The sequence below is a fragment of the Podarcis pityusensis genome, assembly GCF_964106645.2.
Source record: "Podarcis pityusensis genome assembly, chromosome: 2".
Lineage (NCBI taxonomy): Eukaryota > Metazoa > Chordata > Lepidosauria > Squamata > Lacertidae > Podarcis > Podarcis pityusensis.
Window position 1 is genome coordinate 109,733,129 of NC_138029.1, and position 111,568 is coordinate 109,844,696.

A 111,568-nucleotide genomic window follows, 5' to 3' on the forward strand; every position below is an offset into this window, starting at 1 on the left:
GATTGTTGTGGTGAGGTGGTCCCACCCACTTGTTGCTAGGCAGAAAATACCAGGCAATAAGTAGTCATAGTAGCTGAACCTCGAGTAAGGAAGATGTCACTTGGTTTGAAGAACCAGGCTCAATGCAGCCATGGCATACAGCCAGGGGAAACCTTGTTGACAACCCAGCTCACCTGAGATGCCCACCCACTCACCTGCTGAGACCCTGCACCCATGCACGCTACTCGGCACACACAGAGCCCACTCACATAGACATCCCCAAACAGCAACACAACCTAACACAAATTGCACAGCCGTTTGTTCACATAGGAGTTCTTTTAATACACCATCCTCCTTAGACTGCATTCAAAGGCAGTGGTCTCTGTCGTTACAGCAGTAGAGCTCGTGCACTTGCTGTACGTCATCGTAGACTTTTCGAGTTTTGCAGTCGCTGGTATAGTAGCCGCATTTTTTGTAGTAGCGCAAGACATGTTTAGTTACCACTGGGAAGAGAAAGAAAAGTATCTGGGTTACTGTTAGTAACTGGTGAAAGATGCTTGGTGATAATGTCAGGATCCACCCCTTGCTAGGTCCCTATCAGTGACAGCTGGGGAAATGGGGGTCTGTGCTGAAGGGCAGGTTTTTGCTACCACGGTTGCCAGGTATAGCACCCAGCACCCCTGCTTATCCTCAAGAATGAATGGAAACTCTTCCCTGGCATTAGGAGAAGCACTGCAATTAGGATGCCACTGGCCAGAGGGCCCAACCTGGCCCCTTACTTGAGATACCTCAGCCAGGTGGGCTGCATCACATGGACTTAGCCAGGATCCCATCTGTACCTTGACATGCTTGAGTTTGACTGGAGAATCAAAAGTGAACTTAGAAAATTCATGCTTCTCTCACTGCCTGCAGGTATTGTTGCTTCAGAGAATTTCCAGGGGGATATGTACCGTCATGTGACTGAAGGCTTGCAATCAGGTTTCGTATGGAGGCTGCGTTAGGATAGCTTAGAGCTCCATTGGAACGAGGTGCTTGAACAACCAGGGAAGGACCTCATCCCAACGGAAGCTCTAAGCTTCCATTGTACTACTTGTACTACTGAAGTTGCAAGATCCCCGGCCTCCTCTGCACCCAGTCATACTAGCCATGCCCCATCAGCCACTCATGGAAATGCACTGAAAATAAGGGGGACGAGGAGAGAAAGACAAGAAGGACCACTCACTTGAATTGATTCTGTACAAGACGCAGGCTGCAGGGTGTCCGGAATGTGGATCATCAACGCATTCCCCTTCATCTGGGACAGCTGGTACACATGGCTGTCCTTCACCCTCTGAACTGCACAGGCTACAGATTAAGGCATTTGCTGTTAAAAGAAGAAAGGAAGGAAGGAAGGAAGGGAGGGAGGGAGGGAGGGAGGCACCTGCTGTAAGGCATGCTTCTTTGTTTACATGTCTTGTCCCTTCCTGAGCTTCTAAGTCACCAAACTCGTTGTTTCCTTCAAAGAAGAAAAATGCTGAGATGCCCTGAGTCTAAAAAGGACATTGGGGGTTCTTACAGAAGGTGTAAATTGATCCCCACGGAGTTCCGCAGAACGTGATTGGCTGCGTCTCAGGCTGCCTACAACCAGGAGCACCCTCCCCTCTGCCACATCCCCATAACAGGCATCTGAGGGTGCAGCCAGATCCAGCATTGTAGAGACTTTGCAGAAAGGGTGCTCTAGTGAGCCTCCTGAGAGTGGCAGGTGCCAAGCAGCAGCTTAGAGTTGCCATATTTCAAAAAGTAAAAATCTAGACACCAAAGTTGTAGAGCTTTTATTCTTCTTCTCCTTATTAGCCAGGGTTGTTGATTTTTGGGACATAATTGCAAAAAAGAGAGAAAAGAATAAAGAGGTTTTTGAGCTATTTTTAAGGGAAATTTCCCAATATGATAATGCTGACATGGGTTGCCATATGTCCGGATTTCCACGAACATTTTTAGTGATTTCTGCTTGGACACTGCTTCCGACGTATGGCAACCCTACAACAGCCGGATGGGTAACATCAACAGATGTGAACACCAGAGAGTTTGCACCAACGAGTGTGTGTGTGTGTGTGTGTGTGTGTGTGTGTGTCACTGCAGCTATGTTAGAGGGAGCACTGCCTACAGCTCCCATTTTAAGCTGCCAGGTTTATGCAGACAATTAAACATTTTTTCAAAACTAGTTGTTGAACTGCTTGGGGAGGGGAAAGGCTGCACTTATGACTATTGCAAATTACTATGTTTTTTAAAATCAAATATTTTAATAAGTAAATAAATAAAGTTAAAATAAGCCTCCCCCCCTGCCCTGTGCAATAGAGCATCATTCCCCTGAAAAACTTTCTGAAGTTGGGACCGTGCAGGGATTACAAGGACAGGAGACATAGTGGGAACTGTGGAAATCATCTCTGCCAACACCCTGACCCAAGCACGGTGGGTGATGATGCCTGTATAGATCTGGCACTTAATAGTATCAAAACTTTTCTCCAGGTCTGCATTATTTCCAAAGTTAGACTTTCAATCATTATCCCCAAATAGGTGCCAGAGTTAAAAAGAGAAAGAAAATAGCTTATGGGTTTGCCAGTTCTTAGGAAGATAGGTGGTGGACATACAGCACATTTGAACTGGTGGCCTACCATGTTTTTCCATTGGCAGGTGGGACTTACCTCCACAGTTGAGGCAGAGCAAAAAACAGACTCCAAGCAGCCAGACCTGAGCCAAGCGTGGCTTCATGTTAGCAAGGAAAAAGCCCTGTCCGATTAGAAAGACTGTTTTGAAGAGTGATTGCTTGGAGACAGAGGACTAGGCTTCCTGGTAATAAGAAGGAGGAAGAGCTCAAATACTTCTCTCCGTCTGAGGCTCAATACTGTCATTATATAAGGCCGAGAGGGGCCTTCTTGGCTGCTAAACCCATTCTAATGGGCTTCAAGGTACAAGAGGGCTCTGGGGTGGCTCTGAAGAGCAGCAGAGATGTGGGTGGTGGTTCCTTGAGCCATTAAGTGCATTATGTCCTGATTGTTTAACAGATCCTAATGGGATGTGTGTTCAGCTGGATGCTCTACAGAATGTTCCATACCTCAGTGGTCCTCTGATGCTATCTTTTGTGGAGGCATGCCCGTTCCTTTGAATGGGTTCTCTGCCCAGCTCCACATTTCCTGGTTGACTGAGCCACGCAAACCAAAAGAGGAGCATGATGCACCAGGGCAGGCAAGTTCAGAAGCTGATTGGGCTCTGAGGCCCAGAACATACAGCTTTTAATTTTAACAATCCTAAGTGCTTGTGATACGCCAGTAAAAAGGTAAAAGGTAAAGGACCCGTGGACGGATAAGTCCAGTCAAAGACAACTATGGGGTTGAGGCACTCATCTCACTCTCAGGCCGAGGGAGCCGGCGTTTGACCACAGACAGCTTTCCAGGTCATGTGGCCAGCATGACTAAACCGCTTCTGGAGCAACAGAACAACACGACAAAAGCCAGAGCACACGGAAACACCATGTACAGTGATACCTCAGGTTACAGACGCTTCAGGTTACAGACTCCGCTATCCCAGAAATAGTACCTTGGGTTAAGAAATTTGCTTCAGGATGAGAACAAAATTTGTGCGGCGGCAGCGCAACGGCAGCGGGAGGCCCCATTAGCTAAAGTGGTACCTCAGGTTAAGAACAGTTTCAGGTTAAGTACGGACCTCCAGAAAGAAATAAGTTCTTAATCCGAGGTACCAATGTACCTTCCCCCCACAGTGGTACCTATTTATCTGCTTGCATTGGTGCGCTTTCAAACTGCTAGGTTGGCAGGAGCTGGGACTGACCCAACTCAAGATTCTGAATGTCCTAGAGGTAAAGGTAAAGGTGCCCCTGCCCGTACGGGCCAGTCTTGACAGACTCTAGGGTTGTGCGCTCATCTCACTCTAGAGTCCGGGAGCCAGCACTGTCAGCAGACACTTCCGGGTCACGTGGCCAGCGTGACAAAGCTGCTCTGGTGAACCAGCATCTGAGCCGCATACGGAAACGCCGTTTACCTTCCTGCTATAAAGCGGTACCTATTTATCTACTTGCACTTAAGGGTGCTTTTGAACTGCTAGGTGGGCAGGAGCTGGGACCGAATGACGGGAACTCACCCCGCCGCGGGGATTCGAACCGCCGACCATGCGATCGGCAAGTCCTAGGCGCTGAGGTTTTACCCACAGCGCCACCCGCGTCCCTACAATGTCCTAGAGCTCAGCTTCCAAATGATGCTGTCTTACATGGGAAGGAAGTGTATTCCTTTAACTTACCAAGACTTTCATTATATAAAGCTCAGAGGCATCTTCTTTGTTCCTCAGGGCACCTGTCTCTGCTAGGCTCGAAAGGCCCAAGGAGCTTTTTAGGTGCATAATATACTGCTTGTTTGGACAAATCCAAATGGGCTGAAGCTGAGGAACCAGCCGGATGCAGTACAGAGTGTCCCAGAATTCAGCGACCCTCTTACATGTAGGGATTACTTGTTCACCGCCAGGAAGCTTCAGCCAGGCCCATATGTTCTACTCACATGGTTGTTTCATAGTCCTAGGCCTCCCTGGGCCCCTGATGCTATCTTATGTGGAAGGATTGCAGTATGTGTTCCCCACCAGGAAGCTGCACCCACGCACGCCGCTGGGCACACAGAGAGACCACTCACATAGACATCCCCAGACAGCAACGTAACACAAATTGCACAGCCATTTGTTCACATAGGAGTTCTTTTAATACATCATCCTCCTTAGACGGCGTTCAAAGGCAGTGGTCTCTGTCGTTACAGCAGTGGAGCTCATGCACTTCCGGTACGTCATCGTAGAATTTTCGAGTTTTGCAGTCGCTGGTATAGAAGCCACATTTTTTGTAGTAGCGCAACACACGTCCAGTTTCTGATGGGAAGAGAAAGAAAAGTATCTGGGTTACTGTTAGTAACTGGTGAAAGATGCTTGATGATAATGTCAGGATCCACCCCTTCCTAGGTCCCCATCAGTGACAGCTGAGGAAATGGGGGTCTGTGCTGAAGGGCAGGTTTTTGCTACCACTGTTGCCAGGTATAGCACCCAGCACCCCTGCTTATCCTCAAGAATGAATGGCAACTCTTCCCTGGCATTAGGAGAAGAACTGCAATTGGGACGCCATTGGCCAGAGGGCCCAACCTGGACCCTGACTTGAGATACCTCAGCCAGGTGGACTGCATCACATGGACTTATCCAGGACCCCATCTGTACCTTGACATGCTAGAGTTTGACTGGAGAATCAAAAGTGAACTTAGAAAATTCATGCTTCTCTCACTGCCTGCAGGTATTGTTGCTTCAGATATTTCCAGGGGGATATGTACCGTCATGTGACTGAAGGCTTGCAATCAGGTTTCGTATGGAGGCTGCATTAGGATAGCTTAGAGCTCCATTGGAACGAGGTGCTTGAACAATGAGAGAAGGACCTCATCCCAATGGAAGCTCTAAGCTTCCATTGTACTACTTGTACTACTGAAGTTGCAAGATCCCCGGCCTCCTCTGCACCCAGTCGTACTAGCCATGCCCCATCAGCCACTCATGGAAATGCACTGACAATAAGGGGGAGAGAAAGACAAGAAGGACCACTCACTTGAAGTGATTCTGTACAAGACGCAGGCTGCAGGGTGTCCGGAATGTGGATCATCAGCGCATTTCTCTTCATATGGGGCAGCTTGTATACACGGCTGTCCTGGACCCTCTGAACTGCACAGGCTACAGATTAAGGTATTTGCTGTTAAAAGAAGAAAGGGAGGGAGGGAGGGAGGGAGGGAGGGAGGCACCTGCTGTAAGGCATGCTTTTCTGTTTACATGCCTTGTCCCTTCCTGAGCTTCTAAGTCACCAAACTCGTTGTTTCCTTCAAAGAAGAAAAATGCTGAGATGCCCAGAGTCTAAAAAGGACATTGGTGGTGTTAGGATATTTCCGTTCCACCTTTAAAGGGAGCAGGCTTTGTGAGTCACAGAGTCTGCGTATTTCCTGTTCACAGGATGTTTCTGTTGTGTCTATGCTTTCGTTTCTCTCTCTGTGTCTGAAACATGAAGCAGGCAGTCATGTTTTCTTTGTTCTGATCAACGCTGAATAAACTTGTAAATAATGCTCTCCTGAGTGCATCTTTCGCTGTGCATTATCTGCTGATAGATCGTGCATTAGCTCTGGAATGTGGCAAGCTATTTCTGGAGCTCGTGTCGCTAATTGCTGATACTGCGTGTCTACGGGAGATCGATGGACGTTCGGGGACGACTTGTGGGGCCATGATGGACTTTGTCTCCCTGGCAGTATCCCAACAGGCGGTTTTTACAGAAGGTGTAAATTGATCCCCACAGAGTTCCGCAGAACGTGATTGGCTGTGCCTAGAACCAGGAGCACCCTCCCCTCTGCCACATCCCCATAACAGGCATCTGAGGGTGCAGCCAGATCCAGCATTGTAGAGACTTTGCAGAAAGGGTCCTCTAGTGAGCCTCCTGAGAGTGGCAGGTGCCAAGCAGCAGCTTAGAGTTGCCATATTTCAAAAAGTAAAAATCTAGACACTAAAGTTGTAGAGCTTTTATTCTTCTTCTCCTTATTAGCCAGGGTTGTTGATTTTTGGGACATAATTGCAACAAAGAGAGAAAAGAATAAAGAGGGTTTTTTTTTAAAAAAAAAAGAATAAAGAGGTTTTTGAGCTATTTTTAAGGGAACTTTCCCAATACAATGATGCTGACATGGGTTGCCATATGTCCGGATTTCCACGAACATTTTTAGTAATTTCTGCTTGGACACTGCTTCCGACATATGGCAACCCTAAAACAGCCAGATAGGCAACATCAACAGATGTGAACACTAGAGAGTTTGCACCAACGGGGTGTGTGTATGTGTGTGTGTGTGTGTGTGTGACTGCAGCTATGATAGGAGGAGCACTGCCTGCAGCTGCTATTGTAAGCTGTCAAGTTTATGCAGACAATTAAACATTTTTTCAAAGCTAGTTGGTGAACTGCATGCAGAGGGGAAAGGCTGCACTTATGACTGTTGCAAACTACTTTGATTTTTTAAAATCAAATGTTTTAATAAGTAAATAAATAAAGTTGAAATAAGCCCCCCTGCCCTGTGCATTAGAGCATCATTCCCCTTCCTGAAGTTAGGACCGTGCAGGGATTACAAGGACAGGAGACATAGCGGGATCTGTGGAAATCATCTCTGCCAATACCCTGACCCCTTCATGGATCACTGCCTTGCCGTGGCGAAGGGGCTTGAATAACTCAGAGAAGCTATGAGCTATACCGTGCAGGGCCACCCAAGATGGACAGGTCATAGTGGAGAGTTTTGACCAAACGTGATCCACCTGGAGCAGGAACCGGCAAGCCACTCCAGTATCCCTGCCAAGAAAACTCCATGGACATAGGCAACAGGCATATAAAAGTTATGACGCTGGAAGATGAGCCCCTCAGGTCAGAAGGCGTCCAACATGCTACTGAGGAAGAGCGGAGGACAAGTGCAAGTAGATCCAGAGCTGATGAAGCGGCTGGGCCAAAGTTGAAAGGACGCTCAGTTGCGGATATGCCTGGAAGCAAAAGGAAAATCCAATGCTGTAAAGAAAAATATTGCATAGGAACCTGGAATGTAAGAACCATGAACCTTGGTAAGTTGGATGTGGTCAAAAATGAGATGGCAAGAATAAATATTGACATCCTGGGCATCAGTGAACTAAAATGGACGGGAATGGGCGAATTCAGTTCGGATGACCATCATATCTACTACTGTGGGCAAGAATCCCGTAAAAGAAATGGAGTGGCCCTCATCGTCAACAAAAGAGTGGCGAAAGCTGTACTGGGATGCAATCTCAAAAATGATAGAATGATCTCGACACGATTCCAAGGCAGACCTTTTAACATCACAGTAATCCAAGTTTATGCACCAACCACTGGTGCTGAAGAAATTGAAATTGACCAATTCTATGAAGACTTACAACACCTTATAGAAATGACACCAAAGAAGGATGTTCTTCTCATTATAGGGGATTGGAATGCTAAAGTAGGGAGTCAAGAGATAAAAGGAACAACTGGCAAGTTTGGCCTTGGAGTTCAAAACGAAGCAGGGCAAAGGCTAATAGAGTTCTGCCAAGAGAACAAGCTGGTCATCACAAAAACGCTTTTCCAACAACACAAGAGATGACTCTACACATGGACATCACTAGATGAGCAGCATCGAAATCAGATTGATTATATTCTCTGCAGCCAAAGATGGAGAAGCTCTATACAGTCAGCAAAAACAAGACCTGGAGCTGACTGTGGCTCAGATCATCAGCTTCTTATAGCAAAATTCAAGCTTAAACTGAAGAAAGTAGGAAAAACCACTGGGCCGCTAAGATACAATCTAAGTCAAATCCCCTATGAATACACAGTGGAAGTGAGAAACAGGTTTAAGGATTTAGATTTGGTGGACAGAGTGCCTGAAGAACTATGGATGCAGGCTCGTAACATTATACAGGAGGCAGCAACTAAAACCATCCCAACAAAAAGGAAATGCAAGAAAGCAAAGTGGCTGTCCAACGAGGCCTTACAAATAGTGAGGGAGAGAAGGGAAGCAAAATGCGAGGGAGATAGTGAAAGATACCGGAAATTGAATGCAGATTTCCAAAGAATAGCAAGGAGAGACAAGAAGGCCTTCTTAAACGAGCAATGCAAAGAAATAGAGGAAAACAATAGAATGGGAAAAACCAGAGATCTGTTCAAGAAAATTGGAGATATGAAAGGAACATTTCGTACAAAGATTACCATAATAAAAGACAAAAGTGGAAAGGAACTAACAGAAGCAGAAGACATCAAGAAGAGGTGGCAAGAATACACAGAGGAACTATACCAGAAAGAAATGGATGGCTCGTACACCCCGGGTAGTGTGGTTGCTGACCTTGAGCCAGACATCCTGGAGAGTGAAGTCAAATAGGCCTTAGAAAGCACTGCTAATAACAAGGCCAGTGGAAGTGATGATATTCCAGCTGAACTATTTAAAATTTTAAACGATGATGCTGTTAAGGTGCTACACTCAATATGCCAGCAAGTTTGGAAAACTCAGCAGTGGCCAGAGGATTGGAGAAGATCAGTCTACATCCCAATCCCAAAGAAGGGCAGTGCCAAAGAATGCTCCAACTACCGCACAATTGCACTCATTTCACACGCTAGCAAGGTTATGCTTAAAATTCTACAAGGCAGGCTTAAGCAGTATGTAGACCGAGAACTCCCAGAAGTGCAAGCTGGATTTCGAAGGGGCAGAGGAACCAGAGACCAAATTGCAAACATGCCCTGGATTATGGAGAAAGCTAGAGAGTTCCAGAAAGACATCTACTTCTGCTTCATTAACTATGCAAAAGCCTTTGACTGTGTCGACCACAGCAAACTATGGCAAGTTCTTAAAGAAATGGGAGTGCCTGATCACCTCATCTGTCTCCTGAGAAATCTCTATGTGGCAGAAGAAGCTACAGTTAGAACTGGATATGGAACAACTGATTGGTTCAAAATTGGGAAAGGAGTACGGCAAGGCTGTATATTGTCTCCCTGCTTATTTAACTTATATGCAGAATTCATCATGCGAAAGGCTAGGCTGGATGAATCCCAAGCTGGAATTAAGATTCCCGGAAGCAATATCAACAACCTCAGATATGCAAATGACACAATCTTGATGGCAGAAAGTGAGGAGGAATTAAAGAACCTTTTAATGAGGGTGAATGAGGAAAGCGCAAAATATGGTCTGAAGCTCAACATCAAAAAAATGAAGATCATGGCCACTGGGGCCATCACCTCCTGGCAAATAGAAGGGGAAGAAATGGAGGCACTGAGAGATTTTACTTTTTTGGGCTCCATGATCACTGCAGATGGTGACAGTAGTCACGAAAATAAAAGATGCTTGCTCCTTGGGAGAAAGGCAATGGCAAACCTAGGCAGTATCTTAAAAAGCAGAGACATCACCTTGCCAACAAAGGTCCGTATAGTTAAAGCCATGGTTTCCCCAGTAGTGATGTATGGAAGTGAGAGCTGGACCATAAAGAAGGCTGATCACCGAAAAATTGATGCCTTTGAATTATGGTGCTGGAGGAGACTCTTGAGAGTCCCATGGACTGCAAGAAGATCAAACGTATCCATTCTTAAGGAAATCAGCCCTGAGTGGTCACTGGAAGGACAGAGCCTGAAGCTGAGACTCCAGTACTTTGGCCACCTCATGAGAAGAGAAGATTCCCTGGAAAAGCCCCTGATGTTGGGAAAGATGGAGGGCACAAGGAGAAGGGTACGACTGAGGACGAGATGGTTGGACAATGTTCTCGAAGCTACCAGCATGAGTGTGACCAAACTGCGGGAGGCAGTGGAAGACAGGAGTGCCTGGCGTGCTCTGGTCCATGGGGTCACGAAGAGACGGGCACGACTAAACAACAACAATACCCTGACCCAAGCACAGTGGGTGATGATGCCTGTATAGATCTGGCACTTAATAGCATCTAAACCTTTCTCCAGGTCTGCGCTATTTCCAAACTTAGCATTTCGCTCATTATCCCCAAATAGGTGCCAGAGCTAAAAAGAGAAAGGAAAAAGCTTACGGGTTCACCAGTTCTTAGGAAGATAGGTGGTGGACATACGGCACATTTGAACTGGTGGCCTACCATGTTTTTCCATTGGCAGGTGGGACTTACCTCCACAGCTGAGGCAGAGCAAAACACAGACTCCAAGCGGCCAGGCGTGAGCTAAGCGTGGCTTCATGTTAGCAAGGAAAAAGCCCTGCCCCATGGGAAAGACTTTTGGTACGTTGAGGCTGCTTTGAAGGCTGAAAACTTGGAGACAGCAGACTAGGCTTCCTGGCAGTAAGTAGAAGGGGCAGCTCTGTCTCTGTTGAGCAACACGTCTCTCCGTCTGAGGCTCAATACAGACATTATATAACGCCGAGAGGGGCCTTCTTGGCTGCTCACCCCATTCTAGTGGGCTTAAACGTACAAGAGGACTCTGGGCTGGCTCTGAAGAGCAGCAGAGATGTGGGTGGTGGTTCCTTGAGCCGTTAAGTGCATCATGTCCTGATTGTTTAACAAATGTTAGTGGGATGTGGGTTCAGCTGGATGCTCTACAGAATGTCCCAGACCTCAGTGGTCCTCTGATGCTATCTTTTGTGGAGGCATGCCTGTTCCTTTCAATGGGTTCTCTGCCCAGCTCCACATTTCTTGGTTGACTGAGCCACGCAAACCAAAAGAGGAGCATGGTGCACCAGGGCAGGCAAGTTCAGAAGCTGATTGGGCTCTGAGGCCCAGAACATACAGCATTAATTTTAACAATCCTAAGTGCTTGCGAGGGAGATAGTGAAAGATACAGGAAATTGAATGCAGATTTCCAAAAAATAGAAAGGAGAGACAAGAAGGCCTTCTTACACGAGCAATGCAAAGAAATAGAGGAAAACAATAGAATGGGAAAAACCAGAGATCTGTTCAAGAAAATTGGAGATATGAAAGGAACATTTCGGACAAAGATTACCATAATAAAAGACAAAAGTGGAAAGGACCTAACAGAAGCAGAAGACATCAAGAAGAGGTGGCAAGAATACACAGAGGAATTATACCAGAAAGATAAGGATGTCTCGTACACCCCAGGTAGTGTGGTTGCTGACCTTGAGCCAGACATCCTGGAGAGTGAAGTCAAATGGGCCTTAGAAAGCACTGCTAATAACAAGGCCAGTGGAAGTGATGACATTCCAGCTGAACTATTTAAAATTTTAAACGATGATGCTGTTAAGGTGCTACACTCAATATGCCAGCAAGTTTGGAAAACTCAGCAGTGGCCAGAGGATTGGAGAAGATCAGTCTACATCCCAATCCCAAAGAAGGGCAGTGCCAAAGAATGCTCCAACTACCGCACAATTGCACTCATTTCACACGCTAGCAAGGTTATGCTTAAAATTCTACAAGGCAGGCTTAAGCAGTATGTGGACCGAGAACTCCCAGAAGTGCAAGCTGGATTTCGAAGGGGCAGAGGAACCAGAGACCAAATTGCAAACATGCCCTGGATTATGGAGAAAGCTAGAGAGTTCCAGAAAGACATCTACTTCTGCTTCATTAACTATGCAAAAGCCTTTGACTGTGTCGACCACAGCAAACTATGGCAAGTTCTTAAAGAAGTGGGAGTGCCTGATCACCTCATCTGTCTTCTGAGAAATCTCTATGTGGGACAAGAAGCTACAGTTAAAACTGGATATGGAACAACTAATTGGTTCAAAATTGGGAAAGGAGTATGGCAAGGCTGTATATTGTCTCCCTGCTTATTTAACTTATATGCAGAATTCATCATGCGAAAGGCTAGGCTGGATGAATCCCAAGCCGGAATTAAGATCGCCGGAAGAAATATCAACAACCTCAGATATGCAGATGACACAACCTTGATGGCAGAAATTGAGGAGGAATTAAAGAACCTTTTAATGAGGGTGAAAGAGGCGAGCGCAAAATATGGTCTGAAGCTACTTTGGCCACCTCATGAGAATAGAAGACTCCCTGGAAAAGACCCTGATGTTAGGAAAGATGGAGGGCACAAGGAGAAGGGGACGACAGAGGACGAGATGGTTGGACAGTGTTCTTGAAGCTACCAGCATGAGTGTGACCAAACTGCGGGAGGCAGTGGAAGACAGGAGTGCCTGGCGTGCTCTGGTCCATGGGGTCACGAAGAGTCGGACACGAGTAAATGACTAAACAACAACAAGTGCTTGTGATATCCCAGTAAAAAGGTAAAAGGTAAAGGACCCCCAGACGGTTAGGTCCAGTCATAGACAACTTTGTGGTTGAGGCACTCATCTCACTTTCAGGCCAAGGGAGCCGGTGATTGTCCACAGACAGCTTTCCGGGTCATGTGGCCAGCATGACTACTTGTTCACCACCAGGAAGCTTCAGCCAGGCCCATATGTGCTACTCACATGGTTGTTTCATAGTCCTAGGCCTCCCTGGGCCCCTGATGCTATTTATGGGGAAGGATTGCAGTATGTGTTCCCCACTAGGAAGCTGCAGCCAGGCATACATGATTGTTGCATTACACGAAACTTCAGCTGACTAGGCACCATTAGACCTGGATCAAAGACCAGATTTTACATTCAAAGGTTTGGATACAGAAAGGTATATTTTACTTGAGGACCTAAAGGACATATTTCACCAGCGCTACCGGGTGAATGGGCTGGGAGGCCACACAGCTACTGACCGTGAAGCCACTGAGTGGATTTCTCTGCGGTCCTCAGATGCTCCCAAGGGTGGTAAGTTGGACTAATTAAATGGAACCTTTTCCCCTCAAAAAGGCTTCACCCAGAATCCTCAGGAAAAAGACATTTTACAATGAAATGAAGAAATGATAGCTTGGAGTGATTGCTTGGAGACAGCAGACTAGGCTTCCTGGCAGTAAGTAGAAGGGGCAGCTCTTTCTCTGTTGAGCAACATGTCCCTCAGTCGGAGGGGCCAGGCTCAAGACAGTCATTATATAAGGCCGAGAGGGGCCTTCTTGGCTGCTCACCCCATTCTAGTGGGCTTAAACGTACAAGAGGACTCTGGGCTGGCTCTGAAGAGCAGCAGAGATGTGGGTGGTAGTTCCTTGAGCCGTTAAGTGCATCATGTCCTGATTGTTTAACAAATGTTAATGGGATGTGAGTTTAGCTGGATGCTCTACAGAATGTCCCAGACCTCAGTGGTTCTCTGATGCTATCTTTGGCGGAGGCATGCCCGTTCCTTTCAGTGGGTTCTCTACCCAGCTCCACATTTCTTGGTTGACTGAGCCACACAAACCAAAACAGGAGCATGGTGCATCAGGGTAGGCAAGTTCAGTAGCTGATTTCGCTCTGAGGCCCAGAACACACATCTTTTAATTTTAACAATCCTAAGCGCTTGTGATACCCCAGTAAAAAGGTAAAGGACCCCTGGATGGTAAAGTCCAGTCGAAGGCAACTATGGGGTTGAGGCGCTCATCTCGCTTTCAGGCCGAGGGAGCCGGCATTTGTCCACAGACAGCTTTCTGGGTCATGTGGCCAGCAGGAACTGAAGCCAGAGTGCACGGTAATGCAATGTCCCTTTCCGCCACAGCGGTACTTATTTATCTACTTGCACTGGCGTACTTTTGGACTGCAAGGTTGGTCGGAGCTGGGACTGACCCAACTGGAGATGCCAAATGCTGTACAGAATGTCCTAGAGCTCATCTTCCAAATGATGCTGTCTTACATGGGAAGGAAGTGTATTCCTTTCAATTAACAAGACTTTCATTATATAAGGCTCAGAGGCATCTTCTTTGTTCCTCAGGGCACCTGTCTCTGCTAGGCTCGAAAGGCACAAGGAGCTTTTTAGGTGCATAATATACTGCTTGTTTGGACAAATCCAAATGGGCTAGAGCTGAGGAACCAGCCGGATGCAGTACAGAGTGTCCCAGACTTCAGCGAGCCTCTTACATGTAGGGATTACTTGTTCACCGCCAGGAAGCTTCAGCCAGGCCCATATGTGCTACTCACATGGTTGTTTCATAGTCCTAGGCCTCCCTGGGCCCCTGATGCTATCTTATGGGGAAGGATGCAGTATGTGTTCCCCACCAGGAAGCTGCAGTCAGGCATATGTGATTGTTGCATCACACGAAACATCAGCTGACTAGGGACCATCAGACCTGGACCAAAGATCAGTTTTTACTTTAAAAGGATTGGATACAGAAGGGTATATTTTACTCGAGGACCTAAAGGGCATATTTCACCAGCACTACCGGGTGAATGGGCTGGGAGGTCACACAGCTACTGACCCTGAAGCCACTGAGTGGATTTCTGTACGGTCCTTTCTGTACAGCCTCAGAAGCTCCCAAGGGTGGTAAGTTGGACTAATTAAATGGAACCTTTTCCCCTCAAAATGACTTCACCCAGAATCTTCAGTAAAAAGCCACTTTACAATGAATTGAAGAAATGATTTTCGAAGCCTCTTGCTTGGCCTCCGTCACAGCAGAATTTTTTTCCAATCACTCATTCACCAGAAAGATATGAACGGAAAGCAGTCCTCTCTCCAGATGAAAAACCTAAGTTCAGGGGAGGCTGGTCTACTACTACTTATTCTTAAGTTTCCACTAGATTCCCAAACTACACTCTTTCTATTTTCCCCAACCTCCAGTACTGAATTTCAATGGAGAGAGAATCCTGAATATTTTTCAGTCAATCTCCCGTTCTCTGGCTAATCAGCTCTCTGCAAAAGGATTGTTGTGGTGAGGTGGTCCTGCCCACTTGTTCCTAGGCAGAAAATACCAGGCTATAAGTAGTCATAGTAGCTGAACTTTGAGTAAGGAAGATGTCACTTGGTTTGAAGAACCAGGCTCAATGCAGCCATGGCATACGGCCAGGGGGAACCTTGTTGACATCCCAGCTCACCTGTGATGCCCACCCACTCACCTGCTAAGACCCTGCACCCATGCACGCCACTGGGCACACACAGAACACACTCACATAGACATCCCCAGACAGCAACGTAACACAAATTGCACAGCCATTTGTTTACATAGGAGTTCTTTTAGTACAGCATCTTCCTTAGACTGCTTTCAAAGGCAGTGGTCTCTGTCTTTACAGCACTTGAGCTCATACTCTTGCGGTAAATCCTTATCGACTTTTCGAGTTCCACACGCTTTTGTATAGTAGCCACATTTTTTGTAGTAGCGCATCACCTTTGTAGTACCGGAAAACGCTGGGAAGAGAAAGAAAAGTATCTGGGTTACTGTTAACAAGTAGTGAAAGATGCCTGACGGAAATGGAAGGATGCACTCTTTGCATCAGAGACAGCTGGGGAAATAGAGGTCTGTGCTGAAAGGCAGGTTTTTGGCCACCACTGTTGCCAGGTATAGCACCCAGCCCCCTGCTTATCCTCAAGAATGAATGGCAACTCTTCCCTTGTATTAGGTGAAGCATTGCAGTTGGGATGCCACTGGCCAGAGCACCAAACCTGGCCCCTGACTTGAGATACCTCAAGAATTAAAAGTAAACTTAGAAAATTCATGTTTCTCTCACTGCCTGCAGGTATTGTTGCTTCAGAGAATTTTCAGGGGGATACGTTCCGTCATGTTCCTGAGTGCTTGCAATCAGGTTTCGTATAGAGATTGCATTAGTGTAGCTTAGAGCTTCCATTGGAACAAGGTGCTTCTCTCGTTCTTGTACTATTGAAGTTGCAAGATCCCCGGCCTCCTCTGCACCCAGTTGTACTAGCCATGCCCACCACCCACCCATGGAAATGCACTGAAAATAAGGGGGAGAGAAAGACGAGAAGGATCGCTCACTTGCTGAGATTGTGTACAAGACGCAGGCTGCAGGGTATCCTGTACGTGGATCATCAGAGCATGTCTGTATTTTGGGGGGATGTGGCAGACACGGTTCTTCTGGACCTCCTGAAGTGCACACACTGCATTTTAAGGCATTTGCTGTTAAAAGAAGAAAGAAAGTCACCAAAAGAAAGAAAGTCTAAGTCACCAAACTCGTTGTTTCCTTCAAAAACGAAAAATTCTGAGATGCCCTGAGTCTAAAAAGGACATTGGGGGTTCTTAGAGAAGGTGTAAATTGAGCCCCACGGAGTTCCGCAGAATGTGATTGGCTGCGTCTCAGGCTGCCTTCAACCAGGAGGACCCTCCCCTCTGCCACATCCCCATAACAGGCATCTGAGGGTGCAGCCAGATCCAGCATTGTAGAGACTTTGCAGAAAGGGTCCTCTAGTGAGCCTCCTGAGAGTGGCAGGTGCCAAGCAGCAGCTTAGAGTTGCCATATTTCAAAAAGTGAAAATCCGAACACAAAAGATGTCGATCTTTTATTATTATTATTTTCTTTTGGCCAAAGCCGTTGACCTTTTTGGGCAAAATTGGAAAGAAAAACCTTAAAAAAGCTAAGAATGAAGTTTTGGAGCTATTTTAAAGGGAAATCCCCAAAAACGATACTGCCAACATGGGTTGCTATTTTTTAGCGATTTCCACCCGGACACCGACATATGGCAACCCTACAGCAACTTCATTAGAATGGCAACAGAGCATCATTCCACTGAAAAACTATCCGAAGTTGGGACTGTGCAGGGATAACAAGGACAGGAGGCATAGTGGGATTTGTGGAAATCATCTCTGCCAATACCCTGACATTGACCAAAGCATGATGGGTGATGATGCCTGTATTTATCTGTTACTTAATAGCATCTAAAGCTTTCTCCAGGTCTGCGTTATTTCCAAAGTTAGACTTTCAATCATTATCCCCAAGTAGGTGCCAGAGCTAAAAAGAAAAAAGCTTACGGGTTCGCCAGTTCTTAGGAAGATAGGTGCTGGACATACAGCACATTTGAACTGGTGGCCTACCATGTTTTTCCATTGGCAGGTGGGACTTACCTCCACAGCTGAGGCAGAGCAAAACACAGACTTCAAGCAGCCAGACGTGAGCCAAGCGTGGCTTCATGTTAGCAAGGAAAAAGCCCTGTCCAATTAGAAAGACTGTTTTGAAGGCTGAAAACTTGGAGACAGCAGGCTAGGCTTCCTGGTAATAAGAAGGAAGAAGAGCTCCGTCTTTATTGAACTCTCTGTCTGTGGAGCCAAGCTAAAAACAGTCATTATATAAGGCCAAGAGAGGCCTTCTTGGCTCCTCACCCTATTTTAATGGCCTTGAAAGGTACATGAAGTCTCTGGCAATAAGTTGGGGTTGCTCTGGAGAGCAGCAGAGGTTGTGGTTCCTTCAGCTGTTAAGGACAAATCCTCATGGGTTCTGATGGATGCACTACAGAATGTCCCAGACCTCTGGGGCCATCTGATGCTATCTTTTGTGGAGGCATGCTTGTTCCTTTCAATGAGTTTTGGCTGCGTCTAAGGCTGCCTACAACCACATCCCCATAACAGGTATCTAACTGTCAGGACAGCTCCAGCATTGAAGGTATCTTGGAGAAAGGGTCCTTCATTGAGCCTCCTGTGAGTAGCAGGTGGCAGGCAGCAGCAGCTGGAATGGCAGCTTCAGTAAGTGTTAACAGTAGAGAGTCCACAGAAGGAGACAGGGCATCTGTCTTAGAAGGAGCAGAGGCTGCAGCTTCCACTGGATTGCACACATTAAACTCTAAAGGCGTGTTCATAGGAGTGCTGCCTGCAGCTGATACATTAAGCCACAGAGAGAATTATCTTTTTTTTAAGCGTTTATTAATTTTCCAATAAAGACATCCAATTAACGTATCAAATCAAATCCAATAAAAAAAAAAAAAAAAAACGGTCCAATTGTCTTCCAAATTGTAATAATTTTGTTTTGACTTCCCACGGTCTGAATTTCGAAGCGCATTCAACATCATAGTCCTGCCTCTCATCATCCTCAATGTTATTCATAATTCCATGTCCGATTTCCCCCCTCCACATTTTGACTCTGGTTCTACGATCCTCATTCATGTCAGAAAACAGATACTTCCCCCCCCATGGAGTGCAGATTTGTCCGTATGTTGTACTCCTTCAGCTGTTTTTTCATTGCACCACTTCATTTAATTGCATCCAATTTCAAAGTTCTGTCTAGCTCTTTGAGAGTTGTTATTTTGGCAGCTCCCAGATCGTTAATCTTTCCCGTCCAGGTGTTATCAAAGAAACAGAGAGAAATTTCCTTCTGTAACTTCCTTGTTGATTTATCTTAAACAGACTGTTTGCAATGTAGCCATATATCAGACAGTTAGCAATTGGCCTTTGGAATCCTCCCAGTCCTCCGCGGTAAACAGGGTCTTCTCTGCTACGGCGAAGCGGGGACCCTTTTAAAATCACAGGCGGATGAAGCCTGTGACCGTGGAACTTGGCGGGCACCTTTAGCGCCCCCCCAATCCGCTAAGGAACCCACCAACGGGCTCCGAAGTGAGGAGGGGGAAGTGGCGTGGTGCTGTGAGTCAATCGCTATTTCCGTGGAGCGAAGCCGCATAGCTGTTGCTGGAGAGCGCTGCCTTTTTTCCTGGGACAATTTGGACTCTAAAATAAGCACCCGTGAGTACTTAGAACTTGAACAATTGGATATGAAACAAAGATTTGTGAGAAGGACAGAATCGGACTATAAAAAAATTTATTGCATTTGGTACGGAGCGGGAAGGGCTAAACAGGAAGTCACCCTTTCGTTCTTTTGTAAATAGAATAAAGCAAAGGCAATTTATGCTAGAGCTCAGAAAATCGTCTTTAAAAGATTGGATTTCAACATTTTAAATTGTGAATCTTTTTCTGGACTATTTGAAGTGACTTTAAAAGGAAGTAACTTTCCTCCGTCCTGATCCTGGAGCGGGGTGTCAGGACTGACGTGGAAGTTCATCAAGACAATCGCTTTTTGACAGATAGCTAAAAGAAGAGAAACCTTGCGATTCCACTGTCCCCTTTCGCATTTTAAAGGAATATATATGGACAAAGTATCTAAAGCATCTTAAAAAAAGGAAACTCTGTAGCAAGAATAAACATAAGTCTTCCCCCTAGGGGGAGCTTGTGAAACTGTAACTAACTTCAGGGAACTGACAGCTGTTACAGAATAACCGTGGGAAAGTATTTGACCTTGCAGGACAATGTATCCAGAAGCCTTGGTGTCTGCTTTTTACAAAACAAATGCTCTACTGGAAGAATTACACGAAAAGGTGAACTGGATACAGGTAGTCATTTCGACTAGAAATCTTAAACAGGCAGTGGAATGTTTTGACCAGACAGTGGGAAAATATGTGGAGCCCACTCAGGATTCAAACCAGGAGTGTGTTTTGACAGAACAGGAGTTTGTGGCATTAAATCAGGAGTGTGTTTTGACAGAACAGACCCAACAGGAGTATGATCTTTCGGAATGGTCAAATGAATTTGGAAAAAGCCAGATTTGGAAAGGAAAAGTTTGGCGTGGTTTGGAAATGGGGGGCTGGATCGACCCCCCTATGTTGGGATGTCTGGACTCTTCAAATATGGTAATGGGCTGCAAAATGTTTGGGAATGTGGGGGCTCTCAATTTTGGAGGGCCCTTGAAGCATGCTTTTAAATACTACATGGAATGCAGCGATGAATACGGAAAAGGGTCTGATCTGTCGAGAAGAGCTAAAAACATTGTCAAGTTGGAGCTACCATGAGCAGGAGACATTGTTAAGCTGGAGTTACCACGAGCAGGAGATAAGGGAAATTACAACTACAAATTTAGGGCCATGGAAGGGCCATGGAATTGACTTGAGGGCCTCGGACATAAGGTTACCGGGTTAGACTGATGGGAACAAGGACTGACAAATCCCGGAACCAGGAGGAAGGGGCGTTGGATAAAGATTGGACTTGTTTATACCTTTCTTTCTTTTTTTCATTATTAGAATGTTTTATAAAGCTGATGAATGATAGAAAAATGTTGGAAGAAATTACCTGGCTTTAGCAAAGATGCTTAAAGAATTATGAAAGAATATTATGATTATAAGAAGCTGGTAAGGTTAAGACTTAAGTTTTAAATTTTAAGGTTTATTTTATTATAGAAAGATAGGATTAAAATAGTCTAGGGTTTTGTAATGATAGAATTTTATGAAACATGGAAAGGAAAAGATTTGCTGGGATAATTAATAACTAGGATACAAAGGAAGGGAGGAGGAGGAGGTCTGAGAAAGAAGGTAATGACAGTCAAGGGTCTGAAAATAATGAATTTGCTTTTTTAAATGTTTTTTTTTAAAGCTTGGGATTTTTGTAATTTTGCCACTTTTTGTTTTTTTTTAATTTTTGGAATTTTCTTTTTTCTTCTTTTTTACACGGTAGGAAGGGGACTCTGTGTATTTTCTTCTGTTGCTACTTTCTTTGTTTTTTCTTTTTGTAACATTTTGAAAATTTTAATAAATATCTTTTTTTTTAAAATGGAATCCTCCCAGTCCCCGCTCCAGGCCCTAGAAGGGGGCTGCCAGACATCCATTTAGCCCCCTCTCCCGCTCGTAATCAAAAAAACATCTTTTTGCAAACAGTTGTATATGTAATATTGTTTCCAGTCTTTATAATCAACCATCAGTTAGCTCCTGTTTCTCTTAATCAGGAAAGTATTTCAGATATTCCATAAAGACGTGGTGGGTAGAAGCCATTTTGTCCTTTGTCCTTTGTTTTCATCTTTAACAGCCATTTCCGGTCTTAGAAGAGAAGCGGCTGCGAGTAGATCCCAATTATATATGAAAGTCCATCTGAACTCACTTTTTGAAGAGCAATTTAAGTTCTTAATGAGGCTTGGCATGCATTATGGATTGTTGATGTTAAGGATAAAATAATGTTTTTTACATACCAAGCCCCTCCAAAAGTCATGATGAGGATCTCTTTGAAGTTTGATCTTTTGTACCAGAGACTGTACATACTGCAGGTTTTTCCCAGCTTCTTCAATTCAGAGTGTGTCTGTTTGTTTTCCAAATCTTTATATTTTCCCAAACAGATGCATCCGGCTATGGGGTGGCGTCGCAGGAGTGTCAGCCGTCCCTTGCTCCGTGACCCAGTGCCCCTGCCGTCTGCCACATCGGCAATCTGGGGCAGACCGCGGGTCGTCGAGACAGTCCTCCCCTGCCCTGGGGTGGCTGCCAGGGCTAATTACCCCCATATCAGCCCTGAATTATCGGAACGGCTGAGGTCCGATCGTGTGGGATCAGCCATTTTCCACTGCCGGAAACAGGCAGACAATTATCGAATGCTTTCTGCAGAATACTTAGCCAGTGAACTGTGTTTTTGCAGGGATGTGGGTGGAGATTGTGCTATGAATACAATAAACTGCTTGGAAGTTGGGTTTTTTGTTTGTTTTTTTACAAATTGAAATTGTAGGAGACTATTTATTAAACAAGTAAATAATACCCACCACCCAACATAATGTCATTCCAGCAGAAAACTACCCAAAGTTGGGACTCTGCAGGGATTACAAGGACAGAAGATGCTTCTGTCAGAGTGCTGCTGGCAGGAATAAATGTTCTTCTCCAAGGACATACAGCACATGCTTACTGGTGGTCTGCCTTATTTTATGTTCTGCAGGTGGGACTTACCTCCACAACTGAGGCAGAGCAAAGCACAGACTCCAAGCGGCCAGGCGTGAGCTAAGCGTAGCGTAATGTTAGCAAGGAAAAAGCCCTGCCCCATGGGAAAGACTTTTGGTACGTTGAGGTTGTTTTGAAGGCTGAAAGCTTGGAGACAGCAGACTAGGCTTCCTGGCAGTAAGTAGAAGGGGCAGCTCTTTCTCTGTTGAGCAACACGTCTCTCCGTCTGAGGCTCAATACAGACATTATATAAGGCCGAGAGGGGCCTTCTTGGCTGCTCGCCCCATTCTAATGGGCTTCAAGGTACAAGAGGGCTCTGGGCTGGCTCTGAAGAGCAGCAGAGATGTGGGTGGTAGTTCCTTGAGCCGTTAAGTGCATCATGTCCTGATTGTTTAACAAATGCTAATGGGACGTGAGTTTAGCTGGATGCTCTACAGAATGTCCCAGACCTCAGTGGTCCTCTGATGCTATCTTTGGTGGAGGCATGCCTGTTCCTTTTAATGGGTTCTCTGCCCAGCTCCACATTTCTTGGTTGAGTGGGCCACGCGAACCAAAACAGGAGCATGGTGCACCAGGGCAGGCAAGTTCAGAAGCTGATTGGCCTCTGAGGCCCAGAACAAAGAGTTACAAACAGCTTTTAATTTTAACATTGCTAAGTGCTTGCGATACCCCAGTGACCTCATCCAGAGCAGCAGAGCTGGCTTGCTGATATGAGGCTTTTGCTGGGTTAGAGGGCTCACCTGAGACTTCAAGGAAGTTTACGTCTGGGGCTCTTCCTGCATCTCAGACTGCATCTTAGCCTACTCCTGTCTCTTCATCCCAGGGTGTCTCTCAGCCTACTCCTGTTTCAATGCAATTAAGCTTTCTTCTAGATGCACGGTGCCAGCTTAAAGAGACTCTTCTTTCTGATATCAGCTTTCTCCTCTCCCCCTCCTGTGGCAAGACCCAGCTCTGCACCTATGCCCAGCTCAGCTCCTGCCACCATTCTTACTGTTGTTTCTGTCCTTCTCAGACTGCATTTCAGCAGGCTACTTACTCACTAGCTGAGATCCAGGGTTGTTGCTTCACTAGATCCTCGTGATGTCCCTGTTATGATTTTCAAGCCTTATCATAGAAACTGGCCACTCTCCAGGCACCCGGCTTGATCTCCTTGTTGACCTCCCTGTCTGCGTTACCCGGCAGGATACAGGCTAGGTCGTGATCGGCGATCCTCCTCAGCGTGAGAAGGACACACCACTCTTCCCTGCTCCCTGCTCCCCCCAGGGAGGGGAAAGAGATAGACAGAAATGTATTTACATGCCTTTATTTCTGTCTTTGCAGCATTACAGAGAAACGCGTCTGCACTCTTCAAACTCCAACAGCAGAGAGACAAACCCCACCTCCTGTACTTCCTGTACAGGTCAAATTTCACTCTGAGCTAAATCCGGTGCTCAGCACAGTGAATAGACTGCCCCTTTGTTCTCACGGTACAGTCCCAAACATTCCCATCATGTTTTGCTTTCCAGTCAGCTGCAGCTCGCTGCCGCATTGCTCCTTTTCCGTAACAGTCCCATGGGACAAAGATTCCAGGAAGTATATTTCTCACTAGCTCTTTTTGATCAATTTGCAGACTCACCTGAGGCGATGACTTCACCTGAGGCTGTGATCCACGCGACGGTCACCTCCAGACTGGATTATTGTAACTCGCTCTACGTGGGGCTGCCCTTGAGACTGACCCAGAAACTCCAGCGGGTGCAGAATGCTGCAGCGAGACTCCTTACGAGGTCTTCGCTGCGAGATCACATTCACCCGGTGCTATACCAGCTGCACTGGCTCCCGGTGCAGTACAGGATCAGGTTTAAGGTGCTGGTTTTAACCTTTAAAGCCCTATACGGCCTAGGACCCTCGTACCTACGGGACCGCCTCTCCTGGTATGCCCCACAGAGAAACTTACGGCCTTCAAATAAAAACATATTGAAGGTCCCAGGCCACAGAGAAGTTAGGCTGGCCTCAACTAGAGCCAGGGCTTTTTCGGCTGTGGCTCCAATCTGGTGCAACACTCTGTCACAAGAGACCAGGGCCCTGCGGGACTTGACATCTTTCCGCAGGGCCTGCAAGACAGAGCTGTTCCACCAGGCCTTTGGCCAGGGCACAGCCTGACTCCCTCCCTCGGCAATCTTCGCGGAGCTCTGGCCCAATGGTTGCCAGTGGCTTGAATTAATTAATTTTATAATGAATGATTTTAGAGTGTTGTTTATGCTGTACTTTTGTACTGTTTTATTGTTGTTAGCCGCCCTGAGCCTGGCTTCAGCTGGGGAGGGCGGGATATAAATAATAATAATAATAATAATTATTATTATTATTATTCAGATCTGACTGTCCTGAATGAGGATGAATGGAGCAGAGACTGTTGGCTTTCAGTAATTTAGTCAAAGAATAAAAGGAGAATTCCACAGGTGCCTAAATTCAGATTTGGGGCAAGTAGCATTTGGTGAGAGAGCCCCAGCAGAGATTTAAGATCACAAAACGTGCAGCAAGGTAAAGCGTGGAAATTGGCTGTTAGACCTTTAAAAGATCCACTTTGAGTTTTGCATTGCTAGTCAGGAAACAGAAAGCGTTTGGGAAGGATGGCAATTGTCCACCACTCTTTGAAAAGCCATGATTTCTTAGACAAAAGTTGCAGAACTATGTGAAAAACAGATACTTTTAACTTAGCACCCTTTCTCCAGATTACTGTGACTGGAGCTCTCTGGATAAGTAATAATCCATTGTGATTATATTGTAGTCAAGTCGTTCACAATTAAATGTTGACTTTTCTAAGATCCAGGTCAAAGCACCGCCTTTCAGAAATTTCCCCAGACGTCAATCCCGCCTTTGAAATCCCGGTAATCATACGTATGGCAGCCTTACTTCAGCCACTCAGGACTTGTTTCCCCAATCACCCCATGTCCGAAAGGAATAATAGAATTGTAGAGTTGGAAGGGTCCCCAATGATCATTTAGTCCAACTTACTGCAATGCAGACTTGCAGAAACATCCTAATTGAGGTTCCCCCCCAACTGGAACTCACCAGAACTGAGTTCTGGCACCTCTCAGTGGGTGCCATTGCCATTATGAGAACAAGAGAGGCATTCACAGTTAGTTCCAGCACCTCTTAATCTAGAAAAGTAGCACTGATTCGAACAACAACAACAACAACAACAACAATTTATTATTTATACCCCTCCCATCTGGCTGGGCTTCCCCAGCCACTCTGGGCGGCTTCCAACCAAATACTAAAATACAGTAATACATCAAACATTAAAAGCTTCCCTAAACAGGGTTGCCTTCAGATGTCTTCTAAAAGTTTGGTAGTTGTTGTCCTCTTTGACATCTGGTGGGAGGGCGTTCCACAGGGCGGGTGCCAACAATAAAAAGCTACGGCTTAGCTAATACTCTAGGGCTGCCAAGTCCAGTTGCTGACTGGGCTCATGTAATTTAGGGACTCTGAGCCATGATTTATGTACAGATTTTTATTTGAACACCACCATATACAACGGAGGAGTCTCTTCATTTTTACCTATACGTCTCTAGCAATATTTTGGGGTGGCTCTGAAGGACACAGGAGATGTGGGCAGCAGTTTCCTCTAGCTATTTGGTGGTACCATGGCCTCATTAATGGGAGAAATACAAACAGATTGAAAGATCACCTGGATGCTGCACAGAATGCATTGGATAAGAACATAAGAAGTACCTACAGGATCAGACCAGTGGCCCATCCAGACCAGCATCTTGTTTTAACACCAGCCAGCTACATCCCTGGAGGAAGACAGAAAGCAGGTCCTTAGTGTAACAGCACTCTCCCGACTTGTAATTCTCAGTAACTGGTTTTCAGAGGCATGCCTTGAGGGCTGGGTGTCAGGGACCATGCTGAGGAGGGCTGCACTGAGGAAGAATGGTGGGAGCCACCCCTTCCTCCTGAATCATCCCAGGAGCAGGAGGACAGTATTGTAGCCTTATTGGACTTTACCAATTGGTAGGGTGAGCGTTGCTCCCGGATGGGAGGAAGGAAGTCAAATGACACCGAGGGTTGGTTCAGAGAAAGAGATTATTCTGCTCTCCGGATAGCAGAAGGCACTTGTGTGGTCAGCTCACAGCAAGTCCAAAGAAATGAGAAATTTCATGCAGTATATATATCCTCCAGGCACCCTCTCCCCCCTTCCCCAGGAATCCAGCCACATCAGCTTATACACGCAGGTTGACATCACAGATGTTCCTGCTCTGGTACTCTTAACCATAAAAGGGTTTTCCTCTTCCTGTACTCTTGACCATATAAGGGTATTCCTGTTCCGGCAATCTTATCTTGGAGTAAGAGGTCACCAACTCCTGGCGCCATTCCCAGGTCGATGACAAGGTCTATGCCTCAGTGTAAGATAAGACCCAGATGCGCCATCCCTGCTCCACTGGAACAGTCAAGGCCATACATTGCCGCCATGGACTGATAAGGGAGATGGCTTTGAGCACTTGTTTATACAGCTGGGTTTCTGTTATGCATTTGCTGAACAGCTCAAGTTAATGCATTTTAGAAATGCTCCCTTGGAGAAGGAAAAATGCGGTTTTTGGGTCAGTTTCAAACTGACTGCATAGAAACCCATTCCTTCAGTATAGATTTGGAACAGTGGTTTGCAGAGGGACATAGTTTAGAAGGCAGGGAAATACTGGATGGGGAATAGCTAGCAGAAGAAACACTAGAAAAGAGAGAGTTAACAGATTCACAGTCTCTGGATAGTACACGCTGGATCTTCTTTCTTCTTTGGTGATCACTTGTAGCCGAGTAAGACTGTCTTCCATAAACACGGTTTTAACAACGAGTCCGTAAGTGATTGTGGAGGCCAATTCTGGATCCACACGTACTTCCACAGTGGGGATACTGGTTTCCGGGCAGGAGTCGATCACGCTGGATAGCATGTGCTGGATAATACGTGCTCTAGATAGTCTCTGGATAGGGACTCTGGATAGTACACGCTGGACTTGATCTTTGGCGCAGGTATAGACATGATCAGACCCTGTGGTGGTGCCATGGTCCAATCACTACGCTCTGAAAGCTAGGATTGACTTCCCACCCACCCCTGCCTGGGTGGCAAGCCTATTTGGGCTTACCCGCAAAGGCTGATAGATCCTGATAGATTCTGTCAGGACTTGCGGGACCCTGCTCCCCCTAGCAGCTCATTAGATGAGCTCGTTGAGGGTTGGAATAACTGGCTGTTGGCAGCCATCAATGATATCGCACCTAGGCACCCTCTGCGACCCCACTGAAACAGGGCCCCTTGGTTTACCGAGGAGCTCTGGAAAATGAAGGGAGACCTTAGATGGTGTAATGAGTATGGGTTGCTCGTGCGTAAGTTGCCGCATCTCCTGGCTATGTTGCCTGGTTAAACCTTTCTGTCTGGACAGCCCTTCACTTTGTGGCTGCCTCAGTCGCTAGCAGAATCCGTCAGTGGGCGTTTCTTAAACCTTTTCCAACATAAAAGTTGTTTGAAGCCAATTCTCCTCCTACTCTCCCTGCGCGGAAGTCTTCTGCGCAGGGAGGGCGTGGGTAGCGGAGGACCCGTGCTCTCCCCGCTGGTGTCCGGTGAAGAGTCCTGGAGCCCTCTCACCGATTCCCCCATCTGCCCCCCTTTATCCCTGGTGTTGCGCTGATTTGCTTCCCCATCTGCAGAGCTGCCTCTCTCCCTGCTGGGCCCTTCTCCAGCATCATTTGAGAGCCTTCCCTCTGCTTCTAGCTCCGATGTCAGTTCCCTGACATCCACCTCCCCCCCGGACCCCCTCCACCCCGGCCCAACCTGTTGACCCAACTTCGTCTCTTTCTTCGGCCGACGATGCGGGGAACCCCCGAAAGGAGCTGTCGCCATCCTCTGAGGATTCAAAACCCGCTTCCCACCCACTCTGATCCCTTCCCGCGGGGTGGGCCTCCCAGTCTGATTCTTCTTCCTCCGAAGCCTCTTCTCCCTCCCCTTCGGAGGCAGAAAAACCCACAAAATCCTCTTCATCATCTGTGGTTCCAAATTGCTCCTCCCAGAATCTCGCTAGTGGTTTGTGTTTGTCCGGGAACAGGCGGTGGAATTCCTCCACCAGATACCCATCAGTGATTGCCTCCGCGGGAACCCACGTGTTTTCCGACCCGGGTTCTCCCTCCCAAGCCACCAAGTACTCCACCTGGCGTCCTCGCCACCTTGAATCAAGTATTTCTGTGGCCAAGTTGTGGTGCTCCCTCTCTTCTGGTTCCGATACCAAATTGACGGCCCTATAGTCCACAACGAGCCTGGGTTGATTAGTGTCCTTTTTGTCCACAAAGAACACCGGACTGCCCCCTACCGCTTTTGATTCTCTTATGAAGCCTCTTTTCAGGTTCTTGTCAATAAATTCCTGCAACTCCTTCATCTCCCTGTCTGACATGGCATACAGTTTACCCACCAGTAGCTGCGCCCCAGGGAGCAAGTTGATTTGGCAGTCAAAGGGCCTATGGGGGGGTAGTCTACCTGCCTCCTTCTCGCTGAAGACCTCCTGCAGGTCAGCATATTGTGGTGGCACCTCCCCTTTTGGCTCCACAGCTATCCCAGCCACCCTGGCCACAGTAATTCTTGGGGTTTCCCCCCTAGACTGTGTTCCAAGCAGTAAGTGGACCCAAAGGTGACCGTTCTCTGATGCCATGCCACCACTGGATCCTGTTGTGCTAGCCAGCTCATCCCTAATATTATTGGGGGCCCTGCCAGTGAGGCTACGTGAAAGGCGATGGTCTCCGTGTGTCTGGAAACCCTCATTCTCATTGGTGGGGTCTGGTGCGTCACTTCCCCTCCCAGAAGCTCCCTGCCATCAATGGTGGTTACTTGCAAGGGGAAATCCAGGGGCAGCAGGTGGAGCTGGTGCTCTAGTGCAAAATCCTTGCTGAAGAAATTGCAGGAACTGCCTGAATCCAACAGCCCTTTCACCTTGACTAGATGCCCATTCGGGAGTTCTAGCACCACTTCTATGGCTATAGCCACCCTGGGGGGGGGGGTCTGGTTGGGGCACTTCTATTGGTTGCTGGCCTGGCTGCTGTGCCCGCTGAGTGGCAGCCAAGCGTTGGCGTTTCCCTGCTCCTCCCCCTTTGCCATCTCCTCCTCACCCCCTGCAGCTCCCACCATCCCTTGCCAGGCCTTTCTTTGCGGGCAGACCCTGGCAAAATGTCCTGGCCGCTGGCAGAGAAAACACTTCTTGGTCGTTTTCCCATCCTTTCCCTCCCTTTTGCGACCTTCACTGGAGTTTGAAGCCTCCCGCGCGCGCGCCCCATCTATTTCCGTTGGCTCCGCCGGCAGGGAAGGCTGCCTTGGTATTTCAGGAATGCGGTAGTCATGGTAACGTTGCTCTCTCCCTTCCCGCTTCTCCTGGGCCCGCGCTTCCTGCCTTACACCAATCGCAAGCACAGCCTTGGTCAGCTGATCCATCGACTGCGGGCGGGGTGCGCGGGAAAGCTCGTCCTTCACCGTTGGGGACAACCCCTCCTCGAACAGCATTTGAATGGGTTCAGAGTCCAATTCCCACCCGAGCCGGTGGACTAACATGGCAAAGCGTGACCAGTAGTCTCTAACTGACTGGTTCCCCTGTTTGCAGCCCATCAGTTCCCGCCGAGTCACACTTTGCTGTACATCACTGGAATACATCGCATCCATCACCTGGAAAAATTTCCTAAGGTCTTTCAAGGCGGCATTCTGCGTTGCCATTAGGGGCCTGATCCATTCTCTGGCCCCATCCTGCAGATGTCCGACAATATAGGCAACCCTCTCCCCATCGTCTGCAAGATCATTCTGTTGCAGTTCCAACGCGTACTCTATTTCCGTTCGGAACGCACTGTAGTCCTGGGGTTTCCCTCCAAATATGTGTACCAGTCCCGGTACCTTCCTTGCTACGGGGGTGGGTCTGACCTGAGCATCCTGAGCCCTCCTTTCGTCCAGCCGCGCCATCAGAAGAGCCACATGCTATTCCAAATCTCGGTTCCTCTCCACCAGATTTTGCACTCCAGCTGCTCCCTCCATGGCGCCAGCTTCTCCGGTTTTGCTCATGATGCTGCCTGCCTGTCGCTGTGCACGAGCGACGTCAGGGACTGACGGATTGCTGTAATGAGTATGGGTTGCTCGTGCGTAAGTTGCTGCCTTTCCTGGCTATGTTGCCTGGTTAAACCTTTCTGTCTGGACAGCCCTTCACTTCGTGGCTGCCCCAGTCGCTAGCAGAATCCGTCAGTGGGCGTTTCTTAAACCTTTTCCAACATAAAAGCTGTTTGACGCCAAGTCTCCTCCTACTCTCCCTGCGCGGAAGTCTTCTGCGCAGGGAGGGCGTGGGTAGCGGAGGACCCGTGCTCTCCCTGCTGGTGTCCGGTGAAGAGTCCTGGAGCCCTCTCACCGATTCCCCCATCTGCCCCCCTTTATCCCTGGTGTTGCGCTGATTTGCTTCCCCATCTGCAGAGCTGCCTCTCTCCCTGCTGGGCCCTTCTCCAGCATCATTTGAGAGCCTTCCCTCCGCCTCTAGCTCCGATGTCAGTTCCCTGACGGATGGCTACAGTGAATATGGTGGTGTGCTCGTGATGGAGCCTCAAGAACATCTTATAGGACGCTTATGAAAGCCTATGAGATGGCAGTGAAAGCTGCTAAGAAGTTTTACTTCTCAGCTTCCATCGCATCCGCTAGCTCTCACCCAGCACAACTTTTTAGTATAATTAGGTCTTTAACGTCCCCAGAGGAACAACCGAATTTAAATACAAATTTGATTCATAGCTGTGAGACATTTGTGAGCTCGGATAAAGTCTTGCTACTCCACCGCCAATTTGGATACAGCAACAGAACTGGAGGCACCTCGATGGTCTTTGGGTCCTACACTGGACCACTTTGACCAGATACTCCCAGCCAATGTGGACAGACTACTCCAAGCTGGAAAGCCCACCACTTGCCCCCTTGACCTGTGCCCGTCCTGGCTGATTAGAGTGTGCCCGAACGAGGTGCGGGTCCCCCGGGGTGATATCATCAATTTGTCCCTTGGCACAGGGACATTCCCAGGGGAGTTGAAGGAGGCAGTGGTGCGCCTGCTCTTAAAGAAAACATCATCAGATCCTCCAGATCTATCCAATTACCGCCCGGTTTCGAACCTCTCGTACCAGGGTAAGGTAATTGAGAGAGCGGTTGCTGAACAGCTTGATAGGTTTCTGGGTGAAACATTGGCCTTGGATCCATTTCAGTCTGGCTTTCACCCTGGACATGGGACTGAGGTGGCCCTGGTCGCCCTAACAGATGATCTCTGTAGGCAGCTGGACTGAGGTGGGTCTGGGCTGCTGTTTCTTCAAGATCTGTCAGCAGCCTTCGACATGGTTGACCATGCACTGTTGTACCATCGCCTTGCAGACGTGGGGATTCAAGGCACAGTCTTACAATGGCTGCACTATTTCCTTTCAGGTCAGGGACAGAGGGTGATGCTAGGGGAGGAGTTGTCGTCATGGTACCCCTTGGCGTGTGGAGTGTCACAGGGCGCAATCCTCTCCCCAATGCTCTTTAACATCTTTATGCACCCTCTTGCCTAGCTTGTTCGGAGCTTCGGGCTGGGTTGTCATCAATATGCTGATGACACCAACTTTATCTGTTGATGGATGGCCATCCTGATTCAGCCCCAGATACACTGACCAGATGTTTGGAAACTGTGGCTGGATGGTTGCATGGGAGCCGGTTGAAGCTAAATCCTTTAAAGACAGAGGTCTTCTGGTTGGGTTGAGACGACATGGGGTTGGGGGGTAAACTCCTATCCCTTGCAGGGGAGCAATTAGTGCCAGCACCTTCTGTCAAGACTCTGGGTGTAACCCTCAATGCCTCCCTCTCTATGGAGGCGCAGGTTACAGCTACAGCAAAGGCAGCATTTTTCCATCTCCGCCGTGTCAAGCAGTTGGTTCCTTATCTTTCTCACCCTGATCTAGCCACTATGATCCAAACCACCAGGATTGATTACTGTAACTGACTCTATGCAGGGCTTCCCATGAAGGTGACCCAGAAACTCCAGCGGGTGCAGAATGCTGCGGCAAGACTACTTATAGGGTCTTCACCATGGGACTACATCCAACCAGTGCTATATCAGCTGCACTGTCTCCCAGTGGAGTACAGGGTTAAGTTTAAGGTGCTGGCTCTAACCTTTAAAGCCCTATATGACCTGGGACACTCGTACCTATAGGACTGCCTCTCTTGGTATGCCCCGCAGATGACCTTATGGTCTGCAAACAATAACATCTTGGAGGTCCCTTTTGCATTACTTTCTATGGAAAAGCACACCTTGGTTTTGGAATGCTTTGGTTTTGGAACGGACTTTCAGAATGGGTAGATTTTGAGAACCAAGGTACCACTGCACAGCAATTTCTTGTGTGGTCAAGGTACAATAATTACACAGGAACCAAAATAAAATACAGACGACAACTTCACTTTTAAACTTTAATGAAAGAAAGCATTGATATGTAAGGTAAAACAATTATTACAAGCTATTATTCTCACGTTATTTCTGCATGCAAAACTAGCAGTAATTTTAACTATTATTATTGATCTCTATCTTGATTGGCCACCTAGAACTCCCACCAGTCCAAACTACTTAAAAGCTTTGCTACATTCCAGTTACACTGCAATGTTCAAGAAAGAGAACAGAAAACATTTGAGCTCTCCAACCAAGGAGTGGTTGGGAAGAACAGGGTTCCATGAGCTCCAGGAAGAGATGAATTGAGAATCTGATGGACAATGACCTAGGAGAGTCTGGATGGAAGTGGCTCCAGCCTCCTCCCTAACCATCTTGACTGTGAGTATGGGATGGTATACTCTAACAAGGCAATTAAGGACTGACTTTGAGACATTTGAAGGCAGTCCTGTATCGAGAAGTTTTCAATGCCGGATGGTTTTATATATTTTTATATTCTCTTGGAAGCTTCCCAGAGTCTACAGGCCCAGGGTGTGCAGCCTTCCTCTGCTCAAGTGAGCTACCAATTAAGGAGGCCACACAGTGGAATGAGATCAAATCAGGCCACAACTTTATTGACTACAGATGAAGTAGTTTGCCTATAGGCATTGTGTAAGCATTTATTGTCTGCCTACCGGAAATGACATCAGGGTCAACCCGGCAGTGGGGATTCCCATGACTTACATCAAATAGGGGGATCCCTGCAGGGATCCCCACCCCTAGGAACGCTGAGACCCAAGCCCTTCCCCCCATCTGGGCAAATGGACAGACGCAACTCCATCATGGACCCCTTTAACAGCATACCCTATTTCTGGAGTGGAAGGCCAGGGGACAACCCCCCCCTCCAACCAAGGCTAAGCTTACCCAATGCCTAAACCACCAAAGTTGTGACGATTGGGGTTTGTTGCTTTTCTGTGTTTGCTCTGTCATTTGAATTGCAATGGCAGGAGGAAGACCAGACATCCCTCAAAAGCAAAGGGTGTGAAATGTTCTAATATTATGTTTTTCAAAGGAGAAAGTGAAAGAGAAGGAGAAAGATTGGCTACCCACCCTTTACCAAGAGGTTTCTGGATGGGTTAAAACAATATAAGAATAGAACGGTAAAATCAGTCAAAACACATGTCATCATCACAGCATTGTATTTTAACTTTATCTTCTTCTAGTCCGCAGAATTTTTCATAATGACCTTCGCCACAAAATTTGATCTGCAACTTGTTTGTTGGATCTGGCGAGAGAAAGAGAAGTGCTTATGTTGATACTAACTAGTGAGTCAAGTCCATAGTTCATACCAAAAGAACAGACAAAGCTCACAGCACATTGAAATAAATTCCATTTTAAGCTCCATTGACAAATGCATACCTAAAACTGATTTTTTCCCCATGCTAAAACTACTAAAGTGTCAACATTAAAATAAAATAATGTTAAAACATGTGCAAAATGTCAGGAAAAAGCAGCAATGCAAAAGCCAGCTGCAGGTGGCTGGAAAGCAAAACAGGATGTTGATGTCTGCAACTGTACTAGTGGAGAAAGGGGGCAGTCCATTCTCCGTACTGAGCACCGGATGTTAGCTCAGAGTGTCATCTGACCTGTGCTGGAAGTACAGGGGCGGAGTAGTGACTCTACTGCCAGAGTCTGGAGGGTACAGACACCGTTTCTCTGTACTGCTGAACGACAGGAATAAAAGACATGTAAAAAGGACTCCTGTCTGTCTTACTTCCCCTCCCTGGGGAGTGCAGGGAGGGAGAGAAGGAGGAGGGTGTGTTCTCCTCGCGTTTGAGGAGGATCGCCAATTTACGACCTTGCCTGCTGGGAGACGCAGACGGAAGGTCAACAAGGATCCCAGCCGAATGCCTGGAGTGAGGCTGGTTTCCCTCTGACCGTGGCTGGAATCCTGACAACTGGTAGCATTTCCGGTGGTTCTGATCCATGGAAATCTGCATGAGAGGTGGATGGATCGTTTGCCATCCTCTGCTCAAAGAAGGTAACGTCTGCGTGCAGCCAGAAGCTGAACAGACGGCTGGACACCAAGAGGAGGTGTTTTTCCAAGCAACGGAGCTCAAGGTATGCTGCATTTCGGGCTAAAAGTGTGAACGCAGATTGATTTATTCTCTGGTTCACGGGAGCTGCGTTTGGGAAAAACAACAGCTCTGAGAGAAGAGGCCTGCAGCTTGGCAGCTCAGCCTGCATTCCAGACATTTTTGTGGTTGATAAGCTTTCGTGGAAAGTTACTGGCAGAGGGGCTGGACTGTGAGGCTGAGCCTGGGAAAAGCAAAACAAAGCCACGGAGTGTTTTGGCTACAAACTTATGAGCTCTTGGAGGGGACTTTCCATAGCAGCCAGCGTTTAGCTGCCAGGTGCCAAGAGCGTAAACAGCTTGCAGTTTGCCTGCCAAAGAAGGCGGAAAAGCAACTGTTGGATTTTAGAGCTTACTGGAGAGTGTGAGCTGAAGGCTTGGATTCAAAATGGATGCCAAGAAGGGGGGAGACATGCCTTGTCCATCTCCCCTGACCAGAGACAGTTATTCATCATGGTCTGGATGGATAACTACCGCAGAAGGGGTGAGCCAAGATGATGCTGGCCAAGTTCCTAAGAGCTCATCGAAAGCTGAGGAGAGCTTTGACCCCAGATGGGGGAGTGAAGGAACTGTTGCTGTTGGAACTGTTGCTGTTCCTGTTCAAGATGCAATGGATGTTGCTGACAGGGGGAGGGAGGAACAGAGTTCTGACTCCCCCACTGCTGATGCCACTGGAGAGCATGCTGTAGCATTGAGCACTGTCCGATGTTACAATTGTGGACAGACTGGGCATCTACAGAGGAACTGTAAGAAGCCACGCCAGCCAAGAGGAGCAAAAAGCAGCTCTACGAAGCCTGAGGCGTCAGGCAAAAGCCGTACCAAGTGCCAGGTGAAACCTGCAAAGGCTTTGATGGCGAAAAGAACCACGCCAGATGTTGGGAACTCGTTTGTAATCGACACTGGAGCCACGGTTCATATGTGTCCGCACAGAGAACTGTTTTCAACGTTTGAGAAGCAAAGCTTCGCAGTGAAACAGGCCAACGGTCAAGAGCTGGAAGCGACCGGGATTGGGACTGTGTATCTTGAGAGTCTGAACTTGACTATAAACAATGTTTACCTGGTTCCAGAACTGCGGTTCAATCTGCTGAGTGTGTCGCAGATTGCAAAGAAAGGACTGAGACTGTCCTATGATGCTAAGAGCTGCAAGATCTACAAAGATGGAGAACTGTATCTTACTGCCAGAGAGAAAGATGGACTGTATTTGTTGACTTTTGATCAAAGTGATTACATGAAATGTAATTCTTCTGATTCTAACATAATCTCTCTTGCAGGTGTGACCAAGGACGCCAGGAAGGTGACCAAGAAGGTCGACAGGGCATTTCAGCGGGTGTATGCTGATGTGATTGGTCCTCTAGAACCATCTAGAGGCGGTGCAAGATTTTACCTTGTGTGTGTGGATTGTTTTACTAATTATTCTTGGGTTTTTATGATGGAAAAACCACAAGAAACCTTAGAAAGGTTTCAGGAGTTTTGTGACAAGGTTAAAAATGTGCATGATGCTAACATTGACTGTCTCTTCACAGATGAGAAGCCAATTTTTCTGTTACAGAAGTTTCAGAAGTTCCTGGATGGAAAAGGGATAGACCACAAGGTTGCTGTTTCGGCAGAAGCGTGGAACAGGGGGGTCTGTGTGAGGGTGAACAAAGAATTGCAAAAGGGGATGCATGCGCAATTGCTGAGTTCACATTTGCCACATGAATATTGGGCGGAGTCGCTAATGTCCTATGTTCACGTGTGGGTGAGAAAAGTCTCAAAAGAGTTGGGTAGTTCTCCTTTTGAGAAGCTGTTCCATAGAAAACCTTCTGTTGCCTATTTTAAGGTTTTCAGGTCTCATGTGAGAACAGAAGCTCCAGGTGGAGTAAAGAATGCCAGAGGCATTTTTGTGGGTTATGAAAAGGGTCTCTACAGAGTAATTTTGTCTGAATCTGGTCAGGTGATTCTCACAAAGTTTCTGGAGAGTGCTCCTGAACACGAGCGGGTAGTAGTACATGTCAGCATCGCCCTAGAGCCAGTGCACCAACTGGACTCTTGCACCTCAACCCCGACTGGGCTAGGCGAGCTGGGTAGCACCGCCAGAGACCTCCTTCTCACAGGAAACGGTCACAGTGCTGTGGACTCACAGCTTAGAGCTGAGAGCACCGGATTCACTGTCTCAATAATACAGTCGTTGCGCAGCAGAGTTTTGCAGAGTCTTGCAGAGTATAAACCACTCGGAGAGCAGCTCTGTAGAATATCTTCCTTTTATTCTGTAACTACAACTATGATACAAAGCTATATACAGAGCTGAATATTCTAAGCATAAATCAATGCTACACTGAGAGTCTGCAGCTGCTCTTAGCAGCAACCTAATCTCTAGGATCTCTAACACTCTCACTCTCTCCGATACACTGACTGACTCTCTCTCTCACACACAGTTATGTTGCTGGGCAGAATAAGTAGATAGGCAGGACACGCCTCCTTCTCTCTGGAGAGTCAGCAGAGACCATCAGGAGATGATCAGGAGATTCTTGGGTATGGGAGGGGTGAAATCTCCTCATCCTCCCCCATTTCATCCGACCATTTCAAGAATCTTTAACATAACTGCAATTTACACATACACTCCAAAAGTTGTTCTCTGCTTACAACCTTGGTTAACATATTTGCAGGTATCTCTTTTCCGGGCATATAACACTTTTACAATACAAATGAATAAGCAGCTTCTGGAAAAATCTTCACACACATTTCTTCCTCTCAGATACAAATTGACATTTCTAATTAGGCAGATTTGAACAAACCATTTTCAGAACTCAAATACACGCTTTCCTTTAAATATCAGGTAAGGAAATAAATAAAGCGTTTTGTGCTACTACTCTCAGCACACTTCATGCTAGGTTTGAAAACCCCACCAGAGTTGCTCGTGACCGCAGTCTTTGCAAACTCTTCAGAAAACCTTTTCGGTGGTACACCCTTGGTTGTTCTCTCGGATCTGCGCAAAACTCTTTGATCCTCTTGTTCTGGTGCTTCCTCCTCTTTGGGAGAATGGGGAGCTAAAGTATATGAAGCTGCTAAGTCTGAGTCAGCGTCAGACTCACCTGAGGCTTTTGGGCTCTGATAATCTGTGCCATCATCTGGAACTACATTGGCATCAGGATTATCATCACCAACAACACTTGCCTCCCTCTTAACTTTCTTTGCCCCTTTTGCACCATCATCACAAATGGGATTGCACTGAAAAACGCCAACTCTGTCCCATTGTGGATTGTCATCAATACTCCTGGTCAGCCTTATGGTTTTCGTGTCTGTGATCAGAACACGATAAGACCCTTTCTCATATCCTAGGAAAATACCATGTTCTCCACGCTTGCTCAGTTTGTCACCCTGTGAGGTGTGCACCCAAACCTCCGAACCAAAAATTTTAAAATGCTTTACACATGGCTTTCTTCCGTGAAGCATTTCATATGGGGTGCAATTTACACTAGACTGGTATCTCCTGTTATACACAAGACAGAAAAACGAAAGAGCTTCGGCCCAAAAAGGATTGGGTAGCCCCGAATCATGTAACAGCGTTCTGATTCCTTGCTGCAGGGTCTGGTTTACTCTCTCACATAAACCATTCTGCCAGGGTGATCTGGGCGTGGCTGTCCTATGCTCAATGCCCTGTTCAGAAAGAAAACTCTCAAACTCTTCTGAACAAAACTCTCCACCCTTGTCTGTGAAAAGAAAACGTACATTCTCATTATGTACATTTCTGAGCCATTTACAAAACTGGCGAAACTTGGTAAAGGCTTCAGCCTTTTTCTGCAGCATATAGACCCAAACATATTTCGAATAGGAGTCTATCAGAACCATGAAAAACCTTGAATTGCCTCTAGAGAGCGCTAGAGGCCCCACTAAGTCTGCATGAATGACTTCATATGGTTTCTTGGCCTCTCTCCCAGACTCTGTACCTTTGGGAGCTTGCCGTGCCTTACTCTCAGCACAAGAAACACATTTCATGTGGTAGGGACATTCTTTCAACTTCATACCCTGAACCATATCAAGCATTTTTGCCACAGCCTGGAAATTCAAATGACCATAAATACGGTGGTAATAATGAATACATTGGTCATGCAACTTCTCATTCTTATCAACAGATAAATTGCAACACTCTTTCTCAGTTGCTTCTGCAGTGCCTGTACCTGAAACAAAAGGCAATTGGTACAAACCATTTACACATTTTGCATACAGAATGAGCTTGCCATCTCTAAGAATTTCACAGCGAGATTTAGCAAACCCCACCTTAAACCCTTGACGATCAAGCTGGGAAACACTCAACAAATTGTCCTGAATATCAGGCGCATACAGGACATTCTTAATAGTTGCATTCAGGCTCTTTAAGAACACAGTTCCCTGAGCCATACTCGTGAGAACTGTCCCATCTGCTTGATGAATTTCTTTCTCTTGCTTCTCAAGCTGAACAAAGAGATTCTTATCTTTGGCCACGTGGTTTGAACAGCCAGAGTCGACCACGAAGAAACTCCGCCCACGTTGACTGGAACAGCGAGAGATCAAAGCCTTTGAAGTAGCAGGTGCTTGGGGATTTCTTCCTCCTCCCCCTCTGCCTCTGAAGTTTCCCTTCTTCTTTGAAGACTTCTTACACTGGAAACTCAAATGGCCTTGTGCTCCACACGAAAAGCACCGCTTCAATTTCAAAGCTTTAACAGCAGCAGTTTCACTTTCACTTTCCCCTGCTGAAGACTCAGGCACATTTTCAAGCATATTTTTAACAGCACAGTCCCGGCTTTCTTTAACAGCCTGTCTGCGATCCCACTCATTCAAGAGCACGCTAGACACATAATCTTCTGTTAGCCGGTCAGAAGGCATTGTGGAAATCTGGGCAGCCACTCCATCATAAGACTCATCTAGGCTATTGATCATCAGCATTACAAACACAGCCTCTGAAATAGCCAGGTCTCGCTGAACAAGGTCCTGTCTGAGACGCTTTAATTGAGATAGATGGCTAGGCAAATCACCACCTTTCTCCAACTGCAGCCTGCACAGCTTCTTAAAGAAAATCACACTGGAACCAGCATTCTGCCTCAGATGCATATCTCTCAACTTATGCCAAACAGCTTGTGCAGTCTCTTGACCCTCTAAGTTCACCAGCAAGTGGTCTGAAACACTCAAAACAATTGTCCCTCGGGCTTTCATATCTGCAGCATGCCACTCAGCCCAATCATCATCATCCTTATCTGGAGGGTCATCTTCTATCGTGTGAAATAGCTTTTCCCTCTGTAAAAGCGCTTTCATCTTTACTTGCCAAACTGCATAGGTTTCAGGCGTGAGGAGAGGAAAGGACAGAGCCATCTGGCCAGAATGTGCACAGTCCATGTCTGCTATTACTTACAGCAAGACACTTCCCTCGTGCAACACAGATAAAGCCTTGACTCCCTCAGCCACTCTCTCTCCCACTCAGAGCGCAATTAACAGGCAAACAGGGATGCTATCTTCTTCCTTTGGCAGTCAGCAACATACCTCCATAAATCAAGCAGCAGCAAGAGCAACAGCGGCAGCTTGAACACTCTGCTCCAAAACAGCTCTGCTTCTGGGCACCGCAAATCAGTCCAGCATGCAGCGTCCGTTCCACCGTCCGGCAATCAGCAACAGAAACCTCTGGCGACTGGGACGCCTGGGACGCCTGGGATGACTGGAACAACGCCAGGTCAGACGACTGGAACAACGACTGGGCCCATAACCGATGTCAGCATCGCCCTAGAGCCAGTGCACCAACTGGACTCTTGCACCTCAACCCCGACTGGGCTAGGCGAGCTGGGTAGCACCGCCAGAGACCTCCTTCTCACAGGAAACGGTCACAGTGCTGTGGACTCACAGCTTAGAGCTGAGAGCACCGGATTCACTGTCTCAATAATACAGTCGTTGCGCAGCAGAGTTTTGCAGAGTCTTGCAGAGTATAAACCACTCGGAGAGCAGCTCTGTAAAATATCTTCCTTTTATTCTATAACTACAACTATGATACAAAGCTATATACAGAGCTGAATATTCTAAGCATAAATCAATGCTACACTGAGAGTCTGCAGCTGCTCTTAGCAGCAACCTTATCTTTAGGATCTCTAACACTCTCACTCTCTCCGATACACTGACTGACTCTCTCTCTCACACACAGTTATGTTGCTGGGCAGAATAAGTAGATAGGCAGGACACGCCTCCTTCTCTCTGGAGAGTCAGCAGAGACCATCAGGAGATGATCAGGAGATTCTTGGGTATGGGAGGGGTGAAATCTCCTCAGTACACACATTTCCCACAGATGACAATTCAGATGACGATGATTTTTCTGATTTCACAGATTACAGTGGTACTGATGATGACAGTGATAGCTCAGAGAGCTCAGTTGTAACAGTCATTGAGAGGAAATCTCACACAATGGATAGACCTTCACAGGTGAAGGATGAGCCACTGTTTGCAATTGGATCTGGTTCTCAACAAAGTCCAGAGGTTGAACCAGTGAGCAGAGAGGATCAGCACCTCATACGCAGTGAGAGAGTTACAAAGGGTGTACCACCAAAGAGGTACTCAAAAGAGTTTGCTAACTTAGCTGTTGCATGTGTTGCTATTGTTAACAACTCAAAACAGGTTAAAGCAGTGTCTAAGTCAGAGACAAAGACACGACAGAGAGCTGCTAGCCAAGGTAATGCAGAAGCACTCATTCCTTGGAAGCCAGACAACCAGAGAGGTACACTGGTGGAACCAGTGGTGGGGAGTTCCAAGGGTGGAACTGAAACAACAGGGGACTGTTATATGTATAACAACTGTTTGTTTTCTTCTCTGGGTCGTGTTTTGCCTATTGATGCTTTTGGGGGAGGTTGTCAGGAAAAAGCAGCAATGCAAAAGCCAGCTGCAGGTGGCTGGAAAGCAAAACAGGATGTTGATGTCTGCAACTGTACTAGTGGAGAAAGGGGGCAGTCCATTCTCCGTACTGAGCACCGGATGTTAGCTCAGAGTGTCATCTGACCTGTGCTGGAAGTACAGGGGCGGAGTAGTGACTCTACTGCCGGAGTCTGGAGGGTACAGACACCGTTTCTCTGTACTGCTGAACGACAGGAATAAAAGACATGTAAAAAGGACTCCTGTCTGTCTTACTTCCCCTCCCTGGGGAGTGCAGGGAGGGAGAGAAGGAGGAGGGTGTGTTCTCCTCGCGTTTGAGGAGGATCGCCGATTTACGACCTTGCCTGCCGGGAGACGCAGACGGAAGGTCAACAAGGAACCCAGCCGAATGCCTGGAGTGAGGCCGGTTTGCCTCTGACCGCGGCTGGAATCCTGACATGTCCACATAAAACAAACCCTTAAATCTCACAATTTCCACCACTGTTGTCTAAGATAAATCCCAAATCTCTTTCCTTCAGACTGAAAAATAGGCTACTTTCCAAGTGACATGCCAGTTAGTTCCTTGAAGCAGAAACCTTACTTTCCTGCCCCTCTCCAACATTTCATCTTCTTAAGCAAGGTCCCTCTATGTAATGTGGTTTAATATAAGAATAAAGCTGGCATTCAAGACTCTAATGAAGCAGCTCTTCCAGTACTGCTGGAAGACTGTTGCACAGTCTGTCTTGCATTGATATGTCCATGAATCTCCCCACCTGCACAGTTGAATCCACATGTTCAAAATGGAGTTGGGGAAAAGCTTTCTAATACTCCATTTTCATTGGAAATGTCTGGTGTTTTTCAGAGGACACCCCTGCTGTGAGTGCCTGCAGGTTCTGTCCCTGCCACTCACCACCTGGCCTAGGCGGGGCCTGACAGGCCTCATAGGGACTGCTGCCGCTGCTGCTGTTGTTGCCCAGGAGAACTCAGAACAGCACAGAGTTCTTTTAAATATGTTTTTTAAAAATTCTGTTTTTACCTTTTAAAATTATTTTTGGTGTGTGGGGGGTGGGATGGATGTTTAGTCGGGTTTGGGAATGTTTAATTTTGGTATGTTTGTAATTTTTACTGTTTTTGGTTTGTATTGGTTTTTGTGTGTGTGTTTTTTTAAATTAAGTTTTATTTTGTTCTTAAGGCGAGGGGTCAGGGCTGCCTGGGAGTGGGTCCCAGCCAACAAAATGGCTGGGGCAGGTTCCACGGGGGGGGGGGGGGATGCACTGGGACAACCGATCTCAGTGATCATGGGCAGGAGGAGGAGTTATGCTAAGACCAGACCATGTCATTACCGAGGAGGCAGGTTTAGTCGTTGTTTGAGGACTATCCCTGCCTCCAGGTCCGGACGGATACTGGAATCAGCAAGGGATACCCACATGACCTGAAGGTGCTGCTATGCAATGCCAGGCCAATGATTCGTAAGACCACTGCCATCCATGACTGGATGGAGGACTTAACCTGGCATGTGTAACAGAGACTTGGTTGGATGAAGCAGATGGACCTGTCCTTGCCGCTGCTTGTCCACCAGGTTACTCTAACGCACAGCAACCCAGGCCTTGTGGGTGGGGATGTGGGGTTGCAGTGATTTTTAGGAAGATGTTACTCCTTACATTACCAAGAGAATTCAGAGCCTGACCAGAAAATCATAACTGCTGTAGTAAATTTATTATGCACAGTAATTTTATTCTGCACTAGCAAAACTTTGGGCTCTTCCATTTATTAAGCATTCACCCTGATCTGCTCAAGGTTATTCTTATTCTTTATTAACTCTCTCTATACCAACCTTCATCCAAAGATCACTGGGTGCCTTACAATATAAAAACACAAACATACATACCATAATAACAAATGAAAACAAAGAACCTCCCCCCCCCACATTTTTAAAGGCCATAGATTGTTTAATTAGCCAAAGGTCCGGGAGGAGTGGAATGTTTTTGCTTGGCATCTAAAGTTATATAATGATGGTGGCAGGAGAGCCTGTCTGGCGAGAGCATTCCACAAATGGGAAGCCACTGCAGAAAAGGATCGTTTTTGTATTACTTCCTGCATAGAAAGCACATAGAGAAGGGCCTCAGATGATGACTGCAGGGTCCAGGAGGTCAATACATATGGGGAGTGGCCGTCCTTGAGGTCCTGAGCCATGTATGGTTTTATAGGTTAAAACCAGCGCTTCGAATTGGGTCCAAAAACTGATTGGCTGTTGGTGTAATTAGGCCAGGATTGGTGTTATATGCTCAAACTGTCTTGCCCCGGTGAGTAGTCTGACAGCTGAATGTGGGATGTGTGTCGCTTCCTGTTCCCCCATAAGTGACTCAGCAAATGAGTGTAACTCTATAAAAGCAGAGTCACGCGGCCATTTTGTCTCAGTTCTGTTCGATTCAGTCCCCTCCATTTTGTTGGCTGCTGGCTCTCAGCCAGCAGTACTTGGGCCCATCCTCACAAAGGATGTAAGCCACATTGTATGTTTGTAACCTGAAGCTTAAAGCCTGCCTTCCAGGATGTGTACTGTGGACAACTTGTGAGTAAACTTATTGTTATACTTTTAAAGACAGACTTCTGAGTCTTTATTATATTTTAGGAGGAAAAAAAGGGGACACTAGAAATAATCCATCTGGGCAAGCCAGAGTGGATTAGTCATTTTGTGGAGATTCAAAGAAATCTATCAACTAGCTTCCATGAGTACAGAAGGGGATTTGTTCTGCTACATCACTCACTAGTGGGAGTGAAGGAAGGATAACATTTAAGAAATATTTCCTTGCCAACTATCCTAAACATCCCCACACTGAATTCTGGACCAGCTGCATTTTCCTAACTGTCTTCAAAGGCAGCACCACGTATAATGCACTGCAGTAATCTAACCTAGCAGACCCTCCAAGTATCCCTATTTTGCAGGGACGTCCCTGACTTTGAGAAGCTGGTTTCTGATTTGATTCTGGAATGTCCCGCTTTTTCTTAGGGTGTCCCTATTTTCATCAGATAAATGTTGGAGGGTAAGGAGGACTTCCGAGCCGTTTGAAGGCAATCCTGTATAGGGAAGTTTTTTTAAAAAAATATTTAATGTTTATTATGTTTTTATGCATGTGAGAAGCTGCCCAGAGTGGCTGGGGCAACCCAGTAAGCTGTGTGGGGTATAAATAATAAAATTGCCATTGTGGAATGGGATATTCCCATTTTCATCAGAGAAATGAAGAGGTTACCAGAGCACAGAAGAGACAAGTGCTCATTGCAGCATAGAAAAAGAGGAACATAGAAAAGATGCCTTACCTTTAACTCTTTCTGCCATTACACAGAATGACCCGTCACATGTGACACCATTTGGTACACATGGCATGCCAGAACGAAATGACCTGCATAGTCTGCATTTCACAGCATCTGTTGTAGGAGGCACAAAAATTTGTTCTATTGTTTCTCCCTGAAAGCATCACCTTCACACATTGGTCACCAAATCTGGGGCTTCATTAGGAGGTAGGCAAGGTGACTGAAGTCCTGGGAATCCTACCACTTCCCTCATTTATATTTATTTTCTTTCCTGTATATACTGAAAAGCATAGTACCAAGCGAACCCCCTTTTTTTTCAATTGTGGAGGGACCAATTGATTCAATGTCCCAACTCATAAAATCCTGTGGGCACACATAGCTGTCAGAATAGATCCTAGAGAGGTAGGATTCTTTTCCCCTCAGAAAGTCTGACTAAATTTACACCTCTGCAGATGGGGAAACTCTCTGCAGATTCATAGCATGCTCCTGGGCCCTTAGTCTATCAACACATTCCACCCAGACAACAGAATCAACTTTTTCCCAAAACTGGCGCTCCCAGAAGAAAAGCAGCTTCCTCACTCAATGGAAGCTTAACTCTGTCCTGAAATGAGCTCTAAGCTCACCCCATCGCAAGGATTTGCAAACTCTTGGCAGAAGGCATTTCCTTCCTACCACCCCTAAGTATATCTCTCCTGCTACTAATAGATTCAACCTATCTAAAACAGTGGCTTATTCTTCTTTTAAATCTTCTGGGATGGGGGATGGAGGCAATACTTACCTCCAGTCCTGAGGCAATGCAGAACACAGAATGTAAGTAGCCAGACCTGAAGCAGACGTGGCCTTTGATTACCAAGAAACAAGCTCTGCTCCATTGGAATGCCTTTTGTATGGAGAGACAGCTTTCAAAAGGCTAGCAGCTGAGGAACTGCAGGTTTCCAGGGCACATAGGAACACGCTGCTCAGTCTGAGGAGCTGGGTTCAAGATATCCATTATATAAGTCTGGGAGGAACCCTCTTGGCTTCTTGCCTCATACTGGTGGCCTTGAAAGGTCCAAGGAGCCTCTGGCGATATGCTTGGGTCACTCGGATGGGCAGCAGAGAGTGAAGGCGATGGTTGTCTTGGGCCCTTTCAGGCATAAAGTGCTGATTGTTAGGGCAAATCCAAATGGGCTGAGGAATCAGCTGCATGCTGTACAGAATGTCGCGGACCGTGGAGGATGCCTGATGCTATCTTACGAGGGTTTTCTGTTCTGCTCCAGGTTTCAATTGTAATAGTACAATGTGCCGAGCAGGCAACTCTCAACCAGCCTACAGATGAATCACAGTGGGTGACTTCTGGCCAGCCCATATTCCCGAATCGTTGTGTTAGCAGCTTTCTTTTGTATCTCACTGCTGCTCATAGTGGAATGAATGATGTGCACAGCCATGTGTTTCTGTTCTCCATGAGTCATAAATAAGTGGTCCTTTGATATTGCACGTATCTTCAACTTTACTCAAAGATGTGGGACATGGAGAGACAACAGACTTGCAAGACAGACTCTCATTCCTGGCATTCCCATGAACAGATATTCTGGCCACCTCCATATTTCTTGGAGCCAAACCGCATCCAATATGAGCTGATGCTTTTAATTGGGGAGAAGTGGAAGGTTGGCTCTGGAAATCAACCCTGAGTGCTCACTGGAAGGACAGATCGTGAAGCTGAGGCTCCAATACTTTGGCCACCTCATGAGAAGAGAAGATTCCCTGGAAAAGACCCTGATGTTGGGAAAGATGGAGGGCAAAAGGAGAAGGGGACGACAGAGGACGAGATGGTTGGACAGTGTTGTCAAAGCTACCAGCAGAGTTTGACCAAACTGTGGGAGGCAGTAGAAGACAGGAGTGCCTGGCATGCTCTGGTCCAGGGGTCACGAAGGGTCGGACATGACTAAACAACTAAACCACAACAACAACAACACAGGAAGTTTGGCTGGTTAGTCAGTTGACTGAGGCCCTTTTATTTTGGAATCTGAGTGCAAAGACTTGGAGAAACAGACTAATATGGTACGGTTACATTAATACTTCCAGATGCTGATTGGGCTTATGTGATTTGTGTATGGGATTCTATTTGAACACTGACATATACGATGCAAGAGTGTTATGCAGAGTGGAGGATCTGCTTTGTTTGTTTTGCCCTGTCGTATTCTTGCCTGTGTCTTCTGGAAGCTGGAGGGGCCCAGAGAGGGAAAGGAAATGCAGCTGAGCACAGAAGTCTGTTGCAAAGCATGGGATATGGCCCATATAATTAAGATTTCCTCAATTTTGAGGAAAGGAAAATATGAGGTACAGTGATTTCTTTTGTGATCAAGATACAGTAATTACGCAGGAGCTAAAATAGAAAACAGACCGCAACTTCATTTTTAAATTTTATTGAAAGAAATAATTGATGCGTAAGGTACAACAAATAATACAAACCATTATTTTCGCCTCATTACTACATGCAAAACTAGCAGTGATTTTAACTATTATTATTGAACTCTATCATGGTTGGCCACCTAGAACTCCCACCAGTCTAAAGTACTTAAAACTTTGCTACGTTCCAGTCACATGGCAATGTTCAGGAAAGAGAACAGAGAACATTTGAGTTCTCCAACCGAGGAGAGGTTGGGAAGTACAGGGTTCCATGAGCTCCAGGAAGAGAGGAATTGTCACCATCCCTAGCACAGGTTATTGTATTTGATAACATCTTCTGTAATTTGCCAAGTTCAAGCAGGGATGGGGAGTGATAAAGAGATCCACAAATCCTATAGACAGTGCAAATCACTGCTTGGTACATGTCCAGTGGCGTAGCGTGGGGGGTGCAGGGGGGGCCGGCCGCAAAGGGCGCAACATCTGGGGATTAGGGTTAGGGGGCGCAAATCCACGGGTTAGGGGATGCAAATCCACGGGTTAGGGGGCGCAAATTACTTGCCTTGCCCCGGGTGATGACAACCCACGCTACGCCACTGTACATGTCCATCAACTCTCCAAGAAACGACCCATTCCACCCCAATACCTAAGTCAATTGTGCACTTTTGCAAGAGGAACTTACTTTTCAAAATATCAGACAATGAAGGAGTGCATAAATGAGTGAGCACAAATGAGTAGTCCTCCTCTTGGGAGCAGGAAGGAGAAACACAGTTGTGAACTGGATGAGTGTTTGATTAACAAGTATGGATAGCCAAATTGGGGGGTTTCCTGTGCTCATGGAGGCTTCCCAATGCACTTAGGGAGCTGGAAAATCATCTGTCTAAGATATATGGCAGCCCTCCGCAAATACAGAAGACTCCCCAGGTCACACAGTCAGCCACCATTTTGTGGAGGACGATGAGGCTGTTGGGTGTGGAACATCCCCTGAATGTGATTATTAGACGTGGCATCAGAATGTATGCATGGGGCTTTTGTCTGTCATTTGAATTGCAATGGCAGGAGGAAGACCTGTTGTCCATCGAAAGGAAATGATATGAAACGTTCTAATATTATGTCTATCAAAGGAGAAAGATTGGTTACCCACCCTTTTACATGGATAGGCAAAAACAACTTAAGAATAGAATAGTAAGATCAGTCAAGACATAAGTCGCTATTACAGCACGATACTTTCTTTTTATCTCCCGATGTCACCTCTGTCCCACAGAGTTTTTTCAAACTCCACATTCTTTGACGTAATTAGTCAATTTGCCATTTTGTCCTGGAGATAGATAGATAAGTGCTTAGGTTGATACTAACTAGTGAATGAAGATAAATTTACTGAATTAGTCCATAGTCCATATCAAGAGATAAAAATATCATTTAAAAATATGCACTTAAATAGAATTTTGAATTTATTTTGCTAAAACTACAAAAACTACTAAAATGTCAACATTAAAATAAAATGAACATTTATGAAAGATACATGTCCAATTTTTTTATTTTTAGTTTTAAACTTATATCTCAGGTCATTCTAGTCCCAGCAGAGAAAAAGGGAGATTGTTGACAGAAAAGACTTACCTGAAAATGTTTCTATCTTCAAGCAGAATGGTCCCATACATGTCTTCTCCTTCGGTTCGCATGGCTTGCCAGGCCCCTTTGAAGAGCACAGTCTGCATTTCACAGCGTCTGTTGTAATAGACAGCATTTCGTTTGTGAAGGGACCAATCAATATTCAATGTCCAACTAAACTTGCATCTCTGTGTATAGATTAAGAGATGGAAATTGTTTGTGGCAAGCTCCTGTGCCCTGAGACTAGCAACACCTTCCACCTAGACAACTAGACCCTCTATTCCAAAGATGGCACAATCTGTCCTGCAACTTGCAGTGTTCATGTTTTCATCAGGAGGCAGGAGAAAAGCAGCTTCCTTTCACAGGTAAAAGGGAATTGTAAAAGGGATTGTTTCGATTCAGCAGATCCAGTTCTTAAGGTGAAATCCTGTACCTTGGAGCCCATTTCAGGGGAGAGTTCAATTTCCCTTTTGATAATTGTCTGCGTGGTTGCCAAGTCCAGTTGCTGACTGGGCTCATGTAATTTAGGGACTGTGAGCCATGATTTATGTACAGATTTTTATTTGAACACCACCATATATGACGGAGGAGTGGCGGATGCCTGATGCTATCTTACAAGGGTTTTCTGTTCTGCTCCAGGTTTCAATTGTAATAGTACAATGTGCCGAGCAGGCAACTCTAAACCAGCCTGCAGATGAAACACAATGGATGACTTCTGGCCAGCCCATATTCCCGAATCGTTGTGTTAGCAGCTTTCTTTTGTATCTCACTGCTGCTCACAGCGGAATGAATGATGTGCACAGCCATGTGTTTCTGTTCTCCATGAGTCATAAATAAGTGGTCCTTTGATATTGCATGTATCTTCAACTTTACTCAAAGATGTGGGACATGGAGAGACAGCAGGCTTGCAAGACAGACTCTGATTCCTGGCAATCCCATGAACAGAATTCATATTTCTTGGAGCCAGATAGCATCCAATATGAGCTGATGCTTTTAATTGGGGAGAGGTGGAAGGTTGGCTGGTTAAACAGTTGACTGAGGCCCTTTTATTTTGGAATCTGAGTGCAAAGACTTGGAGAAACATACTAATATGGTACGGTTACGTTAGTACTTCCAGATGCTGACTGGGCTCATGTGATTTGTGTTTGGGATTCTATTTGAACACTGCCGTATATGATGCAAGAGTGTTGTGCAGAATGGAGGATCTGCTTTGTTGTATTTTTGTCTGTGCTTGCCGGAAGCTGGAGGGAGAGCAGGAGAGGGAGAGGAAGTGCTGCTGACAAGGGAAGTCTGTTGCAAAGCATGGGATATGGCCCATACTTTTAAAATAGGCAGGAACAGAAAATATAAGGTACAGGGATTTCTTGTGTGATCAAGATACAAAAATTACACAGGAACCAAAACAGAACACAGACCACAACTTCATTTTTCAACTTTATTGAAGGAAAGCATTGTCGCGTAAGGTACAACAAATATTGCAAGCTATTATTCTCGCATTTGTTCTGCATGCAAAACAGGCAGTAATTTTAACTATTATTATTGATCTCTATCTTGATTGGCCACCTAGAACTCCCTCCAGTCCAAACTACTTAAAAGCCTTGCTTTGTTCCAATTACACGGCAATGGTCAGGAAAGAGAAAAGGGAACATTTTAGCTCTACAACCAGGGAGGGGTTGGGAAGAACAGGGATCCATGAGCTCCAGGAAGAGATGAATTAAGAATCTGATGGGCATGACCTAGGAGAGTCTGGATGGAAGTGGCTCCAGCCTCCCCCCTGACCATCCTGACTGTGAGTATCGGTTGGGATGCTCTAACAAGGCAATTAAGGACTGACCTTGAGACATTTGAAGGCAGTCCTGTATCGAGAAGTTTTCAATGTCGGATGGTTTTATGTATTTTTATATTCTCCTGGAAGCTTCCCAGAGTCTACAGGCCCAGGGTGTGCACCCTTCCTCTGCTCAAGTGAGCTACCAATTAAGGAGGCCACACAGTGGAATGAGATCAAATCAGGCCACAACTGTATTGACTACAGATGAAGTAGTTTGCCTATAGGCATTGTGTAAACATTTATTTCCAGTCTGCCTACCGGAAATGACATCAGGGTCAACCCGGCAGTGGGGATTCCCATGACTTACATCAAATAGGGGGATCTCCACAGGGATCCCTACCCCTAGGAACGCTGAGGCCCAAGCCCCTCCCCACATCTGGGCAAATGGACAGAAGCAACTCCATCACATGCCCCCTTTAACAGGATACCCTATTTCTGGAGGGGAAGGCCAGGGTACAACCCCCCCTCCAACCAAGGCTAAGGCTACCCAACGCCTAAACCACCAAAGTTGTGACGATTGCTACAGGGTTAGGCAAAACCTCCAGGTCATAGCCAATTCACCAGGTAGGCAAATTCCTACCCGGCACCAACAATACAGTGACCACCGCAGCCATTGCAAGGTCAATTCAATTTGTAAATGCAAAATGGGTGGGTTGATCCAACAAAGAATGCTAGACATCGGGGGCTGGCGGGGGCTGTTTTAAATCCCCCCGGAGTAGACCTGAGGGAATCCTGATTGTTCCCTCTCCACACCAGCCTGCAATTGGCCCATTTGGCAGGCTGATGAAGAGCAGGATTTCAAACCAGGAGTATGAGCCAAAGGGGGTACCTAAAAGGGGGTAAACAGACATCTGGGGCTACACATTTAAGATGAGTGGGGAACAATTTATTATTATTATTGTGTTATGGTTACAGATAGGTAGCCGTGTTGGTCTGCCATAGTCAAAATAAAAAAAATCCTTCCAGTAGCACCTTTAAGACCAACTAAGTTAGTTCTTGGTATGAGCTTTCGTGTGCAAGCACACTTCTTCAGATACATATGTATATGTATATCTGAAGAAGTGTGCTTGCACACGAAAGCTCATACCAAGAACTAACTTAGTTGGTCTTAAAGGTGCTACTGGAAGGATTTTTTTTATTGTGTTATTGTGTTATGGTTATTGTTATTACTACTATTACTATTATCACCAGTGGTGTACTAGTGGTGGCAGTGGTAGAATCACAGTCTTGGGGTGGGGTTTCTTGCTTTTCTGTGTTTGCTCTGTCATTTGAATTGGAATGGCAGAAGGAAGACCAGACATCCGTCAAAAGCAAAGGATATGAAATGTTCTAATATTATGTTTTTCAAAGGAGAAAGTGAAAGAGAAGGAGAAAGATTGGCTACCCACCCTTTACCATGAGGTTTCTGGATGGGTTAAAACAACAGAAGAATAGAACAGTAATATCAGTCAAAACACATGTCAGTTTCACAGCATTGTACTTTAAGTTCCTCTCCCCTTTGTGTTCCGCAGAATTTTTTATTCTGAGCTTCGCCACAAAATTTGAAGGTCCGCAACTCCTTATTTGGACCTGGCGAGAGAAAGAGAAGTGCATATGTTGATACTAAGTAGTGAGTGGAGTCCATAGTTCATACCAAAAAAGAGACAACCTCACAGCACATTGAAATAAACTCCATTTTAAGCTCCATTGACAAATGCATACCTAAAACTGATTTTTTTCCCCATGCTAAAACTACTAGTGTCAACATTAAAATAAAATTAAGTTAAAACATGCGCAAAATACATGTCGACATAAAACAAACCCTTAAATCTCAGAATTTCCACCACTGTTGTCTAAAATAAATCCTAAATACCTTTCCTTCAGACTGAAAAATAGGCTACTTTCCTTTTTTTTTTATTTTTTTTTATTGGTTTTACAAAATTTTTTAAACAATACAAACAAATAAAAGGACATACAAACATGTATAATTTAATAACCATTTTTTTCATATCCCTCACTTCTCGGACTCCCCTTCCTACATCCCAATTTCCAAAATTATTTCAGCAAATTCTAAATAATTTTATCAAATATATTTCTTCTTATTCTTTTCTTTAACTTAATCTTATGTCGCTGTAATCTCCTTTTCTTTCTCAAAACCTCGACATTTTAGCATTCATCAATTTTATAATAGTTCTTAAGATAGATTTTAAATTTCTTCCAATCTTCTTCCGCCGTCTCTTTCCCCTGATCACGGATTCTGCCAGTCATCTCAGCCAGTGTCGAAAAATAGGCTACTTTCCAAGTGACATGCCAGTTAGTTCCTTGAAGCAGAAACCTTACTTTCCTTGTTCCTCGGCAACATTTCATCTTCTTAGGCAAGGTCCCTCTACGTAATGTGGCTTAATATAAGAATATAGCTGGCATTTAAGACTCTAATGAAGCAGCTCTTCCAGTACTGCTGGAAGACTGTTGCACAGACTGCCTTGCAGTGATATGTCCATGAATCTCCCCAGCTGCAAAATTGAATTCATGTGTTCAAAATGGAGCTGGGGAAAAGCTTTCTAATACTTATTTTCATGGGAAATGCTTGGTATTTTTCATATTGCTGCTGCAACTTTGCACTTGCCAAGCAATGCCCAATATTTGGCAGCTCTGTCAATTTGTCCATTAACCACTCTGTTAAGAGGTGGTACTATTAGAGATTACCGCCCACACACTTCTGCTGCGCTTTTCTGCTTGTGTGGCGGCACCTCGGTAAAACCACTTCTTACTGTTTGTAGCAGAGTTTTCCCCAGAGGCAGAGGACAAGAACAGGAGTCATACTCAAATTCACAGTCAAGAGCCTCTTTATTGCTTGACTGGTTGCACAAGCATTTCTGTTACTATTTTGTACAAGCTATTTACATTCCTTCTTTATCTCTCCAGCGCAGTATAATTTCAGTCCAGTAATTAACAATCTTGACACAGGAAAACTCACAGTATCAGCAGCGCATATTGTCTTACTTCCCACCTCGTTGTTGACATGCGTACTGATGGTGTGTGATTTCCTGGTGCAGAAATTGCAACTGCAACTTCCTCCCTTTATTTGCACCTCCACCTGACACCAATGGAGCCTAGAGTACCACTACTATACACTAAAGAAAATTCTGGAACCCTCTTTAAAGCTTCCAGGAACTTTTGTCTGTTTCTTAAAGAATGTTTGCCTAACAGTTACTCCTTACATTACCAAGTGAATTCAGTCGCAGTCTCTATAGAGTTGGACGAGCCTGCTGTATAGGGAAGTTTTTAAAATGTTTAATGTTTTATTATGTTTTTATATCTTTTAGAAGCTTCCCAGAGTGGCTGGGGCAACCCCGTAAGATGTGTGGGGTATAAATAATAAAATTGCCATTGTGGAATGGGATATTCCCATTTTCATCAGAGAAATGAAGAGGTTACCAGAGCATAGAATAGGCAAGTCATAGTCACAGAAAAGCCTTCTTACCTTCCAATCTTTCTCTCTTTACACAGAATAGCCCCGTACATGTCAAATCATTTGGTTTACACGGCTTGCCAGGACCAGTTGACATGCATTTTCTGCATTTCACAGCATCTGCTGTAGGAGGCACAAAAATTTGTTTTATTGTTTCTTCCTGAAAGCATCACCTTCACCCATCGGTCACTGAATCCGGGGCTTCATTAGGAGGTAGACGAGGGGTCTGAAGCCCCAGGAACTCCTACCACTTTCCTCATTTATATTAATTTTCTTTCCTGGATGTACTGCAAAGCATTGTACCAAGTGAGACCCCCTTTTTTTTCATTTGTGGAGGAACCAATTGATTTTCAGTCTCCCAACCCATAAAATCCTATAGGCACCCATAGCTGTCAGAATAGATCCTAGAGCAGTAGGATTTTTTCCCCCATCAGAAAGTCTGACTAAATTTACATCTCTGCAGATGGGGAAACTCTATGCAGATTCATAGCATGCTCCTGTGCCCTTAGTCTAGCAACACATTCCGCCCAGACAAGGGAATCCTCAATTTTCCAAAGATGGTGCTCCCAATCAGCTCTAAACTATTGGGCTCCACTTTTAGACCTGGCAGAAACAGCTGGAATATACGCCCATTGGTCATATTCAGTGCACTCATGACGTTAGTGAAAGGATTTGTGCCTTTGCAACAGAAGTTCTCCCTTTCACTCCTCCCCAATGCCTGCTTCGTATCATGCCCAAATTTTCCTCCGGCAGTTTGGGGAATGCACTGAATAGATTTAGGGCCTACTCAGGAGGAGGAGGGAAGTCCCATTGTGAAGGCACTAATGGCAGAACGTATTTAATGTTACATGAGACATTTTCTCTCCAACCATACACATATAAAAGGTAAAGGACTCCTGAACAGTGAAGTTGATTCAAAGGTGATGATGGGGTACGGTGCTCTTCTCGCTTTCTGGCATTTGTCCACAGACAGATTTCAGGGTCATGTGGCCAGCATGACTAAACCACTTCTGTGGCAATGGAACACCGTGACAGAAGCCAGAGCGCATGGAAATGCCATTATCCTTCCCATCACTATGGTATCTATTTATCTACTTGCACTGGCATGCTTTTGAACTGCTAAGTTGGCAGGAGTTGGGACCGAGCAACGTGAGCTCACCCCGTCATGGGGATTTGAACCGCCAACCTTCCGATTGGCAAACCCAAGAGGCTCAGTGGTTTAGACCACAACACTACCCGCATCCTACAGATATACCAGATGTTGGGCAGCCTGATTCACTCCTACATACATACATACATACAGAGCTGCCTTCCAGCATTTCAAGCTAACGGTCCATTTTGCCCCATTATTGTACCGACTCTCTTCTCCTTAAATTTTTCGACTGGAGATGCTAAGGGATTAACCTGGGGCTCTCTGCATGAAAAGCATGCACAATAACACTGAATTATTGCAGACCTATGGCAGAAGGCATTTCCCCCCTACCACCCCAAAGTATATCTCTCCTGCTACTAATAGAGTCAACCTATGTAAATCAGTAGCTTCTTCTTCTTTTACCTCTTCTGGGATGGGGGCAATACTTACATCCAGTCCTGAAGCAAAGAAGAAAGCAGAATGTAAGTAGCCAGACCTGAAGCAGACGTGGCCTTCGATTACCAAGAAACAAGCTCTGCTCCATTGGAATGCCTTTTGTATAGAGAGACAGCTTTGGAAGGATAGCAGCTGAGAAACCTCAGGTTTCCAGGCCAGGCAGGAACACACTGTTCAGTCTGAGGAGCCGGGTTCAAGATATCCATTATATACGGCTGGGAGGAACCCTCTTGGCTTCTTGCCTCATCCTGGTGGCCTTGAAAGGTCCAAGGAGCCTCTGGCAATATGCTTGGGTCACTCGGATGGGCAGCAGAGAGTGAAGGCGATGGTTGTCTTGGGTCCTTTCAGGCATAGAGTACTGATTGTTAGGACAACCCAAATGGGCTGAGAAATCAGCTGCATACTGTACAGAATGTCGCGGACCGTGGCAGATGCCTGATGCTATCTTACGAGGGTTTTCTGTTCACCTCCAGGTTTCAGTTGTAATAGTAAGATGTGCCGAGCAGGCAACTCTCAACCAGCCTGCAGATGAAACACAATGGGTGACTTCTGGCCAGCCCATATTCCCGAATCGTTGTGTTAGCAGCTTTCTTTTGTATCTCACTGCTGCTCACAGCGGAATGAATGATGTGCACAGCCATGTGTTTCTGTTCTCCATGAGTCATAAATAAGTGGTCCTTTGATATTGCATGTATCTTCAACTTTACTCAAAGATGTGGGACATGGAGAGACAGCAGGCTTGCAAGACAGACTCTGATTCCTGGCAATCCCATGAACAGAATTCATATTTCTTGGAGCCAGATAGCATCCAATATGAGCTGATGCTTTTAATTGGGGAGAGGTGGAAGGTTGGCTGGTTAAACAGTTGACTGAGGCCCTTTTATTTTGGAATCTGAGTGCAAAGACTTGGAGAAACAGACTAATATGGTACGGTTACGTTAATACTTCCAGATGCTGACTGGGCTCATGTGATTTGTGTTTGGGATTCTATTTGAACACTGCCATATATGATGCAAGAGTGTTGTGCAGAATGGAGGATCTGCTTTGTTTGTTTTGCCCTGTCATATTCTTGCCTGTGTCTTCCGGAAGCTGGAGGGGCCCAGAGAGGGAAAGGAAATGCAGCTGAGCACAGAGGTCTGTTGCAAAGCATGAGATATGGCCCATATAATTAAGATTTCCTCAATTTTGAGGAAAGGAAAGTATGAGGTACAGTTATTTCTTTTGTGATCAAGATACAGTAATTACACAGGAGCCAAAATAGAATACAGACCGCAACTTCATTTTTAAATTTTATTGAAAGAAATCATTGATGCGTAAGGTACAACAAATAACACAAACTATTATTTTCGCCTCATTACTGCATGCAAAACTAGCAGTGATTTTAACTATTATTATTGAACTCTATCTTGATTGGCCACCTAGAACTCCCACCAGTCTAAACTACTTAAAACTTTGCTACGTTCCAGTCACATGGCAATGTTCAGGAAAGAGAACAGAGAACATTCGAGCTCTCCAACCAAGGAGAGGTTGGGAAGAACAGGGTTCCATGAGCTCCAGGAAGAGAGGAATTGTCACCATCCCTAGCACGGGTTATTGTATTTGATAACATCTTCTGTGATTTGCCAAGTTCAAGCAGGGATGGGGAGTGATAAAGAGACCCACAAATCCTATAGACAGTGCAAATCACTGCTTGGTACATGTCCATCAACTCTCCAAGAAACGACCCATTCCACCCCAGTACCTAAGTCAATTGTGCACTTTTGCAAGAGGAATTTACTTTTCAAAATATCAGACAATGAAGGAGTGCATAAATGAGTGAGCACAAATGAGTGGTCCTCCTCTCGGGAGCAGGAAGGAGAAACACAGTTGTGAACTGGATGAGTGTTTGATGGGGGGGTGTTCCCGTGCTCGTGGAGGCTTCCCAATGCACTCAGGGTGCTGGAAAATCATCGGTCTAAGATATATGGCAGCCCTCCGCAAATACAGAAGACTCCCCAGGTCACACAGTCAGCCACCATTTTGTGGAGGATGGTGAGGCTGGTGGGTGTGGAACATCCCCTGAATGTGATTATTAGACGTGGCATCAGAATGTCTGCATGGGGCTTTTGTCTGTCATTTGAATTGCAATGGCAGGAGGAAGACCTGGGCTCCATCGAAAGAAATGATATGAAACGTTCTAATATTATGTCTATCAAAGGAGAAAGATTGGTTATCCACCCTTTTACATGGCTCGGCGAAAACAGCTTTAGAATAGAATAGTAAGATCAGTCAAAACATAAGTCGCTATTGCAGCATGATACTTTCTTTTTATCTCCCGATGTCACCTCTGTCCCACAGAGTTTTTTCGAACTGTCTTCACCACATTCTTTGACGTAATTAGTCAATTTGCCATTTTGTCCTGGAGAGAGATGGATAAGTACTTTCCCCACATTTTAAACTTCATTTAAAAATATGCACTTAAATAGAATTTTGAATTTATTTTGCTAAAACTACTAAAATGTCAACATTAAAATAAAATGAACATTTATGAAAGATACATGTCCAATTTTTTTATTTTTAGTTTTAAACTTATATCTCAGGTCATTCTAGTCCCAGCAGAGAAAAAGGGAGATGGTTGACAGAAAAGACTTACCTGAAAATATTTCTATCTTCAGGCAGAATTGTCCCATACATGTCTTCTCCTTCGGTTCGCATGGCTTGCCAGGCCCCTTTGAAGAGCACAGTCTGCATTTCACAGCGTCTGTTGTAACAGACAGCATTTTGTTTGTGAAGGGACCAATCAGTATTCAATGTCCAACTAAACTTGCATCTCTGTGTATAGATTAAGAGATGGAAATTGTTTGTGGCAAGCTCCTGTGCCCTGAGACTAGCAACACCTCCCACCTAGACAACTAGACCCTCTTTTCCAAAGATGACACGATCTGTCCTGCAACTTGCAGTGTTCATGTTTTCATCAGGAGGCAGGAGAAAAGCAGCTTCCTTTCACAGGTAAAAGGGAAATTGAACTCTCCCCTGAAATGGGCTCCAAGGTACAGAATTTCACCTTAAGAACTGGATCTGATGAATCGAAACAATCGTCAGTAGGGTTTTCTGCGGTTTGATGTGCTTGGATTCAGCCACAAACACTTTCCTGGGGAAAGTGGTGAGGCAAATGGAAAACCGCCTGGCTCTTTCCTGAAAAGCACAGGATGAGCAGCAGTGTGCATGAGCCCTGAATCTACCCATCTATACACATACAAGAGAGGGGTAATTTGATTCTACAAACACAGGGAGCTGCCTTGTCTATTTTGCCCCATTATCAGGATGCTCCACTCTCTTCTCACTGAAATGTTCACCTGGAGATGATAGGTAGGGGATTAACTAGGGCTGTCTCAATGGAAGGCATGTGCTCCAACACTGAACTATCACGTCCCCACTTTAGGAGGCATGTATTCCGCTCTTGCAAAAGTACATCCCCACCAGTTTCTCCTAGATTTTACCTATAGTTTTACCTGTGTAAAGCTGTGTCTTATTCTTGTTTTACCTATTTTGGGATGGGGAATGGGGGCAATACTTACCACCAGCCCTGAGCAAAAGCAGAACACAGAATGTAAGCAGCCAGACCTGAAGCAGACGTGGCCTTCGATTACCAAGAAACAAGCTCTGCTCCATTGGAATGCCTTTTGTATGGAGAGACAGCTTTGGAAGGCTAGCAGCTGAGAAATCGCAGGCTTTCAAGGCAGACAAGAACACACTGCGCAGTTTGAGGAGCCGAGTTCAAGACATCCATCATATAAGGACGAAAGGAATCTTCTTGGCTTCTTGCCTCATCCTGGTGGCCTTGAAAGGTCCAAGGAGCCTTTGGCAATATCCTGAGTTGACAGTGAAGAATAGCAAGGATGAAGGCAGTGGTTGCCTTGGGCCATTTCAGGCACAAAGTGCTGGTTGTTAGGACAAATCCAAATGGGCTGAGGGATCAGCTGAATTCTGCACAGAACGTCCTTATCTCATCTTTTGTGGAAGAATTGCTTGCTCCTTTCATTAGGCTCCCTGTTCAGCTCTGGGTTTCAATTGTGACACGAAGATGTTTTGAGGAACTAATAGTCAAATAGCCTGCATGCTGGCTTGATCATTCACATTGCTAAAAAGTTCTGTTGAAAGGAGGTCACTTTTTTATTCTGTTGCTACGCACAGCAGTATGAAAGGTGTGCACAAGTATGTTTTTCTGTCCACCTTCCGTGAGTGATACATGGTGAAGGAATGATCACCGGGTGGGAAGCACACTTCCACCTGCTGGGTGTGGAGCACACTTCCACCCGCAGACAAAGCCACAGCTGTCTGAACATCATGCCCTCTATCTAACCTTTGCTCTCTTAGTGGTCTGCTGTGCCCTGTCTGTGACCTTTGTCTCCTTCGTCATACATGGTTCAAGGGGAAATGACGCGGTGGAAACAGGTGCCAAAATAACTTTGTACCACCCCTCGATCTCAGGATTGGAAGACGTGTAAAGGTCACAGTCCAAAATCTATCTAACTGGTTTTGCATATTGTGCTAATAAAAAGAGCTTCGGCAGAGCTAGCTGGCAGCTTGCATATGCACAGCTCACCTGCATTACCAACTCCTGCCTCGTGTCCTTCACTTCCCATGGTCCTTTAATATTGCATCCATCTTAGACCATGTTCAAAGACATAGGACCCGGAAATCAAAGCAGGTGAGCCCATGTCATTAGTTTGCCTCCTCATGGATTTTTGTGGCTCCACAGCATTGCTTATAGATGCCAGTTTAACAAGTTATCAGTTGATTTGTGTGGTAATTTACCACCATCAGCTGAAGGGCAAGTTTTGCTACCACTGTTCCCAAGTGCATTGATTGCCTTTCCTCTGATTGGAATGAATGGCAACTCTTCACTTGCAGGGGAGTAGCTCAAGTGTTGCAGTTGAGAGAACTATGGGCAGAAGCTGAAATCTGTACTTTGACTTTTGACTGCTATAGCCAGGATGCCCCTTGTTAGAAAACCCAATCTTGCTCTGGATAGGAAAATCTGGTAATAACTAGTGGCAACAGGTCAGCTTCTGAAAAACAACAAGTTGCTTGGCTTGAGGAACTAGGTTCAACATAGCCATTATATAAAGCCAATAGGAAGCTTATTAGCATCTCAGGGCACCTGATCCTGATGGGGTTGGTGGGTACCAGAAGCCTCTGGCAACATGCTGGGGTGTCTGAGGAACAACAAAGATGAGGCGAGTGGCTGCCTTTCAGTATTGGGGGTAAAATGAGCTGATTGTTAGGCTAAATCCCGATGGACTGACGGAATAGCCAAATGTTGTACAGAATGTCCCGGACCTCTGTAGCCACTTGATAATATCTAACGTGGAAGGAACACCTGTTTCTTTCAATTAACAAGACTTCATTGTGGCTTCGTTGCAGTGTGCATGTACATTGGCTAAGCAGAAACAGCCCCGGTCTGTAACTGGATGGGCAGCTACATGGGAGTGCAAAGTGCTGCATAAAAATTCTCCCTTTTAAAGGACACAGGTGGCGCTGTGGTGTAAACCACTGAGCCTCTTGGACTTGCTGATCAGAAGGCCAGCAGTTCAAATCCCCGTGACAGGGTGAGCTCCTGTTGCTCTGTCCCAGCTTCTGCCAACCTAGCAGTTTGAAAGCATGCCTGTGCAAGTAGATAAATAGGTACCACTCCGGCAGGAAGATAAATGGTGTTTCCGTGTGCTGCTCTGGTTTTGGTGTTCTGTTGCACCAGAAGCGGCTTAGTCGTGCTGGCCACATGACCCAGAAAAACTATGGACAAACACTGGCTCCCTCAGCCTGTAAAGCAAGATGTGCGCCGCAACCCCAGATTTGTCTGCGACTGGACTTAACTGTCAGGGATCCTTTACCTTTACTATTATTTAAGGCTAGGAGGAACCTTCTTGGCTTCTTCTCTCATGCTGGTAAGCTTGAACGGTGCAAAGGTAAAAGGTAAAGGACCCCTGGAAGGTTAAGTGCAGTCAAAGGCAGCTATGGGGTGCAGCGCTCATCTCGCTTTCAGGCCGAGGGAGCCGGCGTTTGTCCCCAGACAGCTTTCCAGGTCATGTGGCCTGCATGACTAAACTGCTTCTGGTGCAACAGGACACCGTGACAGAAACTGGAGTGCATGGAAACGCTGTTTACCTGCCCGCTACAGCGGAAACTATTTATCTGCTTGCACTGGCGTGCTTTCGAATTGCTAGGTTGGCAGGAGCTGGGACAGAGCAACAGGAGCTCACCCTATTGGCAAACCAAAGAGGCTCCATGGTTTAGACCACAGCACCACCAAATGAAGCCTCTGTGAATATGCTTGGGTGGCCCTGAAGAGGAACAGGGATGCGGGTAGTAATTCCTTAAGATGTTAGGTGCATAATGTACTGATTTTTCAGAAAAATTGAAATGGGCTATACAGAATGTCCCAGGCTTCTATGAGCACCTGATGCCAGAGTAGATTTTCCCTCAGCCATTCAGGGCCTAGGGGCATATTTTCCCAGAACTAAAGGGTGTATGTGAATCCCCCTTGTGCCACAATAGTACGTTTTTGCTGTTCCCAGTGATCCCATAACCAGAAGGAATAATAAAATACTTGCTTCTAAAAAATTGTTAATCACTTTATCTTGCCCAGGGAAATCCAAATCTTGGTAAGTGTTTTTTGTGTTTAGTCAATCAGCCTCAAAACTATCTTCTCCTCAAAACTATCACTGAGGACTTTGTTTGTTTTCCATAGTCTGTGCATTGGTATAGAGACAACTAAGACCATTAGTAATTCCATCCAGCTGCTTCCTTCTTTTGCTTGCTTGCCCTTTAGTAGGTTTTTCAGTTTCCCGTGCATCCATGAAGCACCAGCACCAGTTGTACTTTCTCATTAAAATTCCCTCAGTCTTGAGGAAAGGAAAAGATAAGGTACAGTGATTTCTTTTGTGTTCGAGTTACAATAATTACACAGGAACCAAAATAGAATACAGACTGCAACTTGATTTTTAAACTTTATTGAAAGGAAGCATGATGGTTTGTATGATGGTTGCTGCTGTCAAGAAGCAGGTTTTGGTCTGTGTTTGCATACATTTGGACACCATTTTGAAACCAGATGACAGACTGGAAGCAAAACAGAATACAGACCACAAGTTCACTTACAAACTTTATTGAAAGAAAGCATTGAAGCATCCAATAAAACAATATCACAAGGTATTATTCTTATGTTATTCTGCATGAAAAACTAGCAGTAATTTTAACTATTATTATTGAACTCTATCTTGATTGGCCACCTAGAACTCCCACCAGTCCAAACTACTTAAAAGCTTTGCTATGTTCCACTTGCATTGCAATGTTCAGGAAGGACAACAGAGAACAAACTCTCTCTGCCCAAGAAGCCTTGGAGGAGCAGGGTTCCATGAGCTCTAGGAAGAGAGGAATTGAGAATCTGATGGACAGGGTCCAGGAGAAGCTCCAGCTCCTTACCTGACCATCCTGACCGTGAGTATGGGATGGGATGCTCTAACAAGGCAATTAAGGGCTGGCCAATCAGGACTGCTCCCAGAGTTAGATTGCATGCTGTTCTGCAAAATGTAAAATCACAGCCTAGGGATGGGATTTGTTGCTTTCCTATGCATGTTTAGAGATCACAGAGTTTTGAGTGCAAGATTGAGAGCAGTGAGGGAGAATATTGGTGTGAAAAGAGGTTTTTCAAAAATTGGTGCCCTAATCTGAAACAAAACATTGCTATCGGTTGGTGTAGATGCTTCTGCTCCAGAGCATGGAAGCACCACCCAAGTTTGTACTTGTATTTGCTTTCAATGAACCTTGTCACCATCCCTAGCACATATTTGATAACATCTTCTGTGATTTGCCAAGTTCAAGCAGGGATTGGCGAGTGATAAAGAGACATGTCTATCAACTCTCCAAGGAACATCCCACCCCACCCCAATACCCAAGTCAATTATGCACATTTGCATGGGGAAGTTACTTTTCAAACTATCAGACAGTGAAGGAGTGCATAAATGAGTGAGCACAAATGAGTGGTCCTCCTCTCGGGAGCAGGAAGGAGAAATGAAGTTGTGAACTGAATGAGTGTTTGATTAACAAGTATGGATAGCCAAATTGGGGGGTTTCCTGTGCTCATGGAGGCTTCCCAATGCACTTAGGGTGCTGGAAAATCATCGGTCTAAGATATATGGCAGCCCTCCGCAAATACAGAAGACTCCCCAGGTCACACAGTCAGCCACCATTTTGTGGAGGACGGTGAGGCTGGTGGGTGTGGAACATCCCCTGAATGTGATTTTTGGACGTGGCATCAGAATATTTGTGTGGGGCTTTTGTCTGTCATTTGACTTGAATCCATTGAAAGGAAAGGATATGAAATCTTCTAATATTACGTCTCTCAAAGGAGAAAGAGAAGGAGAAAGATTTGTTACCCACCCTTTTACCATGAGGTTTCTGGATAGGGGTAAACAACTTAAGAATAGAATAGTAAGATCAGTCAAAACATAAGTCAGTATGGCAGCATGCTACTGTCTTTTTCACTTTCCCTGGCATCTCTTTTCCACAGAATTCTTTCCAACTCTTAGCGCCACATTCTTTGACATAAGTAATCACTTCACCGCTTTGACCTGGCGAGAGAAAGAGAAGTACTTATGTTGATATTAACTAGTGAATGAAGAGAATTTTACTGAATTAGTCCATAGTCTGTATCAAGAGATACTCCACATCAAAGTAAATTACATTTTAGACCTCATTTTAAAATGTGCACTTAAACAGAATTTTGAATTTATGCTGCTAAATGTCAACATTAAAATAAAATAAAGTTAAAACTTATGAAAGATACATGTCCTTTAAAAAAACAACAACTGACCCTTAAATCTCAGGTCGTCCTAGTCCCAGCATAGAAAAAGGAAGAAAGAGACAAGAAATACTTACCATAAGTCTCTACCATAATACAGAATGGTCCCTCACATGTCTTCCCCTTCGGTTCGCATGGTTTGCCAGGACTAAGTGACCTGCATTTTCTGCAGTTCACAGCATCTGCTGTAAGAGACAGCATTTCATTTGGGTAGGAACCAACCAATATTCAATTTCCTAAACCACCAAAATCCTGCTGGCACACATAGCTGTCAGAATCGATCCCAGAACAACAATAGAAGAATGCTTTCCCCCTTGGAAAGTGAGACTAAATTTGCATTTCTGTGTATAGATTAAGAGATGGAAATTGTAGACAAATTTGTGGCAAGCTCCTGTACCCTGAGACTAGCAACTCCTTCCACCTAGACAACTAGATCCTCTTTTCCAAAGATGGCACGATCTGTCCTGCAGCTTGCTATGTTCATGCTTTGATCAGGAGCTAGGAGAAAAGAATCTTCCTCCCTCTGGTAAAAGGGAGGTTGAACTCTGCCCTGAAATTGGCTCAAAGGTACAGAATTCCACCTTGAGAACTGGCTTTAACCTAGAAGTTGCTGAATTACAACTTATCACTAAACTGAAAACTATGTATAGACGTCTTCTTAATAGAGATATTGGATTCCTGTCTCATTACATATGCTAATCATCTGCATACTATCCCTTGCTTTTTCCTGCAGGACTAACTGCAGTCGTTAACAGTCATCAACAGGTTTACCAAACCCATTGAGTCAATCACCCACCTCCTACTACCCTCCTGAGAAAAACCCCTCCCCACCCTCCCACTATATATAAGGGTCGGGTGACTTCTGTTTCAGTGTACCTATTCAGGGACTGGTGGGTGGGGAAAATACTTACCTCCAGTCCTGAAGCAAAGCAGAACACAGAACGTAAGTAGCCAGACCTGAACCAAACGTTGGCCGCGGTTCTCAAGAAACAAGCTCTGCCCCATTGGAAAACCTTCTTGTATGAAGCCTTTTTGCTTTTGAAGGCTGACAGCTGAGAGACAGCAGGTTTCAGGGCAGATCAGTATTAGTTGCTCAAGCTCTGGTCAGGAACACGCTGCTCAGTTTGAGGAGCCGGGTTCAAGATATCCATTATATACGGCTGGGAGGAACCCTCTTGGCTCCTCACCTCATCCTGGTGTCCTTGAAAGGTCCAAGGAGCCTCTGGCAACATCCTTGGGTCACTCGGATGGGCAGCGGAGAGTGAAGGCGACAGTTGTCTTGGGCCCTTTCAGGCATAAAGTGCTGATTGTTAGGACAAATCCAAATGGACTGAGGGATCAGCTGGATGGTGTACAGAATGTCCCGGACCTCAGGAGATGCCTGATGCTATCTCACAAGGGTTTTCTGTCCAGCTCCAGGTTTCAATTGTAATAGTACAATGTGCCGAGCAGGCAACTCTCAACCAGCCTGCAGATTAATAATAATAATAATAATAATAATAATAATAATAATAATAAAAAATACTTTATTATTATTTATACCTCACCATCTGGCTGGGCTTCCCCAGCCACTCTGGGCGGCTTCCAACAAAATATTAAAATACAGTAATGCATCAAACATTAAAAGCTTCCCTAAAAAGGGCTGCCTTCATATGTCTTCTAAAAGTCTGGTAGTTGTTGTTCTCTTTGACATCTGGTGGGAGGGCGTTCCACAGGGTGGGAGCCACAACCGAGAAGGCCCTCTGCCTGGTTCCCTGTAACTTGGCTTCTCGCAGTGAGGGAACCACCAGAAGGCCCTTGGCACTGGACCTCAGTGTCCGGGCAGAACAATGGGGGTGGAGATGCTCCTTCAGATATACTGGACCGAGGCCGTTTAGGGCTTTAAAGGTCAGCACCAACACTTTGAATTGTGCTTGGAAACATACTGGGAGCCAATGCAGGTCTTTCAAGACCAGTGTTATGTGGTCTCAGTGGCCGCTCCCAGTCACCAGTCTAGCTGCTGCATTCTGGCTTAGTTGTAGTTTCTGGGTCACCTTAAAAGGTAGCCCCATGTAGAGCACATTGCAGAAGTCCAAGTGAGAGATAACCAGAGCATGCACCACTCTGGCGAGGCAGTCTGCGGGCAGGTAGGGTCTCAGCTTGCGTACCAGATGGAGCTGATAAACAGCTGCCATGGACACAGAATTGACCTGCGCCTCCATGGACAGCTGTGAGTACAAAATGACTCCCAGGCTGCGCACCTGGTCCTTCAGGGACACAGTTACCCCATTCAGGACCAGGGAGTCCTCCACACCTGCCCGCCTCCTGTCCCCCCAAAACAGTACTTCTGTCTTGTCAGGATTCAACCTCAATCCATTAGCCGCCATCCATCCTGCAACCGCCTCCAGACACACAGGATGTTCACCGTCTTCACTGTTTCTGATTTGAAAGAGAGGTAGAGCTGGGTATCATCCACATATTGATGGACAAACCCACAGCCCAAACCCCCTGATGATCTCTCCCAGCGGCTGCATGTAGATGCTGAAAAGCATGTGGGAGAGGACAGAACCCTGAGGCACCCCACAAGTGAGAGCCTAGGGGTCTGAACCCTCATTCCCCACCACCACTTTCTGAAAACGGCCCAGGAGGAAGGAATGGAACCACTGTATGACAGTGCCTCCAGCTCCCAGCCCATCTAGACAGTCCAGAAGGATATTATGGTCGATGTATCAAACGCCACTGAGAGATCCAGCAGAACTAGGAAACAGCTCTCACCTTTGTCCCTAGCCCACCGGAGATCATCGACCAGCGCGACCAAGGCAGTTTCAGTCCCATAATGAGGCCTGAATCCTGACTGGAAGGGATCCAAATGGTCTGCTTCTTCTTCTGCCTGGAGTTGTTCAGCAACCACTCGCTCAATCACCTTGCCCAAGAATGGAAGATTTGAGACTGGGCGATTGTTGGCCATATTGGCTGCATCTAAAGATGGTTTTTTATGAAGCGGTTTGATAGGCGCCTCTTTTAGCGGGTCTGGGAAGGCTCACTCACAGAGAGAAGCATTCACCACCCCACAAAGCCCATCGCCCAGCCCTTCCCGGCTAGCTTTTATTAGCTTTTATTAGCCAGGATAGACCAGGATCAAGGAGGCAGGTGGTTGGTTTCACTTGTCCAAGCAGCCTGTCCACATCCTCGGGGGTAACAGATTGGAACTGATCCCACGCAAATTGACTAGACAGGACTCTAGCACTCTCCTGCCCTGGCCCTGCTCCTATGGTGGAGTCTAACTCTTCCTGAATCTGAGGGACTTTATCTGCAAAAAACTTTGCAAAATCATTGCAGGAGATCGTGTGGCCCGTACTGGGTCCTGATGAAACAGAATGGGTGACTGCTGGCCAGCCCATATTCCCGAATCGTTGTGTTAGCAGCTTTCATTTGTACAGCGTAATGAATGGTATGCACAGCCATGTGTTTCTGCCAGTCTTCCATGAGTGATATATAAGTGATCCTTTAATTTTGCATGTATCTTCGACCTTGCTCAAAGACCTGGGACAGTGTAATTGCCATTCCTGCCATCCCTTCATGGAAGTTTATGGTTCTACATTGTTGGCCATAGATCTCAGTGGAGCAAGCTATCAATGTGGCAAGGTATCTATTTAACATGTTTACCTGGCGGAGGGGGATTTTGTGTGTATGGGTGTTATGTACTGAGTTGAACAGGATCCATAATGCAGCAGTCTGATTGGTCCTAGAACAATAGGATTCAGAATGCAGCAGTCTGATTGGTCCTAGAACAAGGCAGCAGTATGATTGGTCGGCAGGAACCACCCAATCCAGCTCCAGATAGAAGTGAATCCACAACCTGATTGGCCTACAGGAGAATTCCGGAATTAGACAATCACGTGCAGCCCATTGTGTAAATAATGTATATAAAGTATATTTCAATGTGTTACTCTTAGTATTAACTAATGAGACCTATAATGGAAGGAGTGTGTTTGCAAGGGTTTGGGGTATGCAGGCCTCCATCAGAGACAGTTTGGATGACACACTATGCAGGCGCTGAGTGGATTTCTGTGCAACCACTTTGACCTTGCCCCAGACACTCCCACAGCTTGTAAATTGGACAAATTAAATAGAACCCTTTTTCCTCAAAAAGACTGCACCAGAATCCTCAGTAAAATGCCATTTTACAATGAACCATAGAAACGAGTATTGTGTAGCGGGGGGTGGGGGTGGGAGGGGGGAGAATGAAAAAAAGAAATTTAGAGGGCTCCGTCTGCCACAACAGTAAGTTTTGGAATATCCCAATCACTCAGTCACCAGGAGGATACAACCAGTCCTCTCTCCAAATGCAAAAACTGAATTCACTGGAGGACGATCTGTTAGAGCCAGCAATTTCTTTTCTTTTTCTTTTTTTGTATATAATTTTTATTAATTTTCCAATAAAAACAAATTTATAACACAATTAAACATTAAGAATTCATCACACATCTTTTTTCTTTTAGACTTCCATCAACATGTCTGATAATTTTCCGTAGTTATTACATATCTTCACATTTCTTCATTTATATTGCACTATGTATATCTTATCTTACCATCTTATTTAAACAATATTTCTACCAAACCTTCTTACAGAGCTTCTTGGAAACTTACAAACGTTATATCATTATCACAAATATTTTTAATATATTCTGTAAATTTATTCCAGTCCTCAGTGAATCTTTGGTCCCGTTGGTTGTGAATCCTCCCTGTTAATCTGTCCAGTTCTGCATAATCCAGTAATTTCGTTCTCCATTCTTCAATCGTGGGCATTTCTTCTTGTTTCCATTTCTGGGCCACCAGAGTTCTAGCTGCTGTTAGTGCATACAAAAATACTTTCTGATCCTTCCTTTTTATCTCACCACCTAAATTTCCTAATAGGAATGCTTCTGGTTTTTTAAGAAATGTATATTTCAATATTTTCTTTATCTCATTTTATATCATTTCCCAGAAGCACTTCATTTTTTCACATTCCCACCACATATGATAAAATGTCCCTTCTTTCTCCTTACATTTCCAACATTTATTACTCACCTTATACATCTTACTTAATTTGACTGGTGTTATATACCATCGATATATCATTTTCATAACATTTTCTTTAATTGTGGTGCATGCTGTAAATCTCATCCCTTCCTTCCATAATTTTATCCAATCATCAAATTGAATGTTATGTCCAAAATCTTTGGCCCATTGAATCATAACTGATTTAACCTCTTCATCCTTCAAATGCCATTCGAATAATAATTTATACATCATAGATAAATTTTTAACTTCATTATTCAATACTTCTCGTTGAAACCTAGATTCTTTTCCAAATAGCCTCTTTCTGCAACCTCTTTTCTAAACATTTCATTAATCTGAAAGTAATGCAGCCAATCATTTACATGTTCTTTCACTTCTTCATATGGTTTCATTTTCCACTTACTTCCTTCTTTTTCGATTAAACTCCCATATGTTATCCACCTCCTAGTCATATTGATCTTTTTAACACTCATCACCTCTAATGGTGATAGCCAATGTGGGATTTTTGGTTCCAGTAGGTTGTTATACCTACCCCATACCTCGATCAGAGATCCTCTAATAATATGATTTTCAAAACCTTTATGCACTTGTTTCTTTTCGTACCATAAATACGCGTGCCAAACAAATCTATTATCATATCCTTCCAAATCTAACAAATCTTTATTTTCTAATTTCACCCATTCTTTCAACCAACATATACATGATGCTTCATAATATAACCTCAAATCTGGCAGGGCAAAGCCTCCCCTCTCTTTTAAATCTGTTAAAAGCTTAAATTTTATTCTCGGCTTTTTGCCCTGCCAGATATATCTTGAAATTACCTTTTGGCATTCTTTAAATATTGCTACTCCTTTAATTATTGGAATTGCTTGGAATAAAAACAACATTTTCGGTAACACACTCATCTTTATCGTTGCAATTCTTCCCCAAAATGATAATTTCATTCTACCCCACACCTCTAAATCTCGTTTAACTTTATTCCATACTGGTACATAGTTATTTTGAAACAAATCAATATTCCTGGAAGTCAATACAATCCCTAAATATTTCACTTTCTTTACCACCTCAGTCTCTGTCTGTTGCTGTATTCTTTCACTAATTTCTTGGTCTATGTTTCTCACCATTATTTTGGTTTTTTTCTTATTCAATTTAAACCCTGCCACCTGTCCAAATTCTTCCATTTCTTTTAGTACTTCATCAATACTCTTTATAGGATCTTCTATCATTATAACCAAGTCATCAGCATACGCCTTTACTTTATATTGATTACGGCCAACTGATATCCCTTTTATCTGTTCATTGTTTCTTATTGAACTTAATAAGACTTCCAGGACCGATATGAATAGCAGCGGTGATAGAGGACACCCTTGTCTTGTACCCTTGGTTATTGCAATATTTTCCGTTATTATGTTATTAACAATTAGTTTTGCTCTTTGTTCGGAATATATTGCCTTTATACCATTTAGAAAAGATTGGCCCATATCCATCACTTCTAGGTTTTTTAACATAAATTCCCAAGAAATATTATCAAAGGCTTTCGCCGCATCCACAAAAATTAACATAGCTTGTTTATCCTTCCTGTTAGTCAGATATTCCATTATTATCTGTTAGTCTGTTAGTCAGATATTCCTGTTAGTCAGATATTCCTGTTAGTCAGATATTCCAAACTTCATAAAGGGAAATCATGTTGGCAAAACGTTGGGATTCCACAGCACCATCTGGTGGCACGATGTTATAAAGTATATGAAGCATTTTTTCATTACTAATGTAGCTGAACCCCAAGTTTCCACTGGATTCCCAAACTACGCTCTTTCTGTTCCCCTCAACGTCCAATAATGTATTTCAATGTAGAAAGAGTCCTGAATACTTTTCTGGTTAATCCGTTCTCTACAATCTTTGCAAAGGGTTTGCTGTGCTGAGACGGTCGCACCCATTTGTCCCTTGGCAGAAAAAGAAACAGGCAATAAATAGCAGTAGTAGCTTAACTTATGGCAAGGAAGATGTTGCTCGTGTTTGAAGAATCAGGTTCAATGCAGCCATTGTATACGGCCGGGGGGCATCTCATCTCACCCGATCCTGGTGGGTTTGGAAAATGCATGAGGCTTTCGGCAATATGCTGGGGTATCTCTGCAATGCAAGGGTGATGAGGGCAGTGGTTCTCTTCGGCTATTTGGTGTACTGGTATACTGATTGTTAGCCAAAATCCTAATGGGCGGAGGGACCAATGTTGAACATAGTGTCCTAGACCTCCATGCCCACCTGATACAGTGGTACCTCGGGTTACATACGCTTCAGGTTACATACGCTTCAGGTTACAGACTCCACTAACCCAGAAATAGTGCTTCAGGTTAAGAACTTTGCTTCAGGATGAGAACAGAAATCGTGCTCCGGCGGCGCAGCTGCAGCAGGAGGCCCCTTAGCTAAAGTGGTGCTTCAGGTTAAGAACAGTTTCAGGTTAAGTACGGACCTCCGGGATGAATTAAGTACTTCAACTGAGGTACCACTGTACTATCTTATGTGAAAAGAATGCCTGTTCCTTCCAATTCACAAGACACTTATTATATGAGGCTGGGAGGAACCTTCTTGATTTTTGCCTGTGTTTGCATACATTTGGACACCATTTTGAAGCCAGATGTCAGACTGGAAGCAAAATATAGACCACAAGTTCACTTGCAAACTTTATTGAAAGTAACCATTGAAGCATCTGATAAAACAATATTACAAGGTATTACTCTCACGTTATTTCTGCATGCAAAACTAGCAATCGTTTTAACTATTATTATCGAACTCTATCGTGATTGGCCACCTAGAACTCCCACCAGTCCACACTACTTAAAAGCTTTGCTATGTTCCAGTTAAATTGCAATGTTCAGGAAAGAGAAAAGAGAACATTTGAACTCTCCAACCAAGGAGGGGTTGGGAAGAACAGAGGGGTTCCATGAGCTCCAGGAAGAGATGAATTGAGAATCTGATGGACAGGACGCAGGAGAGTCCAAATAGAAGTGGTTCCAGACTCCCCCCAACCATCTTGACTGACTGTGTGGAATGAGATGTTCTAAGAACATGGTTAAGAGCTGATAAATCATCAGGGTCCTGTCAGAATTAGGGCAGATGCCTGTTATGCCAAATGTACGATCCCTCTCTAGGAATGGGACTCATGATCATTCAGAGTTTGCAGAGAATCATGAGACTCAGACAGAGAACAGACTAAGATAGAAAACTGTCCTATGACTTGAGGCAGATGGTTTTGCTCACGAGCATGCAGAGACCATCCAAGTTCGCCCTCTTGTTTAATGAATCTCATCACTATCCCAACCACAAGCGAATGTTTTGGATAAAATTTTATGTGATTTGCCCAGTTCTAGCAAGGGAGGGGAACTCTGGCCTCTGGGCATAAGGAAGCATTCTGATCTTCCCCATTTGGCACAAGAGGCTATTTCAGAAGACCCCCACCCCAGCCCACATCCACCCTACGCCTGACTTCATATGAGGTCAGGTGTGGGGAAGGTAAGAGTAGACAGTGTAAAGCACTGCTTGGTAGGTGTCTATGAACTCATCAAGGAACATCCCATCCCACCCCCTTGCGGAAGTCAATTGTACACTTTTGCGGGGAGAAGTTACAGTGAAGGAATGCATAAATGAGTAGGCACAAAGGGGTGGTCCTCTTCTCTGGAACAGGAAGGAGGAGCAATTTAGGATCAGAATAGTAAAATCAGTCAAAACATAAGTCAGTTTCACAGCACGACGTTTTCATTTTCGTTGCACCTGATACTTCCACTCCACATGCCCTTTTCATATGATCAGGGCCACAGTCTTTGAAGGCTTTCACCAATTCACCAGTTTCAGCTGGAGAGAGATAGAGAAGTATCTTTGTTGAGATTAACCAGTCAATGAAGATAATTTTATTGTATTAGTCCAAAATCCATACCAAAAGAGAGGACAAAGGTTACTCCTCTTCCAACTATACTTTACATTTTGAACTCAATCTTGAAAAGTATACTTAAAACAGACATTTGAATTTATTTTGCTAAAGCTACTTAAGTGTCAACATTAAAATAAAAGTAGGTTAAAGCATATGCAAAATATATGTCTAAATAAAACAAACCCTTAAATCTCAGAAACTCCACCATTGTTGTCAAGGATAAATCCCAAATATTTTCCCTTCAGACTGAGAAATAGGCCACTTTCCAAGTGACATGCCAGTTCCGTGATGCAGAAACCTTACTTTTCCTGTCCCTCTCCAACATTTCATCTTCTTAAGCAAGGTCCCTCTACGTAATGTGGCTTAATATCAGAATATAGCTGGCATTCAAGACTTTAATGAGGTAACTCTTCCATTACTGCTGGAAGACTGTTGCACAGTCTGCCTTGCAGTGATATGTCCACGAATCTCCCCAGCTTCACAACTGAATCCATGTGTTCAAAATGGAGTTGGGGGAAAAGCTCTCTAATGCTCCATTTTCATTGGAAATGCTTGGTCTTTTTCGTATTGCTGCTGAGACTTTGCACTTGCCAACCAATGCACTGTCATGTGACAATACGCTACGCATCATGCACCATGTTGATGAGGAAAGGGACAGCTCTGTCAATTGCTCATTGACTGCTTTGGTAAAAGATTTTACAGCTTACATTACCAAATGAATTCAGAGCCTGACCAGAAAATTCGAACTGTTGTACTAAATTTATTACAGCATTTCCCCAAATATAAACCTCATTCCCCGCCCCCCAAATTCCAACAGTGAAAGTTAAAGTGCGGCTTATATTCGTGACCTTACACCACTGGCAAAGTGGTGCAGCTCCCCTCAGAAAGCAGCCCGGAAGTGCGGGGCAATGGCGCACTGCCTGCCCACCGCTCCCAAGCCTTCCCCAAGCCACCAGAAAGGAGGGGGAAGGCTGCCAGCAAAGCGGTGCAGCTCCCCCCAGGAAGCAGCCTGAGTATTGTCTTTTTTCTCTCCCCCCCCTTCCATTCTGGGTGCGGCTTATATTCATGCCAATATGGTATTCCCTAGAGAAACTTTGGGCTCTTCCATTTATTGAGCCATCCATCCCCCAACTGCCTCCAGACACTCACACAAGGACACAAGTATGGTACAAGGACTTTCTTTTCTACACTGAGGCCCACCATAAAAAAAGGAGGAACGTCAACAGGAGAGTCTCCTTACCTGAAAAGGTTTCTGACATCATACAGAATGATGCCTCACATGTCATATCATTCGGTAGGCATGGCTTGCCAGGACCTTTTATCATGCATCTTCTGCATTTCACAGCATCTGTTGTAAGAGACAGTATTTCACTGGTGGAAGGACCAATTGATATTCAGTGCCCTAACCCACCAAGATTCCTATCAGCACACATCGCTGTCAGAAGAGACCCCAGAACAGAAATGGTATAATCTTTTTTCCCGTGGACAGTCAGACAAAATTTGCATCTCTGTGTATATATTAAGAGATGGAAATTGTATGCAAATTTGTAGCACGCTCCTGTGGCCTGAGACTAGCAACACCTTCCGCCTAGACAGCTGGACCTTCTTTCTTGAAGATGGTACACTCTGAATCGAAGTAATCATTGGGGGGCCACTAGGGGCGCATTGGAAGATGGCCGACAATACCATCTCTCCGACCCACACGGGGTAATTAAGAGGCTGTTATGGGAGTAGGCAGCCTCCCTTGTTGCCCCAAGGAAATGGGGAACACTGCCCTTGCCTGCTGTGCCCATAAATCACCCCCTAATTCGAAAGAAGGGGGTGAGGGCCCTAGGCAGAATGTCCCCGTGTGGACCTCGGCTCTCCTGGACGCTGTCTCTGATCGCGCACTAGCTGCAGCAATTTGGAATAATTAATTACAAAAGAAGCAAATGCACATATTGAAGAAGGGGAGTGAAGTCTGCTAATTTAAGTGACCTCTGCGAAAGAAGACGACGGGTCGGAGAAACAGGAATATTTTACGATGAAGATACACCAAAGGCTGGGTATGTTGACAATGGGACTGAATGGGGGGGGGGACCTTTTTTACTTTCCTTCTATGTGATTTACAAGAACCCCTCCTCATTAGAATTGTCGGTTGAACTGACCCAAGCAGGATGATTAAGGTCTGTGTGGAGATAAACTTTAACCAAAAGTATGCTTTATGGAGATCGAGAAGCAATAAGAGCTTTTGGAATGGCGCAGCAATTAATTCGGAGTTGCCATCTTGCCAAAGGATTTATAGCCGGGAGGAAGAACGGACTTGTTTTCAGACTGCATTCCTGGTGAATCTCCTCAGAGGTTTTGAGAAAGGAGGCAGATTGGTGAAGATTAATGACACTAAGAGTGTTTTGATGTATGGAAGTGATGTTACATGGAAAACGTCTGGATATGGCTACTGGATAAAAAAAAAAAATATCCACGCAGGATTACAAACTGTTCTAACCAGCTTGTGGAGTCTATCAGAGGTCACAAAGAGAAAGGAAAAATATATGAAAATAACAACAAGAGATGTGGAAAAACAATAAGAAAGGACTGGATAGTACTGTGAACATCATAAGGTTAGATTTGTGGACATTAAAACAGCAGTAAGAAGCAAGAAGTTGATTGGATCCCCTTCGGAACTTGAAATATGGGTACACCCAACAAAAATTTAAAATTCGGCTGTGTAATTTGGAATTTATGTAATTTGGTTTGATTTGATGTGATTGGTCGGTTAATAAAAAATTATTCTTAAAAAAAAAGAATAATCGAAGCAATCATCAGTCGGGTTTTCTGTGGATTGACGTTTGTTTGGATTCAGCCGAAAGTAGCGAGTTTTCCTGAAGAAAGTGGTGGGGGGAAATGGAAAACCCCTTGGCCCTTGCCTCAAAAGCACAGGGTGAGCAGCAGTGTGCATGAGCCCTAAATCTCTCCAACTATACACATGCAACAAGAGGTGGGTGATTTGATTCACTTCTACAAACATAGGGAACTGCCTTGTCTATTTTGCCCCATTATCAGGATACGCCACGATCTTCTCACTGAAACGTTCAACTGGAGATGGTAGGTAAGGGATTAACTTGGGGCTTTCTTCACGGAAGGCAAGAGCTCTAACACTGAAATATCACAACCCCACTAAAGGAGGCATATATTCCACTCTTGCCCCAAAGTACACCCCCCCCCGGGTTGCTCATAGATTCAACCTATGTAGAAGAGTGGCTTATTCTTGCTTCACCTGTTCAGGGACAGGAAGTGGGGACCATACTTACCTCCAGTCCTGAAGCAAAGCAGAACACAAAATGTAAGTAGCCAGACCTGAAGCAGACGTGGCCTTTGATGACCAAGAAACAAGCTCTGCTCCATTGGAATGCCTTTTGTATGGAGACAGCTTTCAAAGCCTAGCAGCTGAGAAATCGCAGGCTTTCAGGGCAGACAAGAACACACTGCGCAGTTTGAGGAGCCGAGTTCAAGACATCCATTATATAAGGCTGGGAGGAACCCTCTTGGCTTCTTGCCTCATCCTGGTGGCCTTTAAAGGTCCAAGGAGCCTTTGGCAATATCCTGGGTTGACAGTGAAGAATAGCAAGGATGAAGGCAGTGGTTGCCTTGGGCCATTTCAGGCACAAAGTGCTGGTTGTTAGGACAAATCCAAATGGGCTGAGGGATCAGCTGAATTCTGCACAGAACGTCCCTATCTCATCTTTTGTGGAAGAATTGCTTGCTCCTTTCATTGGGTTTCCTGTTCAGCTCTGGGTTTCAATTGTGACACGAAGACGTTCTGAGCAGCCAATTCTCATATAGCCTGCATTCTGGCTTGATCATCCATATTGCGAGAAAGTTCTGTTAGAAGGAGCTCACTTTTTTATTCTGTTGCTGCTCACAGCAGTATGAAAGGTGTGCACAAGTATGTTTCTCTGTCCACCTTCCGTGAGTGATACATGGTGAAGGAATGATCACCGGGTGGGATGCACACTTCCACCTGCCGGGTGTGGAGCACACTTCCACCCGCAGACAAAGCCACAGCTGTCTGAACATCATGCCCTCTATCTAACCTTTGCTCTCTTAGTGGTCTGCTGTGCCCTGTCTGTGACCTTTGTCTCCTTCGTCATACATGGTTCAAGGGGAAATGACGCAGTGGAAACAGGTGCCAAAATAACTTTGTACCACCCCTCGATCTCAGGATTGGAAGACGTGTAAAGGTCACAGTCCAAAATCTATCTAACTGGTTTTGCATATTGTGCTAATAAAAAGAGCTTCGGCAGAGCTAGCTGGCAGCTTGCTTATGCACAGCTCACCTGCATTACCAACTCCTGCCTCGTGTCCTTCACTTCCCATGGTCCTTTAATATTGCATCCATCTTAGACCATGTTCAAAGACATAGGACCCGGAAATCAAAGCAGGTGAGCCCATGTCATTAGTTTGCCTCCTCATGGATTTTTGTGGCTCCACAGCATTGCTTATAGATGCCAGTTTAACAAGTTATCAGTTGATTTGTGTGGTAATTTACCACCATCAGCTGAAGGGCAAGTTTTGCTACCACTGTTCCCAAGTGCATTGATTGCCTTTCCTCTGATTGGAATGAATGGCAACTCTTCACTTGCAGGGGAGTAGCTCAAGTGTTGCAGTTGAGAGAACTATGGGCAGAAGCTGAAATCTGTACTCTGACTTTTGACTGCTATAGCCAGGATGCCCCTTGTTAGAAAACCCAATCTTGCTCTGGATAGGAAAATCTGGTAATAACTAGTGGCAACAGGTCAGCTTCTGAAAAACAACAAGTTGCTTGGCTTGAGGAACTAGGTTCAACATAGCCATTATATAAAGCCAATAGGAAGCTTATTAGCATCTCAGGGCACCTGATCCTGATGGGGTTGGTGGGTACCAGAAGCCTCTGGCAACATGCTGGGGTGTCTGAGGAACAACAAAGATGAGGCGAGTGGCTGCCTTTCAGTATTGGGGGTAAAATGAGCTGATTGTTAGGCTAAATCCCGATGGACTGACGGAATAGCCAAATGTTGTACAGAATGTCCCGGACCTCTGTAGCCACTTGATAATATCTAACGTGGAAGGAACACCTGTTTCTGGCAACATCCTTGGGTCACTCGGATGGGCAGCGGAGAGTGAAGACGATGGTTGTCTTCTGCCCTTTCAGGCATAAAGTGCTGGTTGTTAGGACAAAACCAAATGGGCTGAGAAATCAGCTGCATGCTGTACAGAATGTCGCAGACCTCAACGGATGCCTGATGCTATCTTATGAGGGTTTTCTGTCCGGCTCCAGGTTTCAATTGTAATAGTACAATGTGCCGAGCAGGCAACTCTCAACCAGCCTGCAGATTAATAATAATAATAATAATAATAATAATAATAATGCTTTATTATTATTTATACCTCACCCATCTGGCTGCCACTCTGGGCGGCTTCCAACAAAATATTAAAATACAGTAATGCATCAAACTTTAAAAGCTTCCCTAAACAGGGCTGCCTTCAGATGTCTTCTAAAAGTCTGGTGGTTGTTGTTCTCTTTGACATATGGTGGGGGGGGGGGCTTCCACAGGGTGGGAGCCACATCGGAGAAGGCCCTCTGCCTGGTTCCCTGTAACTTGGCTTCTCGCAGTGAGCGAACCACCAGAAGGCCCTTGGCACTGCACCTCAGTGTGCGGGCAGAACAATGGGGGTGGAGATGCTCCTTCCGATATACTGGACTGAGGCCGTTTAGGGCTTTAAAGGTCAGCACCAACACTTTGAATTGTGCTCGGAAACATACTGGGAGCCAATGTAGGTCTTTCAAGACCAGTTGTGCTGGTCCCAGGGGCTAACCGAGAGACGAGGTCCGAGTCCAGTCTGAGGTCGAAGGTGCAATATGAAGGCAGTCCATAGAAGTCGAAGCTGGGTGTAGGGCAGGGTGTCGGGTGAGGTCAGGAGCTCCGGCAGGGAAGCAGGTCAGGGATCAGGCTGGAACTGACAACCAACAATGTTGCTCCCGCAACTTGGGGCTGGGGCTGGCTGGCTTTTATCTCCCCTGAGGCATAGGGCGGACCCGATCCTCAGGTGACTCTGGCAACATGCTGGGGTGTCTCTGAGCAACAAGAAAGATGTGGGGAGTGGCTGCCTTTCAGTATTGGGGGCTGTCAGGGCTGCCTCAGGTCTCAGCTCACAAAAGACCAACACCAAGTTCTTCTTATATACAAAGGTATTTATTGGAGTTCATTGTTTGCTTCACATCCGAGGCGCGCAGCCCCACGTCTGTTACCCTTAGACTGTTGAAGTCCCCTCTGAGTCAGTCCCTCCCCTGCACCAGTTTAAGAGGCTTGCGCTGCTCCACCTCTTCCTCTCTTTCCTTTTCCGCAGGGTCTTCCTGCCCGCTGGGGTTTCGCCCCTCCTGGATTCCCCTGACGCGGAATCCCCAGATTGCTCTTCCCCCCTCCTGCGGGCTTTGGGACCTGGCTCCTCCTCCGGGCTCCCTGTACTTCCGCGCGCCTCCACATTTGAACTTGGCACGCGCGCCCAACCTCTAACCTTCCTTTTGACAGTTACACTACTCCCTTCACTACTCCCCTCCCCTTCCGGGAGGGTGGCTTGCTCCGACCTCCCTCCCTTCTCTGCTGCCGGAGCTGCTTCCCCTGATACACTGGAACCTCCACCCCCTTCGCTGCACTCTGGCGGGGAGGCTGGTCCTGACGCCCAGCTGCCACTTTGGGATCCCCCGCTGGCCCCCTGCTCCTGACACGTCCCCCCTGGGGCTCCCCTGGCCTTGACCACCGGCGCCCCCTTCTGGGAATCCTCTGATCCGCTGGAAAGACTCATGGAATCTCTTGAGTCATTGTCATCCTCTTCCTCGCTGTCCTGGGATTCATCCCCATCGCTCTCCATCTCCTGCCTACCCTGTGCCTCTGTCCCTGAACCCCTGACAGGGGCATAATGTGCTGATTGTTAGGATAAATTCTGATGGACTGAGGGAATAGCCAAATGTTGTACAGAATGTCCCAGACCTCTGTGGCCACCTGATAATATCTAACGTGGAAGGAACACCTGTTTCTCTCAGTTAACAAGACCTCTATTATATAAGGCTAAGAGAAACCTTCTTGGTTTCTTCTCTCATGCTGTTGAGCTTGAACGGTGCAAAGGTAAAAGGTAAAGGACCCCTGGACAGTTAAGTGCAGTCAAAGGTGACTTGGGGGTTGCGGCACTCATCTTGCTTTCAGGCCGAGGGAACCGACATTTGTCCGTGGACAGTTTTCCGGGTCATGTGGTCTGTATGACTAAACAGCTTCTGGAGCACCAGGATACTGTGACGGAAACCAGAGTGCATGGAAACCCCATTTACCTGCCGGCTACATCAGTAACTATTTATCTACTTGCACTGAATTGAAATACTTTATTGTCACTTGTACAACTTGTATACAGTGAGATTACACTGCCATGCTTTCAAATTGCTAGGTTGGCAGGAGCTGGGACAGAGCAATGGGAGCTCACCCCGTCATGCGGATTGGAACCGCCGACCTTCTGATCAGCAAGCCCAAGAGGTTTCGTGGTTTAGACCACAGCGCCACCCACGTGAAGCCTCTGTGAATATGCTGGGGTAGCACTGAAGAGCAACAAAGATGTGGGTAGTAGTTCCTTAAGATGTTAGGTGCATAATGTACTGATTTTTCAGACAAATCAAAATGGGCTACACAGAATGTCCCAGGCTTCTATGAGCACCTGATGGCAGAGTAGATTTTTCCACAGCCAATCAGGGCTTAGGGGCATATTTTCCCAGAACTAAAGGGTATATGTGAATCCCCCTTCTGCTACAATAGTAAGTTTTTGCTGTTCCCAGTGATCCCATAACCAGAAAGAATAATAAAAAAGTTGCTTCTTAAAATTGTTAAATCGCTTTATCTTGCCCAGGGAAATCAAAATATTGGTAAGTGTTCTTTAGGCTTAGTCAATCAGCCAGCTACAAATTCACCTAACAGTAGTATCACCTAGTCCACATCTTCCCAACTTCTCCACAAAACTATCACTGGGGACTTTGTGAAAAGCCTTACTGAAATCAAGGTACATTACACCCACAACATGGGTGTGGCTTCTTGGACTGTGATTTCTGCTTCCTTGAAGAAGGATTTATGGCAAGAGATAGACTGCACCTCACAAGAATGTGTTTGCTAAGAGCCTCACGAACTTGATCAGGAGAGCTTTAAACTTGATCCTGAGAAGTAGGGAAACAACTTTACAGATGACAAAGAACAACTGATGCTGGGTGCTGGTGCTTCATGGATGCACAGGAAACAGAAACCTACTAAAGGGCAAGCAAGCAAAAGAAGGAAGCCGCTGGAGGGAATGACTAATGGTCTTAGTTGTCTCTATACTAATGCACAGAGTATAGGAAACAAGCAAGATAAATTGGAGCTTTTAATAAAGGTAAAGGTAAAGGTACCCCTGCCCGTATGGGCCAGTCTTGATAGACTCTAGGGTTGTGCGCTCATCTCACTCTAGAGGCCGGGAGCCAGCGCTGTCCGCAGACACTTCCAGGTCACGTGGCCAGCGTGACGAAGCTGCTCTGGCGAGCCAGAGCCGCACACGGAAACGCCGTTTACCTTCCCGCTAGTAAGCGGTCCCTATTTATCTACTTGCACCCGGGGGTGCTTTTGAACTGCTAGGTTGGCAGGCGCTGGGACCGAGCAACGGGAGCGCACCCCGCCGCGGGGATTCGAACCGCCGACCATGCGATCGGCAAGTCCTAGGCTCTGTGGTTTAACCCACAGCGCCACCCGTGTCCCAGGCAGATCTTTTAATACAGGATGGCAAATATTACCTGGTAGGCATTACTGAAACCTATTGGGATGAGTCTCATGAGTGGAGCATAGGAATTGACAGGTATAACCTGTTCAAAAGGAATAGACCATTAGCCGAGGGGAAGGGAAGTCTCAGGCTTATATAGCCAAATGTTCTTGTTCTTGTTATACAATAATGATGTTATGTTTGAAAAAAATGGTAAAAACCAATATAATAGTTATAAAAAACAAAACAAAAGGAATAGACCAAACAGGAAGGGAGGAGTAGCAGCATTATATGTAAAAAATGTACACACTGGAGCATGGAAAGCTGATTATGAGGATATGGGTAAAAATTGCACTAGAGAGAAACAACAGTGACCTTACCATGGATGTTTGCTATAGAACGCCAAGCCAGTCTGAAGACTTGGATGATGCTTTCCTAGACCATATCACCAAACATTCATAAAGGAGAGATGTAGTAACTATGGGAGACTTCATCTTCCCCGATATCTGTTGGACCTCAAACGCTGCCAAGAATGTAAGGTCTGACAAATTCCTCCATTGCCTCACTGACAATTTCATTACCCAGAAGGTGGAAGAAGCAACAAGAGAATCACCTATCTTGGACCTGGTCCTCACCAACTGGGGGAAATTGATTGATGTCCTTCTGGGTTTCATGCAACAGAGGCAAGAGAAAGCTAAATGTAGTCAGACATGCACTTAAGGAGCTTGTGGAAGGGATTTATCATCATCATCATCATCATCATCATCATCATCATCATCAAAGCAATAGAGTGGTGCCAGAGCATATTTGCCCCAATGGGTCCCTGGCATTTGCCCAATTTGACCATCGGCTGGGTGAGGACTGCAGGGTCTGCTCCCTTCCAGGGCCTTTTCCAACTGGTCCAGGGGGCGTGGCCCAGGCCCTCTCTCCCAGCTATAAAGGGACTCCTGCTGCGGTGAGGCCTTGGACCATCGGCTGGGTGAGGACTGCAGGGCCTGCTCCCTTCCAGGGCCTTCTCCAACTGGCCCAGGGGGCGTGGCCCAGGCCCTCTCTCCCAGCTATAAAGGGACTCCTGCTGCGGTGAGGCCTTGGACCATCGGCTGTGGGGAGGACTGCAGGGCCTGCTCCCTTCCAAGGCCTTTTCCAACTGGCCCAGGGGGCGTGGCCCAGGCCCTTATTTGGAACAAACTTTTGGGGAAGTGTGGGAAGTGTTCTGCCATTGCTTCCCTGTTCCAAGTGGTTAATGTGCTTTAAAATGTCCTCAAGCAGTCGGTGGCAATTTACATTTTTATTTCTTTTTTCCCTTTTTTTCTTTGTTGGGGGTGGGTGGGTGGGATGGATATTTGGTTGGGGATTAATTTTAGTATAATTGTTCTGTTCCTTTTGTTGTTGCTGTTGTTTTATTGGTTCTGTATAGTTTGTGTTTTGTTTTTAAGGGGCGGGATCAGGGCTGCCTGGGAGTGGGGCCCCAGCCAACACAATGGCTGAGACAAGTTCCACGGGGGGGAAGCACTGGGACATCCGATCTCAGTGATCATGGGCAGGAGGCGGAGTTACGCTAAGACCGGACCATGTCATTACCGAGGAGGCAGGTTTAGTCGTTGTTTGAAGACTATCCCTGCCTCTGGGTCTGGCCTTGACCGGATGGATACTGGAATCAACAGGGGAAACCCACATGACCTGAAAGTGTTGCTGTGTAATGCCAGGTCAATGATGAATAAAACCACTGCCTTCCACGACCTGATTGTGGATGGAGGATTTGACCTGGCATGAGTGACAGAGACCTGGTTGGAGGAAGCAGATGGGCCTGTCCTTGCCGCTGCTTGACCACCAGGTTTCTCTTACGCACAGCAACCCAGGTCATGTGGGCGGGGAGGGGGGGTTGCAGTGATTTTTAGGAAGTCACTAGCTTGCACCAGGCGTCCTACTGGCAAGATCCAGTTTTCTGAGTGCATGTTCTGGAAGTTGGGCAATAGGGGCAGTACAGGATTCCTTTTGGTGTACCGACCTCCTCGCTGCACCAAGGATTCCCTGTCCGAGCTGCTTCAGGTCATGGTGGATTTTCTCCTGGAGACACCTAGTTTGGTTGTCCTAGAGGATTTTAACATCCATGCCGACACGACCTTACAAGGGGCTGCTCGGGACTTCGTGGAAAGCATGGCCTCCATGGGGCTGTCCCTGAATAAGTTTGGCCCAACTCATAGTCATGGACATGCCTTAGACCTGGTGTTCACCTCTAGTGACGTGGGTGATCTGACACTAAGTAAAAGTGAAACAAAAGAAGTGCCATGGTCAGATCACTTCCTGGTGCAACTGGACTTCTCCGCGACCCTTCCCCTCTGCAGGGAGGTGGGACCAATTCAGATGGTCCGCCCCCGCCACTTAATGGATCCAAATGGTTTCCAGAGAGTGGTAGGGGATGCTTTATCCCATGTTGATGGCCTTTCAGCTGATTCCCTGGTGGCCCGCTGGAATGCGGAGTTAACCAGGGCTGTCGACTGTTTGGCTCCGAAGCGCCCTCTCCGATTGCATGGAGCCCGGACAGCCCCGTGGTTTTCTTTGGAGCTGAGGGCGATGAAACAATCACTGAGACAGCTAGAGCGTCGGTGGCAGAAAACTCACTCTGAATCTGACCGGACACAGGTTAGAGTTCAACGTCGAGCCTACCAAGTGGCGATAGCGACGGCGAAGAAGACTTTCTTCACCGCCTCTATTGCATCTGCAGAAAATAGTAGCAGGAGACTCTTTCAGGTGGTTCGCAATTTAACGGAACCACCTTTACCACCGGGGCCTTGTAAAGACCCCAAGATCTCCTGCAACGATTTTGCAAAGTTTTTTGCAGATAAAATCACTCATATTCGGAAGGAGCTAGACACCACAGTGGGAGCAGGGCTGGGGCGGGAGAGTGCTAGAGCTCTGTTTGGTCAAGTTGCATGGAATCAATTTCAATCCATTACCTCCGAGGATGTGGACAGGCTGCTTGGACGCGTGAAAGCAACCACCTGTCTCCTTGATCCTTGCCCATCCTGGCTAATAAAAGCAAGCCGGGAAGGGCTGGGCGATGGGCTCTGCGGGGTGGTGAATGCTTCCCTCCGTGAGGGAACATTCCCAGATCCGCTGAAAGAGGCGGTCATTAAACTGCTTCTTAAAAAACCATCTTTAGACCCGGCCAGTATGGCCAACTATCGCCCAGTCTCAAATCTTCCATTGTTGGGCAAGGTGATTGAACGCGTGGTTGCTGAACAACTCCAGGCACGCCTGGAGGATGCGGACCATTTGGATCCCTTCCAATCGGGATTCAGGCCTCATCATGGGACTGAAACTGCCTTGGTCGTGCTGGTTGATGATCTCCGGCGAGCTAGGGACAAAGGTGAGAGTTGTTTCCTAGTTCTGCTGGATCTCTCAGCGGCCTTTGATACAATCGACCATAACATCCTTCTGGACCGTCTAGAGGGGCTGGGAGCTGGGGGCACTGTTATACAGTGGTTTCGCTCCTTCCTCCTGGGCCGTGTTCAGAAACTGGTGGTGGGGAATGAGTGTTCAGACCCCTGGGCCCTCACTTGTGGGGTGCCTCAGGGTTCCGTCCTCTCCCCCATGCTTTTTAACATCTATATGAAGTCGCTGGGAGAGATCATCAGGGGGTTTGGACTGGGTGTTCATCAATATGCAGATGATACCCAGCTCTACCTCTCTTTCAAATCAGAACCAGTGAAGGCGGTGAAGGTCCTGTGTGAGTGCCTGGAAGGGGTTGGAGGATGGATGGCGGCTAATGGATTGAAGTTGAATCCTGACAAGACAGAAGTACAGTTTTTGGGGGACAGGGGGCGGGCTAGTGTGGAGGACTCCCTGGTCCTGAATAGGGTAACTGTGCCCCTGAAGGACCAGGTGCGCAGCCTGGGAGTCATTTTGGACTCACAGCTGTCCATGGAGGCGCAGGTCAATTCTGTATCCAGGGCAGCTGTCTGCCAACTCCACCTGGTACGCAGGCTGAGACCCTACCTGCCCAAGGACTGTCTCGCCAGAGTGGTGCATGCTCTAGTTTTCTCCCGCTTGGACTACTGCAATGCGCTCTACGTGGGGCTACCTTTGAAGGTGACTCGGAAACTACAACTAATTCAGAATGCGGCAGCTAGACTGGTGACTGGGGGCGGCCGCTGAGACCACATAACACCGGTCTTGAAAGACCTACATTGGCTCCCAGTACGTTTCTGAGTACAATTCAAAGTGCTGGTGTTGACCTTTAATGCCCTAAACGGCCTCGGCCCAGTATATCTGAAGGAGCGTGTCCACCCCCATCGTTCTGCCCGGATGCTGAGGTCCAGCGCTGAGGGCCTTCTGGCGGTTCCCTCATTGCGAGAAGCAAAGCTACAGGGAACCAGGCAGAGGGCCTTCTCGGTAGTGGCGCCCACCCTGTGGAATGCCCTCCCATCAGATGTCAAAGCGATAAATAACTACCTGACATTCAGAAGACATCTTAAGGCAGCCCTGCTCGGGGAAGTTTTTAATGGATGATATTTTAGTGTATTTTTGGTTTCTATGGAAGCTGCCCAGAGTGGCTGGGGAAACCCAGCCAGATGGGCGGGGTACAAATAATAAATTATTATTATTAAAAAAGTATTCCTCCAGGCAGGCGCTGATTCTTTCCAACATGGCAGCAGAAATAGTCCAGACATGAGGCAAAGCAAAACAGAGTGCAAACCGGCAGGTCTGAGCAAGCCTGGCCCCCAATCACTCAGACAGAAGACTTGCCCTGTTGGAAAGTCCTTTGTGTACCGAGAAAGTGGTACTAAGGGAGCCAGCTGAGAGATAGCAGACTTGCAAGACAGACTCTGATTCCTGCAATCCCATGAAAAGGTTTTCAGGCCACCTCCATATTTCTTGGAGCCATATAGCATCCAATAGGAGCTGCTGCTTTTAACTGGCGAGAGGTGGAAGGTTGGCTGGTTAGTCAGTTGACTGAGGCCCTTTTATTTTGGAATCTGAGTGCAAAAACTTGGAGAAACAGACTAACATGCTATGGTTATGTTAATGTTTCCAGATGCTGACTGGGCTCATGTGATTTATGTTTGGGATTCTATTTGAAGACTGCCATATATGATGTAAGAGTGTTGTGCAGAATGGAGGATCTGCATTGTTGTATTTTTGTCTGTGCTTGCCGGAAGCTGGAGGGAAAGCAGGAGGGTGAGAGGAAGTGCTGCTGAGCACAGAAGTCTGTTGCAAAGCATGGGATGTGGCCCATACTTTTAAAATAGGCAGGAACAGAAAATATAAGGTACAGTGATTTCTTGTGTGATCAAGATACAAAAATTACACAGGAACCAAAATAGAACACAGACCACAACTTCATTTTTAAACTTTATTGAAGGAAAGAATTGTTGCGTAAGGTACAACAAATATTGCAAGCTATTATTCTCACATTTTTTCCTGCATGCAAAACTAGCAGTAATTTTAACTATCATTATTGAACTCTATCTTGATTGGCCACCTAGAACTCCCACCAGTCCAAATTACTTAAAAGCTTTGCTACGTTCCAATTACATGGCAATGTTCAGGAAAGTGAAAAGAGAATATTCAAGCTCTCCAACCAAGGAGGGGTTGGGAAGAACAGAGGGGTTCCATGAGCTTCAGGAAGAGATGAATTGAGAATCTGATGGACAGGCCCAAGCCCCTACCCCCTTCTGGGCAAATGGACAGAAGCAACTCCATCACATACCCTATTTCTGGAGGGGAAGGCCAGAGTACAACCCCCCCTCCAACCAAGGTTAAGGTTACCCAACGCCTAAACCGCCAAAGTTGTGACAATTGCTACAGGGTAGGCAAAACCTCCAGGTCATAGCCAATTCCCCAGGTAGACAAATTCCTACCCGGCACCAACAATACAGTGACCACCGCAGCCATTGCAAGGTCAATTCAATTTGCACATGCAAAATGGGTGGGTTGATCCAATGAAGAAATGCTGGACATCGGGGGCTGGCGTGGGCTGTTTTAAATCCCCCAGGAGCGGACCTGTGGGAATCCTGATTGTTCCCTCTCCACACCAGCCTGCAATTGGCCCATTTGGCAGGCTGATGAAGAGCAGGATTTCAAACCAGGAGCATGAGCCGAAGGGGGTACATAAAATGGGGTAAACAGATGTCTGGGGCTACACATTTAAGATGAGTGGGGAACAAATTTATTATTATTAGTGTTATTGTTATTTCCATTACTGTGAGTAGTGTACTAGTGGTTGCAGTGGTAGAATCACAGTCTCGGGGTGGGGTTTGTTGCTTTTCTGTGTTTGCTCTGTGTTTTTTCTGTGTTTTCTGTGTTTGCAGGAGGAAGACCAGGCATCCATCAAAAGCAAAGGATATGAAATGTTCTAATATTATGTCTTTCAAAGGAGAAAGTGAAAGAGAAGGAGAAAGATTGGCTACCCACCCTTTACCATGAGGTTTCTGGATGGGTTAAAACAATACAAGAATACAACAGTAAAATCAGTCAAAACAGAAGTCGGTTTCACAGCAATGTACTTTAAGTTTATCTCCCTTTTTCGTTTCTGTTCCACAGAGCTTTTTATTCTCAGCTTTGCCACAGAATTTCATGATCTTCAAGTTTTGGTTTTGACCTGGCGAGAGAAAGAGAAGTGCTTATGCTGATGCTAACTGGTGAGTGGAGTCCATAGTGTTAGGATTCCTGCTCCATGTTTGCAGTCATGGGATTGTTTTCTATCACATGACGGTGTATGTTTTCATTCCACAGTGTGGGAAGTGACAGAGACAGGATGTGTATGTTACTGTGTTTCCGTGATGTGGGACTATTGTCCTTTGTTCTTTCTCTTTTCTGTCTGATGAGAAAGAGGAAGGAGCTAAGTCAGAATGCTCCAAGTGTATTATCTGTAAATAAAAGTAGTTTAGCCAAAATGCTGTGCTACTGAGTTTGTTAAGCAAACTGCTAACACCCTGCTGTTCCTAAGCGTGCTAATGCCACTTGGTATGGTGATGTTCGGGCCGGAGAAAGCTTTTGAAGCTCCCGACAGACCAGGAGGGAGAGAACATGCCAGTCGGGCCTGTGTCTCTACCAGGGTCCTACACATGAGTAGGACAATCCTAACACATAGTTCATACGAAAAGAAAAGACAAAGCTCACAGCACATTGAAATTCCATTTTAAGCTCCACTGACAAATGCATACCTAAAACTTATCCCCCCCTTCTAAAATTACTAAAGTGTCAACATTAAAATAAAATAAAGCTAAAACATATGCAAAATACATGTCTAAATAAAACAAATCCTTAAATCTCAGAATCTCCACCACTGTTGTCTAGGATAAATCCCAAATACCTTTCCTTCAGACTGAAAAATAGGCTACTTTCCAAGTGACATGCCAGTTAGTTCCTTGAAGCAGAAACCTCACTTTTCCTGTCCCTCTCCAACATTTCATCTTCTTAAGCAAAGTCCCTCTACGTAATATGGCTTGATGTAAAAATATAGCTGGCATTCAAGACTCTAATGAAGCAGCTCTTCCAGTTCTGCTGAAAGACTGTTGCACAGTCAGTCTTGCAGTGATATGTCCAGGAATCTCCCCAGCTGCAAAATTGAATCCATGTGTTCAAAATGGAGTTGGGGGGAAAGCTTTCTAATGCTCCATTCGTTGGAAATGCCCAGTGTTTCTCATATTGCTGCTGCAACTTTGCACTTGTCAAGCAATGCACAATATTTGACAAGGAAAGGACAGCTCTGTCAATTTGTTCATGAACCAGTTTGGTAAAAGATGTTACTCCTTACATTACCAAGAGAATTCAGAGCCTGACCAGAAAATCAGAACTGCTGTAGTAAATTTATTATATACAGTAATTTTATTATGAACTAGCAAAACTTTGGGCTCTTCCATTTATTGAGCATTCATCCTGATCTGCTCATGATTATTCTTATTCTTGTTCTTATACTCATTCTCATTCTTTATTAACTCTCTATACCACCCTTTGTCCAAAGATCACTGAGTGCCTTACAATATAAAAACACAAACATACATAGCATATTAACGAACGAAAACAATACCCCCTCCCACATTTTTAAATTCATAGATTTTTTAATTAGCCAAAGGTCTGGGAGGAGTGGGATGTTTTTACATGGCGTCTAAAGTTATACAGTGGTACCTCGGGTTACATACGCTTCAGGTTACATACACTTCAGGTTACAGACTCCACTAACCCAGAAATAGTGCTTCAGGTTAAGAACTTTGCTTCAGGATGAGAACAGAAATCATGCTTCGTCGGCGCAGCAGCAGCAGGAGGCCCCATTAGCTAAAGTGGTGCTTCAGGTTAAGAACAGTTTCATGTTAAGAACCTCCGGAACGAATTAAGTACTTAACCCGAGGTACCACTGTATATTGATGGTGCCAGGAGAGCCTCTCTGGCAAGAGCATTCCACAAATAGGGGGCCACTTCAGAAATGGATCGTTCTCGTATTGCCACCCTCCAGATTTCCTGTAGAGGAACCACACAGAGAAGGGCCTCAGAGGATGATTGCAGGGTCCAGGAGGTCAGTACTGTTTATGGGGAGAGTCAAGCAGCCATTTTGTCTCAGTTTTGTTCGATTCAACTCTCAGTTCAGTCCCCTCCATTTTGTTGGCTGCTGGCTCTCAGCCAGCAGCACTTGTGCCCATCCTCACAAAGGATGTAAGCCACGTTGTATGTTTGTAACCTGAAGCTTAAAGGCTGCCTTCCAGGATGTGTACTGTGAACAACTTGTGAGTAAACTTATTGTTATACTTTTAAAGTCAGACTTGTGAGTATTTATTGTATTTTAAGAGGGAGAAAAGGAGACACCAGAAATAATCCATCTGAGCAAACCACATTGGGTTAGTCAGTTTGTAGAGATTCAAAGGAATCTATCAACTAGCTTCCATGAGTACAGAAGGGGATTTGCTCTGCTACATCACTCACTAGCATGAGCAAAGGAAGGATAATACTTAAGAAACATTTCCTTGCCAACTATCCTAAACATCCCCACACTGAATTCTGGACCAGCTGCATTTTCCTAATTGTCTTCAAAGGCAGCGCCACGTATAATGCACTGCAGTAGTCTAAACTAGCGGACACTAGTGTCCCTATTTCCTAGGGACGTCCCTGATTTAGAGAAGCCGGTTTCTGATTTGATTCTGGAATGCCCCACTTTATCTTAGGATGTGCCTATTTTCATTGGAGAAATGTTGGAGGGTATGGAGGACTCCCAAGCAATCTGAAGGCAATCCTATATGGGGAAGATTTTTTTTATTTAAAAAATGTTTAATGTTTTATTATGTTTTTATGCATGTTGGAAGCTGCCCAGAGTGGCTGGGGCAACCCAGTAAGATGTGTGCGGTATAAATAGTATAATTACCATTGTGGAATGGGATATTCCCATTTTCATCAGAGAAATGAAGAGGTTACCAGAGCACAGAAGAGGCAAATCCTAGTCACATCATAAAAAAGGAGGAACATAGACAGAAAAGCCTCCTTACCTGACAATCTTTCTGTCATTACACAGAATGGCCCCTCACATGTCTTCGCCTTTGATCCACATGCCTTGTCATGACCTGTTGGCATGCATTTTCTGCATTTTACAGCATCTGCTGTAGGAGGCACAAAAATTTGTTTTACTGTTTATCCATGAAAGCATCACCTTCACCCATCGGTCACCAAATCTGGGGCTTCATTAGGAGGTAGACAAGGAGTCTGAAGCCCGGGGACTCCTACCACTTCCCTCATTTATATCAATTCTCTTTCCTGGATGTACTGCAAAGCATAGTACCAAGCGAGACCCCTTTCTTTAATTTGGGATGGGACCAAAAGATTTTCAATATCCCAACCCACCAAAACGCTGTGGGCACACACAGCTGTCAGAATAGATCCTAGAGAGGTAGGATTCTTTTCCCCATGGAAAGTCGGACAAAATTTACACCTCTGAGGATGAGAAAACTCTATGCAGATTCATAGCATGCTCCTGTGCCCTTAATCTAGCAACACATTCCACCCAGACTCTTTTTTCCAAAGATGGCGCTCCCAGAAGAAAAGCAGCTTTCTCCCTCAATGGAAGCTTAACTCTGTCCTGCAATGAGCTCTAAGCTCAGCCCTATTTATCTACTTGCACTGGTGTGTTTTTAAACTGCTAGGTTGGCAACACCTTGGACAGAGCAATGGGAGCTCAACCCACCACAAGGATTTAAACCGCCAACCTTCCAATCGGCAAACCTAAGATGCTCAGTGGTTTAGACCACAACACCACCACTACACATATACCAGGCGTCGGGCAGCCTGATTAACTCCTACATACATACAGAGCTGCCTTCCAGCATTTCAAGCTACCTGTCCATTTTGCCCCATTATTGTTCCCAGAGTCTCAGGATGTCCCACCCTCTTTTCCTGAAACCTTTGGACTGGAGATGCTAACAGATTAACCTGGGGCTTTCTGCATGAAAGCATGTACCATAACACTAAATTATTGCAAACTTATGGCAGAAGGCATTTCCTCCCTACCACCCCAAAGTATATCTCTCCTGCTACTAATAGAGTCAACCTATCTAAAACAGTGGTTTATTCTTCTTTCGCCTCTTCTGGGATGGGGGATGGAGGCAATACTTACCTCCAGTCCTGAGGCAAAGCAGAACACAGAATGTAAGTAGCCAGACCTGAAGCAGACGTGGCCTTTGATTACCAAGAAACAAGCTCTGCTCCATTGGAATGCCTTTTGTATGGAGAGACAGCTTTCAAAGCCTAGCAGCTGAGAAACCGCAGGTTTCCAGGGCAGACAGGAACACGCTGCTCGATTTCAGGAGCCGGGTTCAAGACATCCATTATATAAGTCTGGGAGGAACCCTCTTGGCTTCCTGCTTCATCCTGGTGACCTTGAAAGGTCCAAAGAGCCTCTGGCAATATGCTTGGGCCACTCAGATGGGCAGCAGAGAGTGAAGGTGATGGTTGTCTTGGGCCCTTTCAGGCATAAAGTGCTGATTGTTAGGACAGATCCAAATGTGCTGAGGAATCAGCTGCATGCTGTACAGAATGTCGTAGACCTCAGCGGATGCCTGATGCTATCTTATGAGGGTTTTCTGTTCAGCTCCAGGTTTCAGTTGTAATAGTAAGATGTGCCGAGCAGGCAACTCTCAACCAGCCTACAGATGAAACACAATGGGTGACTTCTGGCCAGCCCATATTCCCGAATCGTTGTGTTAGCAGCTTTCTTTTGTATCTCACTGTTGCTCACAGTGGAATGAATGATGTGCACAGCCATGTGTTTCTGTTCTCCATGAGTGATAAATAAGTGGTCCTTTGATATTGCATGTATCTTCAACTTTACTCAAAGATGTGGGACACGGAGAGACAGCAGGCTAGCAAGACAGACTCTGATTCCTGGCAATCCCATGAACAGATATTCTGGCCACCTTCATATTTCTTGGAGCCAGATAGCATCCAATAGGAGCTGATGCTTTTAACTGGCGAGAGGTGGAAGGTTGGCTGGTTAGTCAGTTGACTGAGGCCCTTTTATTTTGGAATCTGAGTGCCAAGACTTGGAGAAACAGACTAATATGGTACGGTTACGTTAATACTTCCAGATGCTGACTGGGCTCATGTGATTTGTGTATGGGATTCTATTTGAACCCTGCCATATACGATGCAAGAGTGTTATGCAGAATGGAGGATCTGCTTTGTTTGTTCTGACCTGTCGTATTCTTGCCTGTGTCTTCTGGAAGCTGGAGGGGCCCAGAGAGGGAAAGGAAATGCAGCTGAACACAGAAGTCTGTTGCAAAGCATGGGATATGACCCATATAATTAAGATTTCCTCAATTTTGAGGAAAGGAAAATATGAGGTACAGTGATTTCTTTTGTGATCAAGATACAGTAATTACACAGGAGCCAAAATAGAATACAGACCGCAACTTCATTTTTAAATTTTATTGAAAGAAATAATTGATGCGTAAGGTACAACAAATAATACAAACTATTATTTTCGCATTATTACTGCACACAAAACCAGCAGTGATTTTAACTATTATTATTGAACTCTATCGTGGTTGGCCACCTAGAACTCCCACCAGTCCAAACTACTTAAAACTTTGCTACGTTCCAGTCACATGGCAATGTTGAGGAAAGAGAACAGAGAACATTTGAGTTCTCCAACCGAGGAGAGGTTGGGAAGTACAGGGTTCCATGAGCTCCAGGAAGAGAGGAATTGTCACCATCCCTAGCACAGGTTATTGTATTTGATAACATCTTCTGTGATTTGCCAAGTTCAAGCAGGGATGGGGAGTGATAAAGAGACCCACAAATCCTATAGACAGTGCAAATCACTGCTTGATACATGTCCATCAACTCTTCAAGAAATGACCCATTCCACCCCAATACCTAAGTCAATTATGCACTTTTGCAAGAGGCACTTACTTTTCAAAATATCAGACAATGAAGGAGTGCATAAATGAGTGAGCACAAATGAGTGGTCCTCCTCTCGGGAGCAGGAAGGAGAAGCACAGTTGTGAACTGGATGAGTGTTTGATTAACAAGTATGGATAGCCAAAATGCATTTAATACCATTCTACCACAACATCTGATGTCTAAACTGGAAGATCTGGGGCTTCCGTTATCACTTTGTGGGTGGATATTGGACTTTTTGTCAGACCGCCCCCAGAGGGTTCGGTTGGGCCCTTATACCTCTAGTATGCTTAGGACTAACACAGGAACACCACAGGGATGCGTACTCAGTCCGCTCCTTTATATTCTCTACACGTACGATTGTGTCGCTGCTCACCCTAGTAATAGGGTTGTCAAATTTGCAGATGACACAACCGTGATTGGGCTCATCTCTGAAAGGGAGGGTGAAATGGACTATAGAGATGAGGTGGAGCGGCTGACAGAGTGGTGCAGAGCTAACAACTTGCTCATAAATACAAGGAAGACAAAGGAGCTTGTGGTGGACTTCAGGAGACAGAAGAGCAATGTCCAGCCACTTTTGATTGATGGGGTCTGTGTGGAGAGGGTAACAACGTTCAGATTTTTGGGCATTGAATTACAAGAGGATCTGTCCTGGAGTGTCAACACAAGGGGGCTTGTGAAGAAGGCGCAGCAGAGACTGTACTTTTTGAGAATTCTAAGGAAAAACCATCTTCCGCAGAAACTGCTGCTTGCCTTCTATCACTGTGCCATTGAGAGCGTGCTCACTTATGGCTTATGTGTGTGGTACGGAAGCTGTACTACCCGGGACAGGTTGGGGTTGTGCAGAGTTGTTAAGGCAGCAGAGAGCATTGTTGGCTGCCCACTCTCCACCTTAGAGCAGATTTATGCCACAAGGTGCCATAGGAAGGCACTGGACATAGTAAAAGATCCATCGCATCCTGGTCACTGTCTCTTCGAGCTCCTGCCGTCGGGACGGAGATACAGGTCGATGAAGACAAGAACAAGCCATCTTAAGAACAGCTTCTTCCCCAGAGCGATCTCGGCCCTGAATGGGAAGCCTGGACTTTGAAAGTCATCTAATCTTCCTTGCTGTTTTATACTGTATTGTTTTAATTAGTGTTTTTATAGTTGACTTGATTTTGTGTGGAGTGCCCTACCTGGGTGGATGGAGCAGCCAAGTAATTTCGTTGTCCCCGAGAGGGGGCAATGACAATAAAGATATTATTATTATTATTATTATTATTAACTATGGACAAACGCCGGCTCCCTCGGCCTGTAAAGCAAGATGTGCGCCGCAACCCCAGATTCGTCTGCGACTGGACTTAACTGTCAGGGATCCTTTACCTTTACTATTATTTAAGGCTAGGAGGAACCTTCTTGGCTTCTTCTCTCATGCTGGTAAGCTTGAACGGTGCAAAGGTAAAAGGTAAAGGACCCCTGAACGGTTAAGTGCAGTCAAAGGCAGCTATGGGGTGCAGCGCTCATCTCGGCTTTCAGGCCGAGGGAGCCGGCGTTTGTCCCCAGACAGCTTTCCGGGTCATGTGGCCTGCATGACTAAACTGCTTCTGGTGCAACAGGACACCGTGACAGAAACTGGAGTGCATGGAAACGCTGTTCACCTGCCCGCTACAGTGGAAACTATTTATCTACTTGCACTGGCGTGCTTTCGAATTGCTAGGTTGGCAGGAGCTGGGACAGAGCAACAGGAGCTCACCCTATTGGCAAACCCAAGAGGCTCCATGGTTTAGACCACAGCACCACCGCATGAAGCCTCTGTGAATATGCTTGGGTGGCCCTGAAGAGGAACAGGGATGCGGGTAGTAATTCCTTAAGATTTTAGGTGCATAATGTACTGATTTTTCAGACAAATCAAAATGGGCTATACAGAATGTCCCAGGCTTCTATGAGCTCCTGATGCCAGAGTAGATTTCTCCACAGCCAATCAGGGCCTAGGGGCATATTTTCCCAGAACTAAAGGGTGTATGTGAACCCCCCTTCTGCTACAATAGTAAGTTTTTGCTGTTCCCAGTGACCCCATAACCAGAAAGAATAATAAAATACTTGCTTCTTAAAATTGTTAATCACTTTATCTTGCCCAGGAAAATCCAAATCTTGGTAAGTGTTTTTGGTGTTTAGTCAACCAGCCAACTACAAATTCACCTAGCCATAGTATCACCTAGTCCACATCTTACCCACTTCTCCTCAAAACTATCACTGAGGACTTTGTTTGTTTTCCATACTCTGTGCATTGGTATAGAGACAACTAAGACCATTAGTAATTCCCTCCAGCTGCTTCCTTCTTTTGCTTGCTTGCTCTTTAGTTTCCTTGCTCTCAGTTTCCTTTTTTTTTTTAATGATATTTATTAAGAATTTTAGAATTACAGAAAAAACAAAAAAGAAAAAGAAAGAGAAAAAACAGAAGAAAAGAAAAACAAACCACAATCAAACAATACAAATTGATAAAAATCAAAATCAAAAATTTTTGGAGGAATTAAAAAACCTTTTAATGAGGGTGAAAGAGGAGAGCTCAAAATATGGTCTGAAGCTCAACATCAAAAAACGAAGATCATGGCCACTGGTCCCATCACGTCCTGGCAAATAGAAGGGGAAGAAATGGAGGCAGTGAGAGATTTTACTTTCTTGGGCTCCATGATCAGTGCAGATGGTGACAGCAGTCACGAAATTAAAAGACGCATGCTCCTTGGGAGAAAGGCGATGGCAAACCTAGACAGCATCTTAAAAAGCAGAGATATCACCTTGCCAACAAAGGTCTGTATAGTTAAAGCCATGGTTTTCCCAGCAGTGATGTATGGAAGTGAGAGCTGGACCATAAAGAAGGCTGATCGCCGAAGAATTGATGCTTTTGAATTATGGTGCTGGAGGAGACTCTTGAGAGTCCCATGGACTGCAAGAAGATCAAACGCTTCCATTCTTAAGGAAATCAGCCCTGAGTGCTCCCTGGAAGGACAGATCGTGAAGCTGAGGCTCCAATACTTTGGCCACCTCATGAGAAGAGAAGACTCCCTGGAAAAGACCCTGATGTTGGGAAAGATGGAGGGCACAAGGAGAAGGGGACGACAGAGGATGAGATGGTTGGACAGTGTTCTCGAAGCCACAAACATGAGTCTGACCAAACTGTGGGAGGCAGTGGAAGACAGGAGTGCCTGGCGTGCTCTGGTCCATGGGGTCACGAAGAGTCGGACACGACTAAACGACTAAACAACAACAAAATGTTATAATTGACCACTGTAGCTAAGTCCACAGTCTGTCTGTTGCGGAAGGTTGCTTCAAGCAAACCATGGTGAATATTGAATAAAGAGGTCATCTGGAGGAGCCCTTGGCTGAGAACTCCTCATATCTGAGAATTTCTAATTGTATTGGGGTTGAATCAATAATAGTCAGTGAGATGCCCTCCAAATGTTGCCAGACTGGTCTCCACCTCCCAGCGTCCCCATGCATTCATTTATTCTTTATTTTGTGATGCCAAGTGTGTGCACGGCCGTGTGTGAGTAGATCACATGCAGGTGAGGCGGGTGGTGCCTGTATCGGGAACAAATGGCATGTGCTGTGTTTGATGCTGAATAGAATATTCCAAAATAAATCCGCTATCTATTTCAGATAGTTCTTTTTCTCTGCCTGCATTTGGACATCTCTTCAGGTATCCCTATCTCAGTTTGCATGATGGTTGCGGCTATCAAGAAGCAGGTTTTTGCCTGTGTTTGCACACATTTAGACACCACTTTGAAGCCAGATGACAGACCGGAAGCAAAATAGAATACAGACCACAAGTTCACGTGCAAACTTTATTTAAAGAAAGCATTGAAGCATCTGAGAAAACAATATTGCAAGATATTACTCTCATGCATGCAAAACTAGCAATCGTTTTAACTATTATTAGCGAACACTATCATGATTGGCCACCTAGAACTCCCACCAGTCCACACTACTTAAAAGCTTTGCTATGTTCCAGTTACATTGCAATGTTCAGGAAAGAGAAAAGAGAACATTTGAGCTCTCCAACCAAGGAGGGGTTGGGAAGAACAGAGGGGTTCCATGAGCTCCTGGAAGAGATGAATTGAGAATCCAAAGGACAGGACCCAGGAGAATCTAGATGGAAGTATCTCCAGCCCCTTACCTGACCATCCTGACTGACTGTGTGGAATGAGATGTTCTCAGAATGTAATTAGGAGCTGAGAAATCATCAGGGCCCTGCCAGAATTAGGGCAGATGCCTGTTATGCCAAATGTACGATCCCTCTCTAGGAATGGGACTCATGATCATTCAGAGTTTGCAGAGAATCATGAGACTCAGACAGAGAACAGACCAAGATAGAAAACTGTCCTATGACCTGAGGCAGATGGTTTTGCTCACGAGCGTGCAGAGACCATCCAAGTTCGCCCTCTTGTTTAATGAATCTCGTCACCATCCCTACCACAAAAGCTAATATTTTTGATAACCTTTTCTGTGGTTTGCCCAGTTCTAGCAAGGGAGGGGAACTCTGGCCTCTGGGCATAAGGAAGCATTCAAGTCGTCCCCATTTGGCACAAGAGGCTATTTCAGAAGACCCCCACCCTAGCCCACATCCACCCTACGCCTGACTTCATATGAGGTCAGGTATGGGGAAGGTAAGAGTAGACAGTGTAAAGCACTGCTTGGTAGGTGTCCATGAACTCATCAAGGAACATCCCATCCCACCCCCTTGCGGAAGTCAATTGTACACTTTTGCGGGGAGAAGTTACAGTGAAGGAATGCATAAATGAGTAGGCACAAATGGGTGGTCCTCTTCTCTGGAACAGGAAGGAGGAGCAATTTAGGAACAGAATACAGTAGTAAAATCAGTCAAAACATGTCAGTTTCACAGCACAACGTTTTCATTTTAGTTTTATCTGATAGTTCCATTCCACATGCCCTTTTCATATGATCAGGGCCACATTCTTTGAAGGCTTTCACCAATTCACCAGTTTCAACTGGAGAGAGATAGAGAAGTATCTTTGTTGAGATTAACCAGTCAATGAAGATAATTTTATTGTATTAGTCCAAAATCCATACCAAAAGAGAGGACAAAGGTTACTCCTCATCCAACTCTGATCTACATTTACATCTAGAACAGGAAGGAGGAGCAATTCAAGAACAGAATAGTAAAATCAGTCAAAACATAAGTCAGTTGCACAGCATGACAATTTCTTTATTTCTCCCTTGACCTTTGCTTCCTGTCCACATTTCTCTTTCAAACGTTCAGTGCCACAGTGTGTGAAGACTGAAAGCAATTCACCAGTTTTACCTGGAGAGAGAAAGGAAAGTTTTGAGATTAACTAGTGAATGAAGGGAATTTTATTGAATAAGAACATAGTCTGTTCCAAAAGAGAAGGCGAAGCTTATTCTCCACAGAAATATATATTTTACATTTTAAACTCAATCTTTATAAGTAAACTCAAAACCAGGCATAGGCAAACTCGGCCCTCCAGATGTTTTGGGACTACAATTCCCATCATCCCTGACCACTGGTCCTGTCAGCTAGGGATCATGGGAGTTGTAGTCCCAAAACACCTGGAGGGCCGAGTTTGCCTATGCCTGCTCAAAACAGAACTTTGGAATTATTCTGCTAAAATGTCAACATAAAAACAGAATAAAATTAAAGCATGTGAAAGATACATGTCCAAATAAAAGAAACAAATATAATAATCTCCACCACTGTTGTCTAGGATAGATCCCAAATACCTTTCCCTCAGACTGGAAGTCTTTACTGCAAAATGGACCACTTTCCAAGTGGCATTCCCATTAACTTCCTGTAACAGTAACCTTACTTTTCCTGTCCCTCTCCAACATTTCATCTTCTTAAGTAGTCCAATTTTTCTAGAAAAAGAGGTGCAGGAACTCACCATGAACTCCTCTCTTGTTGTCTTAGAATGGCAATGGCGACTATCTGAGAGGTGTCGGAACTGAGTTCCGGCAAGTTCTGGCTGAAAAAAAGCCCTGTTCTTAAGCAAGGTCCCCATATGCAATGCGGTTTAATACAAAAATATAGCTGGCATCCAAGGCCAGGAAGATCTTCCAGTACTGCTGCCCCACAGTTGCCCAGTCTGTCTTGCTGTGATATGTCCATGAATCTCCCCAGCTGCACAGTTGAACCCATGTGTTCAAAATGGAGTTGGGGAAAAGCTTTCTAATACTCTATTTTAATTGGAAATGTCCAGTATTTATCATATCGCTGCTGATACTTTCCACCTGCCGAGTGGTGCACAGTGTTTGACAAGGAAAGGACAGTCTTGTCATTTGTTCATTGACCGCTTTGTTCATTACTAAGTGAATTCAGAGCCTGTCCGGAAAATCTGAATTGTTGTACAGTAGCAGATTTATTGTTCCCTAGTGAAACTTGAGGCAATTCCATTTATTGAACATTCATCTTTATTTGCTCAAGGTTACATGATATCTGTGGCAGCCTTCAACGAATCTTTACTCAGAGTATAGTGACTGAAATTAGTGGGTCTAACTTAGTCATGTTTATACATTCAGTATTTCTGAGTAAAACCTAGTTGAATACTACCTCAGACCCTCACTCTCTTATCCATTTTTATTATTAGTTTTACCACATCACGAATCCACAAGAACAGGAACAGCAAAACATTACAATACATAAGTTGTCCCATTTTCTTGATTTTGATTGCTCCAGTATATAATATTAAAAATATGCCCCTTTTCTCTATAAATAGGGTATTTCATTGCCCTTTTGGACCATTACTATGAGCTTTAACTTAACCATGCAAACTATGAAGCCGCTGGGAGAGATCATCAGGGGGTTTGGACTGGGTGTCCATCAATATGCAGATGATACTCAGCTCTACCTCTCTTTCAAATCAGAACCAGTGAAGGTGGTGAAGGTCCTGTGTGAGTGTCTGGAGGCGGTTGGAGGATGGATGGTGGCTAACAGATTGGGGTTGAATCCTGACAAGACAGAAGTACTGTTTTTGGGGGACAGGGGGCGGGCGGGTGTGGGGGGTTCCCTGGTCCTGAATGGGGTAACTGTGCCCCTGAAGGACCAGGTGCGCAGCCTGGGAGTCATTTTGGACTCACAGCTGTCCATGGAGGCACAGGTTAATTCTGTGTCCAGAGCAGCTGTCTACCAGCTCCACCTGGTACGCAGGCTAAGACCCTACCTGCCCGCGGACTGTCTTGCCAGAGTGGTGCATGCTCTAGTTATCTCCCGCTTGGACTACTGCAACGCGTTCTACGTGGGGCTACCTTTGAAGGTGACCCGGAAACTGCAATTAATCCAGAATGCGGCAGCTAGACTGGTGACTGGGAGTGGCCGCTGGGACCACATAACACCGGTTCTGAAAGATCTGCATTGGCTCCCAGTACGTTTCCGAGCACAATTCAAAGTGTTGGTGCTGACCTTTAAAGCCCTAAACGGCCTCGGTCCTGTATACCTGAAGGAGCATCTCCACCCCCATCGTTCAGCCCGGACACTGAGATCCAGCGCTGAGGGCCTTCTGGCGGTTCCCTCGCTGCGAGAAGCCACGTTATGGGGAACCAGGCAGAGGGCCTTCTCGGTAGTGGCGCCTGCCCTGTGGAACGCCCTCCCAGCAGATGTCAAAGCAATAAACAACTATTTTACTTTTAAAAGACAACTGAAGGCAGCCCTCTTTAGGGAAGTTTTTAATGTTTGATGCTGTATTGTTTTTAATATTCAGTTGGAAGCCGCCCAGAGTGGCTGGGGAAACCGAGCCAGATGGGCGGGGTATAAATTATTATTATTATTATTATTATTATTATTATTATTATTATTGTAGTGATAAAGCGGGATATTAAATCCCAACTCTTCTTCTTCTTGTCAGAGCTTGGCAAGGGCCACACCATTTCAAAAAGTGTTGGAACCATGTGATCATTGTTGCTGTCTCTGGGAAGCTGTGCTGCTGATAATATGCCACAGAATACTTACCAAAAAATTAACAAAGCCACTTCTGAGCTGGAGAAGCTGGGCCGGGTCACGCCCTCCCCCATGTGCACGAGGGAATCCTCGGCCGCGTCATCTCCCTTGCCAGCCAATTGGCTGACTCGGGAGGCATGGCCTGCGCTATTTAGGGCTGGCGTGGCCGAGGATCTTCCTCTTTCGTTGCTCCAGCTGATCCGGTTTCCCATCCCTCCAACCTCTTTGAGATTGTTGTGAACTTCGGTTGGTCGCCGTCAAGGGGCCTGGTAGGAATTTTTACCACTTGGCCAATTGGCTCCAGCCATTTGGCTTTTCACCTCCCTCGTAGCAAATCGTCACAACTCCTCGGCATTGGCAGTTAGGCATTGGTAAGGGTATTGTTATGTAGATGAGAGGGAGGGGAGGAAGCGCCATCACCTTCCCCCACACCGAAGGGTAGTCCGGTCAAGCATTCCGGGGGGCGTTGCCCTGTCCAAAGCCTATGGAAGTGTGGGCCTAAGGCACGCCCCCAAGCGGTGACCCCAGGGGAGCTCCTAGTTGATGTGCATCAGCAGGACTCCCCCTTCTGGCAGTTAACCCTTTCCGGTCTTCATGCATTCGGGCTGAAGCTGGATAGTCAATAGGACTAATGCCTAAGCCAATACCGCTCATTTCTGTAACCAATAAAGTTGTGGCCGATTTTCGCCCATTAACTTAAATCATGGTGTCACGTGTCTTTATTTCCAGTGGGGGGAAGCGGAAACTCACCACGCAACTAAGGGAATGCACGGGCATCTGCTGTGGCCAAAAGGGGAAGCTTTGTTTACACTCTGCAGAATAGTAAATATGGAATACAAGGCTTTGTTTTCTACATTGAAGCGTAGCATAGAAAAAGGAGCAATGTCAACAGGAAACATTCCTTACCCGAAAAGCTTTCTATCTTCATACAATATGATCCCTCACATGTCACATCATGGTTTCTGCAAAACTTCACATCACCTGGATTGCAGATTCTGCATTTCACAGCATCTGTTGTAAGAGACATCATTTCATTTGAGGAGGGACGCGTCAATCTTCAATGACCTAACCCACTAAAATCCTGTTGGCCCACATAGCTGTCAGAATAGGTCCCACAACAGCAATAGCACAATTCTTTTTCTCTTGGAAAGTCAGACTATATTTGCATCTCTGTATATAGCATAGGATATGGAAATTGTATGCAAATTTATGGCAGGCTCCTGTGCCCCGAGGCTAGCAACACCTTCCACCTAGACAGATGGACCTTCTTTCTTGAAGATGGCACACTCTGAATCGAAGCAATCGTCAGTCGGGTTTTCTGTGGATTGACATTTGTATGGATTCAGCTGAAAGTAGCGAGTTTTCCTGAAGAAAGTGGGGGGGGGAAATGGAAAACCCCTTGGCCCTTGCCTCAAAAGCACAGGGTGAGCAGCAGTGTGCATGAGCCCTAAATCTCTCCAACTATACACATGCAACAAGAGGTGGGTGATTTGATTCACTTCTACAAACATAGGGAACTGCCTTGTCTATTTTGCCCCATTATCAGGATACTCCACGCTCTTCTCACTGCAACGTTCAACTGGAGATGGTAGGTAAGGGATTAACTTGGGGCTTTCTTCACGGAAGGCAAGAGCTCTAACACTGAACTATCACGTCCCCACTTTAGGAGGTATGTATTCCACTCTTGCAAAAGTACATCCCCACCAGTTGCTCCTAGATTTAATCTATGTAGAAGAGTGGTTTATTCTTGCTTCACCTGTTCAGGGACAGGAAGTGGGGACCATACTTACCTCCAGTCCTGAAGCAAAGCAGAACGCAGAACGTAAGTAGCCAGACCTGAACCAAACGTTGGCCGCGGTTCTCAAGAAACAAGCTCTGCCCCATCGGAAAACCTTCTTGTATGAAGCCTTTTTGCTTTTGAAGGCTGACAGCTGAGAGACGGCAGGCTTTCAGGGCAGATCAGTATTAGTTGCTCAAGCTCTGGTCAGGAACACGCTGCTTAGTTTGAGGAGCCGGCTTCAAGACGTCCATTATATAAGGCTGGGAGGAATCCTCTTGGCTTCTTGCCTCATCCTGGTGTCCTTGAAAGGTCCAAGAAGCCTCTGGCAATATGCTGGGGTCACTCTGAAGGGTAGCGGAAAGTGAAGGCAATGTTTGTCTTGGGCCCTTTCAGCCATAAAGTGCTGATTGTTAGGACAAATCCAAATGGACTGAGGGATCAGCTGAGTGGTGTACAGAATGTCCCTGACCTCAGGGGATGCCTGATGCTATCTTACGTGGGACACATTCCCACTCCTTCCATTGTGTTTTCTGTCCAGCTCTAGGTTTCATTGTAATACCATGATGTGCTGATCAGGAAACTCTCAACCAGCCTTCAGTAAAACAGAAAGGCTGAATGCTGGCTTTATGTTCCATATTCCTGATGCATTAATCATCATCATCATCATCACCATCATCATCACCATCACCATCACCATCTTATTTGTATGCCGCCTTTCCACAGGCAAGGTATCAATTTACCATGTCCACCTGGGAAGGGGGTGGAGGGTTTTGTGTGTGTGTGTTACTCTTAGCATTAACTAATGAATCCCATGAGGGACAGAGTGTGCTTTCAAGAGGGGACAGGCATCAGAAACAACTTTGACAACAGATTTATGAACTGAAGGGCAGGTTTTGCTACCACTGTTCCCAAGTGCAGCGATTGACTTCCTTCCCATAGGAATGAATGGCAACTCTTCACTTTCAGGGGGTTAGGTCAAGTGTTGCAGTTGGGACATCTGTGGCCAGAAGCTTTGGATACGCCACTGAGCTCATCCAGAGATAAGGAGGTGGCCTGTTGCAATGTACCACATTGAGGAAACAGTGGTACCTCGGGTTACAGACACTTCAGATTACAGACTCCGCTAATCCAGAAATAGTACCTTGGGTTAAGAACTTTGCTTCAGGATGAGAACAGAAATCACGCAGTGGCACCAGCTCAGCGGCAGCGGGAGGCCCCATTAGCTAAAGTGGTACCCCAGGTTAAGAACAGTTTCAGGTTAAGAACGGACCTCCAGAACGAATTAAGTTCTTAACACGAGGTACCACTGTACTGTACATTGACACCCTAGAATGTGGCTGAAAGTTTATAAGTTAAATCAGTGCTTGCATCTGTTGTTCATTTCAGAACATCGCTATGGTCTGCATGGTCTCTAGACACAAAACCCAATCTTTCTCTAGACAGTAAAAGGTGGTAATAACTAGTAGTAGCAGTTTATATTGTGATAAGCAACAGGTTGCTTGCTGAACACAGCCATTGTATAAAACCAATAGGAACATTATTGGCATCTCAGGTACAAGAAGCCTCTGGCAAAACGCTTTGGTCTCTCTGAGGAACAGCAAAGGTGTGGGGAGTGGTTCCCTTTGGCTCTTTGGAGAATAATGTACGGATTATTTGGGGAAATCCCCATGGACTGAGGGATCAACCAAATGCTGTACAGAATGTCCTAGACTTCCATGGCCACCTGATGCTATCTTACACGATAGAATTATGTGATCTCTACCAGGATGCTGCAGCCAGGCATATGTGGTTGTTGCACCACACAATCATTCAGCTGAATGCGGGCCATTAGACCTGGACTAGAGAATTTTTACATTAAAAGGCCTGGATACAGAAGAGCAGATTTTAGCCAAATGCATCTCTTCCCCAGAACTAGAGTTTGTATGTATTGAGGGACTATGCAGTCATTGGGGATCATTTTGACCTTGCCTTACACACTCCCACAGCTTGTAAGCTGGACTAATTGAATGGAACCTTTTTCCCTCAAGAAGACTGCACCCAGAATTTTAAATGAACCAAAGGAATGAGTACTGTATACTCATATACAAGAGAAGGAAAGAAAGAAGTTTAGAGGGACCCCTCTGTCACAGCAGTAGGTTTTGGGATATCCCAATCACTCAGTCACCAGAAGGATACGAAAGGAAACAAGTCCTTTCTCCAAATGCAAAAACTGAGTTCAGCTGAAGCTGGTCTATTAGGGCCAATGATTTATCCTCAAGTTTCCACTAGATTCCCAAATTACACTCTTTCTGTCCCCCACAACCTCCAACAATCTATTTTAATGAGTCCTTCATTCTTTTCTGCCACTCTCCCATTCTCTAGCTAATCTCTGCAAAAGCATTGATGTGGTGAGGAGGGTCCACCTACCTGCCTGTAGGCGGGGGGGAACACCCAATTAGTAGTAGTAGTAGTAGTTGTAGTAGCTTAACTTCTGGTAAGGAAGATGTCACCTGGTTTGAAGAACCAGACACAATGCAACTATGCTATAAGGCCAGAGGGAGCCTGGATGGCATCTAAGCTCATCTGATCCCGGTGGGTTTGGAAGGTACAAAAGGCCTTCGGCAATATGCTAGGCTGTCTCTCAAAAGCAGGAGTGACGTGGGCTGTGAATCCCTTGGCCTATTTGTGGCATGGTGTAGTGATTGTTAGCAGAAATCCTAATGGGCTGAGGGATCAGCCCAATGCTGTACACCATGTCTTAAACCTCCTTGCCCACCTAATACTATCTTATGTGAAAGGAATGCCTGTTCCTTTCACAGGGCACCTGTTATATGAGGCTGGGAGGAACCTTCTTGGTTTCTTACCTCATTATGGTCAGCTTGACAGGTACAAGAAGCCCCTGTCAATATAGTATGGTGGCTCTGAAGAGCAGCAGGGATGTGGGTGGGGGTTCCTCTTCACATGAAAGAGGGAGCAAGCTTGTTTTCTCCTGCTCTAGAGGGTAGGACTCAAACCAATGGCTTCAAGTTACAAGAAAGCCACTTCTGAGCTGGAGAGGAGGTGGGGTTGCGGGTCCACCCCCTCCCACACATGCAGGGGCTGGCTCTTAGGCCCCGCGAGAGCAAGGGAATCCTCGGGCGCGTCACCAACCCGGCTGGTCAATCGGTGGGCCGGGAAGGCGTGGCCTAGCGCATTTAAGGCTGGTGCGCCCGGGGACCACCCTCTTTGCCTCGTTCCAGCTGCCCCGGTTTTCCCATCCCACCCACCCTTAGGTTTAGCTAGCTTTGACCTTGCTATGGACTCCAGTTTTTTGCCGCAAGGGGCCTGGTAGGTATTTTTCCACTTGGCACATTTCCAGCCATTTGGTTTTTTCACCTAAAGGTAAAGGTAAAGGTACCCCTGCCCGTACGGGCCAGTCTTGACAGACTCTAGGGTTGTGCGCTCATCTCACTCTAGAGGCCGGGAGCCAGAGCTGTCCGCAGACACTTCCGAGTCACGTGGCCAGTGTGACGAAGCTGCTCTGGCGAGCCAGAGCCACACAAGGAAACGCCGTTTACCTTCCCGCTAGTAAGCGGTCCCTATTTATCTACTTGCACCCGGGGGTGCTTTCGAACTGCTAGGTTGGCAGGCGCTGGGACCGAGCAAAGGAAGCGCACCCCGCCGCGGAGATTCGAACCACCGACCATGCGATCGGCAAGTCCTTGGCGCTGAGGTTTTACCTACAGCGCCACCCGCGTCGCCGCAAGGGGCCTGGTAGGTATTTTTCCACTTGGCACATTTCCAGCCATTTGGTTTTTTCGCCTACCTCGTAGCAAACGTCACAACTTCCTCGGTATTGGCGGTTAGGCATTGGCAGGGGTTATTGTTATGCAAATGACGGGGGAAGGAAGTGCCATCACCTTCCCCCAAGGAAAAGGGTGGTCCGGTAGAGGACTCTGGGGGGGTGTTGCCCTGTCCAAAACCTAGGGAGGTGAGGGCCTATGGCACGCCCCCGAGCGGTGACACCCGGGGGATCCTAGTTGGTGTACTTCAGCAGGGCTCCCCCGGCTTGTGGTTAACCCTTCCTGGTCTCCATGCTGGGTAGTCGATAGGAGCCAGTGCCTAAGGCCAATAGCTTTCAATTCCTGTAATCAATAAAGTTGTGGCCTTTTACGCCCATTAACCTTAAATAATGTCTTCATTTCACACGGGGGGAGGGGACTTGCCACGCAACGGAGATTCCAACTAAACATATGGAAAAACGTTCTGACAGTAAGAGCTGTTCAACAGTGGAACCGTCTCCTTGGAGGTTTTTAAGCAGAGGCTGGATGGCCATCTTTCACGGATGCTTTAGCTGAAATTCCTGCATTGCAGGGGGTTAAACTAGATGGCCCTTGGGGTCCCTTCTATGATTCTATGATAATTCGGTGCAAAATGTACAGATTGTGTACACAAATTGAAATGGGCTGTACATAATGTCCCAGAGTTTGGTGCTGGAAGCTGGAGGTGCCATTGGTGGTCAAGATGATTGATAGGAGGCCATTGTTCTCAGGGACCATCTTGCCTGCATCCATCCTATTAACCCTAGAGCTGCCTGCACACTGAGAAGAGGCCATGTGTCACCTGGTCAAGCTGACCGCCTCCTCCCCAGTACTGGAGATGACCTGGTTCAACCTTCCTGATCCCTATATTGCTTGGGGAAAACGCTTGATGGTCCTTGGGTCTGAGCACTGCCAGAGCCACTGCCACGTGGTATAATCCATGAGTGGCCGCCACTGTATAGGGTGTTGCCAGTGAGGCCTCTTACAGGGGTGAAGAGCCAACTTCTGAGATGTGCTTTGTGAGAAAGAAGCGGACAAGTTGCTGCAGCACTAGCCATACAACTGCACCATTGAGCTATTCCTGGGGGCGCCGTTCCCTGCTGGCTGCCTATATGGCAGAGATAGGACTGAACAGGAAGGCTGGGAACTGTCCCCTCCTCTGCCTCCTCGGCTCCTCTCGGAAGAGGAGGGGGAGTGGGAAGATTTGCGCCCCTTGGATCCAGCCGTTTCAAGAGGAGAAGGAGACAGGGTTGACTTACAGCTGTGGGAGTTTTTGGAGAAGAATTTGGCAAGTGGCTTCATCCATCTGTTGAAGGCACCAGGCAGTGCCCCGATGGTGTTTGTCAAGAAGTGGAGGACAGTGGTGCTGCATGGATTACAGAAGCCTCAACTGAGCCCCCACTCAGTCCCCACTGGCCCTCATAGGATAGCTGCTTGAGGGTCTGAGGGTGGCCAAAGTCTTCACAAAATGTCAGGAATGAACTAGCTCCAAGCAAGGGTTGGCAGCCAGCTGCAGAAAGCAGCCAAGAACAGAGAAGCTTTGGTGTTAGTCAGGCAGGGGAGAGCTGGCAGCTGCAGACTTCAGCTCTTCCTGACCTTGACGGGCAGGATGATATGGCAGGAGCTGAGAGCAGGCTAGAACACAGCCAAAGCTCGCCAACAGCACAATCAGGCACAAACAAACTCAGAGACAGCCTCTCAGAAAAGGAAGAGGTTGGAGCTGATCCAATAATGGGAGCAAATGGGAGGGCTGCTAGATAGGAAGCAAAACAAGAGACACAAGGGTCATAAGTTCAATATCTTCTTTAGATGCCGGAAGGAGTCTTCAGAAGGGTCATCTTAAGTAATGATGCCGGAGGCTTTGTTAGAGCCGTCTGGAGCTATGTTTGTTTTTGCAATAAATCCTCCTTTTTAATTAGCTACGCTTATTGTGTTATCAAGCTGGGAACCTGGACTCCTGATACAAAACTGGACCTGAGGTGGTATACAAGATGAGTGGAAAACAATAACCCAAGAGAAGACGCCAGTGATTTATTACGCAAGGCAGGAGCCAGGGCTGGAGGAAGGAGAAAAATCTGAGCAGGAGGAGATGGAGCAGGGGGCAGGATGTGGGGCGGGAGCTGGGGCCACTCTGAAGAGCAGCAGGGATAAGGGCAGTGGTTGCCTTGGGCCATTTCAGCCACAAAGTGCTGGTTGTTAAGACAAATCCAAATGGGCTGAGGGATCAGCTGTGCGCCATACAGAATGTCCCGGACTGATTGCAAATTGTATGAATGTTAAGATGATGCAGGATAGAAAATAATCTGGCATTAGTAAATTAGTGGAAAGATGTATGAAAAAAAGCGAACTATAAGAACAAGGTTGAAATTTTGATTAATATTATGTCAAATTTAAATATCTATATATCTGATAATAAAGTTTAAAATTGGAGACATAATATTTGAAAATTACAAAATAAGATTTGAAAGAAGGTGAAGCACTGCTGAATATAACTTAACAAATGGGAACGCAGGAAAGGGAGATGTGAGGAAGTCCGAAAGGAAGGTTATGGAAGTTTGGTTAATCGAAATCTAATTATGCTGTATGTTATTTATTTTGTGTTTACTTTTTTTTCTTCTTCTATGTTGGTGGTGGTGTTTTATATGTTTGGTGATGTATTGTTTAAAATCTTTAATAAATATTTTATTAAAAAAAAAAAACAGAATGTCCCGGACTGTCAGGGACTGGGCAGAGGAGATATGGCAGAGACTGCCTCCTCAGCCTGACCCTTCCAGGGGGGAGGAAGAGGAAGACAGTTTAGATTTACAACAGGGGTTTGCGGGAGCTCACAGCTCAGAGGCAAATGGGGGGGGGAGTTGGGAAATAATGGGAGAGGAGGAAGAGGAAGAGGAAGCAGCAGAGAGATGACAGCCGATGGACACAGTGTCTTTAGAAAGCATTCCAGGACCACCACCACCACCCTGAACCCAGCAAGCCATAAAGGTAGGAGAGCAAAGAGCTCAAAGACAGAGGGCACATAGCAGCTCCCATAGAAGTGACAAATGAGGAAGTGGGAGAGATGGGGGGATGGAGATTCACTCGGGACAACACCATTATCCAAGAGGCTGGGTTCTATAGCCGCTCTCTGTAAATATTGAATAAAAAGAAACTCCCTTGTCTTTATACTTTCCCTTTGTCTTTCTACTATATACTATACTGGCAATCAGCTGGGAGTCGCTCATAGCAGCCTGACACAGACCTCAGCTGATGCCTGATGGCATCTTACGGTGGAAGACATGCCTGTTCCTTTCACTGGGTTTTCTGTTCAGCTCTAGTTTTAAATTGTAACGCCTTGATGTGCTGAGCAATCTACTCTCAACCAACCTGCAGGTGAAACAGAATGGATGAACGCTGGCTTTATAGGCCATATTCCCTATTTTTTTCTGTTAGGCCAGCACTTTTCTGGTTGTAGCATCAGGAGGAGATATCTTGTTGCTATCTTCTCATGATCTCTTCAGGAAGGAACAATAGTGATGGCTAGCCAGAGCTGCAAAAGTTTAGACGAATACAAATACAATATATTTATTGTCATTGTCCCATACAGAACAATGAAATTGAAAATCTA

At 45.8% G+C, this 111,568-nt stretch overlaps 1 protein-coding gene and 7 long non-coding RNA genes across 11 annotated transcripts; all 8 read right to left on the minus strand.

Moving 5' to 3' along the window:
* Positions 1 to 285: 285 nt before the first annotated feature.
* Positions 286 to 13,401, minus strand: LOC308470135 (uncharacterized protein). 3 transcript variants are annotated; one of them, XM_080993425.1, is made up of 4 exons: positions 13,364 to 13,401; positions 2,661 to 2,796; positions 1,202 to 1,342; positions 286 to 482 (listed from the first exon to the last, which is right to left on the minus strand). In XM_080993425.1, exons 2-4 carry the CDS (start codon positions 2,725 to 2,727, stop codon positions 346 to 348), a joined length of 345 nt encoding a protein of 114 aa, XP_080849551.1. In that variant the 5' UTR covers positions 2,728 to 2,796; positions 13,364 to 13,401; the 3' UTR covers positions 286 to 345. The 3 variants fall into 3 exon arrangements, 1 of the variants encoding a protein (XP_080849551.1); XR_013982185.1 differs by lacking the exons at positions 1,202 to 1,342; positions 2,661 to 2,796; positions 13,364 to 13,401 and adding exons at positions 5,591 to 5,731; positions 10,654 to 10,836; XR_013982186.1 differs by lacking the exons at positions 286 to 482; positions 1,202 to 1,342; positions 2,661 to 2,796; positions 13,364 to 13,401 and adding exons at positions 4,693 to 4,875; positions 5,591 to 5,731; positions 10,654 to 10,836.
* A 2,079-nt stretch (positions 13,402 to 15,480) lies between these two features.
* Positions 15,481 to 17,553, minus strand: LOC308470167. Its single transcript, XR_013982211.1, has 3 exons — positions 17,342 to 17,553; positions 16,259 to 16,399; positions 15,481 to 15,672 (listed from the first exon to the last, which is right to left on the minus strand). It is a non-coding gene; the product is annotated as an uncharacterized lncRNA (long non-coding RNA).
* Positions 17,554 to 33,563: 16,010 nt separating this feature from the next.
* Positions 33,564 to 46,459, minus strand: LOC308470255. Its single transcript, XR_013982308.1, has 3 exons — positions 45,410 to 46,459; positions 44,638 to 44,745; positions 33,564 to 33,633 (listed from the first exon to the last, which is right to left on the minus strand). It is a non-coding gene; the product is annotated as an uncharacterized lncRNA (long non-coding RNA).
* Positions 46,460 to 51,601: 5,142 nt separating this feature from the next.
* On the minus strand, positions 51,602 to 55,849 carry LOC308470165. The gene is made up of 3 exons (XR_013982208.1): positions 55,486 to 55,849; positions 53,916 to 54,026; positions 51,602 to 52,021 (listed from the first exon to the last, which is right to left on the minus strand). It is a non-coding gene; the product is annotated as an uncharacterized lncRNA (long non-coding RNA).
* A 1,536-nt stretch (positions 55,850 to 57,385) lies between these two features.
* Positions 57,386 to 59,518, minus strand: LOC308470204. The gene is made up of 3 exons (XR_013982256.1): positions 59,049 to 59,518; positions 58,124 to 58,231; positions 57,386 to 57,889 (listed from the first exon to the last, which is right to left on the minus strand). It is a non-coding gene; the product is annotated as an uncharacterized lncRNA (long non-coding RNA).
* Positions 59,519 to 62,619: 3,101 nt separating this feature from the next.
* Positions 62,620 to 65,470, minus strand: LOC308470156. Its single transcript, XR_013982195.1, has 3 exons — positions 65,242 to 65,470; positions 64,408 to 64,515; positions 62,620 to 64,100 (listed from the first exon to the last, which is right to left on the minus strand). It is a non-coding gene; the product is annotated as an uncharacterized lncRNA (long non-coding RNA).
* A 6,565-nt stretch (positions 65,471 to 72,035) lies between these two features.
* On the minus strand, positions 72,036 to 92,871 carry LOC308470166. Of its 2 annotated transcripts, none has more exons than XR_013982209.1 (3): positions 92,674 to 92,871; positions 74,533 to 74,640; positions 72,036 to 73,216 (listed from the first exon to the last, which is right to left on the minus strand). It is a non-coding gene; the product is annotated as an uncharacterized lncRNA (long non-coding RNA). The 2 variants fall into 2 exon arrangements; XR_013982210.1 differs by lacking the exon at positions 92,674 to 92,871 and adding an exon at positions 76,583 to 76,868.
* A 5,268-nt stretch (positions 92,872 to 98,139) lies between these two features.
* LOC308470175 lies at positions 98,140 to 104,452 on the minus strand. The gene is made up of 3 exons (XR_013982218.1): positions 104,196 to 104,452; positions 103,312 to 103,416; positions 98,140 to 99,759 (listed from the first exon to the last, which is right to left on the minus strand). It is a non-coding gene; the product is annotated as an uncharacterized lncRNA (long non-coding RNA).
* Positions 104,453 to 111,568: the final 7,116 nt, after the last annotated feature.

Bases quoted from the DNA above. Each gene is read 5' to 3' on its own strand.
- LOC308470135 (XM_080993425.1), bottom strand. From the start codon at position 2,727: ATGAAGCCACGCTTGGCTCAGGTCTGGCTGCTTGGAGTCTGTTTTTTG. The intron at 1,343-2,660 runs GTAAGTCCCACC...TTCTTTTAACAG, and splicing joins GCTCTGCCTCAACTGTGGAG to CAAATGCCTTAATCTGTAGC. The intron at 483-1,201 runs GTGAGTGGTCCT...TTCTCTTCCCAG, and splicing joins CTTGTACAGAATCAATTCAA to TGGTAACTAAACATGTCTTG.